We start from the raw sequence: 144,179 nt of genomic DNA on the forward strand, positions 1-144,179 counted from the left end.
CTACATGTTAAGACGTACACGCCACAACAATTCTTTTCGAGATACAACGTGTAGTTTTGGAGATACAAGCTAATTTTGTACTATGCGTTATTTCTTCTCGTAAAGAGTTTCCAATGCGTACGTATATGTCTTTACTCTGCAAAACTGTATTTCCTTATGAAGTGGTATTCTTACATATCCTTTCGAGAGAAAACTGTCCTGTGCCTTCTCTTTTGAGGCTACACACTTAGACATACACGCAACATGAAAGCTTTTCGACTTACAACGTGTTGTTTAGGAAAAACAAGATAATTTCGCACGATGCGGGATTTCCTTAAAACGTGATTTTCTGAAAAATTTTGACGAAAGAAAATTCTCCTTTTGGTTCTCTTTAGATGCTACATGTTAACACGTACACGCCACAACAATTCTTTTCGAGATACAACGTGTAGTTTTGGAGATACAAGCTAATTTTGTACGATGCGTTATTTCTTCTCGTAAAGAGTTTCCAATGCGTACATATATGTCTTTACTCTGCAAAACTGTATTTCCTTATGAAGTGGTATTCTTACATATCCTTTCGAGAGAAAACTGTCCTGTGCCTTCTCTTTTGAGGCTACACACTTAGACATACACGCAACATGAAAGCTTTTCGACTTACAACGTGTTGTTTAGGAAAAACAAGATAATTTCGCATGATGCGGGATTTCCTTAAAACGTGATTTTCTGAAAAATTTCGACGAAAGAGAACTCTCCTTTTGGTTCTCTTTAGATGCTACATGTTAAGACGTACACGCCACAACAATTCTTTTCGAGATACAACGTGTAGTTTTGGAGATACAAGCTAATTTTGTACTATGCGTTATTTCTTCTCGTAAAGAGTTTCCAATGCGTACGTATATGTCTTTACTCTGCAAAACTGTATTTCCTTATGAAGTGGTATTCTTACATATCCTTTCGAGAGAAAACTGTCCTGTGCCTTCTCTTTTGAGGCTACACACTTAGACATACACGCAACATGAAAGCTTTTCGACTTACAACGTGTTGTTTAGGAAAAACAAGATAATTTCGCACGATGCGGGATTTCCTTAAAACGTGATTTTCTGAAAAATTTTGACGAAAGAAAATTCTCCTTTTGGTTCTCTTTAGATGCTACATGTTAAGACGTACACGCCACAACAATTCTTTTCGAGATACAACGTGTAGTTTTGGAGATACAAGCTAATTTTGTACGATGCGTTATTTCTTCTCGTAAAGAGTTTCCAATGCGTACATATATGTCTTTACTCTGCAAAACTGTATTTCCTTATGAAGTGGTATTCTTACATATCCTTTCGAGAGAAAACTGTCCTGTGCCTTCTCTTTTGAGGCTACACACTTAGACATACACGCAACATGAAAGCTTTTCGACTTACAACGTGTTGTTTAGGAAAAACAAGATAATTTCGCACGATGCGGGATTTCCTTAAAACGTGATTTTCTGAAAAATTTTGACGAAAGAAAATTCTCCTTCTGGTTCTCTTTAGATGCTACATGTTAAGACGTACACGCCACAACAATTCTTTTCGAGATACAACGTGTAGTTTTGGAGATACAAGCTAATTTTGTACTATGCGTTATTTCTTCTCGTAAAGAGTTTCCAATGCGTACGTATATGTCTTTACTCTGCAAAACTGTATTTCCTTATGAAGTGGTATTCTTACATATCCTTTCGAGAGAAAACTGTCCTGTGCCTTCTCTTTTGAGGCTACACACTTAGACATACACGCAACATGAAAGCTTTTCGACTTACAACGTGTTGTTTAGGAAAAACAAGATAATTTCGCACGATGCGGGATTTCCTTAAAACGTGATTTTCTGAAAAATTTTGACGAAAGAAAATTCTCCTTCTGGTTCTCTTTAGATGCTACATGTTAAGACGTACACGCCACAACAATTCTTTTCGAGATACAACGTGTAGTTTTGGAGATACAAGCTAATTTTGTACTATGCGTTATTTCTTCTCGTAAAGAGTTTCCAATGCGTACGTATATGTCTTTACTCTGCAAAACTGTATTTCCTTATGAAGTGGTATTCTTACATATCCTTTCGAGAGAAAACTGTCCTGTGCCTTCTCTTTTGAGGCTACACACTTAGACATACACGCAACATGAAAGCTTTTCGACTTACAACGTGTTGTTTAGGAAAAACAAGATAATTTCGCACGATGCGGGATTTCCTTAAAACGTGATTTTCTGAAAAATTTTGACGAAAGAAAATTCTCCTTTTGGTTCTCTTTAGATGCTACATGTTAAGACGTACACGCCACAACAATTCTTTTCGAGATACAACGTGTAGTTTTGGAGATACAAGCTAATTTTGTACGATGCGTTATTTCTTCTCGTAAAGAGTTTCCAATGCGTAAGTATATGTCTTTACTCTGCAAAACTGTATTTCCTTATGAAGTGGTATTCTTACATATCCTTTCGAGAGAAAACTGTCCTGTGCCTTCTCTTTTGAGGCTACACACTTAGACATACACGCAACATGAAAGCTTTTCGACTTACAACGTGTTGTTTAGGAAAAACAAGATAATTTCGCACGATGCGGGATTTCCTTAAAACGTGATTTTCTGAAAAATTTTGACGAAAGAAAATTCTTTTGGTTCTCTTTAGATGCTACATGTTAAGACGAACACGCCACAACAATTCTTTTCGAGATACAACGTGTAGTTTTGGAGATACAAGCTAATTTTGTACTATGCGTTATTTCTTCTCGTAAAGAGTTTCCAATGCGTACGTATATGTCTTTACTCTGCAAAACTGTATTTCCTTATGAAGTGGTATTCTTACATATCCTTTCGAGAGAAAACTGTCCTGTGCCTTCTCTTTTGAGGCTACACACTTAGACATACACGCAACATGAAAGCTTTTCGACTTACAACGTGTTGTTTAGGAAAAACAAGATAATTTCGCACGATGCGGGATTTCCTTAAAACGTGATTTTCTGAAAAATTTTGACGAAAGAAAATTCTCCTTTTGGTTCTCTTTAGATGCTACATGTTAAGACGTACACGCCACAACAATTCTTTTCGAGATACAACGTGTACTTTTGGAGATACAAGCTAATTTTGTACTATGCGTTATTTCTTCTCGTAAAGAGTTTCCAATGCGTACGTATATGTCTTTACTCTGCAAAACTGTATTTCCTTATGAAGTGGTATTCTTACATATCCTTTCGAGAGAAAACTGTCCTGTGCCTTCTCTTTTGAGGCTACACACTTAGACATACACGCAACATGAAAGCTTTTCGACTTACAACGTGTTGTTTAGGAAAAACAAGATAATTTCGCACGATGCGGGATTTCCTTAAAACGTGATTTTCTGAAAAATTTTGACGAAAGAAAATTCTCCTTTTGGTTCTCTTTAGATGCTACATGTTAAGACGTACACGCCACAACAATTCTTTTCGAGATACAACGTGTAGTTTTGGAGATACAAGCTAATTTTGTACTATGCGTTATTTCTTCTCGTAAAGAGTTTCCAATGCGTACGTATATGTCTTTACTCTGCAAAACTGTATTTCCTTATGAAGTGGTATTCTTACATATCCTTTCGAGAGAAAACTGTCCTGTGCCTTCTCTTTTGAGGCTACACACTTAGACATACACGCAACATGAAAGCTTTTCGACTTACAACGTGTTGTTTAGGAAAAACAAGATAATTTCGCATGATGCGGGATTTCCTTAAAACGTGATTTTCTGAAAAATTTCGACGAAAGAGAACTCTCCTTTTGGTTCTCTTTAGATGCTACATGTTAAGACGTACACGCCACAACAATTCTTTTCGAGATACAACGTGTAGTTTTGGAGATACAAGCTAATTTTGTACTATGCGTTATTTCTTCTCATAAAGAGTTTCCAATGCGTACGTATATGTCTTTACTCTGCAAAACTGTATTTCCTTATGAAGTGGTATTCTTACATATCCTTTCGAGAGAAAACTGTCCTGTGCCTTCTCTTTTGAGGCTACACACTTAGACATACACGCAACATGAAAGCTTTTCGACTTACAACGTGTTGTTTAGGAAAAACAAGATAATTTCGCACGATGCGGGATTTCCTTAAAACGTGATTTTCTGAAAAATTTTGACGAAAGAAAATTCTCCTTTTGGTTCTCTTTAGATGCTACATGTTAAGACGTACACGCCACAACAATTCTTTTCGAGATACAACGTGTAGTTTTGGAGATACAAGCTAATTTTGTACGATGCGTTATTTCTTCTCGTAAAGAGTTTCCAATGCGTACATATATGTCTTTACTCTGCAAAACTGTATTTCCTTATGAAGTGGTATTCTTACATATCCTTTCGAGAGAAAACTGTCCTGTGCCTTCTCTTTTGAGGCTACACACTTAGACATACACGCAACATGAAAGCTTTTCGACTTACAACGTGTTGTTTAGGAAAAACAAGATAATTTCGCACGATGCGGGATTTCCTTAAAACGTGATTTTCTGAAAAATTTTGACGAAAGAAAATTCTCCTTCTGGTTCTCTTTTGATGCTACATGTTAAGACGTACACGCCACAACAATTCTTTTCGAGATACAACGTGTAGTTTTGGAGATACAAGCTAATTTTGTACTATGCGTTATTTCTTCTCGTAAAGAGTTTCCAATGCGTACGTATGTCTTTACTCTGCAAAACTGTATTTCCTTATGAAGTGGTATTCTTACATATCCTTTCGAGAGAAAACTGTCCTGTGCCTTCTCTTTTGAGGCTACACACTTAGACATACACGCAACATGAAAGCTTTTCGACTTACAACGTGTTGTTTAGGAAAAACAAGATAATTTCGCACGATGCGGGATTTCCTAAAAACGTGATTTTCTGAAAAATTTTGACGAAAGAAAATTCTCCTTTTGGTTCTCTTTAGATGCTACATGTTAAGACGTACACGCCACAACAATTCTTTTCGAGATACAACGTGTAGTTTTGGAGATACAAGCTAATTTTGTACTATGCGTTATTTCTTCTCGTAAAGAGTTTCCAATGCGTACGTATATGTCTTTACTCTGCAAAACTGTATTTCCTTATGAAGTGGTATTCTTACATATCCTTTCGAGAGAAAACTGTCCTGTGCCTTCTCTTTTGAGGCTACACACTTAGACATACACGCAACATGAAAGCTTTTCGACTTACAACGTGTTGTTTAGGAAAAACAAGATAATTTCGCACGATGCGGGATTTCCTTAAAACGTGATTTTCTGAAAAATTTTGACGAAAGAAAATTCTCCTTTTGGTTCTCTTTAGATGCTACATGTTAAGACGTACACGCCACAACAATTCTTTTCGAGATACAACGTGTAGTTTTGGAGATACAAGCTAATTTTGTACGATGCGTTATTTCTTCTCGTAAAGAGTTTCCAATGCGTAAGTATATGTCTTTACTCTGCAAAACTGTATTTCCTTATGAAGTGGTATTCTTACATATCCTTTCGAGAGAAAACTGTCCTGTGCCTTCTCTTTTGAGGCTACACACTTAGACATACACGCAACATGAAAGCTTTTCGACTTACAACGTGTTGTTTAGGAAAAACAAGATAATTTCGCACGATGCGGGATTTCCTTAAAACGTGATTTTCTGAAAAATTTTGACGAAAGAAAATTCTTTTGGTTCTCTTTAGATGCTACATGTTAAGACGAACACGCCACAACAATTCTTTTCGAGATACAACGTGTAGTTTTGGAGATACAAGCTAATTTTGTACTATGCGTTATTTCTTCTCGTAAAGAGTTTCCAATGCGTACGTATATGTCTTTACTCTGCAAAACTGTATTTCCTTATGAAGTGGTATTCTTACATATCCTTTCGAGAGAAAACTGTCCTGTGCCTTCTCTTTTGAGGCTACACACTTAGACATACACGCAACATGAAAGCTTTTCGACTTACAACGTGTTGTTTAGGAAAAACAAGATAATTTCGCACGATGCGGGATTTCCTTAAAACGTGATTTTCTGAAAAATTTTGACGAAAGAAACTTCTCCTTTTGGTTCTCTTTAGATGCTACATGTTAAGACGTACACGCCACAACAATTCTTTTCGAGATACAACGTGTAGTTTTGGAGATACAAGCTAATTTTTTACTATGCGTTATTTCTTCTCGTAAAGAGTTTCCAATGCGTACGTATATGTCTTTACTCTGCAAAACTGTATTTCCTTATGAAGTGGTATTCTTACATATCCTTTCGAGAGAAAACTGTCCTGTGCCTTCTCTTTTGAGGCTACACACTTAGACATACACGCAACATGAAAGCTTTTCGACTTACAACGTGTTGTTTAGGAAAAACAAGATAATTTCGCACGATGCGGGATTTCCTTAAAACGTGATTTTCTGAAAAATTTTGACGAAAGAAAATTCTCCTTTTGGTTCTCTTTAGATGCTACATGTTAAGACGTACACGCCACAACAATTCTTTTCGAGATACAACGTGTAGTTTTGGAGATACAAGCTAATTTTGTACGATGCGTTATTTCTTCTCGTAAAGAGTTTCCAATGCGTACGTATATGTCTTTACTCTGCAAAACTGTATTTCCTTATGAAGTGGTATTCTTACATATCCTTTCGAGAGAAAACTGTCCTGTGCCTTCTCTTTTGAGGCTACACACTTAGACATACACGCAACATGAAAGCTTTTCGACTTACAACGTGTTGTTTAGGAAAAACAAGATAATTTCGCATGATGCGGGATTTCCTTAAAACGTGATTTTCTGAAAAATTTCGACGAAAGAGAACTCTCCTTTTGGTTCTCTTTAGATGCTACATGTTAAGACGTACACGCCACAACAATTCTTTTCGAGATACAACGTGTAGTTTTGGAGATACAAGCTAATTTTGTACTATGCGTTATTTCTTCTCATAAAGAGTTTCCAATGCGTACGTATATGTCTTTACTCTGCAAAACTGTATTTCCTTATGAAGTGGTATTCTTACATATCCTTTCGAGAGAAAACTGTCCTGTGCCTTCTCTTTTGAGGCTACACACTTAGACATACACGCAACATGAAAGCTTTTCGACTTACAACGTGTTGTTTAGGAAAAACAAGATAATTTCGCACGATGCGGGATTTCCTTAAAACGTGATTTTCTGAAAAATTTTGACGAAAGAAAATTCTCCTTTGGTTCTCTTTAGATGCTACATGTTAAGACGTACACGCCACAACAATTCTTTTCGAGATACAACGTGTAGTTTTGGAGATACAAGCTAATTTTGTACGATGCGTTATTTCTTCTCGTAAAGAGTTTCCAATGCGTACATATATGTCTTTACTCTGCAAAACTGTATTTCCTTATGAAGTGGTATTCTTACATATCCTTTCGAGAGAAAACTGTCCTGTGCCTTCTCTTTTGAGGCTACACACTTAGACATACACGCAACATGAAAGCTTTTCGACTTACAACGTGTTGTTTAGGAAAAACAAGATAATTTCGCACGATGCGGGATTTCCTTAAAACGTGATTTTCTGAAAAATTTTGACGAAAGAAAATTCTCCTTCTGGTTCTCTTTAGATGCTACATGTTAAGACGTACACGCCACAACAATTCTTTTCGAGATACAACGTGTAGTTTTGGAGATACAAGCTAATTTTGTACTATGCGTTATTTCTTCTCGTAAAGAGTTTCCAATGCGTACGTATATGTCTTTACTCTGCAAAACTGTATTTCCTTATGAAGTGGTATTCTTACATATCCTTTCGAGAGAAAACTGTCCTGTGCCTTCTCTTTTGAGGCTACACACTTAGACATACACGCAACATGAAAGCTTTTCGACTTACAACGTGTTGTTTAGGAAAAACAAGATAATTTCGCACGATGCGGGATTTCCTAAAAACGTGATTTTCTGAAAAATTTTGACGAAAGAAAATTCTCCTTTTGGTTCTCTTTAGATGCTACATGTTAAGACGTACACGCCACAACAATTCTTTTCGAGATACAACGTGTAGTTTTGGAGATACAAGCTAATTTTGTACTATGCGTTATTTCTTCTCGTAAAGAGTTTCCAATGCGTACGTATATGTCTTTACTCTGCAAAACTGTATTTCCTTATGAAGTGGTATTCTTACATATCCTTTCGAGAGAAAACTGTCCTGTGCCTTCTCTTTTGAGGCTACACACTTAGACATACACGCAACATGAATGCTTTTCGACTTACAACGTGTTGTTTAGGAAAAACAAGATAATTTCGCACGATGCGGGATTTCCTTAAAACGTGATTTTCTGAAAAATTTTGACGAAAGAAAATTCTCCTTTTGGTTCTCTTTAGATGCTACATGTTAAGACGTACACGCCACAACAATTCTTTTCGAGATACAACGTGTAGTTTTGGAGATACAAGCTAATTTTGTACGATGCGTTATTTCTTCTCGTAAAGAGTTTCCAATGCGTAAGTATATGTCTTTACTCTGCAAAACTGTATTTCCTTATGAAGTGGTATTCTTACATATCCTTTCGAGAGAAAACTGTCCTGTGCCTTCTCTTTTGAGGCTACACACTTAGACATACACGCAACATGAAAGCTTTTCGACTTACAACGTGTTGTTTAGGAAAAACAAGATAATTTCGCACGATGCGGGATTTCCTTAAAACGTGATTTTCTGAAAAATTTTGACGAAAGAAAATTCTTTTGGTTCTCTTTAGATGCTACATGTTAAGACGAACACGCCACAACAATTCTTTTCGAGATACAACGTGTAGTTTTGGAGATACAAGCTAATTTTGTACTATGCGTTATTTCTTCTCGTAAAGAGTTTCCAATGCGTACGTATATGTCTTTACTCTGCAAAACTGTATTTCCTTATGAAGTGGTATTCTTACATATCCTTTCGAGAGAAAACTGTCCTGTGCCTTCTCTTTTGAGGCTACACACTTAGACATACACGCAACATGAAAGCTTTTCGACTTACAACGTGTTGTTTAGGAAAAACAAGATAATTTCGCACGATGCGGGATTTCCTTAAAACGTGATTTTCTGAAAAATTTTGACGAAAGAAAATTCTCCTTTTGGTTCTCTTTAGATGCTACATGTTAAGACGTACACGCCACAACAATTCTTTTCGAGATACAACGTGTACTTTTGGAGATACAAGCTAATTTTGTACTATGCGTTATTTCTTCTCGTAAAGAGTTTCCAATGCGTACGTATATGTCTTTACTCTGCAAAACTGTATTTCCTTATGAAGTGGTATTCTTACATATCCTTTCGAGAGAAAACTGTCCTGTGCCTTCTCTTTTGAGGCTACACACTTAGACATACACGCAACATGAAAGCTTTTCGACTTACAACGTGTTGTTTAGGAAAAACAAGATAATTTCGCACGATGCGGGATTTCCTTAAAAGGTGATTTTCTGAAAAATTTTGACGAAAGAAAATTCTCCTTTTGGTTCTCTTTAGATGCTACATGTTAAGATGAACACGCCACAACAATTCTTTTCGAGATACAACGTGTAGTTTTGGAGATACAAGCTAATTTTTTACTATGCGTTATTTCTTCTCGTAAAGAGTTTCCAATGCTTACGTATATGTCTTTACTCTGCAAAACTGTATTTCCTTATGAAGTGGTATTCTTACATATCCTTTCGAGAGAAAACTGTCCTGTGCCTTCTCTTTTGATGCTACACACTTAGACATACACGCAACATGAAAGCTTTTCGACTTACAACGTGTTGTTTAGGAAAAACAAGATAATTTCGCACGATGCGGGATTTCCTTAAAACGTGATTTTCTGAAAAATTTTGACGAAAGAAACTTCTCCTTTTGGTTCTCTTTAGATGCTACATGTTCAGACGTACACGCCACAACAATTCTTTTCGAGATACAACGTGTAGTTTTGGAGATACAAGCTAATTTTGTACTATGCGTTATTTCTTCTCGTAAAGAGTTTCCAATGCGTACGTATATGTCTTTACTCTGCAAAACTGTATTTCCTTATGAAGTGGTATTCTTACATATCCTTTCGAGAGAAAACTGTCCTGTGCCTTCTCTTTTGAGGCTACACACTTAGACATACACGCAACATGAAAGCTTTTCGACTTACAACGTGTTGTTTAGGAAAAACAAGATAATTTCGCACGATGCGGGATTTCCTTAAAACGTGATTTTCTGAAAAATTTTGACGAAAGAAAATTCTCCTTTTGATTCTCTTTAGATGCTACATGTTAAGACGTACACGCCACAACAATTCTTTTCGAGATACAACGTGTAGTTTTGGAGATACAAGCTAATTTTGTACTATGCGTTATTTCTTCTCGTAAAGAGTTTCCAATGCGTACGTATATGTCTTTACTCTGCAAAACTGTATTTCCTTATGAAGTGGTATTCTTACATATCCTTTCGAGAGAAAACTGTCCTGTGCCTTCTCTTTTGAGGCTACACACTTAGACATACACGCAACATGAAAGCTTTTCGACTTACAACGTGTTGTTTAGGAAAAACAAGATAATTTCGCATGATGCGGGATTTCCTTAAAACGTGATTTTCTGAAAAATTTCGACGAAAGAGAACTCTCCTTTTGGTTCTCTTTAGATGCTACATGTTAAGACGTACACGCCACAACAATTCTTTTCGAGATACAACGTGTAGTTTTGGAGATACAAGCTAATTTTGTACTATGCGTTATTTCTTCTCATAAAGAGTTTCCAATGCGTACGTATATGTCTTTACTCTGCAAAACTGTATTTCCTTATGAAGTGGTATTCTTACATATCCTTTCGAGAGAAAACTGTCCTGTGCCTTCTCTTTTGAGGCTACACACTTAGACATACACGCAACATGAAAGCTTTTCGACTTACAACGTGTTGTTTAGGAAAAACAAGATAATTTCGCACGATGCGGGATTTCCTTAAAACGTGATTTTCTGAAAAATTTTGACGAAAGAAAATTCTCCTTTTGGTTCTCTTTAGATGCTACATGTTAAGACGTACACGCCACAACAATTCTTTTCGAGATACAACGTGTAGTTTTGGAGATACAAGCTAATTTTGTACGATGCGTTATTTCTTCTCGTAAAGAGTTTCCAATGCGTACATATATGTCTTTACTCTGCAAAACTGTATTTCCTTATGAAGTGGTATTCTTACATATCCTTTCGAGAGAAAACTGTCCTGTGCCTTCTCTTTTGAGGCTACACACTTAGACATACACGCAACATGAAAGCTTTTCGACTTACAACGTGTTGTTTAGGAAAAACAAGATAATTTCGCACGATGCGGGATCTCCTTAAAACGTGATTTTCTGAAAAATTTTGACGAAAGAAAATTCTCCTTCTGGTTCTCTTTAGATGCTACATGTTAAGACGTACACGCCACAACAATTCTTTTCGAGATACAACGTGTAGTTTTGGAGATACAAGCTAATTTTGTACTATGCGTTATTTCTTCTCGTAAAGAGTTTCCAATGCGTACGTATATGTCTTTACTCTGCAAAACTGTATTTCCTTATGAAGTGGTATTCTTACATATCCTTTCGAGAGAAAACTGTCCTGTGCCTTCTCTTTTGAGGCTACACACTTAGACATACACGCAACATGAAAGCTTTTCGACTTACAACGTGTTGTTTAGGAAAAACAAGATAATTTCGCACGATGCGGGATTTCCTAAAAACGTGATTTTCTGAAAAATTTTGACGAAAGAAAATTCTCCTTTTGGTTCTCTTTAGATGCTACATGTTAAGACGTACACGCCACAACAATTCTTTTCGAGATACAACGTGTAGTTTTGGAGATACAAGCTACTTTTGTACTATGCGTTATTTCTTCTCGTAAAGAGTTTCCAATGCGTACGTATATGTCTTTACTCTGCAAAACTGTATTTCCTTATGAAGTGGTATTCTTACATATCCTTTCGAGAGAAAACTGTCCTGTGCCTTCTCTTTTGAGGCTACACACTTAGACATACACGCAACATGAAAGCTTTTCGACTTACAACGTGTTGTTTAGGAAAAACAAGATAATTTCGCACGATGCGGGATTTCCTTAAAACGTGATTTTCTGAAAAATTTTGACGAAAGAAAATTCTCCTTTTGGTTCTCTTTAGATGCTACATGTTAAGACGTACACGCCACAACAATTCTTTTCGAGATACAACGTGTAGTTTTGGAGATACAAGCTAATTTTGTACGATGCGTTATTTCTTCTCGTAAAGAGTTTCCAATGCGTACGAATATGTCTTTACTCTGCAAAACTGTATTTCCTTATGAAGTGGTATTCTTACATATCCTTTCGAGAGAAAACTGTCCTGTGCCTTCTCTTTTGAGGCTACACACTTAGACATACACGCAACATGAAAGCTTTTCGACTTACAACGTGTTGTTTAGGAAAAACAAGATAATTTCGCACGATGCGGGATTTCCTTAAAACGTGATTTTCTGAAAAATTTTGACGAAAGAAAATTCTCCTTTTGGTTCTCTTTAGATGCTACATGTTAAGACGTACACGCCACAACAATTCTTTTCGAGATACTACGTGTAGTTTTGGAGATACAAGCTAATTTTGTACTATGCGTTATTTCTTCTCGTAAAGAGTTTCCAATGCGTACGTATATGTCTTTACTCTGCAAAACTGTATTTCCTTATGAAGTGGTATTCTTACATATCCTTTCGAGAGAAAACTGTCCTGTGCCTTCTCTTTTGAGGCTACACACTTAGACATACACGCAACATGAAAGCTTTTCGACTTACAACGTGTTGTTTAGGAAAAACAAGATAATTTCGCACGATGCGGGATTTCCTTAAAACGTGATTTTCTGAAAAATTTTGACGAAAGAAAATTCTCCTTTTGGTTCTCTTTAGATGCTACATGTTAAGACGTACACGCCACAACAATTCTTTTCGAGATACAACGTGTAGTTTTGGAGATACAAGCTAATTTTGTACGATGCGTTATTTCTTCTCGTAAAGAGTTTCCAATGCGTACATATATGTCTTTACTCTGCAAAACTGTATTTCCTTATGAAGTGGTATTCTTACATATCCTTTCGAGAGAAAACTGTCCTGTGCCTTCTCTTTTGAGGCTACACACTTAGACATACACGCAACATGAAAGCTTTTCGACTTACAACGTGTTGTTTAGGAAAAACAAGATAATTTCGCACGATGCGGGATTTCCTTAAAACGTGATTTTCTGAAAAATTTTGACGAAACATAATTCTCCTTCTGGTTCTCTTTAGATGCTACATGTTAAGACGTACACGCCACAACAATTCTTTTCGAGATACAACGTGTAGTTTTGGAGATACAAGCTAATTTTGTACTATGCGTTATTTCTTCTCGTAAAGAGTTTCCAATGCGTATGTATATGTCTTTACTCTGCAAAACTGTATTTCCTTATGAAGTGGTATTCTTACATATCCTTTCGAGAGAAAACTGTCCTGTGCCTTCTCTTTTGAGGCTACACACTTAGACATACACGCAACATGAAAGCTTTTCGACTTACAACGTGTTGTTTAGGAAAAACAAGATAATTTCGCACGATGCGGGATTTCCTTAAAACGTGATTTTCTGAAAAATTTTGACGAAAGAAAATTCTCCTTTTGGTTCTCTTTAGATGCTACATGTTAAGACGTACACGCCACAACAATTCTTTTCGAGATACAACGTGTAGTTTTGGAGATACAAGCTAATTTTGTACTATGCGTTATTTCTTCTCGTAAAGAGTTTCCAATGCGTACGTATATGTCTTTACTCTGCAAAACTGTATTTCCTTATGAAGTGGTATTCTTACATATCCTTTCGAGAGAAAACTGTCCTGTGCCTTCTCTTTTGAGGCTACACACTTAGACATACACGCAACATGAAAGCTTTTCGACTTACAACGTGTTGTTTAGGAAAAACAAGATAATTTCGCACGATGCGGGATTTCCTTAAAACGTGATTTTCTGAAAAATTTTGACGAAAGAAAATTCTCCTTTTGGTTCTCTTTAGATGCTACATGTTAAGACGTACACGCCACAACAATTCTTTTCGAGATACAACGTGTAGTTTTGGAGATACAAGCTAATTTTGTACGATGCGTTATTTCTTCTCGTAAAGAGTTTCCAATGCGTACCTATATGTCTTTACTCTGCAAAACTGTATTTCCTTATGAAGTGGTATTCTTACATATCCTTTCGAGAGAAAACTGTCCTGTGCCTTCTCTTTTGAGGCTACACACTTAGACATACACGCAACATGAAAGCTTTTCGACTTACAACGTGTTGTTTAGGAAAAACAAGATAATTTCGCACGATGCGGGATTTCCTTAAAACGTGATTTTCTGAAAAATTTTGACCAAAGAAAATTCTCCTTTTGGTTCTCTTTAGATGCTACATGTTAAGACGTACACGCCACAACAATTCTTTTCGAGATACAACGTGTAGTTTTGGAGATACAAGCTAATTTTGTACTATGCGTTATTTCTTCTCGTAAAGAGTTTCCAATGCGTACGTATATGTCTTTACTCTGCAAAACTGTATTTCCTTATGAAGTGGTATTCTTCCATATCCTTTCGAGAGAAAACTGTCCTGTGCCTTCTCTTTTGAGGCTACACACTTAGACATACACGCAACATGAAAGCTTTTCGACTTACAACGTGTTGTTTGGGAAAAACAAGATAATTTCGCATGATGCGGGATTTCCTTAAAACGTGATTTTCTGAAAAATTTTGACGAAAGAAAATTCTCCTTTTGGTTCTCTTTAGATGCTACATGTTAAGACGAACACGCCACAACAACGTGATACAACGAGATACAACGTGTAGTTTTGGAGATACAAGCTAATTTTGTACGATGCGTTATTTCTTCTCGTAAAGAGTTTCCAATGCGTACGCATAGGTCTTTACTCTGCAAAACTGTATTTCCTTATGAAGTGGTATTCTTACATATCCTTTCGAGAGAAAACTGTCCTGTGCCTTCTCTTTTGAGGCTACACACTTAGACATACACGCAACATGAAAGCTTTTCGACTTACAACGTGTTGTTTAGGAAAAACAAGATAATTTCGCACGATGCGGGATTTCCTTAAAACGTGATTTTCTGAAAAATTTTGACGAAAGAAAATTCTCCTTTTGGTTCTCTTTAGATGCTACATGTTAAGACGTACACGCCCCAACAATTCTTTTCGAGATACAACGTGTAGTTTTGGATATACAAGCTAATTTTGTACGATGCTTTATTTCTTCTCGTAAAGAGTTTCCAATGCGTACGTATATGTCTTTACTCTGCAAAACTGTATTTCCTTATGAAGTGGTATTCTTACATATCCTTTCGAGAGAAAACTGTCCTGTGCCTTCTCTTTTGAGGCTACACACTTAGACATACACGCAACATGAAAGCTTTTCGACTTACAACGTGTTGTTTAGGAAAAACAAGATAATTTCGCACGATGCGGGATTTCCTTAAAACGTGATTTTCTGAAAAATTTTGACGAAAGAAAATTCTCCTTTTGGTTCTCTTTAGATGCTACATGTTAAGACGTACACGCCACAACAATTCTTTTCGAGATACAACGTGTAGTTTTGGAGATACAAGCTAATTTTGTACTATGCGTTATTTCTTCTCGTAAAGAGTTTCCAATGCGTACGTATATGTCTTTACTCTGCAAAACTGTATTTCCTTATGAAGTGGTATTCTTACATATCCTTTCGAGAGAAAACTGTCCTGTGCCTTCTCTTTTGAGGCTACACACTTAGACATACACGCAACATGAAAGCTTTTCAACTTACAACGTGTTGTTTAGGAAAAACAAGATAATTTCGCACGATGCGGGATTTCCTTAAAACGTGATTTTCTGAAAAATTTTGACGAAAGAAAATTCTTTTGGTTCTCTTTAGATGCTACATGTTAAGACGAACACGCCACAACAATTCTTTTCGAGATACAACGTGTAGTTTTGGAGATACAAGCTAATTTTGTACTATGCGTTATTTCTTCTCGTAAAGAGTTTCCAATGCGTACGTATATGTCTTTACTCTGCAAAACTGTATTTCCTTATGAAGTGGTATTCTTACATATCCTTTCGAGAGAAAACTGTCCTGTGCCTTCTCTTTTGAGGCTACACACTTAGACATACACGCAACATGAAAGCTTTCGACTTACAACGTGTTGTTTAGGAAAAACAAGATAATTTCGCACGATGCTGGATTTCCTTAAAACGTGATTTTCTGAAAAATTTTGACGAAAGAAAATTCTCCTTTTGGTTCTCTTTAGATGCTACATGTTAAGACGTACACGCCACAACAATTCTTTTCGAGATACAACGTGTAGTTTTGGAGATACAAGCTAATTTTGTACGATGCGTTATTTCTTCTCGTAAAGAGTTTCCAATGCGTACGTATATGTCTTTACTCTGCAAAACTGTATTTCCTTATGAAGTGGTATTCTTACATATCCTTTCGAGAGAAAACTGTCCTGTGCCTTCTCTTTTGAGGCTACACACTTAGACATACACGCAACATGAAAGCTTTTCGACTTACAACGTGTTGTTTACGAAAAACAAGATAATTTCGCACGATGCGGGATTTCCTTAAAACGTGATTTTCTGAAAAATTTTGACGAAAGAAAATTCTCCTTTTGGTTCCCTTTAGATGCTACATGTTAAGACGTACACGCCACAACAATTCTTTTCGAGATACGTGTAGTTTTGGAGATACAAGCTAATTTTGTACTATGCGTTATTTCTTCTCGTAAAGAGTTTCCAATGCGTACGTATATGTCTTTACTCTGCAAAACTGTATTTCCTTATGAAGTGGTATTCTTACATATCCTTTCGAGAGAAAACTGTCCTGTGCCTTCTCTTTTGAGGCTACACACTTAGACATACACGCAACATGAAAGCTTTTCGACTTACAACGTGTTGTTTAGGAAAAACAAGATAATTTCGCACGATGCGGGATTTCCTTAAAACGTGATTTTCTGAAAAATTTTGACGAAAGAAAATTCTCCTTTTGGTTCTCTTTAGATGCTACATGTTAAGACGTACACGCCACAACAATTCTTTTCGAGATACAACGTGTAGTTTTGGAGATACAAGCTAATTTTGTACTATGCGTTATTTCTTCTCGTAAAGAGTTTCCAATGCGTACGTATATGTCTTTACTCTGCAAAACTGTATTTCCTTATGAAGTGGTATTCTTACATATCCTTTCGAGAGAAAACTGTCCTGTGCCTTCTCTTTTGAGGCTACACACTTAGACATACACGCAACATGAAAGCTTTTCGACTTACAACGTGTTGTTTAGGAAAAACAAGATAATTTCGCACGATGCGGGATTTCCTTAAAACGTGATTTCTGAAAAATTTTGACGAAAGAAAATTCTCCTTTTGGTTCTCTTTAGATGCTACATGTTAAGACGTACACGCCACAACAATTCTTTTCGAGATACAACGTGTAGTTTTGGAGATACAAGCTAATTTTGTACGATGCGTTATTTCTTCTCGTAAAGAGTTTCAATGCGTAAGTATATGTCTTTACTCTGCAAAACTGTATTTCCTTATGAAGTGGTATTCTTACATATCCTTTCGAGAGAAAACTGTCCTGTGCCTTCTCTTTTGAGGCTACACACTTAGACATACACGCAACATGAAAGCTTTTCGACTTACAACGTGTTGTTTAGGAAAAACAAGATAATTTCGCACGATGCGGGATTTCCTTAAAACGTGATTTTCTGAAAAATTTTGACGAAAGAAAATTCTTTTGGTTCTCTTTAGATGCTACATGTTAAGACGAACACGCCACAACAATTCTTTTCGAGATACAACGTGTAGTTTTGGAGATACAAGCTAATTTTGTACTATGCGTTATTTCTTCTCGTAAAGAGTTTCCAATGCGTACGTATATGTCTTTACTCTGCAAAACTGTATTTCCTTATGAAGTGGTATTCTTACATATCCTTTCGAGAGAAAACTGTCCTGTGCCTTCTCTTTTGAGGCTACACACTTAGACATACACGCAACATGAAAGCTTTTCGACTTACAACGTGTTGTTTAGGAAAAACAAGATAATTTCGCACGATGCGGGTTTTCCTTAAAACGTGATTTTCTGAAAAATTTTGACGAAAGAAAATTCTCCTTTTGGTTCTCTTTAGATGCTACATGTTAAGACGTACACGCCACAACAATTCTTTTCGAGATACAACGTGTACTTTTGGAGATACAAGCTAATTTTGTACTATGCGTTATTTCTTCTCGTAAAGAGTTTCCAATGCGTACGTATATGTCTTTACTCTGCAAAACTGTATTTCCTTATGAAGTGGTATTCTTACATATCCTTTCGAGAGAAAACTGGTCCTGTGCCTTCTCTTTTGAGGCTACACACTTAGACATACACGCAACATGAAAGCTTTTCGACTTACAACGTGTTGTTTAGGAAAAACAAGATAATTTCGCACGATGCGGGATTTCCTTAAAAGGTGATTTTCTGAAAAATTTTGACGAAAGAAAATTCTCCTTTTGGTTCTCTTTAGATGCTACATGTTAAGATGAACACGCCACAACAATTCTTTTCGAGATACAACGTGTAGTTTTGGAGATACAAGCTAATTTTTTACTATGCGTTATTTCTTCTCGTAAAGAGTTTCCAATGCTTACGTATATGTCTTTACTCTGCAAAACTGTATTTCCTTATGAAGTGGTATTCTTACATATCCTTTCGAGAGAAAACTGTCCTGTGCCTTCTCTTTTGATGCTACACACTTAGACATACACGCAACATGAAAGCTTTTCGACTTACAACGTGTTGTTTAGGAAAAACAAGATAATTTCGCACGATGCGGGATTTCCTTAAAACGTGATTTTCTGAAAAATTTTGACGAAAGAAACTTCTCCTTTTGGTTCTCTTTAGATGCTACATGTTCAGACGTACACGCCACAACAATTCTTTTCGAGATACAACGTGTAGTTTTGGAGATACAAGCTAATTTTGTACTATGCGTTATTTCTTCTCGTAAAGAGTTTCCAATGCGTACGTATATGTCTTTACTCTGCAAAACTGTATTTCCTTATGAAGTGGTATTCTTACATATCCTTTCGAGAGAAAACTGTCCTGTGCCTTCTCTTTTGAGGCTACACACTTAGACATACACGCAACATGAAAGCTTTTCGACTTACAACGTGTTGTTTAGGAAAAACAAGATAATTTCGCACGATGCGGGATTTCCTTAAAACGTGATTTTCTGAAAAATTTTGACGAAAGAAAATTCTCCTTTTGGTTCTCTTTAGATGCTACATGTTAAGACGTACACGCCACAACAATTCTTTTCGAGATACAACGTGTAGTTTTGGAGATACAAGCTAATTTTGTACTATGCGTTATTTCTTCTCGTAAAGAGTTTCCAATGCGTACGTATATGTCTTTACTCTGCAAAACTGTATTTCCTTATGAAGTGGTATTCTTACATATCCTTTCGAGAGAAAACTGTCCTGTGCCTTCTCTTTTGAGGCTACACACTTAGACATACACGCAACATGAAAGCTTTTCGACTTACAACGTGTTGTTTAGGAAAAACAAGATAATTTCGCATGATGCGGGATTTCCTTAAAACGTGATTTTCTGAAAAATTTCGACGAAAGAGAACTCTCCTTTTGGTTCTCTTTAGATGCTACATGTTAAGACGTACACGCCACAACAATTCTTTTCGAGATACAACGTGTAGTTTTGGAGATACAAGCTAATTTTGTACTATGCGTTATTTCTTCTCATAAAGAGTTTCCAATGCGTACGTATATGTCTTTACTCTGCAAAACTGTATTTCCTTATGAAGTGGTATTCTTACATATCCTTTCGAGAGAAAACTGTCCTGTGCCTTCTCTTTTGAGGCTACACACTTAGACATACACGCAACATGAAAGCTTTTCGACTTACAACGTGTTGTTTAGGAAAAACAAGATAATTTCGCACGATGCGGGATTTCCTTAAAACGTGATTTTCTGAAAAATTTTGACGAAAGAAAATTCTCCTTTTGGTTCTCTTTAGATGCTACATGTTAAGACGTACACGCCACAACAATTCTTTTCGAGATACAACGTGTAGTTTTGGAGATACAAGCTAATTTTGTACGATGCGTTATTTCTTCTCGTAAAGAGTTTCCAATGCGTACATATATGTCTTTACTCTGCAAAACTGTATTTCCTTATGAAGTGGTATTCTTACATATCCTTTCGAGAGAAAACTGTCCTGTGCCTTCTCTTTTGAGGCTACACACTTAGACATACACGCAACATGAAAGCTTTTCGACTTACAACGTGTTGTTTAGGAAAAACAAGATAATTTCGCACGATGCGGGATCTCCTTAAAACGTGATTTTCTGAAAAATTTTGACGAAAGAAAATTCTCCTTCTGGTTCTCTTTAGATGCTACATGTTAAGACGTACACGCCACAACAATTCTTTTCGAGATACAACGTGTAGTTTTGGAGATACAAGCTAATTTTGTACTATGCGTTATTTCTTCTCGTAAAGAGTTTCCAATGCGTACGTATATGTCTTTACTCTGCAAAACTGTATTTCCTTATGAAGTGGTATTCTTACATATCCTTTCGAGAGAAAACTGTCCTGTGCCTTCTCTTTTGAGGCTACACACTTAGACATACACGCAACATGAAAGCTTTTCGACTTACAACGTGTTGTTTAGGAAAAACAAGATAATTTCGCACGATGCGGGATTTCCTAAAAACGTGATTTTCTGAAAAATTTTGACGAAAGAAAATTCTCCTTTTGGTTCTCTTTAGATGCTACATGTTAAGACGTACACCGCCACAACAATTCTTTTCGAGATACAACGTGTAGTTTTGGAGATACAAGCTACTTTTGTACTATGCGTTATTTCTTCTCGTAAAGAGTTTCCAATGCGTACGTATATGTCTTTACTCTGCAAAACTGTATTTCCTTATGAAGTGGTATTCTTACATATCCTTTCGAGAGAAAACTGTCCTGTGCCTTCTCTTTTGAGGCTACACACTTAGACATACACGCAACATGAAAGCTTTTCGACTTACAACGTGTTGTTTAGGAAAAACAAGATAATTTCGCACGATGCGGGATTTCCTTAAAACGTGATTTTCTGAAAAATTTTGACGAAAGAAAATTCTCCTTTTGGTTCTCTTTAGATGCTACATGTTAAGACGTACACGCCACAACAATTCTTTTCGAGATACAACGTGTAGTTTTGGAGATACAAGCTAATTTTGTACGATGCGTTATTTCTTCTCGTAAAGAGTTTCCAATGCGTACGAATATGTCTTTACTCTGCAAAACTGTATTTCCTTATGAAGTGGTATTCTTACATATCCTTTCGAGAGAAAACTGTCCTGTGCCTTCTCTTTTGAGGCTACACACTTAGACATACACGCAACATGAAAGCTTTTCGACTTACAACGTGTTGTTTAGGAAAAACAAGATAATTTCGCACGATGCGGGATTTCCTTAAAACGTGATTTTCTGAAAAATTTTGACGAAAGAAAATTCTCCTTTTGGTTCTCTTTAGATGCTACATGTTAAGACGTACACGCCACAACAATTCTTTTCGAGATACTACGTGTAGTTTTGGAGATACAAGCTAATTTTGTACTATGCGTTATTTCTTCTCGTAAAGAGTTTCCAATGCGTACGTATATGTCTTTACTCTGCAAAACTGTATTTCCTTATGAAGTGGTATTCTTACATATCCTTTCGAGAGAAAACTGTCCTGTGCCTTCTCTTTTGAGGCTACACCTTAGACATACACGCAACATGAAAGCTTTTCGACTTACAACGTGTTGTTTAGGAAAAACAAGATAATTTCGCACGATGCGGGATTTCCTTAAAACGTGATTTTCTGAAAAATTTTGACGAAAGAAAATTCTCCTTTTGGTTCTCTTTAGATGCTACATGTTAAGACGTACACGCCACAACAATTCTTTTCGAGATACAACGTGTAGTTTTGGAGATACAAGCTAATTTTGTACGATGCGTTATTTCTTCTCGTAAAGAGTTTCCAATGCGTACATATATGTCTTTACTCTGCAAAACTGTATTTCCTTATGAAGTGGTATTCTTACATATCCTTTCGAGAGAAAACTGTCCTGTGCCTTCTCTTTTGAGGCTACACACTTAGACATACACGCAACATGAAAGCTTTTCGACTTACAACGTGTTGTTTAGGAAAAACAAGATAATTTCGCACGATGCGGGATTTCCTTAAAACGTGATTTTCTGAAAAATTTTGACGAAACATAATTCTCCTTCTGGTTCTCTTTAGATGCTACATGTTAAGACGTACACGCCACAACAATTCTTTTCGAGATACAACGTGTAGTTTTGGAGATACAAGCTAATTTTGTACTATGCGTTATTTCTTCTCGTAAAGAGTTTCCAATGCGTACGTATATGTCTTTACTCTGCAAAACTGTATTTCCTTATGAAGTGGTATTCTTACATATCCTTTCGAGAGAAAACTGTCCTGTGCCTTCTCTTTTGAGGCTACACACTTAGACATACACGCAACATGAAAGCTTTTCGACTTACAACGTGTTGTTTAGGAAAAACAAGATAATTTCGCACGATGCGGGATTTCCTTAAAACGTGATTTTCTGAAAAATTTTGACGAAAGAAAATTCTCCTTTTGGTTCTCTTTAGATGCTACATGTTAAGACGTACACGCCACAACAATTCTTTTCGAGATACAACGTGTAGTTTTGGAGATACAAGCTAATTTTGTACTATGCGTTATTTCTTCTCGTAAAGAGTTTCCAATGCGTACGTATATGTCTTTACTCTGCAAAACTGTATTTCCTTATGAAGTGGTATTCTTACATATCCTTTCGAGAGAAAACTGTCCTGTGCCTTCTCTTTTGAGGCTACACACTTAGACATACACGCAACATGAAAGCTTTTCGACTTACAACGTGTTGTTTAGGAAAAACAAGATAATTTCGCACGATGCGGGATTTCCTTAAAACGTGATTTTCTGAAAAATTTTGACGAAAGAAAATTCTCCTTTTGGTTCTCTTTAGATGCTACATGTTAAGACGTACACGCCACAACAATTCTTTTCGAGATACAACGTGTAGTTTTGGAGATACAAGCTAATTTTGTACGATGCGTTATTTCTTCTCGTAAAGAGTTTCCAATGCGTACCTATATGTCTTTACTCTGCAAAACTGTATTTCCTTATGAAGTGGTATTCTTACATATCCTTTCGAGAGAAAACTGTCCTGTGCCTTCTCTTTTGAGGCTACACACTTAGACATACACGCAACATGAAAGCTTTTCGACTTACAACGTGTTGTTTAGGAAAAACAAGATAATTTCGCACGATGCGGGATTTCCTTAAAACGTGATTTTCTGAAAAATTTTGACCAAAGAAAATTCTCCTTTTGGTTCTCTTTAGATGCTACATGTTAAGACGTACACGCCACAACAATTCTTTTCGAGATACAACGTGTAGTTTTGGAGATACAAGCTAATTTTGTACTATGCGTTATTTCTTCTCGTAAAGAGTTTCCAATGCGTACGTATATGTCTTTACTCTGCAAAACTGTATTTCCTTATGAAGTGGTATTCTTCCATATCCTTTCGAGAGAAAACTGTCCTGTGCCTTCTCTTTTGAGGCTACACACTTAGACATACACGCAACATGAAAGCTTTTCGACTTACAACGTGTTGTTTGGGAAAAACAAGATAATTTCGCACGATGCGGGATTTCCTTAAAACGTGATTTTCTGAAAAATTTTGACGAAAGAAAATTCTCCTTTTGGTTCTCTTTAGATGCTACATGTTAAGACGAACACGCCACAACAACGTGATACAACGAGATACAACGTGTAGTTTTGGAGATACAAGCTAATTTTGTACGATGCGTTATTTCTTCTCGTAAAGAGTTTCCAATGCGTACGCATAGGTCTTTACTCTGCAAAACTGTATTTCCTTATGAAGTGGTATTCTTACATATCCTTTCGAGAGAAAACTGTCCTGTGCCTTCTCTTTTGAGGCTACACACTTAGACATACACGCAACATGAAAGCTTTTCGACTTACAACGTGTTGTTTAGGAAAAACAAGATAATTTCGCACGATGCGGGATTTCCTTAAAACGTGATTTTCTGAAAAATTTTGACGAAAGAAAATTCTCCTTTTGGTTCTCTTTAGATGCTACATGTTAAGACGTACACGCCCCAACAATTCTTTTCGAGATACAACGTGTAGTTTTGGATATACAAGCTAATTTTGTACGATGCTTTATTTCTTCTCGTAAAGAGTTTCCAATGCGTACGTATATGTCTTTACTCTGCAAAACTGTATTTCCTTATGAAGTGGTATTCTTACATATCCTTTCGAGAGAAAACTGTCCTGTGCCTTCTCTTTTGAGGCTACACACTTAGACATACACGCAACATGAAAGCTTTTCGACTTACAACGTGTTGTTTAGGAAAAACAAGATAATTTCGCACGATGCGGGATTTCCTTAAAACGTGATTTTCTGAAAAATTTTGACGAAAGAAAATTCTCCTTTTGGTTCTCTTTAGATGCTACATGTTAAGACGTACACGCCACAACAATTCTTTTCGAGATACAACGTGTAGTTTTGGAGATACAAGCTAATTTTGTACTATGCGTTATTTCTTCTCGTAAAGAGTTTCCAATGCGTACGTATATGTCTTTACTCTGCAAAACTGTATTTCCTTATGAAGTGGTATTCTTACATATCCTTTCGAGAGAAAACTGTCCTGTGCCTTCTCTTTTGAGGCTACACACTTAGACATACACGCAACATGAAAGCTTTTCAACTTACAACGTGTTGTTTAGGAAAAACAAGATAATTTCGCACGATGCGGGATTTCCTTAAAACGTGATTTTCTGAAAAATTTTGACGAAAGAAAATTCTTTTGGTTCTCTTTAGATGCTACATGTTAAGACGAACACGCCACAACAATTCTTTTCGAGATACAACGTGTAGTTTTGGAGATACAAGCTAATTTTGTACTATGCGTTATTTCTTCTCGTAAAGAGTTTCCAATGCGTACGTATATGTCTTTACTCTGCAAAACTGTATTTCCTTATGAAGTGGTATTCTTACATATCCTTTCGAGAGAAAACTGTCCTGTGCCTTCTCTTTTGAGGCTACACACTTAGACATACACGCAACATGAAAGCTTTCGACTTACAACGTGTTGTTTAGGAAAAACAAGATAATTTCGCACGATGCTGGATTTCCTTAAAACGTGATTTTCTGAAAAATTTTGACGAAAGAAAATTCTCCTTTTGGTTCTCTTTAGATGCTACATGTTAAGACGTACACGCCACAACAATTCTTTTCGAGATACAACGTGTAGTTTTGGAGATACAAGCTAATTTTGTACGATGCGTTATTTCTTCTCGTAAAGAGTTTCCAATGCGTACGTATATGTCTTTACTCTGCAAAACTGTATTTCCTTATGAAGTGGTATTCTTACATATCCTTTCGAGAGAAAACTGTCCTGTGCCTTCTCTTTTGAGGCTACACACTTAGACATACACGCAACATGAAAGCTTTTCGACTTACAACGTGTTGTTTACGAAAAACAAGATAATTTCGCACGATGCGGGATTTCCTTAAAACGTGATTTTCTGAAAAATTTTGACGAAAGAAAATTCTCCTTTTGGTTCCCTTTAGATGCTACATGTTAAGACGTACACGCCACAACAATTCTTTTCGAGATACGTGTAGTTTTGGAGATACAAGCTAATTTTGTACTATGCGTTATTTCTTCTCGTAAAGAGTTTCCAATGCGTACGTATATGTCTTTACTCTGCAAAACTGTATTTCCTTATGAAGTGGTATTCTTACATATCCTTTCGAGAGAAAACTGTCCTGTGCCTTCTCTTTTGAGGCTACACACTTAGACATACACGCAACATGAAAGCTTTTCGACTTACAACGTGTTGTTTAGGAAAAACAAGATAATTTCGCACGATGCGGGATTTCCTTAAAACGTGATTTTCTGAAAAATTTTGACCAAAGAAAATTCTCCTTTTGGTTCTCTTTAGATGCTACATGTTAAGACGTACACACCACAACAATTCTTTTCGAGATACAACGTGTAGTTTTGGAGATACAAGCTAATTTTGTACTATGCGTTATTTCTTCTCGTAAAGAGTTTCCAATGCGTACGTATATGTCTTTACTCTGCAAAACTGTATTTCCTTATGAAGTGGTATTCTTCCATATCCTTTCGAGAGAAAACTGTCCTGTGCCTTCTCTTTTGAGGCTACACACTTAGACATACACGCAACATGAAAGCTTTTCGACTTACAACGTGTTGTTTGGGAAAAACAAGATAATTTCGCACGATGCGGGATTTCCTTAAAACGTGATTTTCTGAAAAATTTTGACGAAAGAAAATTCTCCTTTTGGTTCTCTTTAGATGCTACATGTTAAGACGTACACGCCCCAACAATTCTTTTCGAGATACAACGTGTAGTTTTGGATATACAAGCTAATTTTGTACGATGCTTTATTTCTTCTCGTAAAGAGTTTCCAATGCGTACGTATATGTCTTTACTCTGCAAAACTGTATTTCCTTATGAAGTGGTATTCTTACATATCCTTTCGAGAGAAAACTGTCCTGTGCCTTCTCTTTTGAGGCTACACACTTAGACATACACGCAACATGAAAGCTTTTCGACTTACAACGTGTTGTTTAGGAAAAACAAGATAATTTCGCACGATGCGGGATTTCCTTAAAACGTGATCTTCTGAAAAATTTTGACGAAAGAAAATTCTCCTTTTGGTTCTCTTTAGATGCTACACGTTAAGACGTACACGCCACAACAATTCTTTTCGAGATACAACGTGTAGTTTTGGAGATACAAGCTAATTTTGTACGATGCGTTATTTCTTCTCGTAAAGAGTTTCCAATGCGTACGTATATGTCTTTACTCTGCAAAACTGTATTTCCTTATGAAGTGGTATTCTTACATATCCTTTCGAGAGAAAACTGTCCTGTGCCTTCTCTTTTGAGGCTACACACTTAGACATACACGCAACATGAAAGCTTTTCGACTTACAACGTGTTGTTTAGGAAAAACAAGATAATTTCGCACGATGCGGGATTTCCTTAAAACGTGATTTTCTGAAAAATTTTGACGAAAGAAAATTCTCCTTTTGGTTCTCTTTAGATGCTACACGTTAAGACGTACACGCCACAACAATTCTTTTCGAGATACAACGTGTAGTTTTGGAGATACAAGCTAATTTTGTACGATGCGTTATTTCTTCTCGTAAAGAGTTTCCAATGCGTACGCATAGGTCTTTACTCTGCAAAACTGTATTTCCTTATGAAGTGGTATTCTTACATATCCTTTCGAGAGAAAACTGTCCTGTGCCTTCTCTTTTGAGGCTACACACTTAGACATACACGCAACATGAAAGCTTTTCGACTTACAACGTGTTGTTTAGGAAAAACAAGATAATTTCGCACGATGCGGGATTTCCTTAAAACGTGATTTTCTGAAAAATTTTGACGAAAGAAAATTCTCCTTTTGGTTCTCTTTAGATGCTACATGTTAAGACGTACACGCCCCAACAATTCTTTTCGAGATACAACGTGTAGTTTTGGATATACAAGCTAATTTTGTACGATGCTTTATTTCTTCTCGTAAAGAGTTTCCAATGCGTACGTATATGTCTTTACTCTGCAAAACTGTATTTCCTTATGAAGTGGTATTCTTACATATCCTTTCGAGAGAAAACTGTCCTGTGCCTTCTCTTTTGAGGCTACACACTTAGACATACACGCAACATGAAAGCTTTTCGACTTACAACGTGTTGTTTAGGAAAAACAAGATAATTTCGCACGATGCGGGATTTCCTTAAAACGTGATTTTCTGAAAAATTTTGACGAAAGAAAATTCTCCTTTTGGTTCTCTTTAGATGCTACATGTTAAGACGTACACGCCACAACAATTCTTTTCGAGATACAACGTGTAGTTTTGGAGATACAAGCTAATTTTGTACTATGCGTTATTTCTTCTCGTAAAGAGTTTCCAATGCGTACGTATATGTCTTTACTCTGCAAAACTGTATTTCCTTATGAAGTGGTATTCTTACATATCCTTTCGAGAGAAAACTGTCCTGTGCCTTCTCTTTTGAGGCTACACACTTAGACATACACGCAACATGAAAGCTTTTCAACTTACAACGTGTTGTTTAGGAAAAACAAGATAATTTCGCACGATGCGGGATTTCCTTAAAACGTGATTTTCTGAAAAATTTTGACGAAAGAAAATTCTTTTGGTTCTCTTTAGATGCTACATGTTAAGACGAACACGCCACAACAATTCTTTTCGAGATACAACGTGTAGTTTTGGAGATACAAGCTAATTTTGTACTATGCGTTATTTCTTCTCGTAAAGAGTTTCCAATGCGTACGTATATGTCTTTACTCTGCAAAACTGTATTTCCTTATGAAGTGGTATTCTTACATATCCTTTCGAGAGAAAACTGTCCTGTGCCTTCTCTTTTGAGGCTACACACTTAGACATACACGCAACATGAAAGCTTTCGACTTACAACGTGTTGTTTAGGAAAAACAAGATAATTTCGCACGATGCTGGATTTCCTTAAAACGTGATTTTCTGAAAAATTTTGACGAAAGAAAATTCTCCTTTTGGTTCTCTTTAGATGCTACATGTTAAGACGTACACGCCACAACAATTCTTTTCGAGATACAACGTGTAGTTTTGGAGATACAAGCTAATTTTGTACGATGCGTTATTTCTTCTCGTAAAGAGTTTCCAATGCGTACGTATATGTCTTTACTCTGCAAAACTGTATTTCCTTATGAAGTGGTATTCTTACATATCCTTTCGAGAGAAAACTGTCCTGTGCCTTCTCTTTTGAGGCTACACACTTAGACATACACGCAACATGAAAGCTTTTCGACTTACAACGTGTTGTTTACGAAAAACAAGATAATTTCGCACGATGCGGGATTTCCTTAAAACGTGGTTTTCTGAAAAATTTTGACGAAAGAAAATTCTCCTTTTGGTTCCCTTTAGATGCTACATGTTAAGACGTACACGCCACAACAATTCTTTTCGAGATACGTGTAGTTTTGGAGATACAAGCTAATTTTGTACTATGCGTTATTTCTTCTCGTAAAGAGTTTCCAATGCGTACGTATATGTCTTTACTCTGCAAAACTGTATTTCCTTATGAAGTGGTATTCTTACATATCCTTTCGAGAGAAAACTGTCCTGTGCCTTCTCTTTTGAGGCTACACACTTAGACATACACGCAACATGAAAGCTTTTCGACTTACAACGTGTTGTTTAGGAAAAACAAGATAATTTCGCACGATGCGGGATTTCCTTAAAACGTGATTTTCTGAAAAATTTTGACGAAAGAAAATTCTCCTTTTGGTTCTCTTTAGATGCTACATGTTAAGACGTACACGCCACAACAATTCTTTTCGAGATACAACGTGTAGTTTTGGAGATACAAGCTAATTTTGTACGATGCGTTATTTCTTCTCATAAAGAGTTTCCAATGCGTACATATATGTCTTTACTCTGCAAAACTGTATTTCCTTATGAAGTGGTATTCTTACATATCCTTTCGAGAGAAAACTGTCCTGTGCCTTCTCTTTTGAGGCTACACACTTAGACATACACGCAACATGAAAGCTTTTCGACTTACAACGTGTTGTTTAGGAAAAACAAGATAATTTCGCACGATGCGGGATTTCCTTAAAACGTGATTTTCTGAAAAATTTTGACGAAAGAAAATTCTCCTTTTGGTTCTCTTTAGATGCTACATGTTAAGACGTACACGCCACAACAATTCTTTTCGAGATACAACGTGTAGTTTTGGAGATACAAGCTAATTTTGTACTATGCGTTATTTCTTCTCGTAAAGAGTTTCCAATGCGTACGTATATGTCTTTACTCTGCAAAACTGTATTTCCTTATGAAGTGGTATTCTTACATATCCTTTCGAGAGAAAACTGCCCTGTGCCTTCTCTTTTGAGGCTACACACTTAGACATACACGCAACATGAAAGCTTTTCGACTTACAACGTGTTGTTTAGGAAAAACAAGATAATTTCGCACGATGCGGGATTTCCTTAAAACGTGATTTTCTGAAAAATTTTGACCAAAGAAAATTCTCCTTTTGGTTCTCTTTAGATGCTACATGTTAAGACGTACACGCCACAACAATTCTTTTCGAGATACAACGTGTAGTTTTGGAGATACAAGCTAATTTTGTACTATGCGTTATTTCTTCTCGTAAAGAGTTTCCAATGCGTACGTATATGTCTTTACTCTGCAAAACTGTATTTCCTTATGAAGTGGTATTCTTCCATATCCTTTCGAGAGAAAACTGTCCTGTGCCTTCTCTTTTGAGGCTACACACTTAGACATACACGCAACATGAAAGCTTTTCGACTTACAACGTGTTGTTTGGGAAAAACAAGATAATTTCGCACGATGCGGGATTTCCTTAAAACGTGATTTTCTGAAAAATTTTGACGAAAGAAAATTCTCCTTTTGGTTCTCTTTAGATGCTACATGTTAAGACGAACACGCCACAACAACGTGATACAACGAGATACAACGTGTAGTTTTGGAGATACAAGCTAATTTTGTACTATGCGTTATTTCTTCTCGTAAAGAGTTTCCAATGCGTACGTATATGTCTTTACTCTGCAAAACTGTATTTCCTTATGAAGTGGTATTCTTACATATCCTTTCGAGAGAAAACTGTCCTGTGCCTTCTCTTTTGAGGCTACACACTTAGACATACACGCAACATGAAAGCTTTTCGACTTACAACGTGTTGTTTAGGAAAAACAAGATAATTTCGCACGATGCGGGATTTCCTTAAAACGTGATTTTCTGAAAAATTTTGACGAAAGAAAATTCTCCTTTTGGTTCTCTTTAGATGCTACACGTTAAGACGTACACGCCACAACAATTCTTTTCGAGATACAACGTGTAGTTTTGGAGATACAAGCTAATTTTGTACGATGCGTTATTTCTTCTCGTAAAGAGTTTCCAATGCGTACGTATATGTCTTTACTCTGCAAAACTGTATTTCCTTATGAAGTGGTATTCTTACATATCCTTTCGAGAGAAAACTGTCCTGTGCCTTCTCTTTTGAGGCTACACACTTAGACATACACGCAACATGAAAGCTTTTCGACTTACAACGTGTTGTTTAGGAAAAACAAGATAATTTCGCACGATGCGGGATTTCCTTAAAACGTGATTTTCTGAAAAATTTTGACGAAAGAAAATTCTCCTTTTGGTTCTCTTTAGATGCTACACGTTAAGACGTACACGCCACAACAATTCTTTTCGAGATACAACGTGTAGTTTTGGAGATACAAGCTAATTTTGTACGATGCGTTATTTCTTCTCGTAAAGAGTTTCCAATGCGTACGCATAGGTCTTTACTCTGCAAAACTGTATTTCCTTATGAAGTGGTATTCTTACATATCCTTTCGAGAGAAAACTGTCCTGTGCCTTCTCTTTTGAGGCTACACACTTAGACATACACGCAACATGAAAGCTTTTCGACTTACAACGTGTTGTTTAGGAAAAACAAGATAATTTCGCACGATGCGGGATTTCCTTAAAACGTGATTTTCTGAAAAATTTTGACGAAAGAAAATTCTCCTTTTGGTTCTCTTTAGATGCTACATGTTAAGACGTACACGCCCCAACAATTCTTTTCGAGATACAACGTGTAGTTTTGGATATACAAGCTAATTTTGTACGATGCTTTATTTCTTCTCGTAAAGAGTTTCCAATGCGTACGTATATGTCTTTACTCTGCAAAACTGTATTTCCTTATGAAGTGGTATTCTTACATATCCTTTCGAGAGAAAACTGTCCTGTGCCTTCTCTTTTGAGGCTACACACTTAGACATACACGCAACATGAAAGCTTTTCGACTTACAACGTGTTGTTTAGGAAAAACAAGATAATTTCGCACGATGCGGGATTTCCTTAAAACGTGATTTTCTGAAAAATTTTGACGAAAGAAAATTCTCCTTTTGGTTCTCTTTAGATGCTACATGTTAAGACGTACACGCCACAACAATTCTTTTCGAGATACAACGTGTAGTTTTGGAGATACAAGCTAATTTTGTACTATGCGTTATTTCTTCTCGTAAAGAGTTTCCAATGCGTACGTATATGTCTTTACTCTGCAAAACTGTATTTCCTTATGAAGTGGTATTCTTACATATCCTTTCGAGAGAAAACTGTCCTGTGCCTTCTCTTTTGAGGCTACACACTTAGACATACACGCAACATGAAAGCTTTTCAACTTACAACGTGTTGTTTAGGAAAAACAAGATAATTTCGCACGATGCGGGATTTCCTTAAAACGTGATTTTCTGAAAAATTTTGACGAAAGAAAATTCTTTTGGTTCTCTTTAGATGCTACATGTTAAGACGAACACGCCACAACAATTCTTTTCGAGATACAACGTGTAGTTTTGGAGATACAAGCTAATTTTGTACTATGCGTTATTTCTTCTCGTAAAGAGTTTCCAATGCGTACGTATATGTCTTTACTCTGCAAAACTGTATTTCCTTATGAAGTGGTATTCTTACATATCCTTTCGAGAGAAAACTGTCCTGTGCCTTCTCTTTTGAGGCTACACACTTAGACATACACGCAACATGAAAGCTTTCGACTTACAACGTGTTGTTTAGGAAAAACAAGATAATTTCGCACGATGCTGGATTTCCTTAAAACGTGATTTTCTGAAAAATTTTGACGAAAGAAAATTCTCCTTTTGGTTCTCTTTAGATGCTACATGTTAAGACGTACACGCCACAACAATTCTTTTCGAGATACAACGTGTAGTTTTGGAGATACAAGCTAATTTTGTACGATGCGTTATTTCTTCTCGTAAAGAGTTTCCAATGCGTACGTATATGTCTTTACTCTGCAAAACTGTATTTCCTTATGAAGTGGTATTCTTACATATCCTTTCGAGAGAAAACTGTCCTGTGCCTTCTCTTTTGAGGCTACACACTTAGACATACACGCAACATGAAAGCTTTTCGACTTACAACGTGTTGTTTACGAAAAACAAGATAATTTCGCACGATGCGGGATTTCCTTAAAACGTGATTTTCTGAAAAATTTTGACGAAAGAAAATTCTCCTTTTGGTTCCCTTTAGATGCTACATGTTAAGACGTACACGCCACAACAATTCTTTTCGAGATATGTGTAGTTTTGGAGATACAAGCTAATTTTGTACTATGCGTTATTTCTTCTCGTAAAGAGTTTCCAATGCGTACGTATATGTCTTTACTCTGCAAAACTGTATTTCCTTATGAAGTGGTATTCTTACATATCCTTTCGAGAGAAAACTGTCCTGTGCCTTCTCTTTTGAGGCTACACACTTAGACATACACGCAACATGAAAGCTTTTCGACTTACAACGTGTTGTTTAGGAAAAACAAGATAATTTCGCACGATGCGGGATTTCCTTAAAACGTGATTTTCTGAAAAATTTTGACCAAAGAAAATTCTCCTTTTGGTTCTCTTTAGATGCTACATGTTAAGACGTACACGCCACAACAATTCTTTTCGAGATACAACGTGTAGTTTTGGAGATACAAGCTAATTTTGTACTATGCGTTATTTCTTCTCGTAAAGAGTTTCCAATGCGTACGTATATGTCTTTACTCTGCAAAACTGTATTTCCTTATGAAGTGGTATTCTTACATATCCTTTCGAGAGAAAACTGTCCTGTGCCTTCTCTTTTGAGGCTACACACTTAGACATACACGCAACATGAAAGCTTTTCGACTTACAACGTGTTGTTTAGGAAAAACAAGATAATTTCGCACGATGCGGGATTTCCTTAAAACGTGATTTTCTGAAAAATTTTGACGAAAGAAAATTCTCCTTTTGGTTCTCTTTAGATGATACATGTTAAGACGTACACGCCACAACAATTCTTTTCGAGATACAACGTGTAGTTTTGGAGATACAAGCTAATTTTGTACTATGCGTTATTTCTTCTCGTAAAGAGTTTCCAATGCGTACGTATATGTCTTTACTCTGCAAAACTGTATTTCCTTATGAAGTGGTATTCTTACATATCCTTTCGAGAGAAAACTGTCCTGTGCCTTCTCTTTTGAGGCTACACACTTAGACATACACGCAACATGAAAGCTTTTCGACTTACAACGTGTTGTTTAGGAAAAACAAGATAATTTCGCACGATGCGGGATTTCCTTAAAACGTGATTTTCTGAAAAATTTTGACGAAAGAAAATTCTCCTTTTGGTTCTCTTTAGATGCTACATGTTAAGACGTACACGCCACAACAATTCTTTTCGAGATACAACGTGTAGTTTTGGAGATACAAGCTAATTTTGTACTATGCGTTATTTCTTCTCGTAAAGAGTTTCCAATGCGTACGTATATGTCTTTACTCTGCAAAACTGTATTTCCTTATGAAGTGGTATTCTTACATATCCTTTCGAGAGAAAACTGTCCTGTGCCTTCTCTTTTGAGGCTACACACTTAGACATACACGCAACATGAAAGCTTTCGACTTACAACGTGTTGTTTAGGAAAAACAAGATAATTTCGCAAGATGCTGGATTTCCTTAAAACGTGATTTTCTGAAAAATTTTGACGAAAGAAAATTCTCCTTTTGGTTCTCTTTAGATGCTACATGTTAAGACGTACACGCCACAACAATTCTTTTCGAGATACAACGTGTAGTTTTGGAGATACAAGCTAATTTTGTACGATGCGTTATTTCTTCTCGTAAAGAGTTTCCAATGCGTACGTATATGTCTTTACTCTGCAAAACTGTATTTCCTTATGAAGTGGTATTCTTACATATCCTTTCGAGAGAAAACTGTCCTGTGCCTTCTCTTTTGAGGCTACACACTTAGACATACACGCAACATGAAAGCTTTTCGACTTACAACGTGTTGTTTACGAAAAACAAGATAATTTCGCACGATGCGGGATTTCCTTAAAACGTGATTTTCTGAAAAATTTTGACGAAAGAAAATTCTCCTTTTGGTTCCCTTTAGATGCTACATGTTAAGACGTACACGCCACAACAATTCTTTTCGAGATACGTGTAGTTTTGGAGATACAAGCTAATTTTGTACTATGCGTTATTTCTTCTCGTAAAGAGTTTCCAATGCGTACGTATATGTCTTTACTCTGCAAAACTGTATTTCCTTATGAAGTGGTATTCTTACATATCCTTTCGAGAGAAAACTGTCCTGTGCCTTCTCTTTTGAGGCTACACACTTAGACATACACGCAACATGAAAGCTTTTCGACTTACAACGTGTTGTTTAGGAAAAACAAGATAATTTCGCACGATGCGGGATTTCCTTAAAACGTGATTTTCTGAAAAATTTTGACGAAAGAAAATTCTCCTTTTGGTTCTCTTTAGATGCTACATGTTAAGACGTACACGCCACAACAATTCTTTTCGAGATACAACGTGTAGTTTTGGAGATACAAGCTAATTTTGTACGATGCGTTATTTCTTCTCATAAAGAGTTTCCAATGCGTACATATATGTCTTTACTCTGCAAAACTGTATTTCCTTATGAAGTGGTATTCTTACATATCCTTTCGAGAGAAAACTGTCCTGTGCCTTCTCTTTTGAGGCTACACACTTAGACATACACGCAACATGAAAGCTTTTCGACTTACAACGTGTTGTTTAGGAAAAACAAGATAATTTCGCACGATGCGGGATTTCCTTAAAACGTGATTTTCTGAAAAATTTTGACGAAAGAAAATTCTCCTTTTGGTTCTCTTTAGATGCTACATGTTAAGACGTACACGCCACAACAATTCTTTTCGAGATACAACGTGTAGTTTTGGAGATACAAGCTAATTTTGTACTATGCGTTATTTCTTCTCGTAAAGAGTTTCCAATGCGTACGTATATGTCTTTACTCTGCAAAACTGTATTTCCTTATGAAGTGGTATTCTTACATATCCTTTCGAGAGAAAACTGTCCTGTGCCTTCTCTTTTGAGGCTACACACTTAGACATACACGCAACATGAAAGCTTTTCGACTTACAACGTGTTGTTTAGGAAAAACAAGATAATTTCGCACGATGCGGGATTTCCTTAAAACGTGATTTTCTGAAAAATTTTGACGAAAGAAAATTCTCCTTTTGGTTCTCTTTAGATGCTACATGTTAAGACGTACACGCCACAACAATTCTTTTCGAGATACAACGTGTAGTTTTGGAGATACAAGCTAATTTTGTACGATGCGTTATTTCTTCTCGTAAAGAGTTTCCAATGCGTACGTATATGTCTTTACTCTGCAAAACTGTATTTCCTTATGAAGTGGTATTCTTACATATCCTTTCGAGAGAAAACTGCCCTGTGCCTTCTCTTTTGAGGCTACACACTTAGACATACACGCAACATGAAAGCTTTTCGACTTACAACGTGTTGTTTAGGAAAAACAAGATAATTTCGCACGATGCGGGATTTCCTTAAAACGTGATTTTCTGAAAAATTTTGACCAAAGAAAATTCTCCTTTTGGTTCTCTTTAGATGCTACATGTTAAGACGTACACGCCACAACAATTCTTTTCGAGATACAACGTGTAGTTTTGGAGATACAAGCTAATTTTGTACTATGCGTTATTTCTTCTCGTAAAGAGTTTCCAATGCGTACGTATATGTCTTTACTCTGCAAAACTGTATTTCCTTATGAAGTGGTATTCTTACATATCCTTTCGAGAGAAAACTGTCCTGTGCCTTCTCTTTTGAGGCTACACACTTAGACATACACGCAACATGAAAGCTTTTCGACTTACAACGTGTTGTTTAGGAAAAACAAGATAATTTCGCACGATGCGGGATTTCCTTAAAACGTGATTTTCTGAAAAATTTTGACGAAAGAAAATTCTCCTTTTGGTTCTCTTTAGATGCTACACGTTAAGACGTACACGCCACAACAATTCTTTTCGAGATACAACGTGTAGTTTTGGAGATACAAGCTAATTTTGTACGATGCGTTATTTCTTCTCGTAAAGAGTTTCCAATGCGTACGTATATGTCTTTACTCTGCAAAACTGTATTTCCTTATGAAGTGGTATTCTTACATATCCTTTCGAGAGAAAACTGTCCTGTGCCTTCTCTTTTGAGGCTACACACTTAGACATACACGCAACATGAAAGCTTTTCGACTTACAACGTGTTGTTTAGGAAAAACAAGATAATTTCGCACGATGCGGGATTTCCGTAAAACGTGATTTTCTGAAAAATTTTGACGAAAGAAAATTCTCCTTTTGGTTCTCTTTAGATGCTACACGTTAAGACGTACACGCCACAACAATTCTTTTCGAGATACAACGTGTAGTTTTGGAGATACAAGCTAATTTTGTACGATGCGTTATTTCTTCTCGTAAAGAGTTTCCAATGCGTACGCATAGGTCTTTACTCTGCAAAACTGTATTTCCTTATGAAGTGGTATTCTTACATATCCTTTCGAGAGAAAACTGTCCTGTGCCTTCTCTTTTGAGGCTACACACTTAGACATACACGCAACATGAAAGCTTTTCGACTTACAACGTGTTGTTTAGGAAAAACAAGATAATTTCGCACGATGCGGGATTTCCTTAAAACGTGATTTTCTGAAAAATTTTGACGAAAGAAAATTCTCCTTTTGGTTCTCTTTAGATGCTACATGTTAAGACGTACACGCCCCAACAATTCTTTTCGAGATACAACGTGTAGTTTTGGATATACAAGCTAATTTTGTACGATGCTTTATTTCTTCTCGTAAAGAGTTTCCAATGCGTACGTATATGTCTTTACTCTGCAAAACTGTATTTCCTTATGAAGTGGTATTCTTACATATCCTTTCGAGAGAAAACTGTCCTGTGCCTTCTCTTTTGAGGCTACACACTTAGACATACACGCAACATGAAAGCTTTTCGACTTACAACGTGTTGTTTAGGAAAAACAAGATAATTTCGCACGATGCGGGATTTCCTTAAAACGTGATTTTCTGAAAAATTTTGACGAAAGAAAATTCTCCTTTTGGTTCTCTTTAGATGCTACATGTTAAGACGTACACGCCACAACAATTCTTTTCGAGATACAACGTGTAGTTTTGGAGATACAAGCTAATTTTGTACTATGCGTTATTTCTTCTCGTAAAGAGTTTCCAATGCGTACGTATATGTCTTTACTCTGCAAAACTGTATTTCCTTATGAAGTGGTATTCTTACATATCCTTTCGAGAGAAAACTGTCCTGTGCCTTCTCTTTTGAGGCTACACACTTAGACATACACGCAACATGAAAGCTTTTCAACTTACAACGTGTTGTTTAGGAAAAACAAGATAATTTCGCACGATGCGGGATTTCCTTAAAACGTGATTTTCTGAAAAATTTTGACGAAAGAAAATTCTTTTGGTTCTCTTTAGATGCTACATGTTAAGACGAACACGCCACAACAATTCTTTTCGAGATACAACGTGTAGTTTTGGAGATACAAGCTAATTTTGTACTATGCGTTATTTCTTCTCGTAAAGAGTTTCCAATGCGTACGTATATGTCTTTACTCTGCAAAACTGTATTTCCTTATGAAGTGGTATTCTTACATATCCTTTCGAGAGAAAACTGTCCTGTGCCTTCTCTTTTGAGGCTACACACTTAGACATACACGCAACATGAAAGCTTTCGACTTACAACGTGTTGTTTAGGAAAAACAAGATAATTTCGCACGATGCTGGATTTCCTTAAAACGTGATTTTCTGAAAAATTTTGACGAAAGAAAATTCTCCTTTTGGTTCTCTTTAGATGCTACATGTTAAGACGTACACGCCACAACAATTCTTTTCGAGATACAACGTGTAGTTTTGGAGATACAAGCTAATTTTGTACGATGCGTTATTTCTTCTCGTAAAGAGTTTCCAATGCGTACGTATATGTCTTTACTCTGCAAAACTGTATTTCCTTATGAAGTGGTATTCTTACATATCCTTTCGAGAGAAAACTGTCCTGTGCCTTCTCTTTTGAGGCTACACACTTAGACATACACGCAACATGAAAGCTTTTCGACTTACAACGTGTTGTTTACGAAAAACAAGATAATTTCGCACGATGCGGGATTTCCTTAAAACGTGATTTTCTGAAAAATTTTGACGAAAGAAAATTCTCCTTTTGGTTCCCTTTAGATGCTACATGTTAAGACGTACACGCCACAACAATTCTTTTCGAGATATGTGTAGTTTTGGAGATACAAGCTAATTTTGTACTATGCGTTATTTCTTCTCGTAAAGAGTTTCCAATGCGTACGTATATGTCTTTACTCTGCAAAACTGTATTTCCTTATGAAGTGGTATTCTTACATATCCTTTCGAGAGAAAACTGTCCTGTGCCTTCTCTTTTGAGGCTACACACTTAGACATACACGCAACATGAAAGCTTTTCGACTTACAACGTGTTGTTTAGGAAAAACAAGATAATTTCGCACGATGCGGGATTTCCTTAAAACGTGATTTTCTGAAAAATTTTGACCAAAGAAAATTCTCCTTTTGGTTCTCTTTAGATGCTACATGTTAAGACGTACACGCCACAACAATTCTTTTCGAGATACAACGTGTAGTTTTGGAGATACAAGCTAATTTTGTACTATGCGTTATTTCTTCTCGTAAAGAGTTTCCAATGCGTACGTATATGTCTTTACTCTGCAAAACTGTATTTCCTTATGAAGTGGTATTCTTACATATCCTTTCGAGAGAAAACTGTCCTGTGCCTTCTCTTTTGAGGCTACACACTTAGACATACACGCAACATGAAAGCTTTTCGACTTACAACGTGTTGTTTAGGAAAAACAAGATAATTTCGCACGATGCGGGATTTCCTTAAAACGTGATTTTCTGAAAAATTTTGACGAAAGAAAATTCTCCTTTTGGTTCTCTTTAGATGCTACATGTTAAGACGTACACGCCACAACAATTCTTTTCGAGATACAACGTGTAGTTTTGGAGATACAAGCTAATTTTGTACTATGCGTTATTTCTTCTCGTAAAGAGTTTCCAATGCGTACGTATATGTCTTTACTCTGCAAAACTGTATTTCCTTATGAAGTGGTATTCTTACATATCCTTTCGAGAGAAAACTGTCCTGTGCCTTCTCTTTTGAGGCTACACACTTAGACATACACGCAACATGAAAGCTTTTCGACTTACAACATGTTGTTTAGGAAAAACAAGATAATTTCGCACGATGTGGGATTTCCTTAAAACGTGATTTTCTGAAAAATTTTGACGAAAGAAAATTCTCCTTTTGGTTCTCTTTAGATGCTACATGTTAAGACGTACACGCCACAACAATTCTTTTCGAGATACAACGTGTAGTTTTGGAGATACAAGCTAATTTTGTACTATGCGTTATTTCTTCTCGTAAAGAGTTTCCAATGCGTACGTATATGTCTTTACTCTGCAAAACTGTATTTCCTTATGAAGTGGTATTCTTACATATCCTTTCGAGAGAAAACTGTCCTGTGCCTTCTCTTTTGAGGCTACACACTTAGACATACACGCAACATGAAAGCTTTTCGACTTACGACGTGTTGTTTAGGAAAAACAAGATAATTTTGCACGATGCGGGATTTCCCTAAAACGTGATTTTCTGAAAAATTTTGACGAAAGAAAATTCTCCTTTTGGTTCTCTTTAGATGCTACATGTTAAGACGTACACGCCACAACAATTCTTTTCGAGATACAACGTGTAGTTTTGGAGATACAAGCTAATTTTGTACGATGCGTTATTTCTTCTCGTAAAGAGTTTCCAATGCGTACGTATATGTCTTTACTCTGCAAAACTGTATTTCCTTATGAAGTGGTATTCTTACATATCCTTTCGAGAGAAAACTGTCCTGTGCCTTCTCTTTTGAGGCTACACACTTAGACATACACGCAACATGAAAGCTTTTCGACTTACAACGTGTTGTTTAGGAAAAACAAGATAATTTCGCACGATGCGGGATTTCCTTAAAACGTGATTTTCTGAAAAATTTTGACGAAAGAAAATTCTCCTTTTGGTTCTCTTTAGATGCTACATGTTAAGACGAACACGCCACAACAATTCTTTTCGAGATACAACGTGTAGTTTTGGAGATACAAGCTAATTTTTTACTATGCGTTATTTCTTCTCGTAAAGAGTTTCCAATGCGTACGTATATGTCTTTACTCTGCAAAACTGTATTTCCTTATGAAGTGGTATTCTTACATATCCTTTCGAGAGAAAACTGTCCTGTGCCTTCTCTTTTGAGGCTACACACTTAGACATACACGCAACATGAAAGCTTTTCGACTTACAACGTGTTGTTTAGGAAAAACAAGATAATTTCGCACGATGCGGGATTTCCTTAAAACGTGATTTTCTGAAAAATTTTGACGAAAGAAAATTCTCCTTTTGGTTCTCTTTAGATGCTACATGTTAAGACGTACACGCCACAACAATTCTTTTCGAGATACAACGTGTAGTTTTGGAGATACAAGCTAATTTTGTACTATGCGTTATTTCTTCTCGTAAAGAGTTTCCAATGCGTACGTATATGTCTTTACTCTGCAAAACTGTATTTCCTTATGAAGTGGTATTCTTACATATCCTTTCGAGAGAAAACTGTCCTGTGCCTTCTCTTTTGAGGCTACACACTTAGACATACACGCAACATGAAAGCTTTTCGACTTACAACGTGTTGTTTAGGAAAAACAAGATAATTTCGCACGATGCGGGATTTCCTTAAAACGTGATTTTCTGAAAAATTTTGACGAAGGAAAATTCTCCTTTTGGTTCTCTTTAGATGCTACATGTTAAGATGTACACGCCACAACAATTCTTTTCGAGATACAACGTGTAGTTTTGGAGATACAAGCTAATTTTGTACTATGCGTTATTTCTTCTCGTAAAGAGTTTCCAATGCGTACGTATATGTCTTTACTCTGCAAAACTGTATTTCCTTATGAAGTGGTATTCTTACATATCCTTTCGAGAGAAAACTGTCCTGTGCCTTCTCTTTTGAGGCTACACACTTAGATATACACGCAACATGAAAGCTTTCGACTTACAACGTGTTGTTTAGGAAAAACAAGATAATTTCGCACGATGCGGGATTTCCTTAAAACGTGATTTTCTGAAAAATTTTGACGAAAGAAAATTCTCCTTTTGGTTCTCTTTAGATGCTACATGTTAAGACGAACACGCCACAACAATTCTTTTCGAGATACAACGTGTAGTTTTGGAGATACAAGCTAATTTTTTACTATGCGTTATTTCTTCTCGTAAAGAGTTTCCAATGCGTACGTATATGTCTTTACTCTGCAAAACTGTATTTCCTTATGAAGTGGTATTCTTACATATCCTTTCGAGAGAAAACTGTCCTGTGCCTTCTCTTTTGAGGCTACACACTTAGACATACACGCAACATGAAAGCTTTTCGACTTACAACGTGTTGTTTAGGAAAAACAAGATAATTTCGCACGATGCGGGATTTCCTTAAAACGTGATTTTCTGAAAAATTTTGACGAAAGAAAATTCTCCTTTTGGTTCTCTTTAGATGATACATGTTAAGACGTACACGCCACAACAATTCTTTTCGAGATACAACGTGTAGTTTTGGAGATACAAGCTAATTTTGTACTATGCGTTATTTCTTCTCGTAAAGAGTTTCCAATGCGTACGTATATGTCTTTACTCTGCAAAACTGTATTTCCTTATGAAGTGGTATTCTTACATATCCTTTCGAGAGAAAACTGTCCTGTGCCTTCTCTTTTGAGGCTACACACTTAGACATACACGCAACATGAAAGCTTTTCGACTTACAACGTGTTGTTTAGGAAAAACAAGATAATTTCGCATGATGCGGGATTTCCTTAAAACGTGATTTTCTGAAAAATTTTGACGAAAGAAAATTCTCCTTTTGGTTCTCTTTAGATGCTACATGTTAAGACGTACACGCCACAACAATTCTTTTCGAGATACAACGTGTAGTTTTGGAGATACAAGCTAATTTTGTACTATGCGTTATTTCTTCTCGTAAAGAGTTTCCAATGCGTACGTATATGTCTTTACTCTGCAAAACTGTATTTCCTTATGAAGTGGTATTCTTACATATCCTTTCGAGAGAAAACTGTCCTGTGCCTTTTCTTTTGAGGCTACACACTTAGACATACACGCAACATGAAAGCTATTCGACTTACAACGTGTTGTTTAGGAAAAACAAGATAATTTCGCACGATGCGGGATTTCCTTAAAACGTGATTTTCTGAAAAATTTTGACGAAAGAAAATTCTCCTTTTGGTTCTCTTTAGATGCTACATGTTAAGACGTACACGCCACAACAATTCTTTTCGAGATACAACGTGTAGTTTTGGAGATACAAGCTAATTTTGTACGATGCGTTATTTCTTCTCGTAAAGAGTTTCCAATGCGTACGTATATGTCTTTACTCTGCAAAACTGTATTTCCTTATGAAGTGGTATTCTTACATATCCTTTCGAGAGAAAACTGTCCTGTGCCTTCTCTTTGAGGCTACACACTTAGACATACACGCAACATGAAAGCTTTTCGACTTACAACGTGTTGTTTAGGAAAAACAAGATAATTTCTCACGATGCGGGATTTCCTTACAACGTGATTTTCTGAAAAATTTTGACGAAAGAAAATTCTCCTTTTGGTTCCCTTTAGATGCTACATGTTAAGACGTACACGCCACAACAATTCTTTTCGAGATACGTGTAGTTTTGGAGATACAAGCTAATTTTGTACTATGCGTTATTTCTTCTCTTAAAGAGTTTCCAATGCGTACGTATATGTCTTTACTCTGCAAAACTGTATTTCCTTATGAAGTGGTATTCTTACATATCCTTTCGAGAGAAAACTGTCCTGTGCCTTCTCTTTTGAGGCTACACACTTAGACATACACGCAACATGAAAGCTTTTCGACTTACAACGTGTTGTTTAGGAAAAACAAGATAATTTCGCACGATGCGGGATTTCCTTAAAACGTGATTTTCTGAAAAATTTTGACGAAAGAAAATTCTCCTTTTGGTTCTCTTTAGATGCTACATGTTAAGACGTACACGCCACAACAATTCTTTTCGAGATACAACGTGTAGTTTTGGAGATACAAGCTAATTTTGTACTATGCGTTATTTCTTCTCGTAAAGAGTTTCCAATGCGTACGTATATGTCTTTACTCTGCAAAACTGTATTTCCTTATGAAGTGGTATTCTTACATATCCTTTCGAGAGAAAACTGTCCTGTGCCTTCTCTTTTGAGGCTACACACTTAGACATACAAGCAACATGAAAGCTTTTCGACTTACAACGTGTTGTTTAGGAAAAACAAGATAATTTCGCACGATGCGGGATTTCCTTAAAACGTGATTTTCTGAAAAATTTTGACGAAAGAAAATTCTCCTTTTGGTTCTCATTAGATGCTACATGTTAAGACGTACACGCCACAACAATTCTTTCGAGATACAACGTGTAGTTTTGGAGATACAAGCTAATTTTGTACGATGCGTTATTTCTTCTCGTAAAGAGTTTCCAATGCGTACGTATATGTCTTTACTCTGCAAAACTGTATTTCCTTATGAAGTGGTATTCTTACATATCCTTTCGAGAGAAAACTGTCCTGTGCCTTCTCTTTTGAGGCTACACACTTAGACATACACGCAACATGAAAGCTTTTCGACTTACAACGTGTTGTTTAGGAAAAACAAGATAATTTCGCACGATGCGGGATTTCCTTAAAACGTGATTTTCTGAAAAATTTTGACGAAAGAAAATTCTCCTTTTGGTTCCCTTTAGATGCTACATGTTAAGATGTACACGCCACAACAATTCTTTTCGAGATACGTGTAGTTTTGGAGATACAAGCTAATTTTGTACTATGCGTTATTTCTTCTCGTAAAGAGTTTCCAATGCGTACGTATATGTCTTTACTCTGCAAAACTGTATTTCCTTATGAAGTGGTATTCTTACATATCCTTTCGAGAGCAAACTGTCCTGTGCCTTCTCTTTTGAGGCTACACACTTAGACATACACGCAACATGAAAGCTTTTCGACTTACAACGTGTTGTTTAGGAAAAACAAGATAATTTCGCACGATGCGGGATTTCCTTAAAACGTGATTTTCGGAAAAATTTTGACGAAAGAAAATTCTCCTTTTGGTTCTCTTTAGATGCTACATGTTAAGACGTACACGCCACAACAATTCTTTTCGAGATACAACGTGTAGTTTTGGAGATACAAGCTAATTTTGTACTATGCGTTATTTCTTCTCATAAAGAGTTTCCAATGCGTACGTATATGTCTTTACTCTGCAAAACTGTATTTCCTTATGAAGTGGTATTCTTACATATCCTTTCGAGAGAAAACTGTCCTGTGCCTTCTCTTTTGAGGCTACACACTTAGACACACACGCAACATGAAAGCTTTTCGACTTACAACATGTTGTTTAGGAAAAACAAGATAATTTCGCACGATGCGGGATTTCCTTAAAACGTGATTTTCTGAAAAATTTTGACGAAAGAAAATTCTCCTTTTGGTTCTCTTTAGATGCTACATGTTAAGACGTACACGACACAACAATTCTTTTCGAGATACAACGTGTAGTTTTGGAGATACAAGCTAATTTTGTACTATGCATTATTTCTTCTCGTAAAGAGTTTCCAATGCGTACGTATATGTCTTTACTCTGCAAAACTGTATTTCCTTATGAAGTGGTATTCTTACATATCCTTTCGAGAGAAAACTGTCCTGTGCCTTCTCTTTTGAGGCTACACACTTAGACATACACGCAACATGAAAGCTTTTCGACTTACAACGTGTTGTTTAGGAAAAACAAGATAATTTCGCACGATGCGGGATTTCCTTAAAACGTGATTTTCTGAAAAATTTTGACGAAAGAAAATTCTCCTTTTGGTTCTCTTTAGATGCTACATGTTAAGACGTACACGCCACAACAATTCTTTTCGAGATACAACGTGTAGTTTTGGAGATACAAGCTAATTTTGTACTATGCGTTATTTCTTCTCGTAAAGAGTTTCCAATGCGTACGTATATGTCTTTACTCTGCAAAACTGTATTTCCTTATGAAGTGGTATTCTTACATATCCTTTCGAGAGAAAACTGTCCTGTGCCTTCTCTTTTGAGGCTACACACTTAGACATACACGCAACATGAAAGCTTTCGACTTACAACGTGTTGTTTAGGAAAAACAAGATAATTTCGCACGATGCGGGATTTCCTTAAAACGTGATTTTCTGAAAAATTTTGACGAAAGAAAATTCTCCTTTTGGTTCTCTTTAGATGCTACATGTTAAGACGAACACGCCACAACAATTCTTTTCGAGATACAACGTGTAGTTTTGGAGATACAAGCTAATTTTTTACTATGCGTTATTTCTTCTCGTAAAGAGTTTCCAATGCGTACGTATATGTCTTTACTCTGCAAAACTGTATTTCCTTATGAAGTGGTATTCTTACATATCCTTTCGAGAGAAAACTGTCCTGTGCCTTCTCTTTTGAGGCTACACACTTAGACATACACGCAACATGAAAGCTTTTCGACTTACAACGTGTTGTTTAGGAAAAACAAGATAATTTCGCACGATGCGGGATTTCCTTAAAACGTGATTTTCTGAAAAATTTTGACGAAAGAAAATTCTCCTTTTGGTTCTCTTTAGATGCTACATGTTAAGACGTACACGCCACAACAATTCTTTTCGAGATACAACGTGTAGTTTTGGAGATACAAGCTAATTTTGTACTATGCGTTATTTCTTCTCGTAAAGAGTTTCCAATGCGTACGTATATGTCTTTACTCTGCAAAACTGTATTTCCTTATGAAGTGGTATTCTTACATATCTTTTCGAGAGAAAACTGTCCTGTGCCTTCTCTTTTGAGGCTACACACTTAGACATACACGCAACATGAAAGCTTTTCGACTTACAACGTGTTGTTTAGGAAAAACAAGATAATTTCGCATGATGCAGGATTTCCTTAAAACGTGATTTTCTGAAAAATTTTAACGAAAGAAAATTCTCCTTTTGGTTCTCTTTAGATGCTACATGTTAAGACGTACACGCCACAACAATTCTTTTCGAGATACAACGTGTAGTTTTGGAGATACAAGCTAATTTTGTACTATGCGTTATTTCTTCTCGTAAAGAGTTTCCAATGCGTACGTATATGTCTTTACTCTGCAAAACTGTATTTCCTTATGAAGTGGTATTCTTACATATCCTTTCGAGAGAAAACTGTCCTGTGCCTTCTCTTTTGAGGCTACACACTTAGACATACACGCAACATGAAAGCTTTTCGACTTACAACGTGTTGTTTAGGAAAAACAAGATAATTTCGCACGATGCGGGATTTCCTTAAAACGTGATTTTCTGAAAAATTTTGACGAAAGAAAATTCTCCTTTTGGTTCTCTTTAGATGCTACATGTTAAGACGTACACGCCACAACAAATCTTTTCGAGATACAACGTGTAGTTTTGGAGATACAAAAGTACGATGCGTTATTTCTTCTCATAAAGAGTTTCCAATGCGTACGTATATGTCTTTACTCTGCAAAACTGTATTTCCTTATGAAGTGGTATTCTTACATATCCTTTCGAGAGAAAACTGTCCTGTGCCTTCTCTTTTGAGGCTACACACTTAGACATACACGCAACATGAAAGCTTTTCGACTTACAACGTGTTGTTTAGGAAAAACAAGATAATTTCGCACGATGCGGGATTTCCTTAAAACGTGATTTTCTGAAAAATTTTGACGAAAGAAAATTCTCCTTTTGGTTCTCTTTAGATGCTACATGTTAAGACGTACACGCCACAACAATTCTTTTCGAGATACAACGTGTAGTTTTGGAGATACAATCTAATTTTGTACGATGCGTTATTTCTTCTCGTAAAGAGTTTCCAATGCGTACGTATATGTCTTTACTCTGCAAAATTGTATTTCCTTATGAAGTGGTATTCTTACATATCCTTTCGAGAGAAAACTGTCCTGTGCCTTCTCTTTTGAGGCTACACACTTAGACATACACGCAACATGAAAGCTTTTCGACTTACAACGTGTTGTTTAGGAAAAACAAGATAATTTCGCACGATGCGGGATTTCCTTAAAACGTGATTTTCTGAAAAATTTTGACGAAAGAAAATTCTCCTTTTGGTTCTCTTTAGATGATACATGTTAAGACGTACACGCCACAACAATTCTTTTCGAGATACAACGTGTAGTTTTGGAGATACAAGCTAATTTTGTACGATGCGTTATTTCTTCTCGTAAAGAGTTTCCAATGCGTACGTATATGTCTTTACTCTGCAAAACTGTATTTCCTTATGAAGTGGTATTCTTACATATCCTTTCGAGAGAAAACTGTCCTGTGCCTTCTCTTTTGAGGCTACACACTTAGACATACACGCAACATGAAAGCTTTTCGACTTACAACGTGTTGTTTAGGAAAAACAAGATAATTTCGCACGATGCGGGATTTCCTTAAAACGTGATTTTCTGAAAAATTTTGACGAAAGAAAATTCTCCTTTTGGTTCTCTTTAGATGATACATGTTAAGACGTACACGCCACAACAATTCTTTTCGAGATACAACGTGTAGTTTTGGAGATACAAGCTAATTTTGTACGATGCGTTATTTCTTCACGTAAAGAGTTTCCAATGCGTACGTATATGTCTTTACTCTGCAAAACTGTATTTCCTTATGAAGTGGTATTCTTACATATCCTTTCGAGAGAAAACTGTCCTGTGCCTTCTCTTTTGAGGCTACACACTTAGACATACACGCAACATGAAAGCTTTTCGACTTACAACGTGTTGTTTAGGAAAAACAAGATAATTTCGCACGATGCGGGATTTCCTTAAAACGTGATTTTCTGAAAAATTTTGACGAAAGAAAATTCTCCTTTTGGTTCTCTTTAGATGCTACATGTTAAGACGTACACGCCACAACAATTCTTTTCGAGATACAACGTGTAGTTTTGGAGATACAAGCTAATTTTTTACGATGCGTTATTTCTTCTCGTAAACAGTTTCCAATGCGTACGTATATGTCTTTACTCTGCAAAACTGTATTTCCTTATGAAGTGGTATTCTTACATATCCTTTCGAGAGAAAACTGTCCTGTGCCTTCTCTTTTGAGGCTACACACTTAGACATACACGCAACATGAAAGCTTTTCGACTTACAACGTGTTGTTTAGGAAAAACAAGATAATTTCGCACGATGCGGGATTTCCTTAAAACGTGATTTTCTGAAAAATTTTGACGAAAGAAAATTCTCCTTTTGGTTCTCTTTAGATGCTACATGTTAAGACGTACACGCCACAACAAATCTTTTCGAGATACAACGTGTAGTTTTGGAGATACAAAAGTACGATGCGTTATTTCTTCTCATAAAGAGTTTCCAATGCGTACGTATATGTCTTTACTCTGCAAAACTGTATTTCCTTATGAAGTGGTATTCTTACATATCCTTTCGAGAGAAAACTGTCCTGTGCCTTCTCTTTTGAGGCTACACACTTAGACATACACGCAACATGAAAGCTTTTCGACTTACAACGTGTTGTTTAGGAAAAACAAGATAATTTCGCACGATGCGGGATTTCCTTAAAACGTGATTTTCTGAAAAATTTTGACGAAAGAAAATTCTCCTTTTGGTTCTCTTTAGATGCTACATGTTAAGACGTACACGCCACAACAATTCTTTTCGAGATACAACGTGTAGTTTTGGAGATACAATCTAATTTTGTACGATGCGTTATTTCTTCTCGTAAAGAGTTTCCAATGCGTACGTATATGTCTTTACTCTGCAAAACTGTATTTCCTTATGAAGTGGTATTCTTACATATCCTTTCGAGAGAAAACTGTCCTGTGCCTTCTCTTTTGAGGCTACACACTTAGACATACACGCAACATGAAAGCTTTTCGACTTACAACGTGTTGTTTAGGAAAAACAAGATAATTTCGCACGATGCGGGATTTCCTTAAAACGTGATTTTCTGAAAAATTTTGACGAAAGAAAATTCTCCTTTTGGTTCTCTTTAGATGATACATGTTAAGACGTACACGCCACAACAATTCTTTTCGAGATACAACGTGTAGTTTTGGAGATACAAGCTAATTTTGTACGATGCATTATTTCTTCTCGTAAAGAGTTTCCAATGCGTACGTATATGTCTTTACTCTGCAAAACTGTATTTCCTTATGAAGTGGTATTCTTACATATCCTTTCGAGAGAAAACTGTCCTGTGCCTTCTCTTTTGAGGCTACACACTTAGACATACACGCAACATGAAAGCTTTTCGACTTACAACGTGTTGTTTAGGAAAAACAAGATAATTTCGCACGATGCGGGATTTCCTTAAAACGTGATTTTCTGAAAAATTTTGAAGAAAGAAAATTCTCCTTTTGGTTCTCTTTAGATGATACATGTTAAGACGTACACGCCACAACAATTCTTTTCGAGATACAACGTGTAGTTTTGGAGATACAAGCTAATTTTGTACGATGCGTTATTTCTTCACGTAAAGAGTTTCCAATGCGTACGTATATGTCTTTACTCTGCAAAACTGTATTTCCTTATGAAGTGGTATTCTTACATATCCTTTCGAGAGAAAACTGTCCTGTGCCTTCTCTTTTGAGGCTACACACTTAGACATACACGCAACATGAAAGCTTTTCGACTTACAACGTGTTGTTTAGGAAAAACAAGATAATTTCGCACGATGCGGGATTTCCTTAAAACGTGATTTTCTGAAAAATTTTGACGAAAGAAAATTCTCCTTTTGGTTCTCTTTAGATGCTACATGTTAAGACGTACACGCCACAACAATTCTTTTCGAGATACAACGTGTAGTTTTGGAGATACAAGCTAATTTTTTACGATGCGTTATTTCTTCTCGTAAACAGTTTCCAATGCGTACGTATATGTCTTTACTCTGCAAAACTGTATTTCCTTATGAAGTGGTATTCTTACATATCCTTTCGAGAGAAAACTGTCCTGTGCCTTCTCTTTTGAGGCTACACACTTAGACATACACGCAACATGAAAGCTTTTCGACTTACAACGTGTTGTTTAGGAAAAACAAGATAATTTCGCACGATGCGGGATTTCCTTAAAACGTGATTTTCTGAAAAATTTTGACGAAAGAAAATTCTCCTTTTGGTTCTCTTTAGATGCTACATGTTAAGACGTACACGCCACAACAATTCTTTTCGAGATACAACGTGTAGTTTTGGAGATACAAGCTAATTTTGTACGATGCGTTATTTCTTCTCGTAAAGAGTTTCCAATGCGTACGTATATGTCTTTACTCTGCAAAACTGTATTTCCTTATGAAGTGCTATTCTTACATATCCTTTCGAGAGAAAACTGTCCTGTGCCTTCTCTTTTGAGGCTACACACTTAGACATACACGCAACATGAAAGCTTTTCGACTTACAACGTGTTGTTTAGGAAAAACAAGATAATTTCGCACGATGCGGGATTTCCTTAAAACGTGATTTTCTGAAAAATTTTGACGAAAGAAAATTCTCCTTTTGGTTCTCTTTAGATGCTACATGTTAAGACGTACACGCCACAACAATTCTTTTCGAGATACAACGTGTAGTTTTGGAGATACAAGCTAATTTTGTACTATGCATTATTTCTTCTCGTAAAGAGTTTCCAATGCGTACGTATATGTCTTTACTCTGCAAAACTGTATTTCCTTATGAAGTGGTATTCTTACATATCCTTTCGAGAGAAAACTGTCCTGTGCCTCCTCTTTTGAGGCTACACACTTAGACATACACGCAACATGAAAGCTTTTCGACTTACAACGTGTTGTTTAGGAAAAACAAGATAATTTCGCACGATGCGGGATTTCCTTAAAACGTGATTTTCTGAAAAATTTTGACGAAAGAAAATTCTCCTTTTGGTTCTCTTTAGATGCTACATGTTAAGACGTACACGCCACAACAATTCTTTTCGAGATACAACGTGTAGTTTTGGAGATACAAGCTAATTTTTTTACTATGCGTTATTTCTTCTCGTAAAGAGTTTCCAATGCGTACGTATATGTCTTTACTCTGCAAAACTGTATTTCCTTATGAAGTGGTATTCTTACATATCCTTTCGAGAGAAAACTGTCCTGTGCCTTCTCTTTTGAGGCTACACACTTAGACATACACGCAACATGAAAGCTTTCGACTTACAACGTGTTGTTTAGGAAAAACAAGATAATTTCGCACGATGCTGGATTTCCTTAAAACGTGATTTTCTGAAAAATTTTGACGAAAGAAAATTCTCCTTTTGGTTCTCTTTAGATGCTACATGTTAAGACGAACACGCCACAACAATTCTTTTCGAGATACAACGTGTAGTTTTGGAGATACAAGCTAATTTTTTACTATGCGTTATTTCTTCTCGTAAAGAGTTTCCAATGCGTACGTATATGTCTTTACTCTGCAAAACTGTATTTCCTTATGAAGTGGTATTCTTACATATCCTTTCGAGAGAAAACTGTCCTGTGCCTTCTCTTTTGAGGCTACACACTTAGACATACACGCAACATGAAAGCTTTTCGACTTACAACGTGTTGTTTAGGAAATACAAGATAATTTCGCACTATGCGGGATTTCCTTAAAACGCGATTTTCTGAAAAATTTTGACGAAAGAAAATTCTCCTTTTGGTTCTCTTTAGATGCTACATGTTAAGACGTACACGCCACAACAATTCTTTTCGAGATACAACGTGTAGTTTTGGAGATACAAGCTAATTTTGTACGATGCGTTATTTCTTCTCGTAAAGAGTTTCCAATGCGTACGTATATGTCTTTACTCTGCAAAACTGTATTTCCTTATGAAGTGGTATTCTTACATATCCTTTCGAGAGAAAACTGTCCTGTGCCTTCTCTTTTGAGGCTACACACTTAGACATACACGCAACATGAAAGCTTTTCGACTTACAACGTGTTGTTTAGGAAAAACAAGATAATTTCGCACGATGCGATATTTCCTTAAAACGTGATTTTCTGAAAAATTTTGACGAAAGAAAATTCTCCTTTTGGTTCTCTTTAGATGCTACATGTTAAGACGTACACGCCACAACAATTCTTTTCGAGATACAACGTGTAGTTTTGGAGATACAAGCTAATTTTGTACTATGCGTTATTTCTTCTCGTAAAGAGTTTCCAATGCGTACGTATATGTCTTTACTCTGCAAAACTGTATTTCCTTATGAAGTGGTATTCTTACATATCCTTTCGAGAGAAAACTGTCCTGTGCCTTCTCTTTTGAGGCTACACACTTAGACATACACGCAACATGAAAGCTTTTCGACTTACAACGTGTTGTTTAGGAAAAACAAGATAATTTCGCACGATGCGGGATTTCCTTAAAACGTGATTTTCTGAAAAATTTTGACGAAAGAAAATTCTCCTTTTGGTTCTCTTTAGATGCTACATGTTAAGACGTACACGCCACAACAATTCTTTTCGAGATACAACGTGTAGTTTTGGAGATACAAGCTAATTTTGTACTATGCGTTATTTCTTCTCATAAAGAGTTTCCAATGCGTACCTATATGTCTTTACTCTGCAAAACTGTATTTCCTTATGAAGTGGTATTCTTACATATCCTTTCGAGAGAAAACTGTCCTGTGCCTTCTCTTTTGAGGCTACACACTTAGACATACACGCAAAATGAAAGCTTTTCGACTTACAACGTGTTGTTTAGGAAAAACAAGATAATTTCGCACGATGCGGGATTTCCTTAAAACGTGATTTTCTGAAAAATTTTGACGAAAGAAAATTCTCCTTTTGGTTCTCTTTAGATGCTACATGTTAAGACGTACATGCCACAACAATTCTTTTCGAGATACAACGTGTAGTTTTGGAGATACAAGCTAATTTTGTACGATGCGTTATTTCTTCTCGTAAAGAGTTTCCAATGCGTACGTATATGTCTTTACTCTGCAAAACTGTATTTCCTTATGAAGTGGTATTCTTACATATCCTTTCGAGAGAAAACTGTCCTGTGCCTTCTCTTTTGAGGCTACACACTTAGACATACACGCAACATGAAAGCTTTTCGACTTACAACGTGTTGTTTAGGAAAAACAAGATAATTTCGCACGATGCGGGATTTCCTTAAAACGTGATTTTCTGAAAAATTTTGACGAAAGAAAATTCTCCTTTTGGTTCTCTTTAGATGCTACATGTTAAGACGTACACGCCACAACAATTCTTTTCGAGATACAACGTGTAGTTTTGGAGATACAAGCTAATTTTGTACGATGCGTTATTTCTTCTCGTAAAGAGTTTCCAATGCGTACCTATATGTCTTTACTCTGCAAAACTGTATTTCCTTATGAATTGGTATTCTTACATATCCTTTTGAGAGAAAACTGTCCTGTGCCTTCCTCTTTTGAGGCTACACACTTAGACATACACGCAACATGAAAGCTTTTCGACTTACAACGTGTTGTTTAGGAAAAACAAGATAATTTCGCACGATGCGGGATTTCCTTAAAACGTGATTTTCTGAAAAATTTTGACGAAAGAAAATTCTCCTTTTGGTTCTCTTTAGATGCTACATGTTAAGACGTACACGCCACAACAATTCTTTTCGAGATACAACGTGTAGTTTTGGAGATACAAGCTAATTTTGTACGATGCGTTATTTCTTCTCGTAAAGAGTTTCCAATGCGTACGTATATGTCTTTACTCTGCAAAACTGTATTTCCTTATGAAGTGGTATTCTTACATATCCTTTCGAGAGAAAACTGTCCTGTGCCTTCTCTTTTGAGGCTACACACTTAGACATACACGCAACATGAAAGCTTTTCGACTTACAACGTGTTGTTTAGGAAAAACAAGATAATTTCGCACGATGCGGGATTTCCTTAAAACGTGATTTTCTGAAAAATTTTGACGAAAGAAAATTCTCCTTTTGGTTCTCTTTAGATGCTACATGTTAAGACGTACACGCCACAACAATTCTTTTCGAGATACAACGTGTAGTTTTGGAGATACAAGCTAATTTTGTACGATGCGTTATTTCTTCTCGTATAGAGTTTCCAAAGCGTACCTATATGTCTTTACTCTGCAAAACTGTATTTCCTTATGAAGTGGTATTCTTACATATCCTTTCGAGAGAAAACTGTCCTGTGCCTTCTCTTTTGAGGCTACACACTTAGACATACACGCAACATGAAAGCTTTTCGACTTACAACGTGTTGTTTAGGAAAAACAAGATAATTTCGCACGATGCGGGATTTCCTTAAAACGTGATTTTCTGAAAAATTTTGACGAAAGAAAATTCTCCTTTTGGTTCTCTTTAGATGATACATGTTAAGACGTACACGCCACAACAATTCTTTTCGAGATACAACGTGTAGTTTTGGAGATACAAGCTAATTTTGTACGATGCGTTATTTCTTCTCGTAAAGAGTTTCCAATGCGTATGTATATGTCTTTACTCTGCAAAACTGTATTTCCTTATGAAGTGGTATTCTTACATATCCTTTTCGAGAGAAAACTCTCCTGTGCCTTCTCTTTTGAGGCTACACACTTAGACATACACGCAACATGAAAGCTTTTCGACTTACAACGTGTTGTTTAGGAAAAACAAGATAATTTCGCACGATGCGGGATTTCCTTAAAACGTGATTTTCTGAAAAATTTTGACGAAAGAAAATTCTCCTTTTCGTTCTCTTTAGATGCTACATGTTAAGACGTACACGCCACAACAATTCTTTTCGAGATACAACGTGTAGTTTTGGAGATACAATCTAATTTTGTACGATGCGTTATTTCTTCTCGTAAAGAGTTTCCAATGCGTACGTATATGTCTTTACTCTGCAAAACTGTATTTCCTTATGAAGTGGTATTCTTACATATCCTTTCGAGAGAAAACTGTCCTGTGCCTTCTCTTTTGAGGCTACACACTTAGACATACACGCAACATGAAAGCTTTTCGACTTACAACGTGTTGTTTAGGAAAAACAAGATAATTTCGCACGATGCGGGATTTCCTTAAAACGTGATTTTCTGAAAAATTTTGACGAAAGAAAATTCTCCTTTTGGTTCTCTTTAGATGCTACATGTTAAGACGTACACGCCACAACAATTCTTTTCGAGATACAACGTGTAGTTTTGGAGATACAAGCTAATTTTGTACTATGCGTTATTTCTTCTCATAAAGAGTTTCCAATGCGTACCTATATGTCTTTACTCTGCAAAACTGTATTTCCTTATGAAGTGGTATTCTTACATATCCTTTCGAGAGAAAACTGTCCTGTGCCTTCTCTTTTGAGGCTACACACTTAGACATACACGCAAAAGAAAGCTTTTCGACTTACAACGTGTTGTTTAGGAAAAACAAGATAATTTCGCACGATGCGGGATTTCCTTAAAACGTGATTTTCTGAAAAATTTTGACGAAAGAAAATTCTCCTTTTGGTTCTCTTTAGATGCTACATGTTAAGACGTACATGCCACAACAATTCTTTTCGAGATACAACGTGTAGTTTTGGAGATACAAGCTAATTTTGTACGATGCGTTATTTCTTCTCGTAAAGAGTTTCCAATGCGTACGTATATGTCTTTACTCTGCAAAACTGTATTTCCTTATGAAGTGGTATTCTTACATATCCTTTCGAGAGAAAACTGTCCTGTGCCTTCTCTTTTGAGGCTACACACTTAGACATACACGCAACATGAAAGCTTTTCGACTTACAACGTGTTGTTTAGGAAAAACAAGATAATTTCGCACGATGCGGGATTTCCTTAAAACGTGATTTTCTGAAAAATTTTGACGAAAGAAAATTCTCCTTTTGGTTCTCTTTAGATGCTACATGTTAAGACGTACACGCCACAACAATTCTTTTCGAGATACAACGTGTAGTTTTGGAGATACAAGCTAATTTTGTACGATGCGTTATTTCTTCTCGTAAAGAGTTTCCAATGCGTACCTATATGTCTTTACTCTGCAAAACTGTATTTCCTTATGAATTGGTATTCTTACATATCCTTTCGAGAGAAAACTGTCCTGTGCCTTCCTCTTTTGAGGCTACACACTTAGACATACACGCAACATGAAAGCTTTTCGACTTACAACGTGTTGTTTAGGAAAAACAAGATAATTTCGCACGATGCGGGATTTCCTTAAAACGTGATTTTCTGAAAAATTTTGACGAAAGAAAATTCTCCTTTTGGTTCTCTTTAGATGCTACATGTTAAGACGTACACGCCACAACAATTCTTTTCGAGATACAACGTGTAGTTTTGGAGATACAAGCTAATTTTGTACGATGCGTTATTTCTTCTCGTAAAGAGTTTCCAATGCGTACGTATATGTCTTTACTCTGCAAAACTGTATTTCCTTATGAAGTGGTATTCTTACATATCCTTTCGAGAGAAAACTGTCCTGTGCCTTCTCTTTTGAGGCTACACACTTAGACATACACGCAACATGAAAGCTTTTCGACTTACAACGTGTTGTTTAGGAAAAACAAGATAATTTCGCACGATGCGGGATTTCCTTAAAACGTGATTTTCTGAAAAATTTTGACGAAAGAAAATTCTCCTTTTGGTTCTCTTTAGATGCTACATGTAAAGACGTACACGCCACAACAATTCTTTTCGAGATACAACGTGTAGTTTTGGAGATACAAGCTAATTTTGTACGATGCGTTATTTCTTCTCGTATAGAGTTTCCAAAGCGTACCTATATGTCTTTACTCTGCAAAACTGTATTTCCTTATGAAGTGGTATTCTTACATATCCTTTCGAGAGAAAACTGTCCTGTGCCTTCTCTTTTGAGGCTACACACTTAGACATACACGCAACATGAAAGCTTTTCGACTTACAACGTGTTGTTTAGGAAAAACAAGATAATTTCGCACGATGCGGGATTTCCTTAAAACGTGATTTTCTGAAAAATTTTGACGAAAGAAAATTCTCCTTTTGGTTCTCTTTAGATGATACATGTTAAGACGTACACGCCACAACAATTCTTTTCGAGATACAACGTGTAGTTTTGGAGATACAAGCTAATTTTGTACGATGCGTTATTTCTTCTCGTAAAGAGTTTCCAATGCGTATGTATATGTCTTTACTCTGCAAAACTGTATTTCCTTATGAAGTGGTATTCTTACATATCCTTTCGAGAGAAAACTCTCCTGTGCCTTCTCTTTTGAGGCTACACACTTAGACATACACGCAACATGAAAGCTTTTCGACTTACAACGTGTTGTTTAGGAAAAACAAGATAATTTCGCACGATGCGGGATTTCCTTAAAACGTGATTTTCTGAAAAATTTTGACGAAAGAAAATTCTCCTTTTCGTTCTCTTTAGATGCTACATGTTAAGACGTACACGCCACAACAATTCTTTTCGAGATACAACGTGTAGTTTTGGAGATACAATCTAATTTTGTACGATGCGTTATTTCTTCTCGTAAAGAGTTTCCAATGCGTACGTATATGTCTTTACTCTGCAAAACTGTATTTCCTTATGAAGTGGTATTCTTACATATCCTTTCGAGAGAAAACTGTCCTGTGCCTTCTCTTTTGAGGCTACACACTTAGACATACACGCAACATGAAAGCTTTTCGACTTACAACGTGTTGTTTAGGAAAAACAAGATAATTTCGCACGATGCGGGATTTCCTTAAAACGTGATTTTCTGAAAAATTTTGACGAAAGAAAATTCTCCTTTTGGTTCTCTTTAGATGCTACATGTTAAGACGTACACGCCACAACAATTCTTTTCGAGATACAACGTGTAGTTTTGGAGATACAAAAGTACGATGCGTTATTTCTTCTCATAAAGAGTTTCCAATGCGTACGTATATGTCTTTACTCTGCAAAACTGTATTTCCTTATGAAGTGGTATTCTTACATATCCTTTCGAGAGAAAACTGTCCTGTGCCTTCTCTTTTGAGGCTACACACTTAGACATACACGCAACATGAAAGCTTTTCGACTTACAACGTGTTGTTTAGGAAAAACAAGATAATTTCGCACGATGCGGGATTTCCTTAAAACGTGATTTTCTGAAAAATTTTGACGAAAGAAAATTCTCCTTTTGGTTCTCTTTAGATGCTACATGTTAAGACGTACACGCCACAACAATTCTTTTCGAGATACAACGTGTAGTTTTGGAGATACAAAAGTACGATGCGTTATTTCTTCTCATAAAGGGTTTCCAATGCGTACGTATATGTCTTTACTCTGCAAAACTGTATTTCCTTATGAAGTGGTATTCTTACATATCCTTTCGAGAGAAAACTGTCCTGTGCCTTCTCTTTTGAGGCTACACACTTAGACATACACGCAACATGAAAGCTTTTCGACTTACAACGTGTTGTTTAGGAAAAACAAGATAATTTCGCACGATGCGGGATTTCCTTAAAACGTGATTTTCTGAAAAATTTTGACGAAAGAAAATTCTCCTTTTGGTTCTCTTTAGATGCTACATGTTAAGACGTACACGCCACAACAATTCTTTTCGAGATACAACGTGTAGTTTTGGAGATACAATCTAATTTTGTACGATGCGTTATTTCTTCTCGTAAAGAGTTTCCAATGCGTACGTATATGTCTTTACTCTGCAAAACTGTATTTCCTTATGAAGTGGTATTCTTACATATCCTTTCGAGAGAAAACTGTCCTGTGCCTTCTCTTTTGAGGCTACACACTTAGACATACACGCAACATGAAAGCTTTTCGACTTACAACGTGTTGTTTAGGAAAAACAAGATAATTTCGCACGATGCGGGATTTCCTTAAAACGTGATTTTCTGAAAAATTTTGACGAACGAAAATTCTCCTTTTGGTTCTCTTTAGATGATACATGTTAAGACGTACACGCCACAACAATTCTTTTCGAGATACAACGTGTAGTTTTGGAGATACAAGCTAATTTTGTACGATGCGTTATTTCTTCTCGTAAAGAGTTTCCAATGCGTACGTATATGTCTTTACTCTGCAAAACTGTATTTCCTTATGAAGTGGTATTCTTACATATCCTTTCGAGAGAAAACTGTCCTGTGCCTTCTCTTTTGAGGCTACACACTTAGACATACACGCAACATGAAAGCTTTTCGACTTACAACGTGTTGTTTAGGAAAAACAAGATAATTTCGCACGATGCGGGATTTCCTTAAAACGTGATTTTCTGAAAAATTTTGACGAAAGAAAATTCTCCTTTTGGTTCTCTTTAGATGATACATGTTAAGACGTACACGCCACAACAATTCTTTTCGAGATACAACGTGTAGTTTTGGAGATACAAGCTAATTTTGTACGATGCGTTATTTCTTCACGTAAAGAGTTTCCAATGCGTACGTATATGTCTTTACTCTGCAAAACTGTATTTCCTTATGAAGTGGTATTCTTACATATCCTTTCGAGAGAAAACTGTCCTGTGCCTTCTCTTTTGAGGCTACACACTTAGACATACACGCAACATGAAAGCTTTTCGACTTACAAGGTGTTGTTTAGGAAAAACAAGATAATTTCGCACGATGCGGGATTTCCTTAAAACGTGATTTTCTGAAAAATTTTGACGAAAGAAAATTCTCCTTTTGGTTCTCTTTAGATGCTACATGTTAAGACGTACACGCCACAACAATTCTTTTCGAGATACAACGTGTAGTTTTGGAGATACAAGCTAATTTTTTACGATGCGTTATTTCTTCTCGTAAACAGTTTCCAATGCGTACGTATATGTCTTTACTCTGCAAAACTGTATTTCCTTATGAAGTGGTATTCTTACATATCCTTTCGAGAGAAAACTGTCCTGTGCCTTCTCTTTTGAGGCTACACACTTAGACATACACGCAACATGAAAGCTTTTCGACTTACAACGTGTTGTTTAGGAAAAACAAGATAATTTCGCACGATGCGGGATTTCCTTAAAACGTGATTTTCTGAAAAATTTTGACGAAAGAAAATTCTCCTTTTGGTTCTCTTTAGATGCTACATGTTAAGACGTACACGCCACAACAATTCTTTTCGAGATACAACGTGTAGTTTTGGAGATACAAGCTAATTTTGTACGATGCGTTATTTCTTCTCGTAAAGAGTTTCCAATGCGTACGTATATGTCTTTACTCTGCAAAACTGTATTTCCTTATGAAGTGCTATTCTTACATATCCTTTCGAGAGAAAACTGTCCTGTGCCTTCTCTTTTGAGGCTACACACTTAGACATACACGCAACATGAAAGCTTTTCGACTTACAACGTGTTGTTTAGGAAAAACAAGATAATTTCGCACGATGCGGGATTTCCTTAAAACGTGATTTTCTGAAAAATTTTGACGAAAGAAAATTCTCCTTTTGGTTCTCTTTAGATGCTACATGTTACGACGTACACGCCACAACAATTCTTTTCGAGATACAACGTGTAGTTTTGGAGATACAAGCTAATTTTGTACGATGCGTTATTTCTTCTCGTAAAGAGTTTCCAATGCGTACGTATATGTCTTTACTCTGCAAAACTGTATTTCCTTATGAAGTGGTATTCTTACATATCCTTTCGAGAGAAAACTGTCCTGTGCCTTCTCTTTTGAGGCTACACACTTAGACATACACGCAACATGAAAGCTTTCGACTTACAACGTGTTGTTTAGGAAAAACAAGATAATTTCGCACGATGCGGGATTTCCTTAAAACGTGATTTTCTGAAAAATTTTGACGAAAGAAAATTCTCCTTTTGGTTCTCTTTAGATGCTACATGTTAAGACGAACACGCCACAACAATTCTTTTCGAGATACAACGTGTAGTTTTGGAGATACAAGCTAATTTTTTACTATGCGTTATTTCTTCTCGTAAAGAGTTTCCAATGCGTACGTATATGTCTTTACTCTGCAAAACTGTATTTCCTTATGAAGTGGTATTCTTACATATCCTTTCGAGAGAAAACTGTCCTGTGCCTTCTCTTTTGAGGCTACACACTTAGACATACACGCAACATGAAAGCTTTCGACTTACAACGTGTTGTTTAGGAAAAACAAGATAATTTCGCACGATGCGGGATTTCCTTAAAACGTGATTTTCTGAAAAATTTTGACGAAAGAAAATTCTCCTTTTGGTTCTCTTTAGATGCTACATGTTAAGACGAACACGCCACAACAATTCTTTTCGAGATACAACGTGTAGTTTTGGAGATACAAGCTAATTTTTTACTATGCGTTATTTCTTCTCGTAAAGAGTTTCCAATGCGTACGTATATGTCTTTACTCTGCAAAACTGTATTTCCTTATGAAGTGGTATTCTTACATATCCTTTCGAGAGAAAACTGTCCTGTGCCTTCTCTTTTGAGGCTACACACTTAGACATACACGCAACATGAAAGCTTTTCGACTTACAACGTGTTGTTTAGGAAAAACAAGATAATTTCGCACGATGCGGGATTTCCTTAAAACGTGATTTTCTGAAAAATTTTGACGAAAGAAAATTCTCCTTTTGGTTCTCTTTAGATGCTACATGTTAAGACGTACACGCCACAACAATTCTTTTCGAGATACAACGTGTAGTTTTGGAGATACAAGCTAATTTTGTACGATGCGTTATTTCTTCTCGTAAAGAGTTTCCAATGCGTACGTATATGTCTTTACTCTGCAAAACTGTATTTCCTTATGAAGTGGTATTCTTACAAATCCTTTCGAGAGAAAACTGTCCTGTGCCTTTTCTTTTGAGGCTACACACTTAGACATACACGCAACATGAAAGCTATTCGACTTACAACGTGTTGTTTAGGAAAAACAAGATAATTTCGCACGATGCGGGATTTCCTTAAAACGTGATTTTCTGAAAAATTTTGACGAAAGAAAATTCTCCTTTTGGTTCTCTTAAGATGCTACATGTTAAGACGTACACGCCACAACAATTCTTTTCGAGATACAACGTGTAGTTTTGGAGATACAAGCTAATTTTGTACTATGCGTTATTTCTTCTCGTAAAGAGTTTCCAATGCGTACGTATATGTCTTTACTCTGCAAAACTGTATTTCCTTATGAAGTGGTATTCTTACATATCCTTTCGAGAGAAAACTGTCCTGTGCCTTCTCTTTTGAGGCTACACACTTAGACATACACGCAACATGAAAGCTTTCGACTTACAACGTGTTGTTTAGGAAAAACAAGATAATTTCGCACGATGCTGGATTTCCTTAAAACGTGATTTTCTGAAAAATTTTGACGAAAGAAAATTCTCCTTTTGGTTCTCTTTAGATGCTACATGTTAAGACGTACACGCCACAACAATTCTTTTCGAGATACAACGTGTAGTTTTGGAGATACAAGCTAATTTTGTACGATGCGTTATTTCTTCTCGTAAAGAGTTTCCAATGCGTACGTATATGTCTTTACTCTGCAAAACTGTATTTCCTTATGAAGTGGTATTCTTACATATCCTTTCGAGAGAAAACTGTCCTGTGCCTTCTCTTTGAGGCTACACACTTAGACATACACGCAACATGAAAGCTTTTCGACTTACAACGTGTTGTTTAGGAAAAACAAGATAATTTCGCACGATGCGGGATTTCCTTACAACGTGATTTTCTGAAAAATTTTGACGAAAGAAAATTCTCCTTTTGGTTCCCTTTAGATGCTACATGTTAAGACGTACACGCCACAACAATTCTTTTCGAGATACGTGTAGTTTTGGAGATACAAGCTAATTTTGTACTATGCGTTATTTCTTCTCTTAAAGAGTTTCCAATGCGTACGTATATGTCTTTACTCTGCAAAACTGTATTTCCTTATGAAGTGGTATTCTTACATATCCTTTCGAGAGAAAACTGTCCTGTGCCTTCTCTTTTGAGGCTACACACTTAGACATACACGCAACATGAAAGCTTTTCGACTTACAACGTGTTGTTTAGGAAAAACAAGATAATTTCGCACGATGCGGGATTTCCTTAAAACGTGATTTTCTGAAAAATTTTGACGAAAGAAAATTCTCCTTTTGGTTCTCTTTAGATGCTACATGTTAAGACGTACACGCCACAACAATTCTTTTCGAGATACAACGTGTAGTTTTGGAGATACAAGCTAATTTTGTACTATGCGTTATTTCTTCTCGTAAAGAGTTTCCAATGCGTACGTATATGTCTTTACTCTGCAAAACTGTATTTCCTTATGAAGTGGTATTCTTACATATCCTTTCGAGAGAAAACTGTCCTGTGCCTTCTCTTTTGAGGCTACACACTTAGACATACAAGCAACATGAAAGCTTTTCGACTTACAACGTGTTGTTTAGGAAAAACAAGATAATTTCGCACGATGCGGGATTTCCTTAAAACGTGATTTTCTGAAAAATTTTGACGAAAGAAAATTCTCCTTTTGGTTCTCTTTAGATGCTACATGTTAAGACGTACACGCCACAACAATTCTTTTCGAGATACAACGTGTAGTTTTGGAGATACAAGCTAATTTTGTACGATGCGTTATTTCTTCTCGTAAAGAGTTTCCAATGCGTACGTATATGTCTTTACTCTGCAAAACTGTATTTCCTTATGAAGTGGTATTCTTACATATCCTTTCGAGAGAAAACTGTCCTGTGCCTTCTCTTTTGAGGCTACACACTTAGACATACACGCAACATGAAAGCTTTTCGACTTACAACGTGTTGTTTAGGAAAAACAAGATAATTTCGCACGATGCGGGATTTCCTTAAAACGTGATTTTCTGAAAAATTTTGACGAAAGAAAATTCTCCTTTTGGTTCCCTTTAGATGCTACATGTTAAGATGTACACGCCACAACAATTCTTTTCGAGATACGTGTAGTTTTGGAGATACAAGCTAATTTTGTACTATGCGTTATTTCTTCTCGTAAAGAGTTTCCAATGCGTACGTATATGTCTTTACTCTGCAAAACTGTATTTCCTTATGAAGTGGTATTCTTACATATCCTTTCGAGAGCAAACTGTCCTGTGCCTTCTCTTTTGAGGCTACACACTTAGACATACACGCAACATGAAAGCTTTTCGACTTACAACGTGTTGTTTAGGAAAAACAAGATAATTTCGCACGATGCGGGATTTCCTTAAAACGTGATTTTCTGAAAAATTTTGACGAAAGAAAATTCTCCTTTTGGTTCTCTTTAGATGCTACATGTTAAGACGTACACGCCACAACAATTCTTTTCGAGATACAACGTGTAGTTTTGGAGATACAAGCTAATTTTGTACTATGCGTTATTTCTTCTCATAAAGAGTTTCCAATGCGTACGTATATGTCTTTACTCTGCAAAACTGTATTTCCTTATGAAGTGGTATTCTTACATATCCTTTCGAGAGAAAACTGTCCTGTGCCTTCTCTTTTGAGGCTACACACTTAGACACACACGCAACATGAAAGCTTTTCGACTTACAACATGTTGTTTAGGAAAAACAAGATAATTTCGCACGATGCGGGATTTCCTTAAAACGTGATTTTCTGAAAAATTTTGACGAAAGAAAATTCTCCTTTTGGTTCTCTTTAGATGCTACATGTTAAGACGTACACGCCACAACAATTCTTTTCGAGATACAACGTGTAGTTTTGGAGATACAAGCTAATTTTGTACTATGCGTTATTTCTTCTCGTAAAGAGTTTCCAATGCGTACGTATATGTCTTTACTCTGCAAAACTGTATTTCCTTATGAAGTGGTATTCTTACATATCCTTTCGAGAGAAAACTGTCCTGTGCCTTCTCTTTTGAGGCTACACACTTAGACATACACGCAACATGAAAGCTTTCGACTTACAACGTGTTGTTTAGGAAAAACAAGATAATTTCGCACGATGCTGGATTTCCTTAAAACGTGATTTTCTGAAAAATTTTGACGAAAGAAAATTCTCCTTTTGGTTCTCTTTAGATGCTACATGTTAAGACGAACACGCCACAACAATTCTTTTCGAGATACAACGTGTAGTTTTGGAGATACAAGCTAATTTTTTACTATGCGTTATTTCTTCTCGTAAAGAGTTTCCAATGCGTACGTATATGTCTTTACTCTGCAAAACTGTATTTCCTTATGAAGTGGTATTCTTACATATCCTTTCGAGAGAAAACTGTCCTGTGCCTTCTCTTTTGAGGCTACACACTTAGACATACACGCAACATGAAAGCTTTTCGACTTACAACGTGTTGTTTAGGAAATACAAGATAATTTCGCACTATGCGGGATTTCCTTAAAACGCGATTTTCTGAAAAATTTTGACGAAAGAAAATTCTCCTTTTGGTTCTCTTTAGATGCTACATGTTAAGACGTACACGCCACAACAATTCTTTTCGAGATACAACGTGTAGTTTTGGAGATACAAGCTAATTTTGTACGATGCGTTATTTCTTCTCGTAAAGAGTTTCCAATGCGTACGTATATGTCTTTACTCTGCAAAACTGTATTTCCTTATGAAGTGGTATTCTTACATATCCTTTCGAGAGAAAACTGTCCTGTGCCTTCTCTTTTGAGGCTACACACTTAGACATACACGCAACATGAAAGCTTTTCGACTTACAACGTGTTGTTTAGGAAAAACAAGATAATTTCGCACGATGCGATATTTCCTTAAAACGTGATTTTCTGAAAAATTTTGACGAAAGAAAATTCTCCTTTTGGTTCTCTTTAGATGCTACATGTTAAGACGTACACGCCACAACAATTCTTTTCGAGATACAACGTGTAGTTTTGGAGATACAAGCTAATTTTGTACTATGCGTTATTTCTTCTCGTAAAGAGTTTCCAATGCGTACGTATATGTCTTTACTCTGCAAAACTGTATTTCCTTATGAAGTGGTATTCTTACATATCCTTTCGAGAGAAAACTGTCCTGTGCCTTCTCTTTTGAGGCTACACACTTAGACATACACGCAACATGAAAGCTTTTCGACTTACAACGTGTTGTTTAGGAAAAACAAGATAATTTCGCACGATGCGGGATTTCCTTAAAACGTGATTTTCTGAAAAATTTTGACGAAAGAAAATTCTCCTTTTGGTTCTCTTTAGATGCTACATGTTAAGACGTACACGCCACAACAATTCTTTTCGAGATACAACGTGTAGTTTTGGAGATACAAGCTAATTTTGTACTATGCGTTATTTCTTCTCATAAAGAGTTTCCAATGCGTACGCATATGTCTTTACTCTGCAAAACTGTATTTCCTTATGAAGTGGTATTCTTACATATCCTTTCGAGAGAAAACTGTCCTGTGCCTTCTCTTTTGAGGCTACACACTTAGACATACACGCAAAATGAAAGCTTTTCGACTTACAACGTGTTGTTTAGGAAAAACAAGATAATTTCGCACGATGCGGGATTTCCTTAAAACGTGATTTTCTGAAAAATTTTGACGAAAGAAAATTCTCCTTTTGGTTCTCTTTAGATGCTACATGTTAAGACGTACATGCCACAACAATTCTTTTCGAGATACAACGTGTAGTTTTGGAGATACAAGCTAATTTTGTACGATGCGTTATTTCTTCTCGTAAAGAGTTTCCAATGCGTACGTATATGTCTTTACTCTGCAAAACTGTATTTCCTTATGAAGTGGTATTCTTACATATCCTTTCGAGAGAAAACTGTCCTGTGCCTTCTCTTTTGAGGCTACACACTTAGACATACACGCAACATGAAAGCTTTTCGACTTACAACGTGTTGTTTAGGAAAAACAAGATAATTTCGCACGATGCGGGATTTCCTTAAAACGTGATTTTCTGAAAAATTTTGACGAAAGAAAATTCTCCTTTTGGTTCTCTTTAGATGCTACATGTTAAGACGTACACGCCACAACAATTCTTTTCGAGATACAACGTGTAGTTTTGGAGATACAAGCTAATTTTGTACGATGCGTTATTTCTTCTCGTAAAGAGTTTCCAATGCGTACCTATATGTCTTTACTCTGCAAAACTGTATTTCCTTATGAATTGGTATTCTTACATATCCTTTCGAGAGAAAACTGTCCTGTGCCTTCCTCTTTTGAGGCTACACACTTAGACATACACGCAACATGAAAGCTTTTCGACTTACAACGTGTTGTTTAGGAAAAACAAGATAATTTCGCACGATGCGGGATTTCCTTAAAACGTGATTTTCTGAAAAATTTTGACGAAAGAAAATTCTCCTTTTGGTTCTCTTTAGATGCTACATGTTAAGACGTACACGCCACAACAATTCTTTTCGAGATACAACGTGTAGTTTTGGAGATACAAGCTAATTTTGTACGATGCGTTATTTCTTCTCGTAAAGAGTTTCCAATGCGTACGTATATGTCTTTACTCTGCAAAACTGTATTTCCTTATGAAGTGGTATTCTTACATATCCTTTCGAGAGAAAACTGTCCTGTGCCTTCTCTTTTGAGGCTACACACTTAGACATACACGCAACATGAAAGCTTTTCGACTTACAACGTGTTGTTTAGGAAAAACAAGATAATTTCGCACGATGCGGGATTTCCTTAAAACGTGATTTTCTGAAAAATTTTGACGAAAGAAAATTCTCCTTTTGGTTCTCTTTAGATGCTACATGTTAAGACGTACACGCCACAACAATTCTATTCGAGATACAACGTGTAGTTTTGGAGATACAAGCTAATTTTGTACGATGCGTTATTTCTTCTCGTATAGAGTTTCCAAAGCGTACCTATATGTCTTTACTCTGCAAAACTGTATTTCCTTATGAAGTGGTATTCTTACATATCCTTTCGAGAGAAAACTGTCCTGTGCCTTCTCTTTTGAGGCTACACACTTAGACATACACGCAACATGAAAGCTTTTCGACTTACAACGTGTTGTTTAGGAAAAACAAGATAATTTCGCACGATGCGGGATTTCCTTAAAACGTGATTTTCTGAAAAATTTTGACGAAAGAAAATTCTCCTTTTGGTTCTCTTTAGATGCTACATGTTAAGACGTACACGCCACAACAATTCTTTTCGAGATACAACGTGTAGTTTTGGAGATACAAGCTAATTTTGTACGATGCGTTATTTCTTCTCGTAAAGAGTTTCCAATGCGTACGTATATGTCTTTACTCTGCAAAACTGTATTTCCTTATGAAGTGGTATTCTTACATATCCTTTCGAGAGAAAACTGTCCTGTGCCTTCTCTTTTGAGGCTACACACTTAGACATACACGCAACATGAAAGCTTTTCGACTTACAACGTGTTGTTTAGGAAAAACAAGATAATTTCGCACGATGCGGGATTTCCTTAAAACGTGATTTTCTGAAAAATTTTGACGAAAGAAAATTCTCCTTTTCGTTCTCTTTAGATGCTACATGTTAAGACGTACACGCCACAACAATTCTTTTCGAGATACAACGTGTAGTTTTGGAGATACAATCTAATTTTGTACGATGCGTTATTTCTTCTCGTAAAGAGTTTCCAATGCGTACGTATATGTCTTTACTCTGCAAAACTGTATTTCCTTATGAAGTGGTATTCTTACATATCCTTTCGAGAGAAAACTGTCCTGTGCCTTCTCTTTTGAGGCTACACACTTAGACATACACGCAACATGAAAGCTTTTCGACTTACAACGTATTGTTTAGGAAAAACAAGATAATTACGCACGATGCGGGATTTCCTTAAAACGTGATTTTCTGAAAAATTTTGACGAAAGAAAATTCTCCTTTTGGTTCTCTTTAGATGATACATGTTAAGACGTACACGCCACAACAATTCTTTTCGAGATACAACGTGTAGTTTTGGAGATACAAGCTAATTTTGTACGATGCGTTATTTCTTCACGTAAAGAGTTTCCAATGCGTACGTATATGTCTTTACTCTGCAAAACTGTATTTCCTTATGAAGTGGTATTCTTACATATCCTTTCGAGAGAAAACTGTCCTGTGCCTTCTCTTTTGAGGCTACACACTTAGACATACACGCAACATGAAAGCTTTTCGACTTACAACGTGTTGTTTAGGAAAAACAAGATAATTTCGCACGATGCGGGATTTCCTTAAAACGTGATTTTCTGAAAAATTTTGACGAAAGAAAATTCTCCTTTTGGTTCTCTTTAGATGCTACATGTTAAGACGTACACGCCACAACAATTCTTTTCGAGATACAACGTGTAGTTTTGGAGATACAAGCTAATTTTTTACGATGCGTTATTTCTTCTCGTAAACAGTTTCCAATGCGTACGTATATGTCTTTACTCTGCAAAACTGTATTTCCTTATGAAGTGGTATTCTTACATATCCTTTCGAGAGAAAACTGTCCTGTGCCTTCTCTTTTGAGGCTACACACTTAGACATACACGCAACATGAAAGCTTTTCGACTTACAACGTGTTGTTTAGGAAAAACAAGATAATTTCGCACGATGCGGGATTTCCTTAAAACGTGATTTTCTGAAAAATTTTGACGAAAGAAAATTCTCCTTTTGGTTCTCTTTAGATGCTACATGTTAAGACGTACACGCCACAACAATTCTTTTCGAGATACAACGTGTAGTTTTGGAGATACAAGCTAATTTTGTACGATGCGTTATTTCTTCTCGTAAAGAGTTTCCAATGCGTACGTATATGTCTTTACTCTGCAAAACTGTATTTCCTTATGAAGTGCTATTCTTACATATCCTTTCGAGAGAAAACTGTCCTGTGCCTTCTCTTTTGAGGCTACACACTTAGACATACACGCAACATGAAAGCTTTTCGACTTACAACGTGTTGTTTAGGAAAAACAAGATAATTTCGCACGATGCGGGATTTCCTTAAAACGTGATTTTCTGAAAAATTTTGACGAAAGAAAATTCTCCTTTTGGTTCTCTTTAGATGCTACATGTTACGACGTACACGCCACAACAATTCTTTTCGAGATACAACGTGTAGTTTTGGAGATACAAGCTAATTTTGTACGATGCGTTATTTCTTCTCGTAAAGAGTTTCCAATGCGTACGTATATGTCTTTACTCAGCAAAACTGTATTTCCTTATGAAGTGGTATTCTTACATATCCTTTCGAGAGAAAACTGTCCTGTGCCTTCTCTTTTGAGGCTACACACTTAGACATACACGCAACATGAAAGCTTTTCGACTTACAACGTGTTGTTTTGGAAAAACAAGATAATTTCGCACGATGCGGGATTTCCTTAAAACGTGATTTTCTGAAAAATTTTGACGAAAGAAAATTCTCCTTTTGGTTCTCTTTAGATGCTACATGTTAAGACGTACACGCCACAACAATTCTTTTCGAGATACAACGTGTAGTTTTGGAGATACAAGCTAATTTTGTACTATGCGTTATTTCTTCTCGTAAAGAGTTTCCAATGCGTACGTATATGTCTTTACTCTGCAAAACTGTATTTCCTTATGAAGTGGTATTCTTACATATCCTTTCCAGAGAAAACTGTCCTGTGCCTTCTCTTTTGAGGCTACACACTTAGACATACACGCAACATGAAAGCTTTTCGACTTACAACGTGTTGTTTAGGAAAAACAAGATAATTTCGCACGATGCGGGATTTCCTTAAAACGTGATTTTCTGAAAAATTTTGACGAAAGAAAATTCTCCTTTTGGTTCTCTTTAGATGCTACATGTTAAGACGTACACGCCACAACAATTCTTTTCGAGATACAACGTGTAGTTTTGGAGATACAAGCTAATTTTGTACGATGCGTTATTTCTTCTCGTAAAGAGTTTCCAATGCGTACGTATATGTCTTTACTCTGCAAAACTGTATTTCCTTATGAAGTGGTATTCTTACATATCCTTTCGAGAGAAAACTGTCCTGTGCCTTCTCTTTTGAGGCTACACACTTAGACATACACGCAACATGAAAGCTTTTCGACTTACAACGTGTTGTTTAGGAAAAACAAGATAATTTCGCACGATGCGGGATTTCCTTAAAACGTGATTTTCTGAAAAATTTTGACGAAAGAAAATTCTCCTTTTGGTTCTCTTTAGATGCTACATGTTAAGACGTACACGCCACAACAATTCTTTTCGAGATACAACGTGTAGTTTTGGAGATACAATCTAATTTTGTACGATGCGTTATTTCTTCTCGTAAAGAGTTTCCAATGCGTACGTATATGTCTTTACTCTGCAAAACTGTATTTCCTTATGAAGTGGTATTCTTACATATCCTTTCGAGAGAAAACTGTCCTGTGCCTTCTCTTTTGAGGCTACACACTTAGACATACACGCAACATGAAAGCTTTTCGACTTACAACGTGTTGTTTAGGAAAAACAAGATAATTTCGCACGATGCGGGATTTCCTTAAAACGTGATTTTCTGAAAAATTTTGACGAAAGAAAATTCTCCTTTTGGTTCTCTTTAGATGATACATGTTAAGACGTACATGCCACAACAATTCTTTTCGAGATACAACGTGTAGTTTTGGAGATACAAGCTAATTTTGTACGATGCGTTATTTCTTCTCGTAAAGAGTTTCCAATGCGTACGTATATGTCTTTACTCTGCAAAACTGTATTTCCTTATGAAGTGGTATTCTTACATATCCTTTCGAGAGAAAACTGTCCTGTGCCTTCTCTTTTGAGGCTACACACTTAGACATACACGCAACATGAAAGCTTTTCGACTTACAACGTGTTGTTTAGGAAAAACAAGATAATTTCGCACGATGCGGGATTTCCTTAAAACGTGATTTTCTGAAAAATTTTGACGAAAGAAAATTCTCCTTTTGGTTCTCTTTAGATGATACATGTTAACACGTACACGCCACAACAATTCTTTTCGAGATACAACGTGTAGTTTTGGAGATACAAGCTAATTTTGTACGATGCGTTATTTCTTCACGTAAAGAGTTTCCAATGCGTACGTATATGTCTTTACTCTGAAAAACTGTATTTCCTTATGAAGTGGTATTCTTACATATCCTTTCGAGAGAAAACTGTCCTGTGCCTTCTCTTTTGAGGCTACACACTTAGACATACACGCAACATGAAAGCTTTTCGACTTACAACGTGTTGTTTAGGAAAAACAAGATAATTTCGCACGATGCGGGATTTCCTTAAAACGTGATTTTCTGAAAAATTTTGACGAAAGAAAATTCTCCTTTTGGTTCTCTTTAGATGCTACATGTTAAGACGTACACGCCACAACAATTCTTTTCGAGATACAACGTGTAGTTTTGGAGATACAAGCTAATTTTGTACTATGCGTTATTTCTTCTCGTAAAGAGTTTCCAATGCGTACGTATATGTCTTTACTCTTCAAAACTGTATTTCCTTATGAAGTGGTATTCTTACATATCCTTTCCAGAGAAAACTGTCCTGTGCCTTCTCTTTTGAGGCTACACACTTAGACATACACGCAACATGAAAGCTTTTCGACTTACAACGTGTTGTTTAGGAAAAACAAGATAATTTCGCACGATGCGGGATTTCCTTAAAACGTGAGTTTCTGAAAAATTTTGACGAAAGAAAATTCTCCTTTTGGTTCTCTTTAGATGCTACATGTTAAGACGTACACGCCACAACAATTCTTTTCGAGATACAACGTGTAGTTTTGGAGATACAAGCTAATTTTGTACGATACGTTATTTCTTCTCGTAAAGAGTTTCCAATGCGTACGTATATGTCTTTACTCTGCAAAACTGTATTTCCTTATGAAGTGGTATTCTTACATATCCTTTCGAGAGAAAACTGTCCTGTGCCTTCTCTTTTGAGGCTACACACTTAGACATACACGCAACATGAAAGCTTTTCGACTTACAACGTGTTGTTTAGGAAAAACAAGATAATTTCGCACGATGCGGGATTTCCTTAAAACGTGATTTTCTGAAAAATTTTGACGAAAGAAAATTCTCCTTTTGGTTCTCTTTAGATGCTACATGTTAAGACGTACACGCCACAACAATTCTTTTCGAGATACAACGTGTAGTTTTGGAGATACAAGCTAATTTTGTACGATGCGTTATTTCTTCTCGTAAAGAGTTTCCAATGCGTACGCATATGTCTTTACTCTGCAAAACTGTATTTCCTTATGAAGTGGTATTCTTACATATCCTTTCGAGAGAAAACTGTCCTGTGCCTTCTCTTTTGAGGCTACACACTTAGACATACACGCAACATGAAAGCTTTTCGACTTACAACGTGTTGTTTAGGAAAAACAAGATAATTTCGCACGATGCGGGATTTCCTTAAAACGTGATTTTCTGAAAAATTTTGACGAAAGAAAATTCTCCTTTTGGTTCTCTTTAGATGCTACACGTTAAGACGTACACGCCACAACAATTCTTTTCGAGATACAACGTGTAGTTTTGGAGATACAAGCTAATTTTGTACTATGCGTTATTTCTTCTAGTAAAGAGTTTCCAATGCGTACGCATATGTCTTTACTCTGCAAAACTCTATTTCCTTATGAAGTGGTATTCTTACATATCCTTTCGAGAGAAAACTGTCCTGTGCCTTCTCTTTTGAGGCTACACACTTAGACATACACGCAACATGAAAGCTTTTCGACTTACAACGTGTTGTTTAGGAAAAACAAGATAATTTCGCACGATGCGGGATTTCCTTAAAACGTGATTTTCTGAACAATTTTGACGAAAGAAAATTCTCCTTTTGGTTCTCTTTAGATGCTACATGTTAAGACGTACACGCCACAACACTTCTTTTCGAGATACAACGTGTAGTTTTGGAGATACAAGCTAATTTTGTACTATGCGTTATTTCTTCTCGTAAAGAGTTTCCAATGCGTACGTATATGTCTTTACTCTGCAAACCTGTATTTCCTTATGAAGTGGTATTCTTACATATCCTTTCGAGAGAAAACTGTCCTGTGCCTTCTCTTTTGAGGCTACACACTTAGACATACACGCAACATGAAAGCTTTTCGACTTACAACGTGTTGTTTAGGAAAAACAAGATAATTTCGCACGATGCGGGATTTCCTTAAAACGTGATTTTCTGAAAAATTTTGACGAAAGAAAATTCTCCTTTTGGTTCTCTTTAGATGCTACATGTTAAGACGTACACGCCACAACAATTCTTTTCGAGATACAACGTGTAGTTTTGGAGATACAAGCTAATTTTGTACGATGCGTTATTTCTTCTCGTAAAGAGTTTCCAATGCGTACGTATATGTCTTTACTCTGCAAAACTGTATTTCCTTATGAAGTGGTATTCTTACATATCCTTTCGAGAGAAAACTGTCCTGTGCCTTCTCTTTTGAGGCTACACACTTAGACATACACGCAACATGAAAGCTTTTCGACTTACAACGTGTTGTTTAGGAAAAACAAGATAATTTCGCACGATGCGGGATTTCCTTAAAACGTGATTTTCTGAAAAATTTTGACGAAAGAAAATTCTCCTTTTGGTTCTCTTTAGATGCTACATGTTAAGACGTACACGCCACAACAATTCTTTTCGAGATACAACGTGTAGTTTTGGAGATACAAGCTAATTTTGTACGATGCGTTATTTCTTCTCGTAAAGAGTTTCCAATGCGTACGTATATGTCTTTACTCTGCAAAACTGTATTTCCTTATGAAGTGGTATTCTTCCATATCCTTTCGAGAGAAAACTGTCCTGTGCCTTCTCTTTTGAGGCTACACACTTAGACATACACGCAACATGAAAGCTTTTCGACTTACAACGTGTTGTTTAGGAAAAACAAGATAATTTCGCACGATGCGGGATTTCCTTAAAACGTGATTTTCTGAAAAATTTTGACGAAAGAAAATTCTCCTTTTGGTTCTCTTTAGATGCTACATGTTAAGACGTACACGCCACAACAATTCTTTTCGAGATACAACGTGTAGTTTTGGAGATACAAGCTAATTTTGTACGATGCGTTATTTCTTCTCGTAAAGAGTTTCCAATGCGTATGTATATGTCTTTACTCTGCAAAACTGTATTTCCTTATGAAGTGGTATTCTTACATATCCTTTCGAGAGAAAACTGTCCTGTGCCTTCTCTTTTGAGGCTACACACTTAGACATACACGCAACATGAAAGCTTTTCGACTTACAACGTGTTGTTTAGGAAAAACAAGATAATTTCGCACGATGCGGGATTTCCTTAAAACGTGATTTTCTGAAAAATTTTGACGAAAGAAAATTCTCCTTTTGGTTCTCTTTAGATGCTACATGTTAAGACGTACACGCCACAACAATTCTTTTCGAGATACAACGTGTAGTTTTGGAGATACAAGCTAATTTTGTACGATGCGTTATTTCTTCTCGTAAAGAGTTTCCAATGCGTACGTATATGTCTTTACTCTGCAAAACTGTATTTCCTTATGAAGTGGTATTCTTACATATCCTTTCGAGAGAAAACTGTCCTGTGCCTTCTCTTTTGAGGCTACACACTTAGACATACACGCAACATGAAAGCTTTTCGACTTACAACGTGTTGTTTAGGAAAAACAAGATAATTTCGCACGATGCGGGATTTCCTTAAAACGTGATTTTCTGAAAAATTTTGACCAAAGAAAATTCTCCTTTTGGTTCTCTTTAGATGCTACATGTTAAGACGTACACGCCACAACAATTCTTTTCGAGATACAACGTGTAGTTTTGGAGATACAAGCTAATTTTGTACTATGCGTTATTTCTTCTCGTAAAGAGTTTCCAATGCGTACGTATATGTCTTTACTCTGCAAAACTGTATTTCCTTATGAAGTGGTATTCTTCCATATCCTTTCGAGAGAAAACTGTCCTGTGCCTTCTCTTTTGAGGCTACACACTTAGACATACACGCAACATGAAAGCTTTTCGACTTACAACGTGTTGTTTAGGAAAAACAAGATAATTTCGCACGATGCGGGATTTCCTTAAAACGTGATTTTCTGAAAAATTTTGACGAAAGAAAATTCTCCTTTTGGTTCTCTTTAGATGCTACATGTTAAGACGTACACGCCACAACAATTCTTTTCGAGATACAACGTGTAGTTTTGGAGATACAAGCTAATTTTGTACGATGCGTTATTTCTTCTCGTAAAGAGTTTCCAATGCGTACGTATATGTCTTTACTCTGCAAAACTGTATTTCCTTATGAAGTGGTATTCTTACATATCCTTTCGAGAGAAAACTGTCCTGTGCCTTCTCTTTTGAGGCTACACACTTAGACATACACGCAACATGAAAGCTTTTCGACTTACAACGTGTTGTTTAGGAAAAACAAGATAATTTCGCACGATGCGGGATTTCCTTAAAACGTGATTTTCTGAAAAATTTTGACGAAAGAAAATTCTCCTTTTGGTTCTCTTTAGATGCTACACGTTAAGACGTACACGCCACAACAATTCTTTTCGAGATACAACGTGTAGTTTTGGAGATACAAGCTAATTTTGTACTATGCGTTATTTCTTCTCGTAAAGAGTTTCCAATGCGTACGCATATGTCTTTACTCTGCAAAACTCTATTTCCTTATGAAGTGGTATTCTTACATATCCTTTCGAGAGAAAACTGTCCTGTGCCTTCTCTTTTGAGGCTACACACTTAGACATACACGCAACATGAAAGCTTTTCGACTTACAACGTGTTGTTTAGGAAAAACAAGATAATTTCGCACGATGCGGGATTTCCTTAAAACGTGATTTTCTGAACAATTTTGACGAAAGAAAATTCTCCTTTTGGTTCTCTTTAGATGCTACATGTTAAGACGTACACGCCACAACACTTCTTTTCGAGATACAACGTGTAGTTTTGGAGATACAAGCTAATTTTGTACTATGCGTTATTTCTTCTCGTAAAGAGTTTCCAATGCGTACGTATATGTCTTTACTCTGCAAACCTGTATTTCCTTATGAAGTGGTATTCTTACATATCCTTTCGAGAGAAAACTGTCCTGTGCCTTCTCTTTTGAGGCTACACACTTAGACATACACGCAACATGAAAGCTTTTCGACTTACAACGTGTTGTTTAGGAAAAACAAGATAATTTCGCACGATGCGGGATTTCCTTAAAACGTGAGTTTCTGAAAAATTTTGACGAAAGAAAATTCTCCTTTTCGTTCTCTTTAGATGCTACATGTTAAGACGTACACGCCACAACAATTCTTTTCGAGATACAACGTGTAGTTTTGGAGATACAAGCTAATTTTGTACGATGCGTTATTTCTTCTCGTAAAGAGTTTCCAATGCGTACGTATATGTCTTTACTCTGCAAAACTGTATTTCCTTATGAAGTGGTATTCTTACATATCCTTTCGAGAGAAAACTGTCCTGTGCCTTCTCTTTTGAGGCTACACACTTAGACATACACGCAACATGAAAGCTTTTCGACTTACAACGTGTTGTTTAGGAAAAACAAGATAATTTCGCACGATGCGGGATTTCCTTAAAACGTGATTTTCTGAAAAATTTTGACGAAAGAAAATTCTCCTTTTGGTTCTCTTTAGATGCTACATGTTAAGACGTACACGCCACAACAATTCTTTTCGAGATACAACGTGTAGTTTTGGAGATACAAGCTAATTTTGTACGATGCGTTATTTCTTCTCGTAAAGAGTTTCCAATGCGTACGTATATGTCTTTACTCTGCAAAACTGTATTTCCTTATGAAGTGGTATTCTTACATATCCTTTCGAGAGAAAACTGTCCTGTGCCTTCTCTTTTGAGGCTACACACTTAGACATACACGCAACATGAAAGCTTTTCGACTTACAACGTGTTGTTTAGGAAAAACAAGATAATTTCGCACGATGCGGGATTTCCTTAAAACGTGATTTTCTGAAAAATTTTGACGAAAGAAAATTCTCCTTTTGGTTCTCTTTAGATGCTACATGTTAAGACGTACACGCCACAACAATTCTTTTCGAGATACAACGTGTAGTTTTGGAGATACAAGCTAATTTTGTACGATGCGTTATTTCTTCTCGTAAAGAGTTTCCAATGCGTACGTATATGTCTTTACTCTGCAAAACTGTATTTCCTTATGAAGTGGTATTCTTACATATCCTTTCGAGAGAAAACTGTCCTGTGCCTTCTCTTTTGAGGCTACACACTTAGACATACACGCAACATGAAAGCTTTTCGACTTACAACGTGTTGTTTAGGAAAAACAAGATAATTTCGCACGATGCGGGATTTCCTTAAAACGTGATTTTCTGAAAAATTTTGACGAAAGAAAATTCTCCTTTTGGTTTTCTTTAGATGCTACATGTTAAGACGTACACGCCACAACAATTCTTTTCGAGATACAACGTGTAGTTTTGGAGATACAAGCTAATTTTGTACGATGCGTTATTTCTTCTCGTAAAGAGTTTCCAATGCGTACGTATATGTCTTTACTCTGCAAAACTGTAATTCCTTATGAAGTGGTATTCTTACATATCCTTTCGAGAGAAAACTGTCCTGTGCCTTCTCTTTTGAGGCTACACACTTAGACATACACGCAACATGAAAGCTTTTCGACTTACAACGTGTTGTTTAGGAAAAACAAGATAATTTCGCACGATGCGGGATTTCCTTAAAACGTGATTTTCTGAAAAATTTTGACCAAAGAAAATTCTCCTTTTGGTTCTCTTTAGATGCTACATGTTAAGACGTACACGCCACAACAATTCTTTTCGAGATACAACGTGTAGTTTTGGAGATACAAGCTAATTTTGTACGATGCGTTATTTCTTCTCGTAAAGAGTTTCCAATGCGTACGTATATGTCTTTACTCTGCAAAACTGTATTTCCTTATGAAGTGGTATTCTTACATATCCTTTCGAGAGAAAACTGTCCTGTGCCTTCTCTTTTGAGGCTACACACTTAGACATACACGCAACATGAAAGCTTTTCGACTTACAACGTGTTGTTTAGGAAAAACAAGATAATTTCGCACGATGCGGGATTTCCTTAAAACGTGATTTTCTGAAAAATTTTGACGAAAGAAAATTCTCCGTTTGGTTCTCTTTAGATGCTACATGTTAAGACGTACACGCCACAACAATTCTTTTCGAGATACAACGTGTAGTTTTGGAGATACAAGCTAATTTTTTACGATGCGTTATTTCTTCTCGTAAAGAGTTTCCAATGCGTACGTATATGTCTTGACTCTGCAAAACTGTATTTCCTTATGAAGTGGTATTCTTACATATCCTTTCGAGAGAAAACTGTCCTGTGCCTTCTCTTTTGAGGCTACACACTTAGACATACACGCAACATGAAAGCTTTTCGACTTACAACGTGTTGTTTAGGAAAAACAAGATAATTTCGCACGATGCGGGATTTCCTTAAAACGTGATTTTCTGAAAAATTTTGACGAAAGAAAATTCTCCTTTTGGTTCTCTTTAGATGCTACATGTTAAGACGTACACGCCACAACAATTCTTTTCGAGATACAACGTGTAGTTTTGGAGATACAAGCTAATTTTGTACGATGCGTTATTTCTTCTCGTAAAGAGTTTCCAATGCGTACGTATATGTCTTTACTCTGCAAAACTGTATTTCCTTATGAAGTGGTATTCTTACATATCCTTTCGAGAGAAAACTGTCCTGTGCCTTCTCTTTTGAGGCTACACACTTAGACATACACGCAACATGAAAGCTTTTCGACTTACAACGTGTTGTTTAGGAAAAACAAGATAATTTCGCACGATGCGGGATTTCCTTAAAACGTGATTTTCTGAAAAATTTTGACGAAAGAAAATTCTCCTTTTGGTTTTCTTTAGATGCTACATGTTAAGACGTACACGCCACAACAATTCTTTTCGAGATACAACGTGTAGTTTTGGAGATACAAGCTAATTTTGTACGATGCGTTATTTCTTCTCGTAAAGAGTTTCCAATGCGTACGTATATGTCTTTACTCTGCAAAACTGTATTTCCTTATGAAGTGGTATTCTTACATATCCTTTCGAGAGAAAACTGTCCTGTGCCTTCTCTTTTGAGGCTACACACTTAGACATACACGCAACATGAAAGCTTTTCGACTTACAACGTGTTGTTTAGGAAAAACAAGATAATTTCGCACGATGCGGGATTTCCTTAAAACGTGATTTTCTGAAAAATTTTGACGAAAGAAAATTCTCCTTTTGGTTCTCTTTAGATGCTACACGTTAAGACGTACACGCCACAACAATTCTTTTCGAGATACAACGTGTAGTTTTGGAGATACAAGCTAATTTTGTACGATGCGTTATTTCTTCTCGTAAAGAGTTTCCAATGCGTACGCATATGTCTTTACTCTGCAAAACTGTATTTCCTCATGAAGTGGTATTCTTACATATCCTTTCGAGAGAAAACTGTCCTGTGCCTTCTCTTTTGAGGCTACACACTTAGACATACACGCAACATGAAAGCTTTTCGACTTACAACGTGTTGTTTAGGAAAAACAAGATAATTTCGCACGATGCGGGATTTCCTTAAAACGTGATTTTCTGAAAAATTTTGACGAAAGAAAATTCTCCTTTTGGTTCTCTTTAGATGCTACACGTTAAGACGTACACGCCACAACAATTCTTTTCGAGATACAACGTGTAGTTTTGGAGATACAAGCTAATTTTGTACGATGCGTTATTTCTTCTCGTAAAGAGTTTCCAATGCGTACGTATATGTCTTTACTCTGCAAAACTCTATTTCCTTATGAAGTGGTATTCTTACATATCCTTTCGAGAGAAAACTGTCCTGTGCCTTCTCTTTTGAGGCTACACACTTAGACATACACGCAACATGAAAGCTTTTCGACTTACAACGTGTTGTTTAGGAAAAACAAGATAATTTCGCACGATGCGGGATTTCCTTAAAACGTGATTTTCTGAAAAATTTTGACGAAAGAAAATTCTCCTTTTGGTTCTCTTTAGATGCTACATGTTAAGACGTACACGCCACAACAATTCTTTTCGAGATACAACGTGTAGTTTTGGAGATACAAGCTAATTTTGTACGATGCGTTATTTCTTCTCGTAAAGAGTTTCCAATGCGTACGTATATGTCTTTACTCTGCAAAACTGTATTTCCTTATGAAGTGGTATTCTTACATATCCTTTTGAGAGAAAACTGTCCTGTGCCTTCTCTTTTGAGGCTACACACTTAGACATACACGCAACATGAAAGCTTTTCGACTTACAACGTGTTGTTTAGGAAAAACAAGATAATTTCGCACGATGCGGGATTTCCTTAAAACGTGATTTTCTGAAAAATTTTGACCAAAGAAAATTCTCCTTTTGGTTCTCTTTAGATGCTACATGTTAAGACGTACACGCCACAACAATTCTTTTCGAGATACAACGTGTAGTTTTGGAGATACAAGCTAATTTTGTACGATGCGTTATTTCTTCTCGTAAAGAGTTTCCAATGCGTACGTATATGTCTTTACTCTGCAAAACTGTATTTCCTTATGAAGTGGTATTCTTACATATCCTTTCGAGAGAAAACTGTCCTGTGCCTTCTCTTTTGAGGCTACACACTTAGACATACACGCAACATGAAAGCTTTTCGACTTACAACGTGTTGTTTAGGAAAAACAAGATAATTTCGCACGATGCGGGATTTCCTTAAAACGTGATTTTCTGAAAAATTTTGACCAAAGAAAATTCTCCTTTTGGTTCTCTTTAGATGCTACATGTTAAGACGTACACGCCACAACAATTCTTTTCGAGATACAACGTGTAGTTTTGGAGATACAAGCTAATTTTGTACTATGCGTTATTTCTTCTCGTAAAGAGTTTCCAATGCGTACGTATATGTCTTTACTCTGCAAAACTGTATTTCCTTATGAAGTGGTATTCTTCCATATCCTTTCGAGAGAAAACTGTCCTGTGCCTTCTCTTTTGAGGCTACACACTTAGACATACACGCAACATGAAAGCTTTTCGACTTACAACGTGTTGTTTAGGAAAAACAAGATAATTTCGCACGATGCGGGATTTCCTTAAAACGTGATTTTCTGAAAAATTTTGACGAAAGAAAATTCTCCTTTTGGTTCTCTTTAGATGCTACATGTTAAGACGTACACGCCACAACAATTCTTTTCGAGATACAACGTGTAGTTTTGGAGATACAAGCTAATTTTGTACGATGCGTTATTTCTTCTCGTAAAGAGTTTCCAATGCGTACGTATATGTCTTTACTCTGCAAAACTGTATTTCCTTATGAAGTGGTATTCTTACATATCCTTTCGAGAGAAAACTGTCCTGTGCCTTCTCTTTTGAGGCTACACACTTAGACATACACGCAACATGAAAGCTTTTCGACTTACAACGTGTTGTTTAGGAAAAACAAGATAATTTCGCACGATGCGGGATTTCCTTAAAACGTGATTTTCTGAAAAATTTTGACGAAAGAAAATTCTCCTTTTGGTTCTCTTTAGATGCTACATGTTAAGACGTACACGCCACAACAATTCTTTTCGAGATACAACGTGTAGTTTTGGAGATACAAGCTAATTTTGTACGATGCGTTATTTCTTCTCGTAAAGAGTTTCCAATGCGTACGTATATGTCTTTACTCTGCAAAACTGTATTTCCTTATGAAGTGGTATTCTTACATATCCTTTCGAGAGAAAACTGTCCTGTGCCTTCTCTTTTGAGGCTACACACTTAGACATACACGCAACATGAAAGCTTTTCGACTTACAACGTGTTGTTTAGGAAAAACAAGATAATTTCGCACGATGCGGGATTTCCTTAAAACGTGATTTTCTGAAAAATTTTGACCAAAGAAAATTCTCCTTTTGGTTCTCTTTAGATGCTACATGTTAAGACGTACACGCCACAACAATTCTTTTCGAGATACAACGTGTAGTTTTGGAGATACAAGCTAATTTTGTACTATGCGTTATTTCTTCTCGTAAAGAGTTTCCAATGCGTACGTATATGTCTTTACTCTGCAAAACTGTATTTCCTTATGAAGTGGTATTCTTCCATATCCTTTCGAGAGAAAACTGTCCTGTGCCTTCTCTTTTGAGGCTACACACTTAGACATACACGCAACATGAAAGCTTTTCGACTTACAACGTGTTGTTTAGGAAAAACAAGATAATTTCGCACGATGCGGGATTTCCTTAAAACGTGATTTTCTGAAAAATTTTGACGAAAGAAAATTCTCCTTTTGGTTCTCTTTAGATGCTACATGTTAAGACGTACACGCCACAACAATTCTTTTCGAGATACAACGTGTAGTTTTGGAGATACAAGCTAATTTTGTACGATGCGTTATTTCTTCTCGTAAAGAGTTTCCAATGCGTACGTATATGTCTTTACTCTGCAAAACTGTATTTCCTTATGAAGTGGTATTCTTACATATCCTTTCGAGAGAAAACTGTCCTGTGCCTTCTCTTTTGAGGCTACACACTTAGACATACACGCAACATGAAAGCTTTTCGACTTACAACGTGTTGTTTAGGAAAAACAAGATAATTTCGCACGATGCGGGATTTCCTTAAAACGTGATTTTCTGAAAAATTTTGACGAAAGAAAATTCTCCTTTTGGTTCTCTTTAGATGCTACATGTTAAGACGTACACGCCACAACAATTCTTTTCGAGATACAACGTGTAGTTTTGGAGATACAATCTAATTTTGTACGATGCGTTATTTCTTCTCGTAAAGAGTTTCCAATGCGTACGTATATGTCTTTACTCTGCAAAACTGTATTTCCTTATGAAGTGGTATTCTTACATATCCTTTCCAGAGAAAACTGTCCTGTGCCTTCTCTTTTGAGGCTACACACTTAGACATACACGCAACATGAAAGCTTTTCGACTTACAACGTGTTGTTTAGGAAAAACAAGATAATTTCGCACGATGCGGGATTTCCTTAAAACGTGATTTTCTGAAAAATTTTGATGAAAGAAAATTCTCCTTTTGGTTCTCTTTAGATGCTACATGTTAAGACGTACACGCCACAACAATTCTTTTCGAGATACAACGTGTAGTTTTGGAGATACAAGCTAATTTTGTACGATGCGTTATTTCTTCTCGTAAAGAGTTTCCAATGCGTACGTATATGTCTTTACTCTGCAAAACTGTATTTCCTTATGAAGTGGTATTCTTACATATCCTTTCGAGAGAAAACTGTCCTGTGCCTTCTCTTTTGAGGCTACACACTTAGACATACACGCAACATGAAAGCTTTTCGACTTACAACGTGTTGTTTAGGAAAAACAAGATAATTTCGCACGATGCGGGATTTCCTTAAAACGTGATTTTCTGAAAAATTTTGACGAAAGAAAATTCTCCTTTTGGTTCTCTTTAGATGCTACACGTTAAGACGTACACGCCACAACAATTCTTTTCGAGATACAACGTGTAGTTTTGGAGATACAAGCTAATTTTGTACGATGCGTTATTTCTTCTCGTAAAGAGTTTCCAATGCGTACGCATATGTCTTTACTCTGCAAAACTCTATTTCCTTATGAAGTGGTATTCTTACATATCCTTTCGAGAGAAAACTGTCCTGTGCCTTCTCTTTTGAGGCTACACACTTAGACATACACGCAACATGAAAGCTTTTCGACTTACAACGTGTTGTTTAGGAAAAACAAGATAATTTCGCACGATGCGGGATTTCCTTAAAACGTGATTTTCTGAAAAATTTTGACGAAAGAAAATTCTCCTTTTGGTTCTCTTTAGATGCTACACGTTAAGACGTACACGCCACAACAATTCTTTTCGAGATACAACGTGTAGTTTTGGAGATACAAGCTAATTTTGTACGATGCGTTATTTCTTCTCGTAAAGAGTTTCCAATGCGTACGTATATGTCTTTACTCTGCAAAACTGTATTTCCTTATGAAGTGGTATTCTTACATATCCTTTCGAGAGAAAACTGTCCTGTGCCTTCTCTTTTGAGGCTACACACTTAGACATACACGCAACATGAAAGCTTTTCGACTTACAACGTGTTGTTTAGGAAAAACAAGATAATTTCGCATGATGCGGGATTTCCTTAAAACGTGATTTTCTGAAAAATTTTGACGAAAGAAAATTCTCCTTTTGGTTCTCTTTAGATGCTACATGTTAAGACGTACACGCCACAACAATTCTTTTCGAGATACAACGTGTAGTTTTGGAGATACAAGCTAATTTTGTACGATGCGTTATTTCTTCTCGTAAAGAGTTTCCAATGCGTACGTATATGTCTTTGCTCCGCAAAACTGTATTTCCTTATGAAGTGGTATTCTTACATATCCTTTCGAGAGAAAACTGTCCTGTGCCTTCTCTTTTGAGGCTACACACTTAGACATACACGCAACATGAAAGCTTTTCGACTTACAACGTGTTGTTTAGGAAAAACAAGATAATTTCGCACGATGCGGGATTTCCTTAAAACGTGATTTTCTGAAAAATTTTGACGAAAGAAAATTCTCCTTTTGGTTCTCTTTAGATGCTACATGTTAAGACGTACACGCCACAACAATTCTTTTCGAGATACAACGTGTAGTTTTGGAGATACAAGCTAATTTTGTACGATGCGTTATTTCTTCTCGTAAAGAGTTTCCAATGCGTACGTATATGTCTTTACTCTGCAAAACTGTATTTCCTTATGAAGTGGTATTCTTACATATCCTTTCGAGAGAAAACTGTCCTGTGCCTTCTCTTTTGAGGCTACACACTTAGACATACACGCAATATGAAAGCTTTTCGACTTACAACGTGTTGTTTAGGAAAAACAAGATAATTTCGCACGATGCGGGATTTCCTTAAAACGTGATTTTCTGAAAAATTTTGACGAAAGAAAATTCTCCTTTTGGTTCTCTTTAGATGCTACACGTTAAGACGTACACGCCACAACAATTCTTTTCGAGATACAACGTGTAGTTTTGGAGATACAAGCTAATTTTGTACGATGCGTTATTTCTTCTCGTAAAGAGTTTCCAATGCGTACGTATATGTCTTTACTCTGCAAAACTGTATTTCCTTATGAAGTGGTATTCTTACATATCCTTTCGAGAGAAAACTGTCCTGTGCCTTCTCTTTTGAGGCTACACACTTAGACATACACGCAACATGAAAGCTTTTCGACTTACAACGTGTTGTTTAGGAAAAACAAGATAATTTCGCACGATGCGGGATTTCCTTAAAACGTGATTTTCTGAAAAATTTTGACGAAAGAAAATTCTCCTTTTGGTTCTCTTTAGATGCTACACGTTAAGACGTACACGCCACAACAATTCTTTTCGAGATACAACGTGTAGTTTTGGAGATACAAGCTAATTTTGTACGATGCGTTATTTCTTCTCGTAAAGAGTTTCCAATGCGTACGTATATGTCTTTACTCTGCAAAACTGTATTTCCTTATGAAGTGGTATTCTTACATATCCTTTCGAGAGAAAACTGTCCTGTGCCTTCTCTTTTGAGGCTACACACTTAGACATACACGCAACATGAAAGCTTTTCGACTTAAAACGTGTTGTTTAGGAAAAACAAGATAATTTCGCACGATGCGGGATTTCCTTAAAACTTGATTTTTTGAAAAATTTTGACGAAAGAAAATTCTCCTTTTGGTTCTCTTTAGATGCTACACGTTAAGACGTACACGCCACAACAATTCTTTTCGAGATACAACGTGTAGTTTTGGAGATACAAGCTAATTTTGTACGATGCGTTATTTCTTCTCGTAAAGAGTTTCCAATGCGTACGTATATGTCTTTACTCTGCAAAACTGTATTTCCTTATGAAGTGGTATTCTTACATATCCTTTCGAGAGAAAACTGTCCTGTGCCTTCTCTTTTGAGGCTACACACTTAGACATACACGCAACATGAAAGCTTTCGACTTACGACGTGTTGTTTAGGAAAAACAAGATAATTTCGCACGATGCGGGATTTCCTTAAAACGTGATTTTCTGAAAAATTTTGACGAAAGAAAATTCTCCTTTTGGTTCTCTTTAGATGCTACATGTTAAGACGTACACGCCACAACAATTCTTTTCGAGATACAACGTGTAGTTTTGGAGATACAAGCTAATTTTGTACGATGCGTTATTTCTTCTCGTAAAGAGTTTCCAATGCGTACGTATATGTCTTTACTCTGCAAACCTGTATTTCCTTATGAAGTGGTATTCTTACATATCCTTTCGAGAGAAAACTGTCCTGTGCCTTCTCTTTTGAGGCTACACACTTAGACATACACGCAACATGAAAGCTTTTCGACTTACAACGTGTTGTTTAGGGAAAACAAGATAATTTCGCACGATGCGGGATTTCCTTAAAACGTGATTTTCTGAAAAATTTTGACGAAAGAAAATTCTCCTTTTGGTTCTCTTTAGATGCTACATGTTAAGACGTACACGCCACAACAATTCTTTTCGAGATACAACGTGTAGTTTTGGAGATACAAGCTAATTTTGTACGATGCGTTATTTCTTCTCGTAAAGAGTTTCCAATGCGTACATATATGTCTTTACTCTGCAAAACTGTATTTCCTTATGAAGTGGTATTCTTACATATCCTTTCGAGAGAAAACTGTCCTGTGCCTTCTCTTTTGAGGCTACACACTTAGACATACACGCAACATGAAAGCTTTTCGACTTACAACGTGTTGTTTAGGAAAAACAAGATAATTTCGCACGATGCGGGATTTCCTTAAAACGTGATTTTCTGAAAAATTTTGACGAAAGAAAATTCTCCTTTTGGTTCTCTTTAGATGCTACATGTTAAGACGTACACGCCACAACAAATCTTTTCGAGATACAACGTGTAGTTTTGGAGATACAAGCTAATTTTGTACGATGCGTTATTTCTTCTCGTAAAGAGTTTCCAATGCGTACGTATATGTCTTTACTCTGCAAAACTGTATTTCCTTATGAAGTGGTATTCTTACATATCCTTTCGAGAGAAAACTGTCCTGTGCCTTCTCTTTTGAGGCTACACACTTAGACATACACGCAACATGAAAGCTTTTCGACTTACAACGTGTTGTTTAGGAAAAACAAGATAATTTCGCACGATGCGGGATTTCCTTAAAACGTGATTTTCTGAAAAATTTTGACGAAAGAAAATTCTCCTTTTGGTTCTCTTTAGATGCTACATGTTAAGACGTACACGCCACAACAATTCTTTTCGAGATACAACGTGTAGTTTTGGAGATACAAGCTAATTTTGTACTATGCGTTATTTCTTCTCGTAAAGAGTTTCCAATGCGTACGTATATGTCTTTACTCTGCAAAACTGTATTTCCTTATGAAGTGGTATTCTTACATATCCTTTCGAGAGAAAACTGTCCTGTGCCTTCTCTTTTGAGGCTACACACTTAGACATACACGCAACATGAAAGCTTTTGGACTTACAACGTGTTGTTTAGGAAAAACAAGATAATTTCGCACGATGCGGGATTTCCTTAAAACGTGATTTTCTGAAAAATTTTGACGAAAGAAAATTCTCCTTTTGGTTCTCTTTAGATGCTACACGTTAAGACGTACACGCCACAACAATTCTTTTCGAGATACAACGTGTAGTTTTGGAGATACAAGCTAATTTTGTACGATGCGTTATTTCTTCTCGTAAAGAGTTTCCAATGCGTACATATATGTCTTTACTCTGCAAAACTGTATTTCCTTATGAAGTGGTATTCTTACATATCCTTTCGAGAGAAAACTGTCCTGTGCCTTCTCTTTTGAGGCTACACACTTAGACATACACGCAACATGAAAGCTTTTCGACTTACAACGTGTTGTTTAGGAAAAACAAGATAATTTCGCACGATGCGGGATTTCCTTAAAACTTGATTTTTTGAAAAATTTTGACGAAAGAAAATTCTCCTTTTGGTTCTCTTTAGATGCTACACGTTAAGACGTACACGCCACAACAATTCTTTTCGAGATACAACGTGTAGTTTTGGAGATACAAGCTAATTTTGTACGATGCGTTATTTCTTCTCGTAAAGAGTTTCCAATGCGTACGTATATGTCTTTACTCTGCAAAACTGTATTTCCTTATGAAGTGGTATTCTTACATATCCTTTCGAGAGAAAACTGTCCTGTGCCTTCTCTTTTGAGGCTACACACTTAGACATACACGCAACATGAAAGCTTTCGACTTACGACGTGTTGTTTAGGAAAAACAAGATAATTTCGCACGATGCGGGATTTCCTTAAAACGTGATTTTCTGAAAAATTTTGACGAAAGAAAATTCTCCTTTTGGTTCTCTTTAGATGCTACATGTTAAGACGTACACGCCACAACAATTCTTTTCGAGATACAACGTGTAGTTTTGGAGATACAAGCTAATTTTGTACGATGCGTTATTTCTTCTCGTAAAGAGTTTCCAATGCGTACGTATATGTCTTTACTCTGCAAAACTGTATTTCCTTATGAAGTGGTATTCTTACATATCCTTTCGAGAGAAAACTGTCCTGTGCCTTCTCTTTTGAGGCTACACACTTAGACATACACGCAACATGAAAGCTTTTCGACTTACAACGTGTTGTTTAGGGAAAACAAGATAATTTCGCACGATGCGGGATTTCCTTAAAACGTGATTTTCTGAAAAATTTTGACGAAAGAAAATTCTCCTTTTGGTTCTCTTTAGATGCTACATGTTAAGACGTACACGCCACAACAATTCTTTTCGAGATACAACGTGTAGTTTTGGAGATACAAGCTAATTTTGTACGATGCGTTATTTCTTCTCGTAAAGAGTTTCCAATGCGTACGTATATGTCTTTACTCTGCAAAACTGTATTTCCTTATGAAGTGGTATTCTTACATATCCTTTCGAGAGAAAACTGTCCTGTGCCTTCTCTTTTGAGGCTACACACTTAGACATACACGCAACATGAAAGCTTTTCGACTTACAACGTGTTGTTTAGGAAAAACAAGATAATTTCGCACGATGCGGGATTTCCTTAAAACGTGATTTTCTGAAAAATTTTGACGAAAGAAAATTCTCCTTTTGGTTCTCTTTAGATGCTACATGTTAAGACGTACACGCCACAACAAATCTTTTCGAGATACAACGTGTAGTTTTGGAGATACAAGCTAATTTTGTACGATGCGTTATTTCTTCTCGTAAAGACTTTCCAATGCGTACGTATATGTCTTTACTCTGCAAAACTGTATTTCCTTATGAAGTGGTATTCTTACATATCCTTTCGAGAGAAAACTGTCCTGTGCCTTCTCTTTTGAGGCTACACACTTAGACATACACGCAACATGAAAGCTTTTCGACTTACAACGTGTTGTTTAGGAAAAACAAGATAATTTCGCACGATGCGGGATTTCCTTAAAACGTGATTTTCTGAAAAATTTTGACGAAAGAAAATTCTCCTTTTGGTTCTCTTTAGATGCTACATGTTAAGACGTACACGCCACAACAATTCTTTTCGAGATACAACGTGTAGTTTTGGAGATACAAGCTAATTTTGTACGATGCGTTATTTCTTCTCGTAAAGAGTTTCCAATGCGTACGTATATGTCTTTACTCTGCAAAACTGTATTTCCTTATGAAGTGGTATTCTTACATATCCTTTCGAGAGAAAACTGTCCTGTGCCTTCTCTTTTGAGGCTACACACTTAGACATACACGCAACATGAAAGCTTTTCGACTTACAACGTGTTGTTTAGGAAAAACAAGATAATTTCGCACGATGCGGGATTTCCTTAAAACGTGATTTTCTGAAAAATATTGACGAAAGAAAATTCTCCTTTTGGTTCTCTTTAGATGCTACATGTTAAGACGTACACGCCACAACAATTCTTTTCGAGATACAACGTGTAGTTTTGGAGATACAAGCTAATTTTGTACGATGCGTTATTTCTTCTCGTAAAGAGTTTCCAATGCGTACATATATGTCTTTACTCTGCAAAACTGTATTTCCTTATGAAGTGGTATTCTTACATATCCTTTCGAGAGAAAACTGTCCTGTGCCTTCTCTTTTGAGGCTACACACTTAGACATACACGCAACATGAAAGCTTTTCGACTTACAACGTGTTGTTTAGGAAAAACAAGATAATTTCGCACGATGCGGGATTTCCTTAAAACTTGATTTTTTGAAAAATTTTGACGAAAGAAAATTCTCCTTTTGGTTCTCTTTAGATGCTACACGTTAAGACGTACACGCCACAACAATTCTTTTCGAGATACAACGTGTAGTTTTGGAGATACAAGCTAATTTTGTACGATGCGTTATTTCTTCTCGTAAAGAGTTTCCAATGCGTACGTATATGTCTTTACTCTGCAAAACTGTATTTCCTTATGAAGTGGTATTCTTACATATCCTTTCGAGAGAAAACTGTCCTGTGCCTTCTCTTTTGAGGCTACACACTTAGACATACACGCAACATGAAAGCTTTCGACTTACGACGTGTTGTTTAGGAAAAACAAGATAATTTCGCACGATGCGGGATTTCCTTAAAACGTGATTTTCTGAAAAATTTTGACGAAAGAAAATTCTCCTTTTGGTTCTCTTTAGATGCTACATGTTAAGACGTACATGCCACAACAATTCTTTTCGAGATACAACGTGTAGTTTTGGAGATACAAGCTAATTTTGTACGATGCGTTATTTCTTCTCGTAAAGAGTTTCCAATGCGTACGTATATGTCTTTACTCTGCAAAACTGTATTTCCTTATGAAGTGGTATTCTTACATATCCTTTCGAGAGAAAACTGTCCTGTGCCTTCTCTTTTGAGGCTACACACTTAGACATACACGCAACATGAAAGCTTTTCGACTTACAACGTGTTGTTTAGGGAAAACAAGATAATTTCGCACGATGCGGGATTTCCTTAAAACGTGATTTTCTGAAAAATTTTGACGAAAGAAAATTCTCCTTTTGGTTCTCTTTAGATGCTACATGTTAAGACGTACACGCCACAACAATTCTTTTCGAGATACAACGTGTAGTTTTGGAGATACAAGCTAATTTTGTACGATGCGTTATTTCTTCTCGTAAAGAGTTTCCAATGCGTACGTATATGTCTTTACTCTGCAAAACTGTATTTCCTTATGAAGTGGTATTCTTACATATCCTTTCGAGAGAAAACTGTCCTGTGCCTTCTCTTTTGAGGCTACACACTTAGACATACACGCAACATGAAAGCTTTTCGACTTACAACGTGTTGTTTAGGAAAAACAAGATAATTTCGCACGATGCGGGATTTCCTTAAAACGTGATTTTCTGAAAAATTTTGACGAAAGAAAATTCTCCTTTTGGTTCTCTTTAGATGCTACATGTTAAGACGTACACGCCACAACAAATCTTTTCGAGATACAACGTGTAGTTTTGGAGATACAAGCTAATTTTGTACGATGCGTTATTTCTTCTCGTAAAGAGTTTCCAATGCGTACGTATATGTCTTTACTCTGCAAAACTGTATTTCCTTATGAAGTGGTATTCTTACATATCCTTTCGAGAGAAAACTGTCCTGTGCCTTCTCTTTTGAGGCTACACACTTAGACATACACGCAACATGAAAGCTTTTCGACTTACAACGTGTTGTTTAGGAAAAACAAGATAATTTCGCACGATGCGGGATTTCCTTAAAACGTGATTTTCTGAAAAATTTTGACGAAAGAAAATTCTCCTTTTGGTTCTCTTTAGATGCTACATGTTAAGACGTACACGCCACAACAATTCTTTTCGAGATACAACGTGTAGTTTTGGAGATACAAGCTAATTTTGTTCGATGCGTTATTTCTTCTCGTAAAGAGTTTCCAATGCGTACGTATATGTCTTTACTCTGCAAAACTGTATTTCCTTATGAAGTGGTATTCTTACATATCCTTTCGAGAGAAAACTGTCCTGTGCCTTCTCTTTTGAGGCTACACACTTAGACATACACGCAACATGAAAGCTTTTGGACTTACAACGTGTTGTTTAGGAAAAACAAGATAATTTCGCACGATGCGGGATTTCCTTAAAACGTGATTTTCTGAAAAATTTTGACGAAAGAAAATTCTCCTTTTGGTTCTCTTTAGATGCTACATGTTAAGACGTACACGCCACAACAAATCTTTTCGAGATACAACGTGTAGTTTTGGAGATACAAGCTAATTTTGTACGATGCGTTATTTCTTCTCGTAAAGAGTTTCCAATGCGTACGTATATGTCTTTACTCTGCAAAACTGTATTTCCTTATGAAGTGGTATTCTTACATATCCTTTCGAGAGAAAACTGTCCTGTGCCTTCTCTTTTGAGGCTACACACTTAGACATACACGCAACATGAAAGCTTTTCGACTTACAACGTGTTGTTTAGGAAAAACAAGATAATTTCGCACGATGCGGGATTTCCTTAAAACGTGATTTTCTGAAAAATTTTGACGAAAGAAAATTCTCCTTTTGGTTCTCTTTAGATGCTACATGTTAAGACGTACACGCCACAACAATTCTTTTCGAGATACAACGTGTAGTTTTGGAGATACAAGCTAATTTTGTACGATGCGTTATTTCTTCTCGTAAAGAGTTTCCAATGCGTACATATATGTCTTTACTCTGCAAAACTGTATTTCCTTATGAAGTGGTATTCTTACATATCCTTTCGAGAGAAAACTGTCCTGTGCCTTCTCTTTTGAGGCTACACACTTAGACATACACGCAACATGAAAGCTTTTCGACTTACAACGTGTTGTTTAGGAAAAACAAGATAATTTCGCACGATGCGGGATTTCCTTAAAACTTGATTTTTTGAAAAATTTTGACGAAAGAAAATTCTCCTTTTGGTTCTCTTTAGATGCTACACGTTAAGACGTACACGCCACAACAATTCTTTTCGAGATACAACGTGTAGTTTTGGAGATACAAGCTAATTTTGTACGATGCGTTATTTCTTCTCGTAAAGAGTTTCCAATGCGTACGTATATGTCTTTACTCTGCAAAACTGTATTTCCTTATGAAGTGGTATTCTTACATATCCTTTCGAGAGAAAACTGTCCTGTGCCTTCTCTTTTGAGGCTACACACTTAGACATACACGCAACATGAAAGCTTTCGACTTACGACGTGTTGTTTAGGAAAAACAAGATAATTTCGCACGATGCGGGATTTCCTTAAAACGTGATTTTCTGAAAAATTTTGACGAAAGAAAATTCTCCTTTTGGTTCTCTTTAGATGCTACATGTTAAGACGTACATGCCACAACAATTCTTTTCGAGATACAACGTGTAGTTTTGGAGATACAAGCTAATTTTGTACGATGCGTTATTTCTTCTCGTAAAGAGTTTCCAATGCGTACGTATATGTCTTTACTCTGCAAAACTGTATTTCCTTATGAAGTGGTATTCTTACATATCCTTTCGAGAGAAAACTGTCCTGTGCCTTCTCTTTTGAGGCTACACACTTAGACATACACGCAACATGAAAGCTTTTCGACTTACAACGTGTTGTTTAGGGAAAACAAGATAATTTCGCACGATGCGGGATTTCCTTAAAACGTGATTTTCTGAAAAATTTTGACGAAAGAAAATTCTCCTTTTGGTTCTCTTTAGATGCTACATGTTAAGACGTACACGCCACAACAATTCTTTTCGAGATACAACGTGTAGTTTTGGAGATACAAGCTAATTTTGTACGATGCGTTATTTCTTCTCGTAAAGAGTTTCCAATGCGTACGTATATGTCTTTACTCTGCAAAACTGTATTTCCTTATGAAGTGGTATTCTTACATATCCTTTCGAGAGAAAACTGTCCTGTGCCTTCTCTTTTGAGGCTACACACTTAGACATACACGCAACATGAAAGCTTTTCGACTTACAACGTGTTGTTTAGGAAAAACAAGATAATTTCGCACGATGCGGGATTTCCTTAAAACGTGATTTTCTGAAAAATTTTGACGAAAGAAAATTCTCCTTTTGGTTCTCTTTAGATGCTACATGTTAAGACGTACACGCCACAACAAATCTTTTCGAGATACAACGTGTAGTTTTGGAGATACAAGCTAATTTTGTACGATGCGTTATTTCTTCTCGTAAAGAGTTTCCAATGCGTACGTATATGTCTTTACTCTGCAAAACTGTATTTCCTTATGAAGTGGTATTCTTACATATCCTTTCGAGAGAAAACTGTCCTGTGCCTTCTCTTTTGAGGCTACACACTTAGACATACACGCAACATGAAAGCTTTTCGACTTACAACGTGTTGTTTAGGAAAAACAAGATAATTTCGCACGATGCGGGATTTCCTTAAAACGTGATTTTCTGAAAAATTTTGACGAAAGAAAATTCTCCTTTTGGTTCTCTTTAGATGCTACATGTTAAGACGTACACGCCACAACAATTCTTTTCGAGATACAACGTGTAGTTTTGGAGATACAAGCTAATTTTGTTCGATGCGTTATTTCTTCTCGTAAAGAGTTTCCAATGCGTACGTATATGTCTTTACTCTGCAAAACTGTATTTCCTTATGAAGTGGTATTCTTACATATCCTTTCGAGAGAAAACTGTCCTGTGCCTTCTCTTTTGAGGCTACACACTTAGACATACACGCAACATGAAAGCTTTTGGACTTACAACGTGTTGTTTAGGAAAAACAAGATAATTTCGCACGATGCGGGATTTCCTTAAAACTTGATTTTTTGAAAAATTTTGACGAAAGAAAATTCTCCTTTTGGTTCTCTTTAGATGCTACACGTTAAGACGTACACGCCACAACAATTCTTTTCGAGATACAACGTGTAGTTTTGGAGATACAAGCTAATTTTGTACGATGCGTTATTTCTTCTCGTAAAGAGTTTCCAATGCGTACGTATATGTCTTTACTCTGCAAAACTGTATTTCCTTATGAAGTGGTATTCTTACATATCCTTTCGAGAAAAAACTGTCCTGTGCCTTCTCTTTTGAGGCTACACACTTAGACATACACGCAACATGAAAGCTTTCGACTTACGACGTGTTGTTTAGGAAAAACAAGATAATTTCGCACGATGCGGGATTTCCTTAAAACGTGATTTTCTGAAAAATTTTGACGAAAGAAAATTCTCCTTTTGGTTCTCTTTAGATGCTACATGTTAAGACGTACATGCCACAACAATTCTTTTCGAGATACAACGTGTAGTTTTGGAGATACAAGCTAATTTTGTACGATGCGTTATTTCTTCTCGTAAAGAGTTTCCAATGCGTACGTATATGTCTTTACTCTGCAAAACTGTATTTCCTTATGAAGTGGTATTCTTACATATCCTTTCGAGAGAAAACTGTCCTGTGCCTTCTCTTTTGAGGCTACACACTTAGACATACACGCAACATGAAAGCTTTTCGACTTACAACGTGTTGTTTAGGGAAAACAAGATAATTTCGCACGATGCGGGATTTCCTTAAAACGTGATTTTCTGAAAAATTTTGACGAAAGAAAATTCTCCTTTTGGTTCTCTTTAGATGCTACATGTTAAGACGTACACGCCACAACAATTCTTTTCGAGATACAACGTGTAGTTTTGGAGATACAAGCTAATTTTGTACGATGCGTTATTTCTTCTCGTAAAGAGTTTCCAATGCGTACGTATATGTCTTTACTCTGCAAAACTGTATTTCCTTATGAAGTGGTATTCTTACATATCCTTTCGAGAGAAAACTGTCCTGTGCCTTCTCTTTTGAGGCTACACACTTAGACATACACGCAACATGAAAGCTTTTCGACTTACAACGTGTTGTTTAGGAAAAACAAGATAATTTCGCACGATGCGGGATTTCCTTAAAACGTGATTTTCTGAAAAATTTTGACGAAAGAAAATTCTCCTTTTGGTTCTCTTTAGATGCTACATGTTAAGACGTACACGCCACAACAATTCTTTTCGAGATACAACGTGTAGTTTTGGAGATACAAGCTAATTTTGTTCGATGCGTTATTTCTTCTCGTAAAAAGTTTCCAATGCGTACGTATATGTCTTTACTCTGCAAAACTGTATTTCCTTATGAAGTGGTATTCTTACATATCCTTTCGAGAGAAAACTGTCCTGTGCCTTCTCTTTTGAGGCTACACACTTAGACATACACGCAACATGAAAGCTTTTCGACTTACAACGTGTTGTTTAGGAAAAACAAGATAATTTCGCACGATGCGGGATTTCCTTAAAACTTGATTTTTTGAAAAATTTTGACGAAAGAAAATTCTCCTTTTGGTTCTCTTTAGATGCTACACGTTAAGACGTACACGCCACAACAATTCTTTTCGAGATACAACGTGTAGTTTTGGAGATACAAGCTAATTTTGTACGATGCGTTATTTCTTCTCGTAAAGAGTTTCCAATGCGTACGTATATGTCTTTACTCTGCAAAACTGTATTTCCTTATGAAGTGGTATTCTTACATATCCTTTCGAGAGAAAACTGTCCTGTGCCTTCTCTTTTGAGGCTACACACTTAGACATACACGCAACATGAAAGCTTTCGACTTACGACGTGTTGTTTAGGAAAAACAAGATAATTTCGCACGATGCGGGATTTCCTTAAAACGTGATTTTCTGAAAAATTTTGACGAAAGAAAATTCTCCTTTTGGTTCTCTTTAGATGCTACATGTTAAGACGTACATGCCACAACAATTCTTTTCGAGATACAACGTGTAGTTTTGGAGATACAAGCTAATTTTGTACGATGCGTTATTTCTTCTCGTAAAGAGTTTCCAATGCGTACGTATATGTCTTTACTCTGCAAAACTGTATTTCCTTATGAAGTGGTATTCTTACATATCCTTTCGAGAGAAAACTGTCCTGTGCCTTCTCTTTTGAGGCTACACACTTAGACATACACGCAACATGAAAGCTTTTCGACTTACAACGTGTTGTTTAGGGAAAACAAGATAATTTCGCACGATGCGGGATTTCCTTAAAACGTGATTTTCTGAAAAATTTTGACGAAAGAAAATTCTCCTTTTGGTTCTCTTTAGATGCTACATGTTAAGACGTACACGCCACAACAATTCTTTTCGAGATACAACGTGTAGTTTTGGAGATACAAGCTAATTTTGTACGATGCGTTATTTCTTCTCGTAAAGAGTTTCCAATGCGTACGTATATGTCTTTACTCTGCAAAACTGTATTTCCTTATGAAGTGGTATTCTTACATATCCTTTCGAGAGAAAACTGTCCTGTGCCTTCTCTTTTGAGGCTACACACTTAGACATACACGCAACATGAAAGCTTTTCGACTTACAACGTGTTGTTTAGGAAAAACAAGATAATTTCGCACGATGCGGGATTTCCTTAAAACGTGATTTTCTGAAAAATTTTGACGAAAGAAAATTCTCCTTTTGGTTCTCTTTAGATGCTACATGTTAAGACGTACACGCCACAACAAATCTTTTCGAGATACAACGTGTAGTTTTGGAGATACAAGCTAATTTTGTACGATGCGTTATTTCTTCTCGTAAAGAGTTTCCAATGCGTACGTATATGTCTTTACTCTGCAAAACTGTATTTCCTTATGAAGTGGTATTCTTACATATCCTTTCGAGAGAAAACTGTCCTGTGCCTTCTCTTTTGAGGCTACACACTTAGACATACACGCAACATGAAAGCTTTTCGACTTACAACGTGTTGTTTAGGAAAAACAAGATAATTTCGCACGATGCGGGATTTCCTTAAAACGTGATTTTCTGAAAAATTTTGACGAAAGAAAATTCTCCTTTTGGTTCTCTTTAGATGCTACATGTTAAGACGTACACGCCACAACAATTCTTTTCGAGATACAACGTGTAGTTTTGGAGATACAAGCTAATTTTGTTCGATGCGTTATTTCTTCTCGTAAAGAGTTTCCAATGCGTACGTATATGTCTTTACTCTGCAAAACTGTATTTCCTTATGAAGTGGTATTCTTACATATCCTTTCGAGAGAAAACTGTCCTGTGCCTTCTCTTTTGAGGCTACACACTTAGACATACACGCAACATGAAAGCTTTTGGACTTACAACGTGTTGTTTAGGAAAAACAAGATAATTTCGCACGATGCGGGATTTCCTTAAAACGTGATTTTCTGAAAAATTTTGACGAAAGAAAATTCTCCTTTTGGTTCTCTTTAGATGCTACATGTTAAGACGTACACGCCACAACAAATCTTTTCGAGATACAACGTGTAGTTTTGGAGATACAAGCTAATTTTGTACGATGCGTTATTTCTTCTCGTAAAGAGTTTCCAATGCGTACGTATATGTCTTTACTCTGCAAAACTGTATTTCCTTATGAAGTGGTATTCTTACATATCCTTTCGAGAGAAAACTGTCCTGTGCCTTCTCTTTTGAGGCTACACACTTAGACATACACGCAACATGAAAGCTTTTCGACTTACAACGTGTTGTTTAGGAAAAACAAGATAATTTCGCACGATGCGGGATTTCCTTAAAACGTGATTTTCTGAAAAATTTTGACGAAAGAAAATTCTCCTTTTGGTTCTCTTTAGATGCTACATGTTAAGACGTACACGCCACAACAATTCTTTTCGAGATACAACGTGTAGTTTTGGAGATACAAGCTAATTTTGTACGATGCGTTATTTCTTCTCGTAAAGAGTTTCCAATGCGTACATATATGTCTTTACTCTGCAAAACTGTATTTCCTTATGAAGTGGTATTCTTACATATCCTTTCGAGAGAAAACTGTCCTGTGCCTTCTCTTTTGAGGCTACACACTTAGACATACACGCAACATGAAAGCTTTTCGACTTACAACGTGTTGTTTAGGAAAAACAAGATAATTTCGCACGATGCGGGATTTCCTTAAAACTTGATTTTTTGAAAAATTTTGACGAAAGAAAATTCTCCTTTTGGTTCTCTTTAGATGCTACACGTTAAGACGTACACGCCACAACAATTCTTTTCGAGATACAACGTGTAGTTTTGGAGATACAAGCTAATTTTGTACGATGCGTTATTTCTTCTCGTAAAGAGTTTCCAATGCGTACGTATATGTCTTTACTCTGCAAAACTGTATTTCCTTATGAAGTGGTATTCTTACATATCCTTTCGAGAGAAAACTGTCCTGTGCCTTCTCTTTTGAGGCTACACACTTAGACATACACGCAACATGAAAGCTTTCGACTTACGACGTGTTGTTTAGGAAAAACAAGATAATTTCGCACGATGCGGGATTTCCTTAAAACGTGATTTTCTGAAAAATTTTGACGAAAGAAAATTCTCCTTTTGGTTCTCTTTAGATGCTACATGTTAAGACGTACATGCCACAACAATTCTTTTCGAGATACAACGTGTAGTTTTGGAGATACAAGCTAATTTTGTACGATGCGTTATTTCTTCTCGTAAAGAGTTTCCAATGCGTACGTATATGTCTTTACTCTGCAAAACTGTATTTCCTTATGAAGTGGTATTCTTACATATCCTTTCGAGAGAAAACTGTCCTGTGCCTTCTCTTTTGAGGCTACACACTTAGACATACACGCAACATGAAAGCTTTTCGACTTACAACGTGTTGTTTAGGGAAAACAAGATAATTTCGCACGATGCGGGATTTCCTTAAAACGTGATTTTCTGAAAAATTTTGACGAAAGAAAATTCTCCTTTTGGTTCTCTTTAGATGCTACATGTTAAGACGTACACGCCACAACAATTCTTTTCGAGATACAACGTGTAGTTTTGGAGATACAAGCTAATTTTGTACGATGCGTTATTTCTTCTCGTAAAGAGTTTCCAATGCGTACGTATATGTCTTTACTCTGCAAAACTGTATTTCCTTATGAAGTGGTATTCTTACATATCCTTTCGAGAGAAAACTGTCCTGTGCCTTCTCTTTTGAGGCTACACACTTAGACATACACGCAACATGAAAGCTTTTCGACTTACAACGTGTTGTTTAGGAAAAACAAGATAATTTCGCACGATGCGGGATTTCCTTAAAACGTGATTTTCTGAAAAATTTTGACGAAAGAAAATTCTCCTTTTGGTTCTCTTTAGATGCTACATGTTAAGACGTACACGCCACAACAAATCTTTTCGAGATACAACGTGTAGTTTTGGAGATACAAGCTAATTTTGTACGATGCGTTATTTCTTCTCGTAAAGAGTTTCCAATGCGTACGTATATGTCTTTACTCTGCAAAACTGTATTTCCTTATGAAGTGGTATTCTTACATATCCTTTCGAGAGAAAACTGTCCTGTGCCTTCTCTTTTGAGGCTACACACTTAGACATACACGCAACATGAAAGCTTTTCGACTTACAACGTGTTGTTTAGGAAAAACAAGATAATTTCGCACGATGCGGGATTTCCTTAAAACGTGATTTTCTGAAAAATTTTGACGAAAGAAAATTCTCCTTTTGGTTCTCTTTAGATGCTACATGTTAAGACGTACACGCCACAACAATTCTTTTCGAGATACAACGTGTAGTTTTGGAGATACAAGCTAATTTTGTTCGATGCGTTATTTCTTCTCGTAAAGAGTTTCCAATGCGTACGTATATGTCTTTACTCTGCAAAACTGTATTTCCTTATGAAGTGGTATTCTTACATATCCTTTCGAGAGAAAACTGTCCTGTGCCTTCTCTTTTGAGGCTACACACTTAGACATACACGCAACATGAAAGCTTTTGGACTTACAACGTGTTGTTTAGGAAAAACAAGATAATTTCGCACGATGCGGGATTTCCTTAAAACGTGATTTTCTGAAAAATTTTGACGAAAGAAAATTCTCCTTTTGGTTCTCTTTAGATGCTACATGTTAAGACGTACACGCCACAACAATTCTTTTCGAGATACAACGTGTAGTTTTGGAGATACAAGCTAATTTTGTACGATGCGTTATTTCTTCTCGTAAAGAGTTTCCAATGCGTACGTATATGTCTTTACTCTGCAAAACTGTATTTCCTTATGAAGTGGTATTCTTACATATCCTTTCGAGAGAAAACTGTCCTGTGCCTTCTCTTTTGAGGCTACACACTTAGACATACACGCAACATGAAAGCTTTTCGACTTACAACGTGTTGTTTAGGGAAAACAAGATAATTTCGCACGATGCGGGATTTCCTTAAAACGTGATTTTCTGAAAAATTTTGACGAAAGAAAATTCTCCTTTTGGTTCTCCTTAGATGCTACATGTTAAGACGTACACGCCACAACAATTCTTTTCGAGATACAACGTGTAGTTTTGGAGATACAAGCTAATTTTGTACGATGCGTTATTTCTTCTCGTAAAGAGTTTCCAATGCGTACGTATATGTCTTTACTCTGCAAAACTGTATTTCCTTATGAAGTGGTATTCTTACATATCCTTTCGAGAGAAAACTGTCCTGTGCCTTCTCTTTTGAGGCTACACACTTAGACATACACGCAACATGAAAGCTTTTCGACTTACAACGTGTTGTTTAGGAAAAACAAGATAATTTCGCACGATGCGGGATTTCCTTAAAACGTGATTTTCTGAAAAATTTTGACGAAAGAAAATTCTCCTTTTGGTTCTCTTTAGATGCTACATGTTAAGACGTACACGCCACAACAAATCTTTTCGAGATACAACGTGTAGTTTTGGAGATACAAGCTAATTTTGTTCGATGCGTTATTTCTTCTCGTAAAGAGTTTCCAATGCGTACGTATATGTCTTTACTCTGCAAAACTGTATTTCCTTATGAAGTGGTATTCTTACATATCCTTTCGAGAGAAAACTGTCCTGTGCCTTCTCTTTTGAGGCTACACACTTAGACATACACGCAACATGAAAGCTTTTCGACTTACAACGTGTTGTTTAGGAAAAACAAGATAATTTCGCACGATGCGGGATTTCCTTAAAACGTGATTTTCTGAAAAATTTTGACGAAAGAAAATTCTCCTTTTGGTTCTCTTTAGATGCTACATGTTAAGACGTACACGCCACAACAATTCTTTTCGAGATACAACGTGTAGTTTTGGAGATACAAGCTAATTTTGTACGATGCGTTATTTCTTCTCGTAAAGAGTTTCCAATGCGTACGTATTTGTCTTTACTCTGCAAAACTGTATTTCCTTATGAAGTGGTATTCTTACATATCCTTTCGAGAGAAAACTGTCCTGTGCCTTCTCTTTTGAGGCTACACACTTAGACATACACGCAACATGAAAGCTTTTGGACTTACAACGTGTTGTTTAGGAAAAACAAGATAATTTCGCACGATGCGGGATTTCCTTAAAACGTGATTTTCTGAAAAATTTTGACGAAAGAAAATTCTCCTTTTGGTTCTCTTTAGATGCTACACGTTAAGACGTACACGCCACAACAATTCTTTTCGAGATACAACGTGTAGTTTTGGAGATACAAGCTAATTTTGTACGATGCGTTATTTCTTCTCGTAAAGAGTTTCCAATGCGTACATATATGTCTTTACTCTGCAAAACTGTATTTCCTTATGAAGTGGTATTCTTACATATCCTTTCGAGAGAAAACTGTCCTGTGCCTTCTCTTTTGAGGCTACACACTTAGACATACACGCAACATGAAAGCTTTTCGACTTACAACGTGTTGTTTAGGAAAAACAAGATAATTTCGCACGATGCGGGATTTCCTTAAAACGTGATTTTCTGAAAAATTTTGACGAAAGAAAATTCTCCTTTTGGTTCTCTTTAGATGCTACACGTTAAGACGTACACGCCACAACAATTCTTTTCGAGATACAACGTGTAGTTTTGGAGATACAAGCTAATTTTGTACGATGCGTTATTTCTTCTCGTAAAGAGTTTCCAATGCGTACGTATATGTCTTTACTCTGCAAAACTGTATTTCCTTATGAAGTGGTATTCTTACATATCCTTTCGAGAGAAAACTGTCCTGTGCCTTCTCTTTTGAGGCTACACACTTAGACATACACGCAACATGAAAGCTTTTCGACTTACAACGTGTTGTTTAGGAAAAGCAAGATAATTTCCCACGATGCGGGATTTCCTTAAAACGTGATTTTCTGAAAAATTTTGACGAAAGAAAATTCTCCTTTTGGTTCTCTTTAGATGCTACACGTTAAGACGTACACGCCACAACAATTCTTTTCGAGATACAACGTGTAGTTTTGGAGATACAAGCTAATTTTGTACGATGCGTTATTTCTTCTCGTAAAGAGTTTCCAATGCGTACGTATATGTCTTTACTCTGCAAAACTGTATTTCCTTATGAAGTGGTATTCTTACATATCCTTTCGAGAGAAAACTGTCCTGTGCCTTCTCTTTTGAGGCTACACACTTAGACATACACGCAACATGAAAGCTTTTCGACTTACAACGTGTTGTTTAGGAAAAACAAGATAATTTCGCACGATGCGGGATTTCCTTAAAACGTGATTTTCTGAAAAATTTTGACGAAAGAAAATTCTCCTTTGGTTCTCTTTAGATGCTACATGTTAAGACGTACACGCCACAACAATTCTTTTCGAGAAACAACGTGTAGTTTTGGAGATACAAGCTAATTTTGTACGATGCGTTATTTCTTCTCGTAAAGAGTTTCCAATGCGTACGTATATGTCTTTACTCTGCAAAACTGTATTTCCTTATGAAGTGGTATTCTTACATATCCTTTCGAGAGAAAACTGTCCTGTGCCTTCTCTTTTGAGGCTTCACACTTAGACATACACGCAACATGAAAGCTTTTCGACTTACAACGTGTTGTTTAGGAAAAACAAGATAATTTCGCACGATGCGGGATTTCCTTAAAACGTGATTTTCTGAAAAATTTTGACGAAAGAAAATTCTCCTTTTGGTTCTCTTTAGATGCTACATGTTAAGACGTACACGCCACAACAATTCTTTTCGAGATACAACGTGTAGTTTTGGAGATACAAGCTAATTTTGTACGATGCGTTATTTCTTCTCGTAAAGAGTTTCCAATGCGTACGTATATGTCTTTACTCTGCAAAACTGTATTTCCTTATGAAGTGGTATTCTTACATATCCTTTCGAGAGAAAACTGTCCTGTGCCTTCTCTTTTGAGGCTACACACTTAGACATACACGCAACATGAAAGCTTTTCGACTTACAACGTGTTGTTTAGGAAAAACAAGATAATTTCGCACGATGCGGGATTTCCTTAAAACGTGATTTTCTGAAAAATTTTGACGAAAGAAAATTCTCCTTTTGGTTCTCTTTAGATGCTACATGTTAAGACGTACACGCCACAACAATTCTTTTCGAGATACAACGTGTAGTTTTGGAGATACAAGCTAATTTTGTACGATGCGTTATTTCTTCTCGTAAAGAGTTTCCAATGCGTACGTATATGTCTTTACTCTGCAAAACTGTATTTCCTTATGAAGTGGTATTCTTACATATCCTTTCGAGAGAAAACTGTCCTGTGCCTTCTCTTTTGAGGCTACACACTTAGACATACACGCAACATGAAAGCTTTTCGACTTACAACGTGTTGTTTAGGAAAAACAAGATAATTTCGCACGATGCGGGATTTCCTTAAAACGTGATTTTCTGAAAAATTTTGACGAAAGAAAATTCTCCTTTTGGTTCTCTTTAGATGCTACATGTTAAGACGTACACGCCACAACAATTCTTTTCGAGATACAACGTGTAGTTTTGGAGATACAAGCTAATTTTGTACGATGCGTTATTTCTTCTCGTAAAGAGTTTCCAATGCGTACGTATATGTCTTTACTCTGCAAAACTGTATTTCCTTATGAAGTGGTATTCTTACATATCCTTTCGAGAGAAAACTGTCCTGTGCCTTCTCTTTTGAGGCTACACACTTAGACATACACGCAACATGAAAGCTTTTCGACTTACAACGTGTTGTTTAGGAAAAACAAGATAATTTCGCACGATGCGGGATTTCCTTAAAACGTGATTTTCTGAAAAATTTTGACGAAAGAAAATTCTCCTTTTGGTTCTCTTTAGATGCTACATGTTAAGACGTACACGCCACAACAATTCTTTTCGAGATACAACGTGTAGTTTTGGAGATACAAGCTAATTTTGTACGATGCGTTATTTCTTCTCGTAAAGAGTTTCCAATGCGTACGTATATGTCTTTACTCTGCAAAACTGTATTTCCTTATGAAGTGGTATTCTTACATATCCTTTCGAGAGAAAACTGTCCTGTGCCTTCTCTTTTGAGGCTACACACTTAGACATACACGCAACATGAAAGCTTTTCGACTTACAACGTGTTGTTTAGGAAAAACAAGATAATTTCGCACGATGCGGGATTTCCTTAAAACGTGATTTTCTGAAAAATTTTGACGAAAGAAAATTCTCCTTTTGGTTCTCTTTAGATGCTACATGTTAAGACGTACACGCCACAACAATTCTTTTCGAGATACAACGTGTAGTTTTGGAGATACAAGCTAATTTTGTACCATGCGTTATTTCTTCTCGTAAAGAGTTTCCAATGCGTACGTATATGACTTTACTCTGCAAAACTGTATTTCCTTATGAAGTGGTATTCTTACATATCCTTTCGAGAGAAAACTGTCCTGTGCCTTCTCTTTTGAGGCTACACACTTAGACATACACGCAACATGAAAGCTTTTCGACTTACAACGTGTTGTTTAGGAAAAACAAGATAATTTCGCACGATGCGGGATTTCCTTAAAACGTGATTTTCTGAAAAATTTTGACGAAAGAAAATTCTCCTTTTGGTTCTCTTTAGATGCTACATGTTAAGACGTACACGCCACAACAATTCTTTTCGAGATACAACGTGTAGTTTTGGAGATACAAGCTAATTTTGTACGATGCGTTATTTCTTCTCGTAAGAGTTTCCAATGCGTACGTATATGTCTTTACTCTGCAAAACTGTATTTCCTTATGAAGTGGTATTCTTACATATCCTTTCGAGAGAAAACTGTCCTGTGCCTTCTCTTTTGAGGCTACACACTTAGACATACACGCAACATGAAAGCTTTTCGACTTACAACGTGTTGTTTAGGAAAAACAAGATAATTTCGCACGATGCGGGATTTCCTTAAAACGTGATTTTCTGAAAAATTTTGACGAAAGAAAATTCTCCTTTTGGTTCTCTTTAGATGCTACATGTTAAGACGTACACGCCACAACAATTCTTTTCGAGATACAACGTGTAGTTTTGGAGATACAAGCTAATTTTGTACGATGCGTTATTTCTTCTCGTAAAGAGTTTCCAATGCGTACGTATATGTCTTTACTCTGCAAAACTGTATTTCCTTATGAAGTGGTATTCTTACATATCCTTTCGAGAGAAAACTGTCCTGTGCCTTCTCTTTTGAGGCTACACACTTAGACATACACGCAACATGAAAGCTTTTCGACTTACAACGTGTTGTTTAGGAAAAACAAGATAATTTCGCACGATGCGGGATTTCCTTAAAACGTGATTTTCTGAAAAATTTTGACGAAAGAAAATTCTCCTTTTGGTTCTCTTTAGATGCTACATGTTAAGACATACACGCCACAACAATTCTTTTCGAGATACAACGTGTAGTTTTGGAGATACAAGCTAATTTTGTACGATGCGTTATTTCTTCTCGTAAAGAGTTTCCAATGCGTACGTATATGTCTTTACTCTGCAAAAATGTATTTCCTTATGAAGTGGTATTCTTACATATCCTTTCGAGAGAAAACTGTCCTGTGCCTTCTCTTTTGAGGCTACACACTTAGACATACACGCAACATGAAAGCTTTTCGACTTACAACGTGTTGTTTAGGAAAAACAAGATAATTTCGCACGATGCGGGATTTCCTTAAAACGTGATTTTCTGAAAATTTTGACGAAAGAAAATTCTCCTTTTGGTTCTCTTTAGATGCTACATGTTAAGACGTACACGCCACAACAAATTCTTTTCGAGATACAACGTGTAGTTTTGGAGATACAAGCTAATTTTGTACGATGCGTTATTTCTTCTCGTAAAGAGTTTCCAATGCGTACGTATATGTCTTTACTCTGCAAAAACTGTATTCCTTATGAAGTGGTATTCTTACATATCCTTTCGAGAGAAAACTGTCCTGTGCCTTCTCTTTTGAGGCTACACACTTAGACATACACGCAACATGAAAGCTTTTCGACTTACAACGTGTTGTTTAGGAAAAACAAGATAATTTCGCACGATGCGGGATTTCCTTAAAACGTGATTTTCTGAAAAATTTTGACGAAAGAAAATTCTCCTTTTGGTTCTCTTTAGATGCTACATGTTAAGACGTACACGCCACAACAATTCTTTTCGAGATACAACGTGTAGTTTTGGAGATACAAGCTAATTTTGTACGATGCGTTATTTCTTCTCGTAAAGAGTTTCCAATGCGTACGTATATGTCTTTACTCTGCAAAACTGTATTTCCTTATGAAGTGGTATTCTTACATATCCTTTCGAGAGAAAACTGTCCTGTGCCTTCTCTTTTGAGGCTACACACTTAGACATACACGCAACATGAAAGCTTTTCGACTTACAACGTGTTGTTTAGGAAAAACAAGATAATTTCGCACGATGCGGGATTTCCTTAAAACGTGATTTTCTGAAAATTTTGACGAAAGAAAATTCTCCTTTTGGTTCTCTTTAGATGCTACACGTTAAGACGTACACGCCACAACAATTCTTTTCGAGATACAACGTGTAGTTTTGGAGATACAAGCTAATTTTGTACGATGCGTTATTTCTTCTCGTAAAGAGTTTCCAATGCGTACGTATATGTCTTTACTCTGCAAAACTGTATTTCCTTATGAAGTGGTATTCTTACATATCCTTTCGAGAGAAAACTGTCCTGTGCCTTCTCTTTGAGGCTACACACTTAGACATACACGCAACATGAAAGCTTTTCGACTTACAACGTGTTGGTTTAGGAAAAACAAGATAATTTCGCACGATGCGGGATTTCCTTAAAACGTGATTTTCTGAAAAATTTTGACGAAAGAAAATTCTCCTTTTGGTTCTCTTTAGATGCTACATGTTAAGACGTACACGCCACAACAATTCTTTTCGAGATACAACGTGTAGTTTTGGAGATACAAGCTAATTTTGTACGATGCGTTATTTCTTCTCGTAAAGAGTTTCCAATGCGTACGTATATGTCTTTACTCTGCAAAAATGTATTTCCTTATGAAGTGGTATTCTTACATATCCTTTCGAGAGAAAACTGTCCCTGTGCCTTCTCTTTTGAGGCTACACACATTAGACATACACGCAACATGAAAGCTTTTCGACTTACAACGTGTTGTTTAGGAAAAACAAGATAATTTCGCACGATGCGGGATTTCCTTAAAACGTGATTTTCTGAAAAATTTTGACGAAAGAAAATTCTCCTTTTGGTTCTCTTTAGATGCTACAATGTTAAGACGTACACGCCACAACAATTCTTTTCGAGATACAACGTGTAGTTTTGGAGATACAAGCTAATTTTGTACGATGCGTTATTTCTTCTCGTAAAGAGTTTCCAATGCGTACGTATATGTCTTTACTCTGCAAAACTGTATTTCCTTATGAAGTGGTATTCTTACATATCCTTTCGAGAGAAAACTGTCCTGTGCCTTCTCTTTTGAGGCTACACACTTAGACATACACGCAACATGAAAGCTTTTCGACTTACAACGTGTTGTTTAGGAAAAACAAGATAATTTCGCACGATGCGGGATTTCCTTAAAAACGTGATTTTCTGAAAAATTTTGACGAAAGAAAATTCTCTCCTTTTGGTTCTCTTTAGATGCTACATGTTAAGACGTACACGCCACAACATTCTTTTCGAGATACAACGTGTAGTTTTGGAGATACAAGCTAATTTTGTACGATGCGTTATTTCTTCTCGTAAAGAGTTTCCAATGCGTACGTATATGTCTTTACTCTGCAAAACTGTATTTCCTTATGAAGTGGTATTCTTACATATCCTTTCGAGAGAAAACTGTCCTGTGCCTTCTCTTTTGAGGCTACAACACTTAGACATACACGCAACATGAAAGCTTTTCGACTTACAACGTGTTTGTTTAGGAAAAACAAGATAATTTCGCACGATGCGGGATTTCCTTAAAACGTGATTTTCTGAAAAATTTTGACGAAAGGAAAATTCTCCTTTTGGTTCTCTTTAGATGCTACATGTTAAGACGTACACGCCACAACAATTCTTTTCGAGATACAACGTGTAGTTTTGGAGATACAAGCTAATTTTGTACGATGCGTTATTTCTTCTCGTAAAGAGTTTCCAAATGCGTACGTATATGTCTTTACTCTGCAAAACTGTATTTCCTTATGAAGTGGTATTCTTACATATCCTTTCGAGAGAAAACTGTCCTGTGCCTTCTCTTTTGAGGCTACACACTTAGACATACACGCAACATGAAAGGCTTTTCGACTTACAACGTGTTGTTTAGGAAAAACAAGATAATTTCGCACGATGCGGGATTTCCTTAAAACGTGATTTTCTGAAAAATTTTGACGAAAGAAAATTCTCCTTTTGGTTCTCTTTAGATGCTACACGTTAAGACCGTACACGCCACAACAATTCTTTTCGAGATACAACGTGTAGTTTTGGAGATACAAGCTAATTTTGTACGATGCGTTATTTCTTCTCGTAAAGAGTTTCCAATGCGTACGTATATGTCTTTACTCTGCAAAACTGTATTTCCTTATGAAGTGGTATTCTTACATATCCTTTCGAGAGAAAACTGTCCTGTGCCTTCTCTTTTGAGGCTACACACTTAGACATACACGCAACATGAAAGCTTTTCGACTTACAACGTGTTGTTTAGGAAAAACAAGATAATTTCGCACGATGCGGGATTTCCTTAAAACGTGATTTTCTGAAAAATTTTGACGAAAGAAAATTCTCCTTTTGGTTCTCTTCAGATGCTACATGTTAAGACGTACACGCCACAACAATTCTTTTCGAGATACAACGTGTAGTTTTGGAGATACAAGCTAATTTTGTACGATGCGTTATTTCTTCTCGTAAAGAGTTTCCAATGCGTACGTATATGTCTTTACTCTGCAAAACTGTATTTCCTTATGAAGTGGTATTCTTACATATCCTTTCGAGAGAAAACTGTCCTGTGCCTTCTCTTTTGAGGCTACACACTTAGACATACACGCAACATGAAAGCTTTTCGACTTACAACGTGTTGTTTAGGAAAAACAAGATAATTTCGCACGATGCGGATTTCCTTAAAACGTGATTTTCTGAAAAATTTTGACGAAAGAAAATTCTCCTTTTGGTTCTCTTTAGATGCTACATGTTAAGACGTACACGCCACAACAATTCTTTTCGAGATACAACGTGTAGTTTTGGAGATACAAGACGATGCGTTATTTCTTCTCGTAAAGAGTTTCCAATGCGTACGTATATGTCTTTACTCTGCAAAACTGTATTTCCTTATGAAGTGGTATTCTTACATATCCTTTCGAGAGAAAACTGTCCTGTGCCTTCTCTTTTGAGGCTACACACTTAGACATACACGCAACATGAAAGCTTTTCGACTTACAACGTGTTGTTTAGGAAAAACAAGATAATTTCGCACGATGCGGGATTTCCTTAAAACGTGATTTTCTGAAAAATTTTGACGAAAGAAAATTCTCCTTTTGGTTCTCTTTAGATGCTACATGTTAAGACGTACACGCCACAACAATTCTTTTCGAGATACAACGTGTAGTTTTGGAGATACAAGCTAATTTTGTACGATGCGTTATTTCTTCTCGTAAAGAGTTTCCAATGCGTACGTATATGTCTTTACTCTGCAAAACTGTATTTCCTTATGAAGTGGTATTCTTACATATCCTTTCGAGAGAAAACTGTCCTGTGCCTTCTCTTTTGAGGCTACACACTTAGACATACACGCAACATGAAAGCTTTTCGACTTACAACGTGTTGTTTAGGAAAAACAAGATAATTTCGCACGATGCGGGATTTCCTTAAAACGTGATTTTCTGAAAAATTTTGACGAAAGAAAATTCTCCTTTTGGTTCTCTTTAGATGCTACATGTTAAGACGTACACGCCACAACAATTCTTTTCGAGATACAACGTGTAGTTTTGGAGATACAAGCTAATTTTGTACGATGCGTTATTTCTTCTCGTAAAGAGTTTCCAATGCGTACGTATATGTCTTTACTCTGCAAAACTGTATTTCCTTATGAAGTGGTATTCTTACATATCCTTTCGAGAGAAAACTGTCCTGTGCCTTCTCTTTTGAGGCTACACACTTAGACATACACGCAACATGAAAGCTTTTCGACTTACAACGTGTTGTTTAGGAAAAACAAGATAATTTCGCACGATGCGGGATTTCCTTAAAACGTGATTTTCTGAAAAATTTTGACGAAAGAAAATTCTCCTTTTGGTTCTCTTTAGATGCTACATGTTAAGACGTACACGCCACAACAATTCTTTTCGAGATACAACGTGTAGTTTTGGAGATACAAGCTAATTTTGTACGATGCGTTATTTCTTCTCGTAAAGAGTTTCCAATGCGTACGTATATGTCTTTACTCTGCAAAAATGTATTTCCTTATGAAGTGGTATTCTTACATATCCTTTCGAGAGAAAACTGTCCTGTGCCTTCTCTTTTGAGGCTACACACTTAGACATACACGCAACATGAAAGCTTTTCGACTTACAACGTGTTGTTTAGGAAAAACAAGATAATTTCGCACGATGCGGGATTTCCTTAAAACGTGATTTTCTGAAAAATTTTGACGAAAGAAAATTCTCCTTTTGGTTCTCTTTAGATGCTACATGTTAAGACGTACACGCCACAACAATTCTTTTCGAGATACAACGTGTAGTTTTGGAGATACAAGCTAATTTTGTACCATGCGTTATTTCTTCTCGTAAAGAGTTTCCAATGCGTACGTATATGACTTTACTCTGCAAAACTGTATTTCCTTATGAAGTGGTATTCTTACATATCCTTTCGAGAGAAAACTGTCCTGTGCCTTCTCTTTTGAGGCTACACACTTAGACATACACGCAACATGAAAGCTTTTCGACTTACAACGTGTTGTTTAGGAAAAACAAGATAATTTCGCACGATGCGGGATTTCCTTAAAACGTGATTTTCTGAAAAATTTTGACGAAAGAAAATTCTCCTTTTGGTTCTCTTTAGATGCTACATGTTAAGACGTACACGCCACAACAATTCTTTTCGAGATACAACGTGTAGTTTTGGAGATACAAGCTAATTTTGTACGATGCGTTATTTCTTCTCGTAAGAGTTTCCAATGCGTACGTATATGTCTTTACTCTGCAAAACTGTATTTCCTTATGAAGTGGTATTCTTACATATCCTTTCGAGAGAAAACTGTCCTGTGCCTTCTCTTTTGAGGCTACACACTTAGACATACACGCAACATGAAAGCTTTTCGACTTACAACGTGTTGTTTAGGAAAAACAAGATAATTTCGCACGATGCGGGATTTCCTTAAAACGTGATTTTCTGAAAAATTTTGACGAAAGAAAATTCTCCTTTTGGTTCTCTTTAGATGCTACATGTTAAGACGTACACGCCACAACAATTCTTTTCGAGATACAACGTGTAGTTTTGGAGATACAAGCTAATTTTGTACGATGCGTTATTTCTTCTCGTAAAGAGTTTCCAATGCGTACGTATATGTCTTTACTCTGCAAAACTGTATTTCCTTATGAAGTGGTATTCTTACATATCCTTTCGAGAGAAAACTGTCCTGTGCCTTCTCTTTTGAGGCTACACACTTAGACATACACGCAACATGAAAGCTTTTCGACTTACAACGTGTTGTTTAGGAAAAACAAGATAATTTCGCACGATGCGGGATTTCCTTAAAACGTGATTTTCTGAAAAATTTTGACGAAAGAAAATTCTCCTTTTGGTTCTCTTTAGATGCTACATGTTAAGACGTACACGCCACAACAATTCTTTTCGAGATACAACGTGTAGTTTTGGAGATACAAGCTAATTTTGTACGATGCGTTATTTCTTCTCGTAAAGAGTTTCCAATGCGTACGTATATGTCTTTACTCTGCAAAACTGTATTTCCTTATGAAGTGGTATTCTTACATATCCTTTCGAGAGAAAACTGTCCTGTGCCTTCTCTTTTGAGGCTACACACTTAGACATACACGCAACATGAAAGCTTTTAGACTTACAACGTGTTGTTTAGGAAAAACAAGATAATTTCGCACGATGCGGGATTTCCTTAAAACGTGATTTTCTGAAAAATTTTGACGAAAGAAAATTCTCCTTTTGGTTCTCTTTAGATGCTACATGTTAAGACGTACACGCCACAACAATTCTTTTCGAGATACAACGTGTAGTTTTGGAGATACAAGCTAATTTTGTACGATGCGTTATTTCTTCTCGTAAAGAGTTTCCAATGCATACGTATATGTCTTTACTCTGCAAAACTGTATTTCCTTATGAAGTGGTATTCTTACATATCCTTTCGAGAGAAAACTGTCCTGTGCCTTCTCTTTTGAGGCTACACACTTAGACATACACGCAACATGAAAGCTTTTCGACTTACAACGTGTTGTTTAGGAAAAACAAGATAATTTCGCACGATGCGGGATTTCCTTAAAACGTGATTTTCTGAAAAATTTTGACGAAAGAAAATTCTCCTTTTGGTTCTCTTTAGATGCTACATGTTAAGACGTACACGCCACAACAATTCTTTTCGAGATACAACGTGTAGTTTTGGAGATACAAGCTAATTTTGTACGATGCGTTATTTCTTCTCGTAAAGAGTTTCCAATGCGTACGTATATGTCTTTACTCTGCAAAACTGTATTTCCTTATGAAGTGGTATTATTACATATCCTTTCGAGAGAAAACTGTCCTGTGCCTTCTCTTTTGAGGCTACACACTTAGACATACACGCAACATGAAAGCTTTTCGACTTACAACGTGTTGTTTAGGAAAAACAAGATAATTTCGCACGATGCGGGATTTCCTTAAAACGTGATTTTCTGAAAAATTTTGACGAAAGAAAATTCTCCTTTTGGTTCTCTTTAGATGCTACATGTTAAGACGTACACGCCACAACAAATCTTTTCGAGATACAACGTGTAGTTTTGGAGATACAAGCTAATTTTGTACGATGCGTTATTTCTTCTCGTAAAGAGTTTCCAATGCGTACGTATATGTCTTTACTCTGCAAAACTGTATTTCCTTATGAAGTGGTATTCTTACATATCCTTTCGAGAGAAAACTGTCCTGTGCCTTCTCTTTTGAGGCTACACACTTAGACATACACGCAACATGAAAGCTTTTCGACTTACAACGTGTTGTTTAGGAAAAACAAGATAATTTCGCACGATGCGGGATTTCCTTAAAACGTGATTTTCTGAAAAATTTTGACGAAAGAAAATTCTCCTTTTGGTTCTCTTTAGATGCTACATGTTAAGACGTACACGCCACAACAATTCTTTTCGAGATACAACGTGTAGTTTTGGAGATACAAAAGTACGATGCATTATTTCTTCTCGTAAAGAGTTTCCAATGCGTACGTATATGTCTTTACTCTGCAAAACTGTATTTCCTTATGAAGTGGTATTCTTACATATCCTTTCGAGAGAAAACTGTCCTGTGCCTTCTCTTTTGAGGCTACACACTTAGACATACACGCAACATGAAAGCTTTTCGACTTACAACGTGTTGTTTAGGGAAAACAAGATAATTTCGCACGATGCGGGATTTCCTTAAAACGTGATTTTCTGAAAAATTTTGACGAAAGAAAATTCTCCTTTTGGTTCTCTTTAGATGCTACATGTTAAGACGTACACGCCACAACAATTCTTTTCGAGATACAACGTGTAGTTTTGGAGATACAAGCTAATTTTTTACGATGCGTTATTTCTTCTCGTAAAGAGTTTCCAATGCGTACGTATATGTCTTTACTCTGCAAAACTGTATTTCCTTATGAAGTGGTATTCTTACATTATCCTTTCGAGAGAAAACTGTCCTGTGCCTTCTCTTTTGAGGCTACACACTTAGACATACACGCAACATGAAAGCTTTTCGACTTACAACGTGTTGTTTAGGAAAAACAATATAATTTCGCACGATGCGGGATTTCCTTAAAACGTGATTTTCTGAAAAATTTTGACGAAAGAAAATTCTCCTTTTGGTTCTCTTTAGATGCTACACGTTAAGACGTACACGCCACAACAAATCTTTTCGAGATACAACGTGTAGTTTTGGAGATACAAGCTAATTTTGTACGATGCGTTATTTCTTCTCGTAAAGAGTTTCCAATGCGTACGTATATGTCTTTACTCTGCAAAACTGTATTTCCTTATGAAGTGGTATTCTTACATATCCTTTCGAGAGAAAACTGTCCTGTGCCTTCTCTTTTGAGGCTACACACTTAGACATACACGCAACATGAAAGCTTTTCGACTTACAACGTGTTGTTTAGGAAAAACAAGATAATTTCGCACGATGCGGGATTTCCTTAAAACGTGATTTTCTGAAAAATTTTGACGAAAGAAAATTCTCCTTTTGGTTCTCTTTAGATGCTACATGTTAAGACGTACACGCCACAACAATTCTTTTCGAGATACAACGTGTAGTTTTGGAGATACAAGCTAATTTTGTACGATGCGTTATTTCTTCTCGTAAAGAGTTTTCCAATGCGTACGTATATGTCTTTACTCTGCAAAACTGTATTTCCTTATGAAGTGGTATTCTTACATATCCTTTCGAGAGAAAACTGTCCTGTGCCTTCTCTTTTGAGGCTACACACTTAGACATACACGCAACATGAAAGCTTTTCGACTTACAACGTGTTGTTTAGGAAAAACAAGATTATTTCGCACGATGCGGGATTTCCTTAAAACGTGATTTTCTGAAAAATTTTGACGAAAGAAAATTCTCCTTTTGGTTCTCTTTAGATGCTACATGTTAAGACGTACACGCCACAACAATTCTTTTCGAGATACAACGTGTAGTTTTGGAGATACAAGCTAATTTTGTACGATGCGTTATTTCTTCTCGTAAAGAGTTTCCAATGCGTACGTATATGTCTTGACTCTGCAAAACTGTATTTCCTTATGAAGTGGTATTCTTACATATCCTTTCGAGAGAAAACTGTCCTGTGCCTTCTCTTTTGAGGCTACACACTTAGACATACACGCAACATGAAAGCTTTTCGACTTACAACGTGTTGTTTAGGAAAAACAAGATAATTTCGCACGATGCGGGATTTCCTTAAAACGTGATTTTCTGAAAAATTTTGACAAAAGAAAATTCTCCTTTTGGTTCTCTTCAGATGCTACATGTTAAGACGTACACGCCACAACAATTCTTTTCGAGATACAACGTGTAGTTTTGGAGATACAAGCTAATTTTGTACGATGCGTTATTTCTTCTCGTAAAGAGTTTCCAATGCGTACGTATATGTCTTTACTCTGCAAAACTGTATTTCCTTATGAAGTGGTATTCTTACATATCCTTTCGAGAGAAAACTGTCCTGTGCCTTCTCTTTTGAGGCTACACACTTAGACATACACGCAACATGAAAGCTTTTCTACTTACAACGTGTTGTTTAGGAAAAACAAGATAATTTCGCACGATGCGGGATTTCCTTAAAACGTGATTTTCTGAAAAATTTTGACGAAAGAAAATTCTCCTTTTGGTTCTCTTTAGATGCTACATGTTAAGACGTACACGCCACAACAATTCTTTTCGAGATACAACGTGTAGTTTTGGAGATACAAGCTAATTTTGTACGATGCGTTATTTCTTCTCGTAAAGAGTTTCCAATGCGTACGTATATGTCTTTACTCTGCAAAACTGTATTTCCTTATGAAGTGGTATTCTTACATATCCTTTCGAGAGAAAACTGTCCTGTGCCTTCTCTTTTGAGGCTACACACTTAGACATACACGCAACATGAAAGCTTTTCGACTTACAACGTGTTGTTTAGGAAAAACAAGATAATTTCGCACGATGCGGGATTTCCTTAAAACGTGATTTTCTGAAAAATTTTGACGAAAGAAAATTCTCCTTTTGGTTCTCTTTAGATGCTACATGTTAAGACGTACACGCCACAACAATTCTTTTCGAGATACAACGTGTAGTTTTGGAGATACAAAAGTACGATGCGTTATTTCTTCTCGTAAAGAGTTTCCAATGCGTACGTATATGTCTTTACTCTGCAAAACTGTATTTCCTTATGAAGTGGTATTCTTACATATCCTTTCGAGAGAAAACTGTCCTGTGCCTTCTCTTTTGAGGCTACACACTTAGACATACACGCAACATGAAAGCTTTTCGACTTACAACGTGTTGTTTAGGGAAAACAAGATAATTTCGCACGATGCGAGATTTCCTTAAAACGTGATTTTCTGAAAAATTTTGACGAAAGAAAATTCTCCTTTTGGTTCTCTTTAGATGCTACATGTTAAGACGTACACGCCACAACAATTCTTTTCGAGATACAACGTGTAGTTTTGGAGATACAAGCTAATTTTGTACGATGCGTTATTTCTTCTCGTAAAGAGTTTCCAATGCGTACGTATATGTCTTTACTCTGCAAAACTGTATTTCCTTATGAAGTGGTATTCTTACATATCCTTTCGAGAGAAAACTGTCCTGTGCCTTCTCTTTTGAGGCTACACACTTAGACATACACGCAACATGAAAGCTTTTCGACTTACAACGTGTTGTTTAGGAAAAACAAGATAATTTCGCACGATGCGGGATTTCCTTAAAACGTGATTTTCTGAAAAATTTTGACGAAAGAAAATTCTCCTTTTGGTTCTCTTTAGATGCTACATGTTAAGACGTACACGCCACAACAAATCTTTTCGAGATACAACGTGTAGTTTTGGAGATACAAGCTAATTTTGTACGATGCGTTATTTCTTCTCGTAAAGAGTTTCCAATGCGTACGTATATGTCTTTACTCTGCAAAACTGTATTTCCTTATGAAGTGGTATTCTTACATATCCTTTCGAGAGAAAACTGTCCTGTGCCTTCTCTTTTGAGGCTACACACTTAGACATACACGCAACATGAAAGCTTTTCGACTTACAACGTGTTGTTTAGGAAAAACAAGATAATTTCGCACGATGCGGGATTTCCTTAAAACGTGATTTTCTGAAAAATTTTGACGAAAGAAAATTCTCCTTTTGGTTCTCTTTAGATGCTACATGTTAAGACGTACACGCCACAACAATTCTTTTCGAGATACAACGTGTAGTTTTGGAGATACAAGCTAATTTTGTACGATGCGTTATTTCTTCTCGTAAAGAGTTTCCAATGCGTACGTATATGTCTTTACTCTGCAAAACTGTATTTCCTTATGAAGTGGTATTCTTACATATACTTTCGAGAGAAAACTGTCCTGTGCCTTCTCTTTTGAGGCTACACACTTAGACATACACGCAACATGAAAGCTTTTGGACTTACAACGTGTTGTTTAGGAAAAACAAGATAATTTCGCACGATGCGGGATTTCCTTAAAACGTGATTTTCTGAAAAATTTTGACGAAAGAAAATTCTCCTTTTGGTTCTCTTTAGATGCTACATGTTAAGACGTACACACCACAACAATTCTTTTCGAGATACAACGTGTAGTTTTGGAGATACAAGCTAATTTTGTACTATGCGTTATTTCTTCTCGTAAAGAGTTTCCAATGCGTACGTATATGTCTTTACTCTGCAAAACTGTATTTCCTTATGAAGTGGTATTCTTACATATCCTTTCGAGAGAAAACTGTCCTGTGCCTTCTCTTTTGAGGCTACACACTTAGACATACACGCAACATGAAAGCTTTTCGACTTACAACGTGTTGTTTAGGAAAAACAAGATAATTTCGCACGATGCGGGATTTCCTTAAAACGTGATTTTCTGAAAAATTTTGACGAAAGAAAATTCTCCTTTTGGTTCTCTTTAGATGCTACATGTTAAGACGTACACGCCACAACAATTCTTTTCGAGATACAACGTGTAGTTTTGGAGATACAAGCTAATTTTGTACGATGCGTTATTTCTTCTCGTAAAGAGTTTCCAATGCGTACGTATATGTCTTTACTCTGCAAAACTGTATTTCCTTATGAAGTGGTATTCTTATATATTCTTTCGAGAGAAAACTGTCCTGTGCCTTCTCTTTTGAGGCTACACACTTAGACATACACGCAACATGAAAGCTTTTCGACTTACAACGTGTTGTTTAGGAAAAACAAGATAATTTCGCACGATGCGGGATTTCCTTAAAACGTGATTTTCTGAAAAATTTTGACGAAAGAAAATTCTCCTTTTGGTTCTCTTTAGATGCTACATGTTAAGACGTACACGCCACAACAATTCTTTTCGAGATACAACGTGTAGTTTTGGAGATACAAGCTAATTTTGTACGATGCGTTATTTCTTCTCGTAAAGAGTTTCCAATGCGTACGTATATGTCTTGACTCTGCAAAACTGTATTTCCTTATGAAGTGGTATTCTTACATATCCTTTCGAGAGAAAACTGTCCTGTGCCTTCTCTTTTGAGGCTACACACTTAGACATACACGCAACATGAAAGCTTTTCGACTTACAACGTGTTGTTTAGGAAAAACAAGATAATTTCGCACGATGCGGGATTTCCTTAAAACGTGATTTTCTGAAAAATTTTGACGAAAGAAAATTCTCCTTTTGGTTCTCTTTAGATGCTACATGTTAAGACGTACACGCCACAACAATTCTTTTCGAGATACAACGTGTAGTTTTGGAGATACAAGCTAATTTTGTACTATGCGTTATTTCTTCTCGTAAAGAGTTTCCAATGCGTACGTATATGTCTTTACTCTGCAAAACTGTATTTCCTTATGAAGTGGTATTCTTACATATCCTTTCGAGAGAAAACTGTCCTGTGCCTTCTCTTTTGAGGCTACACACTTAGACATACACGCAACATGAAAGCTTTTCGACTTACAACGTGTTGTTTAGGAAAAACAAGATAATTTCGCACGATGCGGGATTTCCTTAAAACGTGATTTTCTGAAAAATTTTGACGAAAGAAAATTCTCCTTTTGGTTCTCTTTAGATGCTACATGTTAAGACGTACACGCCACAACAATTCTTTTCGAGATACAACGTGTAGTTTTGGAGATACAAGCTAATTTTGTACGATGCATTATTTCTTCTCGTAAAGAGTTTCCAATGCGTACGCATATGTCTTTACTCTGCAAAACTGTATTTCCTTATGAGGTGGTATTCTTACATATCCTTTCGAGAGAAAACTGTCCTGTGCCTTCTCTTTTGAGGCTACACACTTAGACATACACGCAACATGAAAGCTTTTCGACTTACAACGTGTTGTTTAGGAAAAACAAGATAATTTCGCACGATGCGGGATTTCCTTAAAACGTGATTTTCTGAAAAATTTTGACGAAAGAAAATTCTCCTTTTGGTTCTCTTTAGATGCTACATGTTAAGACGAACACGCCACAACAATTCTTTTCGAGATACAACGTGTAGTTTTGGAGATACAAGCTAATTTTTTACTATGCGTTATTTCTTCTCGTAAAGAGTTTCCAATGCGTACGTATATGTCTTTACTCTGCAAAACTGTATTTCCTTATGAAGTGGTATTCTTACATATCCTTTCGAGAGAAAACTGTCCTGTGCCTTCTCTTTTGAGGCTACACACTTAGACATACACGCAACATGAAAGCTTTTCGACTTACAACGTGTTGTTTAGGAAAAACAAGATAATTTCGCACGATGCGGGATTTCCTTAAAACGTGATTTTCTGAAAAATTTTGACGAAAGAAAATTCTCCTTTTGGTTCTCTTTAGATGCTACATGTTAAGACGTACACGCCACAACAATTCTTTTCGAGATACAACGTGTAGTTTTGGAGATACAAGCTAATTTTGTACGATGCGTTATTTCTTCTCGTAAAGAGTTTCCAATGCGTACATATATGTCTTTAGTCTGCAAAACTGTATTTCCTTATGAAGTGGTATTCTTACATATCCTTTCGAGAGAAAACTGTCCTGTGCCTTCTCTTTTGAGGCTACACACTTAGACATACACGCAACATGAAAGCTTTTCGACTTACAACGTGTTGTTTAGGAAAAACAAGATAATTTCGCACGATGCGGGATTTCCTTAAAACGTGATTTTCTGAAAAATTTTGACGAAAGAAAATTCTCCTTTTGGTTCTCTTTAGATGCTACATGTTAAGACGTACACGCCACAACAATTCTTTTCGAGATACAACGTGTAGTTTTGGAGATACAAGCTAATTTTGTACGATGCGTTATTTCTTCTCGTAAAGAGTTTCCAATGCGTACGCATATGTCTTTACTCTGCAAAACTGTATTTCCTTATGAAGTGGTATTCTTACATATCCTTTCGAGGGAAAACTGTCCTGTGCCTTCTCTTTTGAGGCTACACACTTAGACATACACGCAACATGAAAGCTTTTCGACTTACAAAGTGTTGTTTAGGAAAAACAAGATAATTTCGCACGATGCGGGATTTCCTTAAAACGTGATTTTCTGAAAAATTTTGACGAAAGAAAATTCTCCTTTTGGTTCTCTTTAGATGCTACACGTTAATACGTACACGCCACAACAATTCTTTTCGAGATACAACGTGTAGTTTTGGAGATACAAGCTAATTTTGTACGATGCGTTATTTCTTCTCGTAAAGATTTTCCAATGCGTACGCATATGTCTTTAATCTGCAAAACTGTATTTCCTTATGAAGTGGTATTCTTACATATCCTTTCGAGAGAAAACTGTCCTGTGCCTTCTCTTTTGAGGCTACACACTTAGACATACACGCAACATGAAAGCTTTTCGACTTACAACGTGTTGTTTAGGAAAAACAAGATAATTTCGCACGATGCGGGATTTCCTTAAAACGTGATTTTCTGAAAAATTTTGACGAAAGAAAATTCTCCTTTTGGTTCTCTTTAGATGCTACATGTTAAGACGTACACGCCACAACAATTCTTTTCGAGATACAACGTGTAGTTTTGGAGATACAAGCTAATTTTGTACTATGCGTTATTTCTTCTCGTAAAGAGTTTCCAATGCGTACGTATATGTCTTTACTCTGCAAAACTGTATTTCCTTATGAAGTGGTATTCTTACATATCCTTTCGAGAGAAAACTGTCCTGTGCCTTCTCTTTTGAGGCTACACACTTAGACATACACGCAACATGAAAGCTTTTCGACTTACAACGTGTTGTTTAGGAAAAACAAGATAATTTCGCACGATGCGGGATTTCCTTAAAACGTGATTTTCTGAAAAATTTTGACGAAAGAAAATTCTCCTTTTGGTTCTCTTTAGATGCTACATGTTAAGACGTACACGCCACAACAATTCTTTTCGAGATACAACGTGTAGTTTTGGAGATACAAGCTAATTTTGTACGATGCGTTATTTCTTCTCGGAAAGAGTTTCCAATGCGTACATATATGTCTTTAGTCTGCAAAACTGTATTTCCTTATGAAGTGGTATTCTTACATATCCTTTCGAGAGAAAACTGTCCTGTGCCTTCTCTTTTGAGGCTACACACTTAGACATACACGCAACATGAAAGCTTTTCGACTTACAACGTGTTGTTTAGGAAAAACAAGATAATTTCGCACGATGCGGGATTTCCTTAAAACGTGATTTTCTGAAAAATTTTGACGAAAGAAAATTCTCCTTTTGGTTCTCTTTAGATGCTACATGTTAAGACGTACACGCCACAACAATTCTTTTCGAGATACAACGTGTAGTTTTGGAGATACAAGCTAATTTTGTACGATGCGTTATTTCTTCTCGTAAAGAGTTTCCAATGCGTACGTATATGTCTTTACTCTGCAAAACTGTATTTCCTTATGAAGTGGTATTCTTACATATCCTTTCGAGAGAAAACTGTCCTGTGCCTTCTCTTTTGAGGCTACACACTTAGACATACACGCAACATGAAAGCTTTTCGACTTACAACGTGTTGTTTAGGAAAAACAAGATAATTTCGCACGATCCGGGATTTCCTTAAAACGTGATTTTCTGAAAAATTTTGACGAAAGAAAATTCTCCTTTTGGTTCTCTTTAGAAGATACATGTTAAGACGTACACGCCACAACAATTCTTTTCGAGATACAACGTGTAGTTTTGGAGATACAAGCTAATTTTGTACGATGCGTTATTTCTTCTCGTAAAGAGTTTCCAATGCGTACGTATATGTCTTTACTCTGCAAAACTGTATTTCCTTATGAAGTGGTATTCTTACATATCCTTTCGAGAGAAAACTGTCCTGTGCCTGCTCTTTTGAGGCTACACACTTAGACATACACGCAACATGAAAGCTTTTCGACTTACAACGTGTTGTTTAGGAAAAACAAGATAATTTCGCACGATGCGGGATTTCCTTAAAACGTGATTTTCTGAAAAATTTTGACGAAAGAAAATTCTCCTTTTGGTTCTCTTTAGATGCTACATGTTAAGACGTACACGCCACAACAATTCTTTTCGAGATACAACGTGTAGTTTTGGAGATACAAGCTAATTTTGTACGATGCGTTATTTCTTCTCGTAAAGAGTTTCCAATGCGTACGTATATGTCTTTACTCTGCAAAACTGTATTTCCTTATGAAGTGGTATTCTTACATATCCTTTCGAGAGAAAACTGTCCTGTGCCTTCTCTTTTGAGGCTACACACTTAGACATACACGCAACATGAAAGCTTTTCGACTTACAACGTGTTGTTTAGGAAAAACAAGATAATTTCGCACGATGCGGGATTTCCTTAAAACGTGATTTTCTGAAAAATTTTGACGAAAGAAAATTCTCCTTTTGGTTCTCTTTAGATGCTACATGTTAAGACGTACACGCCACAACAATTCTTTTCGAGATACAACGTGTAGTTTTGGAGATACAAGCTAATTTTGTACGATGCGTTATTTCTTCTCGTAAAGAGTTTCCAATGCGTACATATATGTCTTTAGTCTGCAAAACTGTATTTCCTTATGAAGTGGTATTCTTACATATCCTTTCGAGAGAAAACTGTCCTGTGCCTTCTCTTTTGAGGCTACACACTTAGACATACACGCAACATGAAAGCTTTTCGACTTACAACGTGTTGTTTAGGAAAAACAAGATAATTTCGCACGATGCGGGATTTCCTTAAAACGTGATTTTCTGAAAAATTTTGACGAAAGAAAATTCTCCTTTTGGTTCTCTTTAGATGCTACATGTTAAGACGTACACGCCACAACAATTCTTTTCGAGATACAACGTGTAGTTTTGGAGATACAAGCTAATTTTGTACGATGCGTTATTTCTTCTCGTAAAGAGTTTCCAATGCGTACGCATATGTCTTTACTCTGCAAAACTGTATTTCCTTATGAAGTGGTATTCTTACATATCCTTTCGTGGGAAAACTGTCCTGTGCCTTCTCTTTTGAGGCTACACACTTAGACATACACGCAACATGAAAGCTTTTCGACTTACAAAGTGTTGTTTAGGAAAAACAAGATAATTTCGCACGATGCGGGATTTCCTTAAAACGTGATTTTCTGAAAAATTTTGACGAAAGAAAATTCTCCTTTTGGTTCTCTTTAGATGCTACATGTTAAGACGTACACGCCACAACAATTCTTTTCGAGATACAACGTGTAGTTTTGGAGATACAAGCTAATTTTGTACTATGCGTTATTTCTTCTCGTAAAGAGTTTCCAATGCGTACGTATATGTCTTTACTCTGCAAAACTGTATTTCCTTATGAAGTGGTATTCTTACATATCCTTTCGAGAGAAAACTGTCCTGTGCCTTCTCTTTTGAGGCTACACACTTAGACATACACGCAACATGAAAGCTTTTCGACTTACAACGTGTTGTTTAGGAAAAACAAGATAATTTCGCACGATGCGGGATTTCCTTAAAACGTGATTTTCTGAAAAATTTTGACGAAAGAAAATTCTCCTTTTGGTTCTCTTTAGATGCTACATGTTAAGACGTACACGCCACAACAATTCTTTTCGAGATACAACGTGTAGTTTTGGAGATACAAGCTAATTTTGTACGATGCGTTATTTCTTCTCGTAAAGAGTTTCCAATGCGTACGTATATGTCTTGACTCTGCAAAACTGTATTTCCTTATGAAGTGGTATTCTTACATATCCTTTCGAGAGAAAACTGTCCTGTGCCTTCTCTTTTGAGGCTACACACTTAGACATACACGCAACATGAAAGCTTTTCGACTTACAACGTGTTGTTTAGGAAAAACAAGATAATTTCGCACGATGCGGGATTTCCTTAAAACGTGATTTTCTGAAAAATTTTGACGAAAGAAAATTCTCCTTTTGGTTCTCTTTAGATGCTACATGTTAAGACGTACACGCCACAACAATTCTTTTCGAGATACAACGTGTAGTTTTGGAGATACAAGCTAATTTTGTACGATGCGTTATTTCTTCTCGTAAAGAGTTTCCAATGCGTACGCATATGTCTTTACTCTGCAAAACTGTATTTCCTTATGAGGTGGTATTCTTACATATCCTTTCGAGAGAAAACTGTCCTGTGCCTTCTCTTTTGAGGCTACACACTTAGACATACACGCAACATGAAAGCTTTTCGACTTACAACGTGTTGTTTAGGAAAAACAAGATAATTTCGCACGATGCGGGATTTCCTTAAAACGTGATTTTCTGAAAAATTTTGACGAAAGAAAATTCTCCTTTTGGTTCTCTTTAGATGCTACATGTTAAGACGTACACGCCACAACAATTCTTTTCGAGATACAACGTGTAGTTTTGGAGATACAAGCTAATTTTGTACGATGCGTTATTTCTTCTCGTAAAGAGTTTCCTATGTGTACGCATATGTCTTTACTCTGCAAAACTGTATTTCCTTATGAAGTGGTATTCTTACATATCCTTTCGAGAGAAAACTGTCCTGTGCCTTCTCTTTTGAGGCTACACACTTAGACATACACGCAACATGAAAGCTTTTCGACTTACAACGTGTTGTTTAGGAAAAACAAGATAATTTCGCACGATGCGGGATTTCCTTAAAACGTGATTTTCTGAAAAATTTTGACGAAAGAAAATTCTCGTTTTGGTTCTCTTTAGATGCTACACGTTAAGACGTACACGCCACAACAATTCTTTTCGAGATACAACGTGTAGTTTTGGAGATACAAGCTAATTTTGTACTATGCGTTGTTTCTTCTCGTAAAGAGTTTCCAATGCGTACGCATATGTCTTTACTCTGCAAAACTGTATTTCCTTATGAAGTGGTATTCTTACATATCCTTTCGAGAGAAAACTGTCCTGTGCCTTCTCTTTTGAGGCTACACACTTAGACATACACGCAACATGAAAGCTTTTCGACTTACAACGTGTTGTTTAGGAAAAACAAGATAATTTCGCATGATGCGGGATTTCCTTAAAACGTGATTTTCTGAAAAATTTTGACGAAAGAAAATTCTCCTTTTGGTTCTCTTTAGATGCTACATGTTAAGACGTACACGCCACAACAATTCTTTTCGAGATACAACGTGTAGTTTTGGAGATACAAGCTAATTTTGTACGATGCGTTATTTCTTCTCGTAAAGAGTTTCCAATGCGTACGTATATGTCTTTACTCTGCAAAACTGTATTTCCTTATGAAGTGGTATTCTTACATATCCTTTCGAGAGAAAACTGTCCTGTGCCTTCTCTTTTGAGGCTACACACTTAGACATACACGCAACATGAAAGCTTTTCGACTTACAACGTGTTGTTTAGGAAAAAGAAGATAATTTCGCACGATGCGGGATTTCCTTAAAACGTGATTTTCTGAAAAATTTTGACGAAAGAAAATTCTCCTTTTGGTTCTCTTTAGATGCTACACGTTAAGACGTACACGCCACAACAATTCTTTTCGAGATACAACGTGTAGTTTTGGAGATACAAGCTAATTTTGTACGATGCGTTATTTCTTCTCGTAAAGAGTTTCCAATGCGTACGTATATGTCTTTACTCTGCAAAACTGTATTTCCTTATGAAGTGGTATTCTTACATATCCTTTCGAGAGAAAACTGTCCTGTGCCTTCTCTTTTGAGGCTACACACTTAGACATACACGCAACATGAAAGCTTTTCGACTTACAACGTGTTGTTTAGGAAAAACAAGATAATTTCTCACGATGCGGGATTTCCTTAAAACGTGATTTTCTGAAAAATTTTGACGAAAGAAAATTCTCCTTTTGGTTCTCTTTAGATGCTACATGTTAAGACGTACACACCACAACAATTCTTTTCGAGATACAACGTGTAGTTTTGGAGATACAAGCTAATTTTGTACTATGCGTTATTTCTTCTCGTAAAGAGTTTCCAATGCGTACGTATATGTCTTTACTCTGCAAAACTGTATTTCCTTATGAAGTGGTATTCTTACATATCCTTTCGAGAGAAAACTGTCCTGTGCCTTCTCTTTTGAGGCTACACACTTAGACATACACGCAACATGAAAGCTTTTCGACTTACAACGTGTTGTTTAGGAAAAACAAGATAATTTCGCACGATGCGGGATTTCCTTAAAACGTGATTTTCTGAAAAATTTTGACGAAAGAAAATTCTCCTTTTGGTTCTCTTTAGATGCTACATGTTAAGACGTACACGCCACAACAATTCTTTTCGAGATACAACGTGTAGTTTTGGAGATACAAGCTAATTTTGTACGATGCGTTATTTCTTCTCGTAAAGAGTTTCCAATGCGTACGTATATGTCTTGACTCTGCAAAACTGTATTTCCTTATGAAGTGGTATTCTTACATATCCTTTCGAGAGAAAACTGTCCTGTGCCTTCTCTTTTGAGGCTACACACTTAGACATACACGCAACATGAAAGCTTTTCGACTTACAACGTGTTGTTTAGGAAAAACAAGATAATTTCGCACGATGCGGGATTTCCTTAAAACGTGATTTTCTGAAAAATTTTGACGAAAGAAAATTCTCCTTTTGGTTCTCTTTAGATGCTACATGTTAAGACGTACACGCCACAACAATTCTTTTCGAGATACAACGTGTAGTTTTGGAGATACAAGCTAATTTTGTACTATGCGTTATTTCTTCTCGTAAAGAGTTTCCAATGCGTACGTATATGTCTTTACTCTGCAAAACTGTATTTCCTTATGAAGTGGTATTCTTACATATCCTTTCGAGAGAAAACTGTCCTGTGCCTTCTCTTTTGAGGCTACACACTTAGACATACACGCAACATGAAAGCTTTTCGACTTACAACGTGTTGTTTAGGAAAAACAAGATAATTTCGCACGATGCGGGATTTCCTTAAAACGTGATTTTCTGAAAAATTTTGACGAAAGAAAATTCTCCTTTTGGTTCTCTTTAGATGCTACATGTTAAGACGTACACGCCACAACAATTCTTTTCGAGATACAACGTGTAGTTTTGGAGATACAAGCTAATTTTGTACGATGCGTTATTTCTTCTCGTAAAGAGTTTCCAATGCGTACGTATATGTCTTTACTCTGCAAAACTGTATTTCCTTATGAAGTGGTATTCTTACATATCCTTTCGAGAGAAAACTGTCCTGTGCCTTCTCTTTTGAGGCAACACACTTAGACATACACGCAACATGAAAGCTTTTCGACTTACAACGTGTTGTTTAGGAAAAACAAGATAATTTCGCACGATGCGGGATTTCCTTAAAACGTGATTTTCTGAAAAATTTTGACGAAAGAAAATTCTCCTTTTGGTTCTCTTTAGATGCTACATGTTAAGACGTACACGCCACAACAATTCTTTTCGAGATACAACGTGTAGTTTTGGAGATACAAGCTAATTTTGTACGATGCGTTATTTCTTCTCGTAAAGAGTTTCCAATGCGTACGTATATGTCTTGACTCTGCAAAACTGTATTTCCTTATGAAGTGGTATTCTTACATATCCTTTCGAGAGAAAACTGTCCTGTGCCTTCTCTTTTGAGGCTACACACTTAGACATACACGCAACATGAAAGCTTTTCGACTTACAACGTGTTGTTTAGGAAAAACAAGATAATTTCGCACGATGCGGGATTTCCTTAAAACGTGATTTTCTGAAAAATTTTGACGAAAGAAAATTCTCCTTTTGGTTCTCTTTAGATGCTACATGTTAAGACGTACACGCCACAACAATTCTTTTCGAGATACAACGTGTAGTTTTGGAGATACAAGCTAATTTTGTACTATGCGTTATTTCTTCTCGTAAAGAGTTTCCAATGCGTACGTATATGTCTTTACTCTGCAAAACTGTATTTCCTTATGAAGTGGTATTCTTACATATCCTTTCGAGAGAAAACTGTCCTGTGCCTTCTCTTTTGAGGCTACACACTTAGACATACACGCAACATGAAAGCTTTTCGACTTACAACGTGTTGTTTAGGAAAAACAAGATAATTTCGCACGATGCGGGATTTCCTTAAAACGTGATTTTCTGAAAAATTTTGACGAAAGAAAATTCTCCTTTTGGTTCTCTTTAGATGCTACATGTTAAGACGTACACGCCACAACAATTCTTTTCGAGATACAACGTGTAGTTTTGGAGATACAAGCTAATTTTGTACGATGCGTTATTTCTTCTCGTAAAGAGTTTCCAATGCGTACGTATATGTCTTGACTCTGCAAAACTGTATTTCCTTATGAAGTGGTATTCTTACATATCCTTTCGAGAGAAAACTGTCCTGTGCCTTCTCTTTTGAGGCTACACACTTAGACATACACGCAACATGAAAGCTTTTCGACTTACAACGTGTTGTTTAGGAAAAACAAGATAATTTCGCACGATGCGGGATTTCCTTAAAACGTGATTTTCTGAAAAATTTTGACGAAAGAAAATTCTCCTTTTGGTTCTCTTTAGATGCTACATGTTAAGACGTACACGCCACAACAATTCTTTTCGAGATACAACGTGTAGTTTTGGAGATACAAGCTAATTTTGTACTATGCGTTATTTCTTCTCGTAAAGAGTTTCCAATGCGTACGTATATGTCTTTACTCTGCAAAACTGTATTTCCTTATGAAGTGGTATTCTTACATATCCTTTCGAGAGAAAACTGTCCTGTGCCTTCTCTTTTGAGGCTACACACTTAGACATACACGCAACATGAAAGCTTTTCGACTTACAACGTGTTGTTTAGGAAAAACAAGATAATTTCGCACGATGCGGGATTTCCTTAAAACGTGATTTTCTGAAAAATTTTGACGAAAGAAAATTCTCCTTTTGGTTCTCTTTAGATGCTACATGTTAAGACGTACACGCCACAACAATTCTTTTCGAGATACAACGTGTAGTTTTGGAGATACAAGCTAATTTTGTACGATGCGTTATTTCTTCTCGTAAAGAGTTTCCAATGCGTACGTATATGTCTTTACTCTGCAAAACTGTATTTCCTTATGAAGTGGTATTCTTACATATCCTTTCGAGAGAAAACTGTCCTGTGCCTTCTCTTTTGAGGCAACACACTTAGACATACACGCAACATGAAAGCTTTTCGACTTACAACGTGTTGTTTAGGAAAAACAAGATAATTTCGCACGATGCGGGATTTCCTTAAAACGTGATTTTCTGAAAAATTTTGACGAAAGAAAATTCTCCTTTTGGTTCTCTTTAGATGCTACATGTTAAGACGTACACGCCACAACAATTCTTTTCGAGATACAACGTGTAGTTTTGGAGATACAAGCTAATTTTGTACGATGCGTTATTTCTTCTCGTAAAGAGTTTCCAATGCGTACGTATATGTCTTGACTCTGCAAAACTGTATTTCCTTATGAAGTGGTATTCTTACATATCCTTTCGAGAGAAAACTGTCCTGTGCCTTCTCTTTTGAGGCTACACACTTAGACATACACGCAACATGAAAGCTTTTCGACTTACAACGTGTTGTTTAGGAAAAACAAGATAATTTCGCACGATGCGGGATTTCCTTAAAACGTGATTTTCTGAAAAATTTTGACGAAAGAAAATTCTCCTTTTGGTTCTCTTTAGATGCTACATGTTAAGACGTACACGCCACAACAATTCTTTTCGAGATACAACGTGTAGTTTTGGAGATACAAGCTAATTTTGTACTATGCGTTATTTCTTCTCGTAAAGAGTTTCCAATGCGTACGTATATGTCTTTACTCTGCAAAACTGTATTTCCTTATGAAGTGGTATTCTTACATATCCTTTCGAGAGAAAACTGTCCTGTGCCTTCTCTTTTGAGGCTACACACTTAGACATACACGCAACATGAAAGCTTTTCGACTTACAACGTGTTGTTTAGGAAAAACAAGATAATTTCGCACGATGCGGGATTTCCTTAAAACGTGATTTTCTGAAAAATTTTGACGAAAGAAAATTCTCCTTTTGGTTCTCTTTAGATGCTACATGTTAAGACGTACACGCCACAACAATTCATTTCGAGATACAACGTGTAGTTTTGGAGATACAAGCTAATTTTGTACGATGCGTTATTTCTTCTCGTAAAGAGTTTCCAATGCGTACGTATATGTCTTTACTCTGCAAAACTGTATTTCCTTATGAAGTGGTATTCTTACATATCCTTTCGAGAGAAAACTGTCCTGTGCCTTCTCTTTTGAGGCTACACACTTAGACATACGCGCAACATGAAAGCTTTTCGACTTACAACCTGTTGTTTAGGAAAAACAAGATAATTTCGCACGATGCGGGATTTCCTTAAAACGTGATTTTCTGAAAAATTTTGACGAAAGAAAATTCTCCTTTTGGTTCTCTTTAGATGCTACATGTTAAGACGTACACGCCACAACAATTCTTTTCGAGATACAACGTGTAGTTTTGGAGATACAAGCTAATTTTGTACTATGCGTTATTTCTTCTCGTAAAGAGTTTCCAATGCGTACGTATATGTCTTTACTCTGCAAAACTGTATTTCCTTATGAAGTGGTATTCTTACATATCCTTTCGAGAGAAAACTGTCCTGTGCCTTCTCTTTTGAGGCTACACACTTAGACATACACGCAACATGAAAGCTTTTCGACTTACAACGTGTTGTTTAGGAAAAACAAGATAATTTCGCACGATGCGGGATTTCCTTAAAACGTGATTTTCTGAAAAATTTTGACGAAAGAAAATTCTCCTTTTGGTTCTCTTTAGATGCTACACGTTAAGACGTACACGCCACAACAATTCTTTTCGAGATACAACGTGTAGTTTTGGAGATACAAGCTAATTTTGTACGATGCGTTATTTCTTCTCGTAAAGAGTTTCCAATGCGTACGTATATGTCTTTACTCTGCAAAACTGTATTTCCTTATGAAGTGGTATTCTTACATATCCTTTCGAGAGAAAACTGTCCTGTGCCTTCTCTTTTGAGGCTACACACTTAGACATACACGCAACATGAAAGCTTTTCGACTTACAACGTGTTGTTTAGGAAAAACAAGATAATTTCGCACGATGCGGGATTTCCTTAAAACGTGATTTTCTGAAAAATTTTGACGAAAGAAAATTCTCCTTTTGGTTCTCTTTAGATGCTACATGTTAAGACGTACACGCCACAACAATTCTTTTCGAGATACAACGTGTAGTTTTGGAGATACAAGCTAATTTTGTACGATGCGTTATTTCTTCTCGTAAAGAGTTTCCAATGCGTACGTATATGTCTTGACTCTGCAAAACTGTATTTCCTTATGAAGTGGTATTCTTACATATCCTTTCGAGAGAAAACTGTCCTGTGCCTTCTCTTTTGAGGCTACACACTTAGACATACACGCAACATGAAAGCTTTTCGACTTACAACGTGTTGTTTAGGAAAAACAAGATAATTTCGCACGATGCGGGATTTCCTTAAAACGTGATTTTCTGAAAAATTTTGACGAAAGAAAATTCTCCTTTTGGTTCTCTTTAGATGCTACATGTTAAGACGTACACGCCACAACAATTCTTTTCGAGATACAACGTGTAGTTTTGGAGATACAAGCTAATTTTGTACGATGCGTTATTTCTTCTCGTAAAGAGTTTCCAATGCGTACGTATATGTCTTTACTCTGCAAAACTGTATTTCCTTATGAAGTGGTATTCTTACATATCCTTTCGAGAGAAAACTGTCCTGTGCCTTCTCTTTTGAGGCTACACACTTAGACATACACGCAACATGAAAGCTTTTCGACTTACAACCTGTTGTTTAGGAAAAACAAGATAATTTCGCACGATGCGGGATTTCCTTAAAACGTGATTTTCTGAAAAATTTTGACGAAAGAAAATTCTCCTTTTGGTTCTCTTTAGATGCTACATGTTAAGACGTACACGCCACAACAATTCTTTTCGAGATACAACGTGTAGTTTTGGAGATACAAGCTAATTTTGTACTATGCGTTATTTCTTCTCGTAAAGAGTTTCCAATGCGTACGTATATGTCTTTACTCTGCAAAACTGTATTTCCTTATGAAGTGGTATTCTTACATATCCTTTCGAGAGAAAACTGTCCTGTGCCTTCTCTTTTGAGGCTACACACTTAGACATACACGCAACATGAAAGCTTTTCGACTTACAACGTGTTGTTTAGGAAAAACAAGATAATTTCGCACGATGCGGGATTTCCTTAAAACGTGATTTTCTGAAAAATTTTGACGAAAGAAAATTCTCCTTTTGGTTCTCTTTAGATGCTACATGTTAAGACGTACACGCCACAACAATTCTTTTCGAGATACAACGTGTAGTTTTGGAGATACAAGCTAATTTTGTACGATGCGTTATTTCTTCTCGTAAAGAGTTTCCAATGCGTACGTATATGTCTTTACTCTGCAAAACTGTATTTCCTTATGAAGTGTTATTCTTACATATCCTTTCGAGAGAAAACTGTCCTGTGCCTTCTCTTTTGAGGCTACACACTTAGACATACACGCAACATGAAAGCTTTTCGACTTACAACGTGTTGTTTAGGAAAAACAAGATAATTTCGCACGATGCGGGATTTCCTTAAAACGTGATTTTCTGAAAAATTTTGACGAAAGAAAATTCTCCTTTTGGTTCTCTTTAGATGCTACATGTTAAGACGTACACGCCACAACAATTCTTTTCGAGATACAACGTGTAGTTTTGGAGATACAAGTTAATTTTGTACGATGCGTTATTTCTTCTCGTAAAGAGTTTCCAATGCGTACGTATATGTCTTTACTCTGCAAAACTGTATTTCCTTATGAAGTGGTATTCTTACATATCCTTTCGAGAGAAAACTGTCCTGTGCCTTCTCTTTTGAGGCTACACACTTAGACATACACGCAACATGAAAGCTTTTCGACTTACAACGTGTTGTTTAGGAAAAACAAGATAATTTCGCACGATGCGGGATTTCCTTAAAACGTGATTTTCTGAAAAATTTTGACGAAAGAAAATTCTCCTTTTGGTTCTCTTTAGATGCTACATGTTAAGACGTACACGCCACAACAATTCTTTTCGAGATACAACGTGTAGTTTTGGAGATACAAGCTAATTTTGTACGATGCGTTATTTCTTCTCGTAAAGAGTTTCCAATGCGTACGTATATGTCTTTACTCTGCAAAACTGTATTTCCTTATGAAGTGGTATTCTTACATATCCTGTCGAGAGAAAACTGTCCTGTGCCTTCTCTTTTGAGGCTACACACTTAGACATACACGCAACATGAAAGCTTTTCGACTTACAACGTGTTGTTTAGGAAAAACAAGATAATTTCGCACGATGCGGGATTTCCTTATAACGTGATTTTCTGAAAAATTTTGACGAAAGAAAATTCTCCTTTTGGTTCTCTTTAGAAGCTACATGTTAAGACGTACACGCCACAACAATTCTTTTCGAGATACAACGTGTAGTTTTGGAGATACAAGCTAATTTTGTAAGATGCGTTATTTCTTCTCGTAAAGAGTTTCCAATGCGTACGTATATGTCTTTACTCTGCAAAACTGTATTTCCTTATGAAGTGGTATTCTTACATATCCTTTCGAGAGAAAACTGTCCTGTGCCTGCTCTTTTGAGGCTACACACTTAGACATACACGCAACATGAAAGCTTTTCGACTTACAACGTGTTGTTTAGGAAAAACAAGATAATTTCGCACGATGCGGGATTTCCTTAAAACGTGATTTTCTGAAAAATTTTGACGAAAGAAAATTCTCCTTTTGGTTCTCTTTAGATGCTACATGTTAAGACGTACACGCCACAACAATTCTTTTCGAGATACAACGTGTAGTTTTGGAGATACAAGCTAATTTTGTACGATGCGTTATTTCTTCTCGTAAAGAGTTTCCAATGCGTACGTATATGTCTTTACTCTGCAAAACTGTATTTCCTTATGAAGTGGTATTCTTACATATCCTTTCGAGAGAAAACTGTCCTGTGCCTTCTCTTTTGAGGCTACACACTTAGACATACACGCAACATGAAAGCTTTTCGACTTACAACGTGTTGTTTAGGAAAAACAAGATAATTTCGCACGATGCGGGATTTCCTTAAAACGTGATTTTCTGAAAAATTTTGACGAAAGAAAATTCTCCTTTTGGTTCTCTTTAGATGCTACATGTTAAGACGTACACGCCACAACAATTCTTTTCGAGATACAACGTGTAGTTTTGGAGATACAAGCTAATTTTGTACGATGCGTTATTTCTTCTCGTAAAGAGTTTCCAATGCGTACATATATGTCTTTAGTCTGCAAAACTGTATTTCCTTATGAAGTGGTATTCTTACATATCCTTTCGAGAGAAAACTGTCCTGTGCCTTCTCTTTTGAGGCTACACACTTAGACATACACGCAACATGAAAGCTTTTCGACTTACAACGTGTTGTTTAGGAAAAACAAGATAATTTCGCACGATGCGGGATTTCCTTAAAACGTGATTTTCTGAAAAATTTTGACGAAAGAAAATTCTCCTTTTGGTTCTCTTTAGATGCTACATGTTAAGACGTACACGCCACAACAATTCTTTTCGAGATACAACGTGTAGTTTTGGAGATACAAGCTAATTTTGTACGATGCGTTATTTCTTCTCATAAAGAGTTTCCAATGCGTACGCATATGTCTTTACTCTGCAAAACTGTATTTCCTTATGAAGTGGTATTCTTACATATCCTTTCGAGAGAAAACTGTCCTGTGCCTTCTCTTTTGAGGCTACACACTTAGACATACACGCAACATGAAAGCTTTTCGACTTACAAAGTGTTGTTTAGGAAAAACAAGATAATTTCGCACGATGCGGGATTTCCTTAAAACGTGATTTTCTGAAAAATTTTGACGAAAGAAAATTCTCCTTTTGGTTCTCTTTAGATGCTACACGTTAAGACGTACACGCCACAACAATTCTTTTCGAGATACAACGTGTAGTTTTGGAGATACAAGCTAATTTTGTACGATGCGTTATTTCTTCTCGTAAAGATTTTCCAATGCGTACGCATATGTCTTTAATCTGCAAAACTGTATTTCCTTATGAAGTGGTATTCTTACATATCCTTTCGAGAGAAAACTGTCCTGTGCCTTCTCTTTTGAGGCTACACACTTAGACATACACGCAACATGAAAGCTTTTCGACTTACAACGTGTTGTTTAGGAAAAACAAGATAATTTCGCACGATGCGGGATTTCCTTAAAACGTGATTTTCTGAAAAATTTTGACGAAAGAAAATTCTCCTTTTGGTTCTCTTTAGATGCTACATGTTAAGACGTACACGCCACAACAATTCTTTTCGAGATACAACGTGTAGTTTTGGAGATACAAGCTAATTTTGTACGATGCGTTATTTCTTCTCCTAAAGAGTTTCCAATGCGTACGTATATGTCTTTACTCTGCAAAACTGTATTTCCTTATGAAGTGGTATTCTTACATATCCTTTCGAGAGAAAACTGTCCTGTGCCTTCTCTTTTGAGGCTACACACTTAGACATACACGCAACATGAAAGCTTTTCGACTTACAACGTGTTGTTTAGGAAAAACAAGATAATTTCGCACGATGCGGGATTTCCTTAAAACGTGATTTTCTGAAAAATTTTGACGAAAGAAAATTCTCCTTTTGGTTCTCTTTAGATGCTACATGTTAAGACGTACACGCCACAACAATTCTTTTCGAGATACAACGTGTAGTTTTGGAGATACAAGCTAATTTTGTACGATGCGTTATTTCTTCTCGTAAAGAGTTTCCAATGCGTACGTATATGTCTTTACTCTGCAAAACTGTATTTCCTTATGAAGTGGTATTCTTACATATCCTTTCGAGAGAAAACTGTCCTGTGCCTTCTCTTTTGAGGCTACACACTTAGACATACACGCAACATGAAAGCTTTTCGACTTACAACGTGTTGTTTAGGAAAAACAAGATAATTTCGCACGATGCGGGATTTCCTTAAAACGTGATTTTCTGAAAAATTTTGACGAAAGAAAATTCTCCTTTTGGTTCTCTTTAGATGCTACATGTTAAGACGTACACGCCACAACAATTCTTTTCGAGATACAACGTGTAGTTTTGGAGATACAAGCTAATTTTGTACGATGCATTATTTCTTCTCGTAAAGAGTTTCCAATGCGTACGCATATGTCTTTACTCTGCAAAACTGTATTTCCTTATGAGGTGGTATTCTTACATATCCTTTCGAGAGAAAACTGTCCTGTGCCTTCTCTTTTGAGGCTACACACTTAGACATACACGCAACATGAAAGCTTTTCGACTTACAACGTGTTGTTTAGGAAAAACAAGATAATTTCGCACGATGCGGGATTTCCTTAAAACGTGATTTTCTGAAAAATTTTGACGAAAGAAAATTCTCCTTTTGGTTCTCTTTAGATGCTACATGTTAAGACGTACACGCCACAACAATTCTTTTCGAGATACAACGTGTAGTTTTGGAGATACAAGCTAATTTTGTACGATGCGTTATTTCTTCTCGTAAAGAGTTTCCAATGCGTACGCATATGTCTTTACTCTGCAAAACTGTATTTCCTTATGAAGTGGTATTCTTACATATCCTTTCGAGAGAAAACTGTCCTGTGCCTTCTCTTTTGAGGCTACACACTTAGACATACACGCAACATGAAAGCTTTTCGACTTACAAAGTGTTGTTTAGGAAAAACAAGATAATTTCGCACGATGCGGGATTTCCTTAAAACGTGATTTTCTGAAAAATTTTGACGAAAGAAAATTCTCCTTTTGGTTCTCTTTAGATGCTACACGTTAAGACGTACACGCCACAACAATTCTTTTCGAGATACAACGTGTAGTTTTGGAGATACAGGCTAATTTTGTACGATGCGTTATTTCTTCTCGTAAAGATTTTCCAATGCGTACGCATATGTCTTTAATCTGCAAAACTGTATTTCCTTATGAAGTGGTATTCTTACATATCCTTTCGAGAGAAAACTGTCCTGTGCCTTCTGTTTTGAGGCTACACACTTAGACATACACGCAACATGAAAGCTTTTCGACTTACAACGTGTTGTTTCGGAAAAACAAGATAATTTCGCACGATGCGGGATTTCCTTAAAACGTGATTTTCTGAAAAATTTTGACGAAAGAAAATTCTCCTTTTGGTTCTCTTTAGATGCTACATGTTAAGACGTACACGCCACAACAATTCTTTTCGAGATACAACGTGTAGTTTTGGAGATACAAGCTAATTTTGTACGATGCGTTATTTCTTCTCGTAAAGAGTTTCCAATGCGTACGTATATGTCTTTACTCTGCAAAACTGTATTTCCTTATGAAGTGGTATTCTTACATATCCTTTCGAGAGAAAACTGTCCTGTGCCTTCTCTTTTGAGGCTACACACTTAGACATACACGCAACATGAAAGCTTTTCGACTTACAACGTGTTGTTTAGGAAAAACAAGATAATTTCGCACGATGCGGGATTTCCTTAAAACGTGATTTTCTGAAAAATTTTGACGAAAGAAAATTCTCCTTTTGGTTCTCTTTAGATGCTACATGTTAAGACGTACACGCCACAACAATTCTTTTCGAGATACAACGTGTAGTTTTGGAGATACAAGCTAATTTTGTACGATGCGTTATTTCTTCTCGTAAAGAGTTTCCAATGCGTACGTATATGTCTTTACTCTGCAAAACTGTATTTCCTTATGAAGTGGTATTCTTACATATCCTTTCGAGAGAAAACTGTCCTGTGCCTTCTCTTTTGAGGCTACACACTTAGACATACACGCAACATGAAAGCTTTTCGACTTACAACGTGTTGTTTAGGAAAAACAAGATAATTTCGCACGATGCGGGATTTCCTTAAAACGTGATTTTCTGAAAAATTTTGACGAAAGAAAATTCTCCTTTTGGTTCTCTTTAGATGCTACATGTTAAGACGTACACGCCACAACAATTCTTTTCGAGATACAACGTGTAGTTTTGGAGATACAAGCTAATTTTGTACGATGCATTATTTCTTCTCGTAAAGAGTTTCCAATGCGTACGCATATGTCTTTACTCTGCAAAACTGTATTTCCTTATGAGGTGGTATTCTTACATATCCTTTCGAGAGAAAACTGTCCTGTGCCTTCTCTTTTGAGGCTACACACTTAGACATACACGCAACATGAAAGCTTTTCGACTTACAACGTGTTGTTTAGGAAAAACAAGATAATTTCGCACGATGCGGGATTTCCTTAAAACGTGATTTTCTGAAAAATTTTGACGAAAGAAAATTCTCCTTTTGGTTCTCTTTAGATGCTACATGTTAAGACGTACACGCCACAACAATTCTTTTCGAGATACAACGTGCAGTTTTGGAGATACAAGCTAATTTTGTACTATGCGTTATTTCTTCTCGTAAAGAGTTTCCTATGTGTACGCATATGTCTTTACTCTGCAAAACTGTATTTCCTTATGAAGTGGTATTCTTACATATCCTTTCGAGAGAAAACTGTCCTGTGCCTTCTCTTTTGAGGCTACACACTTAGACATACACGCAACATGAAAGCTTTTCGACTTACAACGTGTTGTTTAGGAAAAACAAGATAATTTCGCACGATGCGGGATTTCCTTAAAACGTGATTTTCTGAAAAATTTTGACGAAAGAAAATTCTCCTTTTGGTTCTCTTTAGATGCTACATGTTAAGAAGTACACGCCACAACAATTCTTTTCGAGATACAACGTGTAGTTTTGGAGATACAAGCTAATTTTGTACGATGCGTTATTTCTTCTCATAAAGAGTTTCCTATGTCTACGCATATGTCTTTACTCTGCAAAACTGTATTTCCTTATGAAGTGGTATTCTTACATATCCTTTCGAGAGAAAACTGTCCTGTGCCTTCTCTTTTGAGGCTACACACTTAGACATACACGCAACATGAAAGCTTTTCGACTTACAACGTGTTGTTTAGGAAAAACAAGATAATTTCGCACGATGCGGGATTTCCTTAAAACGTGATTTTCTGAAAAATTTTGACGAAAGAAAATTCTCGTTTTGGTTCTCTTTAGATGCTACACGTTAAGACGTACACGCCACAACAATTCTTTTCGAGATACAACGTGTAGTTTTGGAGATACAAGCTAATTTTGTACTATGCGTTATTTCTTCTCATAAAGAGTTTCCAATGCGTACGCATATGTCTTTACTCTGCAAAACTGTATTTCCTTATGAAGTGGTATTCTTACATATCCTTTCGAGAGAAAACTGTCCTGTGCCTTCTCTTTTGAGGCTACACACTTAGACATACACGCAACATGAAAGCTTTTCGACTTACAACGTGTTGTTTAGGAAAAACAAGATAATTTCGCACGATGCGGGATTTCCTTAAAACGTGATTTTCTGAAAAATTTTGACGAAAGATAATTCTCCTTTTGGTTCTCTTTAGATGCTACATGTTAAGACGTACACGCCACAACAATTCTTTTCGAGATACAACGTGTAGTTTTGGAGATACAAGCTAATTTTGTACGATGCGTTGTTTCTTCTCGTAAAGAGTTTCCAATGCGTACGTATATGTCTTTACTCTGCAAAACTGTATTTCCTTATGAAGTGGTATTCTTACATATCCTTTCGAGAGAAAACTGTCCTGTGCCTTCTCTTTTGAGGCTACACACTTAGACATACACGCAACATGAAAGCTTTTGGACTTACAACGTGTTGTTTAGGAAAAACAAGATAATTTCGCACGATGCGGGATTTCCTTAAAACGTGATTTTCTGAAAAATTTTGACGAAAGAAAATTCTCCTTTTGGTTCTCTTTAGATGCTACATGTTAAGACGTACACGCCACAACAGTTCTTTTCGAGATACAACGTGTAGTTTTGGAGATACAAGCTAATTTTGTACGATGCGTTATTTCTTCTCGTAAAGAGTTTCCAATGCGTACGTATATGTCTTTACTCTGCAAAACTGTATTTCCTTATGAAGTGGTATTCTTACATATCCTTTCGAGAGAAAACTGTCCTGTGCCTTCTCTTTTGAGGCTACACACTTAGACATACACGCAACATGAAAGCTTTTCGACTTACAACGTGTTGTTTAGGAAAAACAAGATAATTTCGCACGATGCGGGATTTCCTTAAAACGTGATTTTCTGAAAAATTTTGACGAAAGAAAATTCTCCTTTTGGTTCTCTTTAGATGCTACATGTTAAGACGTACACGCCACAACAATTCTTTTCGAGATACAACGTGTAGTTTTGGAGATACAAGCTAATTTTGTACGATGCATTATTTCTTCTCGTAAAGAGTTTCCAATGCGTACGCATATGTCTTTACTCTGCAAAACTGTATTTCCTTATGAGGTGGTATTCTTACATATCCTTTCGAGAGAAAACTGTCCTGTGCCTTCTCTTTTGAGGCTACACACTTAGACATACACGCAACATGAAAGCTTTTCGACTTACAACGTGTTGTTTAGGAAAAACAAGATAATTTCGCACGATGCGGGATTTCCTTAAAACGTGATTTTCTGAAAAATTTTGACGAAAGAAAATTCTCCTTTTGGTTCTCTTTAGATGCTACATGTTAAGACGTACACGCCACAACAATTCTTTTCGAGATACAACGTGTAGTTTTGGAGATACAAGCTAATTTTGTACGATGCGTTATTTCTTCTCGTAAAGAGTTTCCTATGTGTACGCATATGTCTTTACTCTGCAAAACTGTATTTCCTTATGAAGTGGTATTCTTACATATCCTTTCGAGAGAAAACTGTCCTGTGCCTTCTATTTTGAGGCTACACACTTAGACATACACGCAACATGAAAGCTTTTCGACTTACAACGTGTTGTTTAGGAAAAACAAGATAATTTCGCACGATGCGGGATTTCCTTGAAACGTGATTTTCTGAAAAATTTTGACGAAAGAAAATTCTCCTTTTGGTTCTCTTTAGATGCTACACGTTAAGACGTACACGCCACAACAATTCTTTTCGAGATACAACGTGTAGTTTTGGAGATACAAGCTAATTTTGTACTATGCGTTATTTCTTCTCATAAAGATTTTCCAATGCGTACGCATATGTCTTTACTCTGCAAAACTGTATTTCCTTATGAAGTGGTATTCTTACATATCCTTTCGAGAGAAAACTGTCCTGTGCCTTCTCTTTTGAGGCTACACACTTAGACATACACGCAACATGAAAGCTTTTCGACTTACAACGTGTTGTTTAGGAA

The sequence above is a fragment of the Apodemus sylvaticus genome, unplaced genomic scaffold (genome assembly GCF_947179515.1).
Source record: "Apodemus sylvaticus unplaced genomic scaffold, mApoSyl1.1 scaffold_55, whole genome shotgun sequence".
Taxonomy (NCBI): domain Eukaryota; kingdom Metazoa; phylum Chordata; class Mammalia; order Rodentia; family Muridae; genus Apodemus; species Apodemus sylvaticus.